Below are 143,167 nucleotides of genomic sequence, written 5' to 3'. Positions count from 1 at the left end.
TATAGAGCTTCAGAGTCCTTTGTGCCAATGGAACCCGTGCTGGCAGCCCAGTGGGTGTGGTTCAGATGGACACAGAGCCCCTGGGGTGGAATTGGAAGGGGGTATCTAGGCCCTTGACCCCAAGAACCACCTTCTCATCTGAGCAGATGGCCAAGAACTTGGGGGCTCCAGAGAGTATAGTTTGAAAGTCATTCGCGTTCATTTTATGGAAAAGGAAACTGAGGCTTGGTGAGGGTGGGTCCACTTTTCCCAAGTCCATCATCCATTCCTCCAGGATGTGTTAAGCTGCCCGACTCCAGGATTCTTACTCGGTGCCCTTGGGTCAGAGATGTAATGGATGTTTCCCTGGGAAAATGCACAGTCAGTAGGGGGGTGAGATTCCCAGGTCCCTGAATCTCTTCTTGATTCTCCAAGGATACAGTACACCGAGACCCTTCAGCTAGGTGGCCTCCCCACCTTACTAGGGTGGGGGTTCCCTGATCTGGAGGCCTCTCAGACTGTTAGGTCACATTGTACCCCCGTGCTGAAGAGAATGTGAGATGAGAGAGGAAAGGGAGCAGGTGAGGGAGAGAGAACAGAGAGGTGAGAGATGAGAGATGAGAGAGGAGGAACAGAGTGGAGGGAGACCTGGAGAGAGAGCAGAGAAGCCCCTTCCCCAGGAGACCCTGGGCTGGCAGCAGCGAGCTGGGCTCACTTGGAAGGCAGCCGCCTGCTGGCCCTGCCTCCAGCAGCCTTCTGAACCGCTTGCTCGCATGCTGCCAGCTTCCTGCAGTCGCCAAAGCAAATATTCTCAACAAAGTGCTTGGAGCCTGAAAGGAGGGAAGAGAATCCCCAGTAGCAGCCCAGCCTTTGCTGAGGTCGCAAAGCAAACTCAATTTCACTATCTCCCCTTCCCTCCCCTCCTGTTTCTGACTCTAGAGGTCCCCGAGGTGAGTGGGCTTCTCAGTGGGAGAGGCCCTGGCCTGACACTGTGGGCTCTGCTCCACAGGCAGGGGTGGAACCACAGAGACTTCTGGGTACCCCTGGGTGGACATACAGAATGAAGGGTCAGGGTATGGTTTGTGATCCCAGGGAGTGTGACCAGACCCCAAACCCAGAAGAGCAAGAGGGCAGGGCAGAGAACAGGTCTCTGGTCTGAACTGTTATGCTCACTCAATCTGCAGAGCACAGGGAAGCGGGGAGAAGAGGAGAGACAGTGAGAGAGCAAGAGAAAAGGAAATACTGGTAGCATGAAAGCCAAGGAGATGGTTAAAAACTTGATCTGTGGAGTCCCTCCCTCTCTCCACACACCCACCCACCCATCCATCCACACCCGTGTGGTGTGTGTGCATGCATGTGTGCATGGGTATGTCTCTGTCTGTCTGTCTCTCTTCCTGTACATACATTCACCAACTATTTATGGAACATATGTCATGTGCCAGGTGTGTGCTAGGCACTGAGGATATGGTAGAAAATATGACTAAACAGGTCCCCACTCTCAAGGACCAGATGTTGTAGAGTGAAAACACTCAATGATCAAGTAAATAAATGAAAAAATCAGAAAGTGACAAGGACTCTGATGAGAATAAAAACGTGTGCCAATGGGCAGGCCACAGCTGAGCATGAGAGTGTCAGGAATCCTCCCTGATTGTGAAGGTCCTTGGGATGGATGTCTGTGAACGAGGGAAAGGATTCTGGAAAAATCCCAAGCCAGTTGCCCCTCCATGGCCATTAGCTTCCAGAGAGGCAGAAAGAGCCATGCCCTGGGCTGCTGCTCCCACCTCTGATAAATTGAATCAGAAATAGTTTCCTGGTTTGGCCTCCAGATGAAGGAACATAAATCATTTTCCTTTGACACCTACTTCAGGCCAGAGGGGCTCCATAATCTTGTCTCTATTCAGAGTCAATTTAACACGGTATTGACATTCCTAGGTGGAGGGAAGTGGCCGAAGACAGATGGCCCTGGCTGGCTCTAGGAAAGGTGCAGCTTACGTTTAAAGCAGCTGCTGAAAAAGGGAGTGTCGCCCCCATGTGTCTGGGGAAGGTTTGGAGAGTGGAGTCTTGAGTTGGGCTTCTGCTGGGAACTTCCTGGCCCTCTTCTCTGAGAGTCCAAACCCCTCTTTCCCAAGGGGGTCCAGTTCATGTGGCTTGGTAGGGTCAACCCCCCACCTTGGCCAGTCAAAACTATGGACGTGCAGCCACATGTAGTTAACCAGAATAGCTCTTCCTTCTGGTAACAGTGATTGGTTAGATGGTGGTTTCATGAACCAAGTGGACGAACCAGAGCCCTTCCTAGGATTTTTCTACTGGACTTCTTGGGAAAGTTGGTTTTCTTGCTAAGACAGCTTCAGGACAATGTGAGTCCATGGCTGCTATGGCTGTGTTTCCTGTCACATCGTGAGAACAAAACAGAGAAGAGAGAGAAAGGCAGAGTTCCCTGAGAGAGTTCAGTTTGAAATCCTGGATCCAGCTATTGTCTGATTCCCAAACGGACTCTGCGATTTTGTATTACATGAGCCAGAATATTCCAATTTTTCTAAAGCTGGTTTGGGTTGGGTCTCTATCACTTGCAACTCAACAGAATCCATGCTGATAATAGGTCCAATATGCAAGGGATTATAACCTTTTATGTGGCCTCTCTGGTTTGCAGCCTACCTGGCAAGAGTTCCCTTCCATCCCATTCCATTCCATTCCATTCCATTCCATTCCATTCCATTCCATCGCATTCCATTCCATTCCATTCCATTCCATCGCATTCCATTCCATTCCATTCCATTCCATTCCATTCCATTCCATTCCATTCCATTCCATACCATTTGATTCCACTGACTCTATTATATCTACAAATAGAGGCAGGTGATCGTGGTTGATGGGGGGTGTGACTAAATCCTCAGGGGAGGGTCTCTCTGTCCCTCTCCAGAGCTCAGAGACCTCCTGGTTACTTGGGACAAATGACGAAGAGCTGGAAGGAAGCTCAGAGGTCAGTAACCCAGTGCAACGGCTTCATTTTACAGAAGGGAAACCGAGGCACAGAGAAGGTTGTCCATGGTGACCCATCAGGTTCCTGACAGATCCAGGTGTGAGCTCATATATCCTGTCATTTTCCCATTCCACTCTCTCCTCCCTCTCAGAGATTTTCATGAGACTGGAGCCGGAGGGAGAGGGAAGCTAGCATGGGATAGAGCAGGAGGACAGCTCGAGTACATCCTATGCCCTCTGCTTTCCCTTCACACCCCATAAGGCCTTTCTCTCCTCACCTATTTCCCCGCCCCGACCCCTCTTCTCAAGGGACAGCCTCTTTGGTCTCACCTCTGAATGGTCTGCCTCTTCCTTTAACACCTGTTGTAACCAGTCCTGCCTTCTTCAATCCAGCCCCTACAACACGGAACAAAAACTCATATTTTCACAAAGGCTGGGCCCATAACAAACGAGAGAGCCTGATGCAACACACTAGGGAATGGTGGGGACTGTGGCAAACTGGAGAGTCTGTGCCTGTCTAAAAGAGGCAGCTGCTCCCTACTCCCACTCAACTCAGACCCATGCAGCCTCCAAAGAAGCCAGAAAGGGAGATGTTTGTATCCAGTTTCCTATTTACATGTCTGCTGGAGGAGGTGGCCCTCAGCTTTTAACTTGTAGCGAATCTCTCCAACCCATTGTTGACCCAGGCCTCTGAGTGTGAAGATTAGCCCCACAGACAAAATAGGAAAAACAGAGCCAGTCAGGGGCCTTGACATGAAGTCAGCAGCTGAGGGGAAGGAGCCTCAGCGAAGTTGCTGAGTTTCTCAAACCCCAGGCGCCCGGGCTGCGATTTTTTTCCTGCTGCACACAATCAACTTCTGCCAGGCTCCTGGATGCTGACAGCCCAGGATGTGGAATTTACTTTGAAATGCTAATCAGGGGGAAAGTGATATCAATGCTGCCTACTAATTAAGGGCTGGCCTGCTTTAAACTTTGGAGGGCTCCTGCCTGTCTCTGGCCTTGGCGGGAGCCCGGGAGGAGGCTGTTTTTATTAAATTGGAGAGATGAATCAAATGGCCTAAGTGGGCAGGGGCAGTGGCGGGTAGAATCACAGCACGTGGACACCGTGAGTTCTTCACAACTCATTTACGGAGACGGTGACGGCAGGGACGTGAGTCTCAGAACATAGCCCTGGAGCCACCTCCCTTCCATGTTCGCTGATCATAGTGAGGGGATGGAGTCATGGGTTGGGCGACAAGACCTGGCTTTATTGGAACTGAAAGTGGCACAAGGCAACTGATGAGAGTGGTCAGCTGTGATATGCGGGAGGTCTCATTTGCAGATTTTCTCTGTGGGGTCTGAGTTTCCCTTGGAGACTGTCCAGAATTAGTAGCTGGAAGATGGCCTGCATTCACAGCCTGTGAAGGCCAGCACCCTGGTAGGAAGAAAAACAGGCTCAGGGCTGTCCCCCGACTGCCCCATGCAGAACTTTCTGGTCTCTGGATCTCTAATGCCAGCTGGTGCCTACTGCGGGCTGGCCAGCTGATGCCCTTATTGTTTCCATTTTACAGATGAGAAAACTGAGACCTAGGGAAGGTCACACAGCAAGTGAGCAGCCGAACTAGGATTCAGACCAGACAGTCTGACTCCAAGGTCTTAGCTCCTCAACTCTGCAGCCCTTTGCTCTTCCCAATGCCTGGCATATGGGAGATGCTGGTTATGTTCATTCATTCACTTACTCACTCATACATTCATTCATCAACTTGTATTAAATGCTTCCATGTGCTATCTTATTGGATCCCACAAGACCCCAATGAAGAAGCATCATTCCAGGCAAAGGATGCCACAGTGAGTTTGTATCCCTCAGGGTGCCTATGCAAAGCTGAGCACGTTCATTCACTCATTCATTCAACGGATGTGTGAGTGAAATGCCTTTCTTGGCTGTGCTGAGAGATGGGGGTAGAGCTATGAGCTCAGTATACATGGTCCTGCCCCAGTGACCACAGCAAGGGATGGAGGAGGGAGCGGGGGCTTTTAAATTAGTGTTTATGCCTCTCTCGCTGGAGCAATGGCTAATGAGAACATTGAGTCAGGCCAGCTGGAACCTGGAGTGGAGGGATGGGGTCCGAAGATCAGAGAAATTCCCCTGGTATATTAGAGTATTTACAGCTATAGCCTTGGATCCAGACAGGCTTGATTTGGGATCCTGTTTTCTCAACTTAATAGCCCTGTGTCTCCAGGAAAGCCACGGCACCTCTCTGAGCTGGTTTCCTTCTCTGTAGAATGGTTTTCATAATACCTACCTCCCTGGACTAACAGAGAAAAGGTATATGACACACTTGAGGGCAGAGCCTGGCATGCTGGGAGAACTGTAGAAGCATAGCTATTGTTGTTATTGTCAATGACATCATTGGTGTGCCTATCCATGTCCTCCATAGACTCTGAAGGCCGCCAGCCCACACTTGCAGGCCTTGGCTAGACTTGCTTCCTTCTTCCAATTTCCTTGCTTCCACTGTTCACACTGACTGAAGCTTGCTCTGTCCTGCTCCTGAGCCCCTAGCTGTGAGCTCTGCACTTTTGCAAGTGGCTCCCTTGTACAGCGCTGTCTCCCAGGGCCCTGGAGAGGACACAGCCTGTCCATCATCTGAGCTCTCCATCTGGAACTCGGTGCATCCCCAGAACGTCTGGTCAGGTGGTCGAGATGAGTATTTATGGCTCAGTGATCAGAAGGCGTGGGAATGATCTACAATGGCACGTACTGGAGACTGAAAAGTCAATGGTGCTCAGGCCGGAGTCAGTCAAGTGCAATGAATTGCAGTTTTTGCTCTTGTCCCAGAAGGGATATTTCAATTTTGTGCTAATCACCTCGGGTTCCTGTTAATGCAGCCCCCGAGCTCCTGCTGGCAGGAAGGTGATCTGGTTTCAAAGTGTCCACTACAAAGGGTCATATCTCAACCAACCACACTTGCAGAGGATGCGGGCCTTTTGGTTTGTGTGGCCCCTCCTTCCTCACCCCCAGTTTCTGACCATTTTCTCTTGGTACGAGATGACATACAGGGTACGAATAAGGATGCTGATTGCTCCCCGTCCTCCTGCTGCTTGGGCCAGAGGCCTTTTTAGACCTCAGCAGTTGGAAAGATGTTCACGCCAAATGGAAATCTAATCAAGCAGCATCGAAAGGTTGATTTTTCGGCGCCTTTGGGGATGTGCTAGGGGTCTAGGCTTGGGCAAAAGTGTTTTCCTTTCCAGGCCGAACTCCCTGACCTCCCCTCCCCTTGAGCATGCTTTGGATTGGTTTGTCACGTATTTTCCTGTAAACAAAACGCTTTCAGGTAAAGGTGGACTTTCATTGGATTGACAAGTACGGATTGGTCTTGAGCCTAAAACGGGACCCCTGCTGTCACTCAGGGGATCCCCAGGGAAAGAACTCACCCTAAGGGAAGGGGTGACCTGGCATGATGACAGCCAAGCCTGAGATTACATGGCATGTGAGGATTCTGAGTGGGAAGATTATGGAATTGTGACTGCCGCTCAAATTCATCCCCCACCTAGTGGTCTAGACCAGTGGTCGGCAAACTGCGGCTCGCGAGCCACATGCGGCTCTTTGGCCCCTAGAGTGTGGCTCTTCCACAAAATACCGACTTCTGCGCATGGGTCACGAAGTTTCAATTGCACTGTACATGCGTGCCCGCACATGGTATTTTGTGGAAGAGCCACACTCAAGGGGCCAAAGAGCCGCATGTGGCTCGCGAGCCGCAGTTTGCCGACCACTGGTCTACTCACGTGCCATGGGGAGAAGCAAAGGAGCAGCTTCCTAGAAGGAGCGTGATGCCCCAGCGGTAGCTGTTCACACCCTACTCTTCATCCTGGACTAATGGGCAACGTGAACACAGGGGAAGTTCCGCTCCTTATTGTGGCTCCTGGTGGGGCAGTCGGAGACGTGATGGAAGACAGAAATAGTGCCTGGTCTCCGCTTGGCCCGGTGGAGCCATGCGAGAGAGGTGCCATGGCTGAAGGGGAGGGAACTTGGGGCACACGCATGTCTCACACAGTCACTCTGGATTGATGAGAGGGGCTCTGTGAAGGCCCAATGACCTGGATATTGGAACCCACCTGAGGGGTGAAGAAAAGAGAAAGAGAAAGCAGCTCTTTGGAAAGAAAGAACATGTGTTTGCAGATCAGGGAATAGAGTGGGTCGCTCAAAGTCACAGGACCACAGGGGTTGCCAGAGAGAAGCACATGAAAGGGCCGGAGAGAGGCCGAGAGGACAGCGCTTACCTGTAGGGAGTAGCCAATTACGGGGGGACTTCTTAAGCCAGGAAGTTGAGGCCCAGCGAGCAATCGATGATTTTCTCTCTTTCTCTCTCTAAAATCAACCAATGAAAAATATTTTTAAGTAATAAGTTGAACATTACCTGGCACATAATAAACTTTCAACAGGTAGTAGTTGATAATTATCCTTTTTTTGTGGTTGGAACTCATTACTCCAGACCCTTTACTGTTGGATTTTATTCATGGTTCATTCAGACTTAGGGGCTAGGATGTCTCAATTCATGTCTCCTTGCTGGTGAGCCTGGCCTACATCTTCAACCCTGTTTCTGGACAGCAGGAGGACACAGTTCTGAAATGCCCACACACTTTGATTTCCTGTTGGCAAGGCCTCAAGCAGATTCTGGGAGGCCAGACTGATGTCAGGCACTGAGAAGGAGGGCATGAATTACGGCTTTCCAGGGAGGTTCAAATCCAGACCCTGGGCAGTTGCCAAAGATCACAGAGAGTAGGATCAGGTTCTGAGTGTCTTGTGAAGCTGGATTCTTTCTTTACTGGGATAAGTCTGAACCCTGTAAGGATGAATATCAAAAGCCCAGTCAGGCCTGTCCAGCATGGCTCTGTGGTTGAGCATCGACCTATGAAACAGGAGGTCACAGTTTGATTTCCAGTCAGGGTACATGCCCAGGTTGTGGGCTCGATCCCCAGTGTGGGGTGTACAGGAGGCAGCCAATCAATGACTCTCTCTCATTATTGATGTTTCAGTCTCTCTCTCCCTTTCCTTCCCTCTTTGAAATATATTTATTTATTTTTATTTATTTATGTATTTTTTAAAGCCCAGTCAGCCAGCCTGGTTGTAGCACACACGCTGGGTGGCTAGAGGATTACATCAGCCTGGGCCAGAGAAGGTGCATCTACTCCACTTCTGGTTGAGAAAGTGGCTGCCCACTCACCTGGCCCAGGTGACCTTGGCTTTTTCTAAAGTGAGCAGATTATGGAGGTTCTGTTGAAATTCTCTCTTCCCTGAGAGACTGATAAAAAGATGAATCTTATCTTTATCCTATAGGTCAGTGATTCTAAGATGCACATTTCCCCCCCACATTTTGACATCTCTGAAACCAGGATGTCTCTTACCATCAGCTGACATGGAAGTGCTGTGTCCTTAGGTAACTGGCACCATTTTCTCATTTCTAGCGGTTCGTGAAATAACATGTGTCTTACAACCAGCAGCATCTTAGATTTGGTGAGATATAACTCCCCCTTTTTTTAAAAGACAGCTCATATTTATATATATTTACTCTGTGCTAAATTTTGTAGTTAGTGCTCTACATGGATGAGCTCATCAGAAAGACTTTGAAGTGATCCTCATTTTGCTGATGAGAAAACCAAGATCAGAAAGGTGAACTCACTTGCCTAACGACACTCAGCAATGGAAAGGCACCCCCTCTCTTTAGTCTACTCTTTCTGAACATTCAGTTTGCTGATTAATTAGATCAGGGTTTACTTTGAAGCTCTCTCCCTCTCCTTTCTTTCATTCTTCCTCTTTCCCTCCCTCCCATTCTCTCTCCTTCTACAAATGCATGCACACCTCAGGCATTCTTGAGTGCCTGGTCTCCAACTCTTAACCTATAACACTCCTGAGAAACTGCCTTCATTCACTCAATCCAAACATATTTATTGGGCATCAATTATTATTAAGGTACTGGGAAAATAATTCCCAGTGAATGAGAGATGAATAAATCTATCTCCTGGTCTCATGGAGTTTATAAAATCATATTAGATAAGACTTTTGCTTTTTGTCGGCCATTGAAAACCTTACTTTAAATGCACCAAGAAAAATCTATTGATCAAAAAATGGTGGATTGCACCACTCTACTTTAATGGATATAGCAGGCCCTGCCTGATGCTTACAAAGGTATAAAAACCTTGCTGGGACCAGCAGAGGCTGGAAAAATTCTCATTTCTTAACTGGAAAGAGTCTTCCAGTGTGGGGTGTACAGGAGGCAGCCAATCAATGATTCTCCTGGTAAGTGGTGAAAATTGAAATGCCCTTTGGGGCAAGCTTTTCCTTTGTTCTGAGAAAAGCACCTTGCCCGGCTGGCATGGCTGAGTGGTTGAGCGTCGACCTATGAACCAGGAGGTCACTGTTCCATTCCTGGTCAGGGAATATGCCTGGGTTTCAGTCTTGGTCACCAACAGGGGGCGTGCAGGAGGCAGCTGATCCACATGATGAGGCAAGTTGAGGAGAAGAATCACCTTTGGGCTGAAAATTTTCCCAGACAACAGTTTTGACGAGAAGGTAAGGATGCACCGTGTAGAGAGAAACACAATGGCTTTGGTTTATGTTGTCTTACAATTTTTACGTCTGCATTAGAATTAGCTTCTTTTTCCCTTCTTTCTCACTCGAAGAGAACAAAACTCTGATAATTAAGCTCAAAGGAAGCCAGATGGTGTCCACCATATCACATAAGTACATTTCCAGTTCTTGGTTCTGTTACTTAAAATGGTGCCATTATTCATTGTACATGGCACTATATTTCTTTGTTCTTTATTGCCTCCTAGACCCTAAAGCAGAAAAAAAAATGCTTTAATAAAAACTCTCATATTGCTTTCTCAAAGCTGCGAAGCTATATTATTAGGGATTGTAGACTCTGTTGGGGTTTGGGAGGTTTTAATGAATCATTGACTAATATTTCTCTTCTAGTGACACATATGTGATTAGTAAATGTTGTTTTCTCGCCGATTAACTTGGTTTATTTCCTAATTTGGTTTAGGATCAGCTGTCTCGCGGTTATAGAAATAATTGTCTGATTAATGTGTAGAAATTTACATTTTCATTACGCTCCTAAATAACTTCTGTCCCAATTAGCCGTAAGGCGCCCCCTGACGATCTGGGGCACTGGAATTGCAATAGTCACCCATTAACTAATAACTTGTTATATTGATTGGTGATAATTGGGTGCAGATAGTAAATACACATTAGCAGAATTTAAATTATATACCAACTGGCTCTTTCAATTTGCTTGCAGAGTAGCAAAATTCTAGAGATGGGCACCCATGGTTTGGATGGAGTAGGGACTCACAGAACTTGCTTGTTTATGATCAATGAATCCCAGGAAGTTTCAAGAAAACCTGCAGAAATCAGCCATCTGCTGGTATTTGATATCTGAGCTTGCAAGTATCTCCTTCAATTTCTCCCTATGCTCCTCCCCTGCCTCCCCTTAGTTCCTCCCTATTTCCTTGTCAAGAACCTTCAATGGGCCCTGACTGGTTTGGCTCAGTGGATAGAGCCCGCCTGAGGACTGAAGGGTCCCAGGTTCGATTCCGGTCAAGGGCATGTACCTTGGTTGCGGGCACATCCCCAGTAGGGGGCGTGCAGGAGGCAGCTGATCGATGCTTCTCTCTCATTGATGTTTCTAACTCTCTATCCCTCTCCCTTCCTCTCTGTAAAAAAAATCAATAAAAAATATATATTAAAAAAAAAACAACCTTCAATGGCTCCCCATGGCTCACCATTATAGGTTTAAATGTGTGGGCTGGTGCCCCCAAATCTTCAAAAGGCCATTCCTTCCTGCCCATCCATTTAGCTAGCCTTTCCCAGGTGAACAGAGTCCTGCTCGAGGGATCTTGCACAGGAAACAAGCAGGATTCGCTGTAAGGACGCGCGTGGAGTGGAGGTGGGACAGGAAGTCCGAGGGGGTAGGCAACTCGGGACATAGCTACCTGTCCTACTGTCTTTCTCTTTCTGTGTCTCCATCTTTACCTTGGTCTCCATTCTTTCTTGCTCCTTCCTCCTGTATGTACATTTCCTCCAGTCTTCTCTCACACCAACCCGTCCCCCCCCCCCCCCCCGCCCCCTCTGTGTTTTTTCCTCCCCCTCGCAGCCTCGGCCTGCACGTGGCTGTGGTTTGCTGTGGTTCCCACTGAACGCCACCCAAGCCTACTTGCAGCTCCCCGTCCACTCCCCCCGCCGTCCATTTCCCGCATTTCCAACTCCCGAGGGGTGCACGAGGCCTGGGGACTGGCCGCGGGGGGCTCCTTCACCTTCCATTCTTGTATTGCTTGCCATAGACTCCTACCATTTAAAAAAAAAAAATCAACTCGTGTATTTTAATATTACGTATCATAGAGGGGACATTTTTATTAGCATTATAAACAGGGAATCAGCATTTTCCTCACAGACATTAAAATAAAGGCCTAACAATTAAATTTCTTTAAAAAAAACTCATGGGCCAGCTGCACACAACCTACCTGGCAGGCACCGCCCTGACGCACTCCTTCTTTCGAAGCCGCCACGTTGTTTGCAAGCAGCTTCGGGATTGGTTGTCTTCGATCACGTGCCCGTCCCTGTCCAATCAGCTGTGAGCAGGGCAGCAGGGCCAGGGTCACATGACATACCCACCTTCGCCCGAGAGCTAGCGGCTGACTGAGGGATACTAACCTCCGGTGGTACTTTTTGTGGCCAAGTTTCAAGCCAGATGCTCACAGTTTGTCCTCACGGCGGCTCCACGGGGAGGAGGCAGCCCCCTTTCTCTGTCCTTTAAAGCCTTTAGAGCAGAAAAACCCCCAAAGGTCCGAGGGCAGCTCATCGCGAGGCCCTGGGAAGATGCGGTTGCGTTTGGGACCATTCGCAGACAGTGCCGTCAAGAGCTGTCCTATCTCTTTGCCCCAGAAGCCAAGGTCAGTGCCAGTGGCCTCTGCAAATGGAACTCCTCCCGTCAAAATCCCTGAAAGGTGGTCCTGCAGTCCGCCAGGCCATTAGCCGTCTGCCAGCCCCTCGAGGAGGCGTTTTGCTGCTGAGCCCGGAGGAAAAGCGTCTGGGGAGCGCTGGGGACTCTGGGAGAACCACCGCGTGCAGAGGGGATGCTCTGCGGCTGATCACTGGTGACCTTGATGGCAGCAGACCCGGCGCCGCCAGGAGGGGAGGTAGGAGGGCAGCTGTGGCTGCGGAACTTGCTGTTCTCTCTCCATTTGCAGCTGGGCTGACCACACTGCAGCCCTCGGCCCACTGCATTTCATCCACCCCCACTATGAGGGTTACATACAGGGCATTTCCTACTCACCCCTTATTTCTCCTTCCTCAGCACAGCCCCCACGTTTCTTAAAAAAAAAAAAAGGATATATATATATATATATATATATATATATATATGTATATATATATATATATATATATATATATATAAAATTTCAGGGAGAGAGAGAGAGAGAAACATCAATGATGAGAGAGAATCATTGATCGGCTGCCTCCTGCACACCCCCACTGGGAATCGAACCTGCAACCCTGGCATGTGCCCTGACCAGGAATCGAATGGCAACCTCCTGGTTCATAGGTCGACGCTCAACCACTGAGCACGCTGGCCTAGCTGGTTTTTGTTTGTTTGTTTGTTTGTTTTAAAGTGATGCTCTGTGAAGGGAGCTGAAAATACAGCTTCCACCTCCAGATTGTCAACTCCAGAGGGGAGAACTTAGCTATGACGTTGGCAGTGGTGTGGCTGGTGCCTGGCATAGCACCCGACTTGCTGTAGGTCCTCAGTTATGATTTGTGAATGGATGGACGGGATAGAATGGTAGGTGTGGCTGGAATGAGGGCAGCCTCTGGAGTAAATAGCCACGGAGAGAGAGAGAGCAGATTCTGCACGGTTAGTAAGGATATGACCAGAATAGAAGGAGTTCAAAGTAGAACAGAGAATCACACTGAGCATCTTTTCTGATGGGATAAAAAATATCGGTTTCCCCTGAAGGAAACCAGAATCATTTTTCGTTGCAGCAGAATTCTCGCTTGGAGGCTCAGCCAAGAAACAGACTGTATGATACAGTTTTCCAAGAGAAAGAAACTCCTGCCTTCCCCAGCTTAGCTCACAATGGCCCCCAGACCACACTCCCCAAGGGGGCAGGTGATCCGCCCCGCCCAGTGTGGAGTATAGGTTGACTAGGCACATTCTGGAGTCAGACTCCCTGAGGTTGAACCCTGGCTCTGGCATTAGGTAGCTATGTGGTCCTGGCCCATGCACCTAACCTTTATGATCCTCCGTTTTACCTAACTGTAAAATGGGGGTTATAATCATAACCACCTTGGAATATGGCGAAGAATAAGTGACAGTCCCTAGCCCATGTAAGGGCTCAGTGATTGTTGATAATAAATTCCCACTTTTCCTTCTGGGCCTGTCTGAATTTCTGGATTTGACAGGCTGTTTTGGGCCAGTCTCAGCCTATCAATAACTAGTGTTTGTAGTTGGACCAGCCCTTGTGGTTCTTATGATTATAAGAAGCCCTTCAGCAACAATCACTCTTTATTAGTTCAATACGTGAGAGTGGGAATGTAATGCACGAGAAAAGAAAAAACAAGTGGCCCAAATGGTCAGTTGTTGAAGTCAATGAAGACTCAAACAGAGGAGCCTCACTGTGCGGAGGCAGCCTGGCTCTGTATCTCGTGTGTGGCTGGCCATGTATTTATTTAAGAGAGAGACTGAGGACGGTGCCTCTTTGAAGGGGATGCCTTAGCAATCAAAGCTTAAATCAGGCACTTGCATTACAAAAAAGAAGAAAAAAAAAAACATTGTCAGGACTTCCATGACACACAGTACATATACTCATCTCTCTGAAAGTGGAGAGATATTATGTTATGACTTTGTGTTACGAGGTTACTGGCTTAAATGGTGGAGGTCCAGGGGTAGGAAAGAATGTTCTATTCTGGTTTGAGACCATCTGAATCTAGCCCTAGTCCAATATAGAAGATGCTGGTGAATGTGGGCCATGAATGAAGCTCAGTGTTGGGTAAACACAGAGCTGAATAACCATCTCTATCTTCCCAGAGTACACTGTCTTCTAGAAGAAGAGATACATGTGTGTAACCAGCATAGCAGCCTTGGGTGGTCCCAGCATGTTGGGCCACCTTATAATTTATTGTACGAAACTAGTAACCCATCGCTACTAACCCATTCATCCATTAAGAGGCATTAGAATCAGGCTTTTGGTTAATTCTTGGGTGGAAGGTGACCTTCCAGGTGGAATAAAAAATCCTGGGAATACAGGGTCTTTTGTCACAGCTTGCCAAAGGCATGGGTCTCTTTTCAACACTTTCTGATATGCCATTAAATATTGTGGCATAAAAGAATTTTGAGTATGAGCTTAAAGATGGATAAGGCAGGACCCAGGGCCAGGGCAGGGGGAAGAGGTGAGGCCTGATACGTGAATGCTCAGTGGGCAGTGGAGGATAAGGCTGGTTACCTGGATATGAGGATATCCAGGCTGGGTGAGCCATCTCTGGACCATTGGGGTGGTCCCCACACAGCTGCAGAACAAGGATGGAAACTTTGTGGTCCTAGCCCAGTGATGGCGAACCTATGACACGCGTGACAGAGGTGACACGCAAACTCATGTTTTTGGTTGATTTTTCTTTGTCAAATGGCATTTAAATATATAAAATAAATATCAAAAATAAAAGTCTTTGTTTTACTATGGTTGCAAAGATCAAAAAATTTCTATATGTGACACGGCACCAGAATTAAGTTAGGGTTTTTCAAAATGCTGACACGCCGAGCTCAAAAGGTTCGCCATCACTGTCCTAGACCCTTATCCCCAATCACATGTTCTGACAGACACCATTAATCAATCACAGCTTCTGTCCATCTGAGCCCTGATGCAACCTCAGGAGCCTTCTCAATACAGGCAGTCACCATTTATCAATCTGAATCTGCAAGCAGATGAAACGCATGCGCCACCCTCCTAAGATCATTAGCATCATGTGATAGAAGGCAGATGTCAGAACCCCAGGAGGCACAACCACAAAAATGACAGAGGAGACAGACAGATGGACCGAGAGAGACAGAACACAAGAGCAGGAAGAGGTTTTAGCAGGGGGTTAGCGTGACAGGTCAGAGATGGGACTTTTCCTCTCGGGGTATTTCTTTAGTCTTGGAATCCTGCTGCCTGAGCCTACATAGGACTCACTCTGAATCCTGCGTTGGCTGAAGCCTGGGTAGCAGCCATCTCTTTGGAATACCTTCCAGAGCTGTGCATCTGGGCTGGGGTTGAACCCCAGCTATTTCACCCAGGGAGGCAGGTTCATTTAGAATTCCAGGGGCCCGATTTATCTTGTGCTGAGCCGCCAGCTGGTAATGAATGGCCGGCCATTTCACCAACCGCCCTGTTTCCCGATCATTGCTCTCGCTCAGCCCCTTGGTCACAGAGAGTTTCACACGGGAGTGTTTTGGAGCCAGCTCATCCATCTCCCGCCTATGGAGGGAAAATCTCCCCGCACCAGCCCCGGGCCTGCTCTCGCAAAGATGAGAGAGCGAGAACCAAGTTGACACTACTTCCCCTAGGAGGCAATTGGCAAAAGCAGAAGGAGGTTTAAGACAAATGCAAAGAAAACAGGTCCATCCATCTTTTCTTTGTTTCTTTATTCATTCAACAAACATTTGCTGGGGCCCAGGGCAGTTACCTAGGACCTGGGGGATGTGGTTTCTCTCTTCAGAGTTTACACAGGGGAGGCTATGGCAAATTGATCAATAACTGGAATACTTGATACCGTGATGAAACGTAGGGGTGGTCACATCACATTAACTCCTGCTGGGAATCCTGCAAAGGCTTCCTGAAGCCTTTGAATAAAATTGGATTTCCTGACCATGGCCCATGAAACCTGATAGACTGGGCCCCACCTACCTCTTGGACCTCACCTTAGCCTACTTTTTCTGTCAACCACTCTGCTCCAGCTACGATGGCCACATGGTTCCCAGTCCCTCCATAGGTTCCACCCCAGGGCCTTTGCATAGCTGTTCCCCTGCCTGGGATGCTCCCTCTGACTTCCTCTTTGTTGGCTTCTTCTTTCCCATCAAGCCCTAAGGCCCCTTCTCAGAGCAGCCCTCTCTGACCCTCACTGACAGTTGCCACTTCTCGGCTTTTATCACACCGTTCTACACTTCTCAGAGCCATTCTCCCAGGTGCGGTTTCTTGTTGATTTGTTTAACGTCTGTCTCTCCTCCAGAATCAAACTTCTAGGAGAGCAGGGACTCTTTTGTTCTTGACTATGTCCCTGCACCTGGAACATTGACCTCTAGTAGATGATCACTATATATTTTAAGTATATGTGTGTGTGTATATATGTGTGAATATATACATATTACTACATACACTATTTATCAAAAATTTTTATACAAAATGGTATTATACTCTTGGTGATTTGCTTTAAAAGAACACCCAAACCTAACAATATATTCTGAACGCCTTTCCATGTCATTTACTATTTATCTGCATATGACTTTTAACACATACAAGCTATTACACTGTATGAATCCACTGTCATTTATTACACCAGTCCCCCATCTTTAGACATCTAGATCGGCCCCAACTTTTCACCGATATATAAATACCGTTGGATTAATATCACTGAACGTGAATCTTAGCCCACATGTGCGTGTTTGGGATGGTAGTCTTCTCAATTCCATGTAAAGCATGGACGTCATCAGAATAATAGCAATAGGTGGCAGGGAGCATGTTGGATATAGGCAAGTGAAGCCACACCAGCTTCTCTATTTCCAGATCCCAGGCTTTGCTTGTTTTCGGTGATAGTGGCTCTTTTACCCACTATTTGGAACCTGGATCGCTGACTTTGTCACTCACTAGCTGTGTGACCTTAAGTCACTACAGCTCTCTGAGCCTCAGTTTCATGATCTGTCAAAGGGGGGTGATAATGCCGTCTAATTCACAGACTTGTTGTGAGGATTAAATGAGATAGTGCAGGCAAAGAGCACCATGCTTGGCACGTGGAAAGTACTCAATAAATAGTAGCCACTCTTCTTAGTCTGTCCATGGAACTAACCAGGAATTGACATTACTCTTTTATTCCCACAGTGGGGAGTGCTCACCCAGCTTGTCTTAATCGTCTCTTTGTCACCCACCTGTAATTGCGATTTCTCTCTCTTGCTCTTCCAATGCGTCCAATCTGAGGAGTGGAGGGAGGGGAGGGGGACGTCCCCAGGATTCCCTCTGGCCTGCAGCTGGCTGCAAAAATCCAGCGGGAACCTGCCTCCGGAGGGGCTGGCTTCCCATCTGGCTGGAATCACCCGCCTGCCACCCAAAGCGTGAGTACCTCGCCAATTAGGGGCATCGGAGGCGGCCTCTCCAGACAGCGCACAGCAGCAGGAACGCTGAGTGGCGCAGAACCACTTGCCGAAGCTAAAATTAACAAGCTTCTTGGGTTGAAGGTTTTAATTAAAAAATGCTAGAGAATTATTTCCTTAATCCAGATACTTCTTCTTAGTAATCACTTTCCCAGGTGCTTCCCTGAGACTTTACAGCTCGTTTAACGGATGGCCTCAGCAGCCCGGGCTGCCCAGGACCAGTGGCTGGCGTTTTGGGACATGGTTGTCAGATGGGGGTGGGTGCTCCTCAGGGCTCCATCCTGGAGCCTCAGATCTCTTCCTGCTGCGCATTCCCTCTGGGCCATGTCATCCTGTCCCGTGGCTTTAAGTTCCGGCCATGGACTGTTGGCCCCTTCACTAGCTCCATAGCCTGCAAGTTTCCATCATCTCCAGACCCACGACCCAGTGGCTCACTGGAAACCACCATAGACAGCCATAGTTGTAAAATAATCTCCTCCTCCCCTTCCATTCCCCCATTCAGCACTTTGAAGTACCGTATCTAGATCCCCAAGCCAGGATGCTGGGACGCCCAGGATTCCTGGGGTAGACACTGTGTCCTGGCCACATCTCTCTCGTTCTTAACCACTTCAGGGCACACCAGGCAGGCTTCATCTGCTGGCCTCTCGTCACTACAGTCCTCTCTGTAACCTATACAGTGGCTCAGATGTGCTGGGGAACCATCCCCACCTCATGTAGCTCTCAGTTAATACTGACAGGAGCTGGCTCCCTTGCTGCCCGAGGGGGATTCCTCTGTGGTCATGTATCCCACTGTCCGCAGAGATTAAGCTCCATTCGCCCTCCGTGGCAGCTGACTGGATCTCTACTGGCTGTCTTCTCTTCCTCTCTCACCTCCTCCTAAATGAGATTCTCACTCTTGATTCTTGTCTCAAGGTCTACTACTGGGAAATTCAGGATTCTCCTCTCTCTCTCTTTGTGTCCCCATGTCCATTCATCTTCAGCACCTGTCTCCTTAAATATCTCTCCAATCTGGCCTCTTTTCTTCCTTCCTGCTGCTGCTTCCTTAGTCCAGGCCACCAGCATCTCTGATGTGGACCCCTGCCCAGCCTCCCACCTTGCCCCTGAAAGCCATCATATAGACGCATGCAAGGCGATCTCTGTAGAATGACACCTGTCATGCCATCCCTCTGCTTACCACGACCCCCTCCCTAACAACAACCCATTGCCTCCAGGAACTGGAAAGCAAATTGTCCAATTTGACTCACAACATCCTCCATGATCTAAGTCTTCTGCATGGTGTTCCTGTGCCTGGAATCCCCAACCTCCCTGGGCCACCCCCTTGTCAGGCTCTCTCCTATTCATGTTGCTCCGTGATAATCACCTCTTCTGGGAAGCCTTCTTGGATTCATCCTCTGACCCCCAAACTGAATTAGGTGACTATGTCAGTCTGCTTGGGCCATAACGGAATACACAGACCGGGTGGCTTACCCAGCAAACATGTATTTCTCACAATTTTGGAGGTTCAAAGACCAAGATCAAAGTGTCAGCACATCTGGTTTCTTCTGAGGCCTCTCTCCTGGACTTTCAGACGGCAGCCTTCTCTCTGTGTCCTCACAAGGTTGCACCCCTCAATCCGTGTTGTCCTGATCTCTTCTTAAAATGATGCCAATCATCTTAGATTAGGGCCCACCCTAGTGACCCAATTCAAACACAGTCACATTCCGAGGTACAAGGGTTTAAGGATTCACTGTGTGAATTTTGATAGGGACACAGTTCAGCCCATAACAGTTACCTTTCTCTTTGCTCTCACAGCCCCAAGCCCACGCCTTTCTCTAACTCAGAAATGATCACGCTGTACTGTATGACCTGTGTACTTCTCTTTCTCCCTGACCAGGCTGTACCCCTGTGAGGGCAGGAACCGGGGTTTTCGCTGCTGAATCTCCACAGTGCTTAGGACACTGCCTGGTACACAATAAGGACTTGACAAATATTTATAAAGCACGTGAATATATCTGCCATCTTGGCCATCCTCAGCATTAAATGATGAGGGAAAAGAAGGAAGACTCACTTTTATACCCAGCTAGAAGCTGACCTTCAGCCGGCTAGGATGGGATATTGGTGCGTGCCCACACCCCCAAGCCCAGTGTCTCCTTTGGTGCACCACCCGTAGGTTGTCTCTTGTTTGGCTGATCACCCTGACTGCCTCATTCTACTATCTCACCAACCAGACCAGTGTGGAGAATATATATAACAGTGCCGCTGTGAGCCGCCAGGCTTCCTCCAGTGGTAATCATCCCAGACAGATCAATATGAGCCTTTCTTAGCAGCTTCAAGGAGAGAAGCAGTTAATCTTGTTCAGGATGGGTCACCCTGCTTTAAAGGTTAGGGTGGAGGTGAAGATATCTGTATTGTTTTGTGTCCGGCATTGGCAAATCAAGTGATATTTTCTTAATGACTTTGTGTGAACATTTCAGAGATGACTGCCTTTTTTTTTCTCATTGATCCTCTTGCCAGCTGCTGTCATCCTTTAATTATAAGTCTCCGCTCCCCTCCCTGCTCCCAGCTTCTCTGACAAATAGATAATAATGATCTGTTAACAAACATGTACGTGCACCAGGGGAGCAGTGCTTGAGAAGAACTCTGCCTGGCAGGAGGCAGGCAGACGGGCAGAGCAATGAGGTTGCCCCGACCATGGTTAGAATCACGGCTCTGCACTTTCCAGACGAGGGGTGGGCAAACTTTTTGACTCGAGGGCCACAATGGGTTCTTAAACTGGACTCAGAAGAAGGAGCTGCAGCCGTGTTTCCCGTTGCCATGTTAACACTGCTGCTGGTGAAGGAGCGGAGGGGAGAGCAAGAGAACCCTCCGCTCTTTCGGCTCTGCAGGCCAGATAGAACAGCCGAACGGGCCGGATTCAGCCCAAGGGCCGTAGTTTGCCAACGGCTGTTCCAGACCAACGGTTTTCCACCTTTTCATTTCATGGCACACATAAGCTAATTACTAAAATTCTGCGGCACACCAAAAGTCTATATGATATTTTTTGCTGATCTGACAAAAAAGTAGGTATCATTTTGATGCATTCATACCAGATGACTGTTGTTGTGTTGGTTATTATATATATTTTTTTAAAATTTGCCAATCTAAGGGAAAAGAGGTCAGTGCCTCTAACTAAATAGTCAGGTATTGCATGTTTTAAAAAATCTTGCGGCCTGGCCAGCATGACTCAATGGTTGAGTGAGGTCACGGTTCAATTTCCGGTCAGGGCACATGCCCGGATTGCAGGCTCGATCCCCAATTGGGGAGAGGGGGAGGGGTGCAGGAGGCAGCCAGTCGATGATTCTCTCTCATTGTTGATGTTTCTATCTCCCTCTCCCTCTCTGAAATCAATGACATATATATATTTTTAAAATTCTTGTGGCACGCCGGTGTACCATAGCACTCCAGTTAAAAATCACTGTTCTACACCAACGCCATCTGATAGAGCATTCTGTGATGATGGGAAGTTTCCGTATCTGTGCTGTCCAATATGGTAGCCACTAGCCACATGTGGTTGTTGAGCACTTGAAGTGTGGTCAGTGTAACTGAGAAACTAGATTTTTAATTAATTTTAATTTACATCTAAATAGTGACATGTGGCCAGTGGCTACTGCTCTGGACAGTGCAGTTTTAGAGGCCAGTCATGTCACCTCTCTGAGCCTCTACTTCCTGCTCTGTAAAATAGGATACGATTCTCTATTGTATTGGGCAACAATACAGCTGCTATAACAAACAGGCTCCACCGCACAATGACACCAGCAAGTCAGAAGTTTCTTTCTTGCCCATTTAACAGTCAGGGCAGTGGTCGGCAAACTCATTAGTCAACAGAGCCAAATATCAACAGTACTTCAAAATAGACACACCCAGGCCAAAAACCGACTTCTGCACATGGGCCACAAAGTTTCAATCCCACTGTACATGCGCCCGCACGTGGTATTTTGTGGAAGAGTCACACTCAAGGGGCCAAAGAACCACATGTGACTCGCGAGCCGCAGTTTGCCGACCACGGGTCTAGGGCAGCGGTTCTCAACCTGTGGGTTGCGACCCCTTTGGGTGTCGAACGACCCTTTCACAGGGGTCGCCTAAGACCATCGGAAAACACATATATAATTACATACTGATTAATCACTATGCTTTATGTTCAATTTGTAACAGTGAAAATACATCCTGCATATCATATATTTACATGACGATTCATAACAGTAGCAAAATGACAGTTCTGAAGTAGCAACGAAAATAATTTTATGGTTGGGGGTCACCACAACATGAGGAACTGTATTAAAGGGTCGCGGCATTAGGAAGGTTGAGAACCACTGCTCTAAGGCATGTCTCCTCCCAGGAACACTCAGGATGAAGGCCTGCTCCCTCCCACACACAGACATTCTAGCATCCCAGTTTGGTCAGCAGGAAGGGGAGCGCAGTGGAACTCCAGGACTAGGGAGTTTGTCTTAAGCAATTGAGACAGAAGTTGCAACATCATTTCCACTCTTCTGATTCTTGGCAAGAACACATTCACATTGCCATGCATAACTGCAAGAGGAGCTGAGAAATGTAGCCCATAGCTAGGCGGCTCTATCCTAGTTAAAATTCTGCTTTGGGATAAGGAAAGAACACATTTTGGGAGACAGATAACAGTGTCCATCACACTTACTTTGGAAGGTCATTGTAAGGGTTAAATGATATATATACATCACACAGTTTCAGCTTTTGCTATGGGGGAAAAAAAAAACCCCAAACAATGCTAACATCTAATTTCTTAGAACAATAATTTAGCTCACAATTACTATGCGTCAGGTTCTATGCTAAAGAGAGTTCGGTGTGTTGGGCATTGAACTGCCACCAGGAAGTCAAGTTAATTTTTATATCATAAAAAGGGAAACAAACAAACTTCAGGATAGTTGCTGGTTCTCCACCCTTCAGCCCTTGACCGATGCCCGGCATCCTCTTCTCATTTCCTGGTGCCTCCAGTGAAAAGGTACCTTGTTAACCACGACCCCTGTTGTTTTGACTGTGGTGTGGTCCTCTCTCTGGGCCCCGGTGAATTACCAATGAGGCTTGTGGCTTTGTCTGCTGTTGGGAGGCACTTTTAGGATGAAACTGGATGGATCCAGCGCAGTCTGACAGAGGCCTTTGGGGAGAGAGAATAAACAGCCCATTGATTGAGAAGGGCCATAAAGGGAATCCTCCTTGCTTCAGCATAAAACGACTTGTCTTGCCTGCAAGATGAATCAGAAGCATAAAGGGTGATAAATGGGAGTGATTTCCAAAGCACAGGGAACTATCATGGGCCCCACAGTGAAGTCACATCTGGTGACTGCGAGGTACATCTTGCGTCCAGTGACATCTATCTCTGTCTCTCCCTCAGGTACCGGTAGCCTTGCTCCCACTCTCTTGCTATCAAAACCAGCATTCCTGAGGACCTTGCTGGCTAGGTGCTCTCTGACAACTCCCCACCAAAAAGAAAATGCAGACTGGGGACTGAAACGCCCCAGAGAGGGGGGACCCTGGGAAGTGAAGCACTCCAGGCTCTTATCTTCTGCCTGGCCTCTCTCTTGCTTTGGGTGTCACTGTGACTTATACAGGAAGCAGACAGGGACCATTCGCATCAAAAAAGAATCATTCCTGGGGAGATTTTCTCCCCAGCATTTTATTATGAAAAGTTTCAAACCTACCGCAAATTTGAAAGGATTTTATCTGACGTAAAGATTCCACCTCTAACATTTTTTTTCTTGCTTTATCACTGATCAACCCACCCTTTTATTTTTCTGATACATGTCAAGGTAAATTGCCGTCACCAGCACACTTTGGCAGGGACTTTTTAAAAAAAAAAAATCCACCTATTAGGTGTGGAAAAGGCAGGGAATAAGCAATAAATGAAAAATACAGGTAAACGTCACAACAGGCTCACTCATCCATTCGCAGGGATTACAATGTCATGACCTTGGCCAAGCCGTTTAGCCTCTCCAAGCCTCAGTTTCCTCATCTGTAAAATGTCACTGTCACGGTACCTGCTTCCAGGGACTTGTAGAGATTGAATGAGGCAGGATATGTAAAGTTGTTAGAGCAGGGCTTGGTGCAGCATAAGTTTCCCAACAAGTATTTGCTGTTACGTTGCTATCATTGTGAGTCCACAAACAGTAGCCCTTATTGCCTTATATTATTCATCACATTTTTCTCTTTTTAATATATTTTTTTATTGATTCCAGAGAGGAAGGGAGAGAGAGAGAGAGAGAGATGATGAGAGAGAATCACTGATCGGCTGCCTCCTGCATGCCCCCCACTGGGGATCGAACCCACAACCCTGGCATGTGCCCTTGACCGGAATTGAGCCCGGGACCCTTCAGTCCGAAGGCTGACACTCCATCCACCGAGCCAAACTGGCTAGGGCTCATCACATTTTTCTTAAGTATGTATCTTGCCTCTTTAACAGGCAGTGAGCTCTGGAGGGTAGTCAGACTGCTTGGGATTAGATCCCAAATTTATTTCTCTCCAGTGTGTGCCCTTGGGAAAGTCCCTTCACCTTCCTGAGCCTCAGTTTCCTCTCCTGTAAAATGGAAATAATAGTAGCATCTGCCCTGCAGTATTGTTTATATATTGTTTATATTGCTAGAACAGTACGTGGAACAGAGTAAGGGCTAAATGATTGTTAGCTACTATTGCTGTTATAGTTACTGGCATTATTGTCAATAACACTATCCCACTGAGTGCTGAGCTCGCGGATGGAGCTCAATATATGCTGGTTGGTTGACAGTGACCCCTTCCAGGTCACACCATCAGTTACACTCCAGTCAGTGGGTTTCCTCTCACTGGCAGGGAGCACAGGCCCTGCTGTAATACATAGAGCAGCAGATCCAACATCACCCAGGCTGGTCTAGGACCAAGAATCCGGGGTGAAAACAGACACTGAAATATGATGCTTCCGGCCCAATAAAATTGTCAGAGGGGCTGCTCTGAGCAAGTGCCTGATTAAGCGAATCTAACCGCAGCCGTAGGTTATTCCTTGGCACCATTGATGAGCTGGGAATCGATCGATTGTCTGGGCTGGAAGCAGAGGCGGTGCAGGTTGCTGAGGGTGCCAGGCAGGCCTCCGCTGGCAGAAACAAATTAATTACGTCTCCAGGGCCGCCTGGCAGGAGGGCCATAAATCATGGTGGTAAATCGATGGTGTGGGGGGTAGACAACCCTGAGACGGGCATGGGGTGGAAGGACCAGGGTTCCAGGGGGGCTATATCAGAGCAGACCAAATGGCTCTGCTGTTTCTAACTGTGTGTCCTTGGGCAAGTCGCTTAACCTTGCAGGGGCCATTTCTTCATCTACAAATCAGGACTATTTATACCTCCCAGGGCTCCTGGGAGGACTATATGTGATGCAGGCAGTCTGCCACTGCCCTGTCCACTGGGGCAGCCACATGTGGCTACTGAGCCATTTAAACACAGCAGGTCCAAATTGAGATGGGCCACGAGCGTGAAAGGACACCCCAGATGTCGAAAACTCAGTATGATTAAAGAAATGGAAAATATGTCATGAATGCTTTTCATGCTGATTGCGTGCTGAAATAATATTTTAGATATTAGGAAATAACAACAGTTGGATATATATTTATACAATAATAAGTAAAATGTATTATTAAAAGTAATCATACCCATTTCTTTTTCTTTATTCTTTTAAAAATATGTGGCTACAAGAAAATCTAAAGTTTTATACGTGACCATCATTATATTGCTGTTAAATGACACTGGCCTAGTCCTTTCCTTCTCTAAGATGTTTTTGCTTCATGAAAGTTGGTGAACTGCTGTGTTGTCCTGGACACATCTTCCTCCCCAAGTCTCAGTTTCCTCACTTCTCAGAAAGAAAGAAAATAATTATAGTTACAATTTATGGAGCCTTTACCATGTATTGAGCACTGTTCTAAGCACGTGACATTCGTTGGCGCATTTACTCCTCAGAAGGACATTATGAAGCAGATTAACCCATTTCACAGCGGAGGAAACTGAGGCTCCTGTTGGTACAGCCCTCACTGAAGTTGTGTAACCAGCAAGAAGCAAGGATCCAGGATTGCAACCTGGTCCTACTTCACTCCAAAGCCTATATTCTTTACTCTGTACTTGCCCATAGACACTTGCTTAATTTGGGGCCTCGGGCTTGTCAGGGCACGGGGGCAAGTAGGAATTTGCGTGCTCCATCAAATTCCTCAGTCAGCCAGCGAGTTCCAAGAGCCCCATGATAGTGTTTTCCTAGACACTCTGGGCTGGAGTCTTCCCACTGGTGAGAGGTGAGCTGTTCGAATCTGAGAACAGATGAGCCCACAAGTTCCTCGTACTCCCTCTACCTGACGTTCTTAACAGCTTTCTAAAAATATTACTCTAATTCCTGAAAGTGAGAATTCCAGATAAATAGGCTGCCTTATTTGCCTTTTTCTCATTGAGGAGGCGTGCATGTGTTTGTGGCTGTATGTGGAATAATTGCATTACCTGATGTGGGTCCATTTCTAAATTCCTATATAGAGGAAGAAGAGTGGGTACTGGGCAGCCACATTACATTCTAGGCCAGTGGTCGGCAAACTCATTAGTCAACAGAGCCAAATATCAACAGTACAACGATTGAAATTTCTTTTGAGAGCCAAATTTTTTTAAACGTATACTATATAGGTAGGTACATTGTTATTAACTTAATTAGGGTACTCCTAAGGCTTAAGAAGGGCCACACTCAAGGGGCCAAAGAGCCGCATGTGGCTCTCGAGCCGCGGTTTGCCGACCACGGTTCTAGGTCGATAACCCTGTCTTTCTAAAGGGCAATTAAGTTCATCTTGCATGCTTGGCTTTCTGTGAATACTCACTGACTCTTTTTTTTGATATTCAGTATTATTCTGTATTAATTCCAGGTGTACAGCATAGTTGGTAGACAATCATATACTTTACAGAGTGATCCCCTCGATATTTCCAGTACCCGCCTGCACCATGCATAGTTATTGCAATATTCTTGACTCCGTTCCCTATGCTATACTTTATATCCCCGTGACTTTTGATAACTACCGATTGACAGATCTTAATCCCTTCACCTTTCCCACCCAGCCTCCTAATCCCTTCCCCTCTTAGGCGTTGCGGTTTTTAAAATGTCCCTCGATCCACGCTCTGGCGTTGGTGGTGGCGATGACGTGCTCCAACGCGCCTTTCGCTCCCTCAGCCCCAGCCTCTCCCCATCTGGCTGGTGTTTTTCTTCCTTTCCTCTCTTCAAGCTCTTCTAATCTTCCTTTCTTGCCCTTCACCCTGGAAAACTATTGTTCTTGTTGTCTAATACAGAGCCACTTCGGACTTCTCTCTAAAACCCTTAGGACAGCGGTCGGCAAACTGCGGCCCCTTGAGTGTGGCTCTTCCACAAAATACCACGTGCGGGCGCGCACGTACAGTGTGATTGAAACTTTGTGGCCACACTCAAGGGGCCAAAGAGCCACATGTGGCTCGCGAGCCGCAGTTTGCCGACCACTGCCTTAGGAGATCTGACATCAGGCCCGAGTATTTTCCCTTCCATTTCCCACCCTGAGATGTCGGTAGCCCGCTGTTAGTATCATAATACTTGTCCCACTTAATGGCCTTGATTATTTTTAGCTATGACCGCAGGTGATCACACGAACCCTTATCTTAGCTTCTCCCGCTCCTCTCCTCACTGCCCCCCAAGAACCAGGGATCTGTCTGCAATGCCAGGCGTCCGCTGAGAACACGAGAATCGGGCGTGTTCAGTGTCACTCACCATTGGGGGAGGGGATAAAAGAGAACAGCCCCCATTTACTCTGGGCCCACTCTGGGCCAGGCCCTGAGCCAAGCACTTTGCCTGCCTTGCCTCATTCAGTCTTCATGAGGACCCAGAAGGCCGGTACCCAAGTGACCCGCTGTGCCCAGACATGGAAACTGAGGTTTGGAGGAGCCAGCGATACCTGGGCCCCCAAAACCCATGACCTCCCCTGTTGGCGGCCTGCAGATGGAACAGAACTCATTCCAGCCCCCAGCTGAAGCCCCCACTTCCACCCTGACGTGGGCATTTGTTAAATCCATTTTCGCATTATTTTTGCCCTCCAAACGGCTGGGTAACAGACAGAGCCCTGAGTCCTGCTCGTCATGCTCCAAATTAAATTACATCCATCAGCCCGGCGCCAGCACTATTGTTCCCAGGGCCTTCCCAGCTTTAATTAGAATATTTTTATTTTCCCTGGGAGAGGGAGGACAGCCTAGCTCAGCTTCAGTAACCTTGCCAGGGGCCAGAACCTGGAACTGCAGGGCTCAGCGGCAGCGGCTGGCAGGAGGCTGAGTGGAGAGCCGTGATTCTGTGTTTGCATGGCCGCCCCTCTGCCTTTTCCCACCCTCAGGGAACCGGTGTGATGCTGAAAGCGGTGAAGAGGGAGCCCAGAAGGAAATATCTTTGCAAAGGACATGTGCCTGCATTTGTGTGTGTGCGTACACGTTGGCACACACATAACACACTCACACACTCACTAAGGATTAAGGGACAGGGAGTTTGCTCGTCAGCTTGTGCAAGTTCAAGTGCAGCAACATCAGAAGGACACGTGGGAGAGGCAAGTGTAACAGTTCCCTCCCAATGCTGTCAGCAAAGCGGTGCAGTGGTTGGCGCAGCACTGCCCGCTAGAAATATAATGCACACCTCATGTATGATTTTAAAATTTCTGGAGGAGGCTGGGAATCAGGCTCTGATTTCTTCAAAGTAGAAAGTTGAAAACAAGAGCCCTAGTCCCTGCTATTCCTGCCAGCTGAGGGGACCTCGCCCACAATAGCAAGATTATTGCTCATTGCTCTGTGCTAAGATTAACGCTGAACTCCTCCCATGCATGTTGTCATTGGACCCTGACTCCATGGCTGGTATTGTGCCCATTTTACAGATGCAGAACAAAGGCTCAGTGAGGTCAAAGAACTTAACCAGCAAGACATGCTAGCCTGGAGTCAGGTTCCACGGCCCCACTGCTAACCACGAGCCCTCCTTCCCGCAGCCACCTTTTCCCTCTGCAGCCCTCTGCCCTGAACCCTGCTGAGTGGGCGCTGAAAATAGACATGCAGTCATTGCCCCGGAGACGGGAACCTCAGACAGGGCTGGCCTCAGAATCCCTCTGCTCATTCTTGGTAAACACACATTTTCCTTCCAAGCAGAAAATGCTTGATTGTTCTGTTGTGATCAGAGAAGCCATCTGTGGCCTTCTAAAGCATGCAGGTGATACACGAAGGTGTACAGAAAGCCGCACTTCACCATCCGGAGACTCATGTATGTGAATGTCATTGAGCCCCCCTGCGGGACAGGCCCCCCCCCCCAGCTCCCAGGAAACCCTTGCGGGCACCTGGACACAGATCCTTCCAGCCTGTTTTCTCTGCAGTCACACAACACGCATATTTTACAAGAATGGGGCCATTCTGTAGAATTGCCACAATTTTTCTTACTATCATCTAAGGATGTCTTTCTACTCCTTCCCGGAAAATAGACCTGCTGCGAGTGTGGACTCCCTGGCGCCGTCTGGAAGCTCTGGTTTGGAACAACCCAGGTGATAACCACAATCCTCTAGCCACCAGCCCGGCAGGGGTTGCCTCACCTCTCTGCTCTGCTTGACCCATCCTTGAAACAACACTTCCCGGCCACATCCATTGAAGAGCAGACGATGTAACACCCAGAGCACAGTGCCTGACACACAGTAGGTGTTGAAAAAAAAAATACTGGATTTCTTCTGCTAGGATGTTATTTTGCTCAAGAGCCTAGCAGAGTGCTTTTTGTTTTGGGTTGTGTTTGTTTTTTGGAAGCTGGGGTGCTGAGGTTTGTAGCATATGGCACATTCACACTACTGTCTGTAAGTGTCACCCATGTGAATTCATTCATTCATTCCCATTGATCCTCATGCCCCACGCTCATCCCCTCCCCCACCTGACACACACCACACAGGCAGCCAGTCTAATCTGTTTGATGTCTTTTTATTTGTATTTATTCCTGTAAAACATGCTTGGTGTGCGTGCGTTTTCCATTTACCTAAATGGCACTGTGCTGTGGGTTTCATCCTGTTTATCGTTTTCTTCCTGCACTGTGATTTTAAGATCCACATGTGCTGTCATGCCTACTGTACATCTAGGTTCTCCCTGGTGTGTCCATCATGGTTTACTCAAATTTATTTAGGGGCAGACACTAGAGGGCCCCAGTGTGCTGCCACCACAGACTGTGTGGTGTTGAGCGTCCTCATGTGGGCCCCAGTGGAATTTCTCTGCAGTGGACTGCCCCCAGCTGCCCTCCCAATTAGGACCATCATGTGATGCAAATGTCAGCAAGCATCTTCTGATGGATCCCACCCGAGTCCTGCTGCATCAGGCCCCTCCCTATCTTCTGCCTAAGATCGTTTATGAAAAGCCAGAAGGTCAACATTTAGTTGTAACCGTGTAAAGGTCCTAACAGCTGTTTGGCATCTTCTCCACTTTATTAGAACTGTGGTGGATGAACGTCATTGTCCTCACTTGAACAATGAGGTGGGGCGGGGGGAGTGTCGATTAGATCATCAAGAGTTGGAAGGGTCCCAGTCCTAGCTCTGCTACTTAGCACCTATGTGCACGTGGGCAAGTGGCTTTACCACTCTGAGCCTCAGCTTACTCATCTGTAAAATGGGTACCTAATAGTGCCTATCTCATTGGGTGTTGTAAGAGATAATGAGATAATGCACCATAACTTCTGAGTGCCTTGCCTAGCAATACCCACCGGCCCCTCTTACTGTTGTTGATGTGAATATTGATGATGATTATAATAGCAGCAGCAGGAGAAACAATAACAGAAATTTTCTGTTGAGTCTATCATAATGGTAGTGGCTCAATAGATTGCTTCATTGATTGCCTTTCCTTTCTGCCCCTGCATTTTGCCATATACCGCCTTGAGGAAGCAGTCATGAGTCACAGGCCTGCAGTCTGAGCTCTGAGCACTCAGAAAATTCATAAAATACCCTCTGCTGAACCTCTATCTCTGGGTTTCAAACCATGAATCTTGCTGTTGGATTTCTTTTCTGTGCTCGCCCCACCCCAGCTCCATGGCCACATTTCTAAAAGGCTGATGAGTTGAACAACATATTTTTATTAGCAAGGCAGCGTTCTATCTAACCTGCCTGGTTCCACTAGCTTCCCGTTTATATTTTAATGTAGGTGCTTACATTGTTTGCTATGCACCTGGGCCCTCCTCTAATGGGACAGTATATCTCATCTTTATAGAGTAGCTGTATGCCTGGCTGCAGATTGACTTTTCCCTAAATCATTCTTTCACACTGGATTCTCCCTTTTAATGTATGCACATATTGATATAGTCAACAAATATTTATTGAGTGCCTTCGATGGTCCTGACCCAGTTTGGCTGGAGTAAAACATTGTTCTCCTGAAACTTTCCATCCAAAGAGAAAGGCAGAAATTAGACAACTAATTACACAAATAATTTAAATTAAAACATCATAAATTTGTTATGTTCTATTATACAAACGTATACACACAGAAAAATAAGTATTAAGAGGAGACACAGAAATGTGAATGTTGATTTTTCTTTGGGTGATGGGTATATGAGTCAGAAACTTAAACTTTTTTGAGTAGGAAAAGGAATATGTTGTCTCAGCTATTAAGTTGAATGATATGAAATTGTCATTGTTTTAGGTCAAAAAACTGTCAAATACTGACAATTGTACATGGTTCTGTTCAATAACTGAAAGGTGTTCAAGGGCTGGCTTCAGGTCTAGTTGGATCCAGGTGCTCAGACACTGTCAGAAATCTGTTTCTCCACATGCCTCAGCTCTCCTTTCCTCTGTGGAGTTGGCTTTATTCACAGGCAAGCTCTCCACAGACTGGGGCAAGGATGGCCACTCTCTGTTCCAGCCTCTTTGTAGCTTAAAACAAGGAAAAGAAGGCCTCTGTCCCAGTGATTCCCGGGAAAGTTCTGGGCAGAGCTCTAATTGGCTGGGCTTGGCTGTGCTCCCTTCCATGAGCCAATCACTGTGACCAGGACCAGATGCTCTGATTGGCCATTTCTGGATCCCATGCTCCTTCCTCCCCACCAGCCTGAGGGTAGAGCCAGCTTCTAAGTAGTTGGGTGGAGAGGGAGGCAAGTATCGTTTCCCAGAGCAACACTTGAGGACAGTGGTTCCACCTTACCATGGTTTTGCTTTCCACGGTTTCAGTTATCCAGAGTCAACCTCGATCCCAAAACATTTATGGAAAATTCCAGAAATAAACAGTTCATAAATTTTAAATTGCAGGCTGTTCTGAGTAGCATGTTTTGCTCCATCCTGTTCGGGACACAAATCATCCCTTTGTCCAGTGCCTCCATGCTGTGTATGCTACTCACCTGTTAGTCTCTTAGTAGCCATCTTGGTTATCAGATTGTCTCGGCATCGCAGTGCCTGTGTTCAAGTCACCCCTATTGTACTTAATAACGGCCCCAAAGCCCTAGAGTAGTGATGCTGGCAACTCGGATATAAGTTATGGCCAAAGAGAAGCTGTAAACTCTATCATAAACAGAATATATAGTGTTCGGCACTATCCACGGTTCCAGGCATCCACTAGGGGTCTTGGAACATACCCCCCTCAACTAAGGGGGGGACTATTGCTGTACCACTACTAGATGTAATGGGAAGAAATGGTTGCCTCAGGGAGATTTCGGGCAATTATTTTCTTTATTCTTTTTTTTCTTTTTTTGCCTCGCTGCATCTCCAAAATTTCTACAATCAACATTATTCATTTGCAAGTAAATAAATAAACAAACAAACAGTTACTAGAAAGAAACCTGAAGAGATTGAGAGTAGAATTTGGACAGAGTGTGGCCTGGCTTTGTTCCAAGCTGATATTGGCTTTCTGTGTTATCCCTTCCAGGTACGATGTGCATTTTCACCGGAGTCAGCCTGCCGTGACTCCAAGGAGAGTGTAATGAAGGAATTCGGGGCGCTGGGCAAGCCCGCGAGGCCCCAAGTCCGTTGTCTGCTTTCACTGGGGCCATACTGCCATGAAATCCAGTTGACCTTGACAAGCTTGCATGAGGATGGAATCGCTGACCTCAGAAGGGGCGTTCTGCTCTGAAACTCAGTTTTCTCACCTGCCAGATGGGATGGGTAGCAGTTCCTTCCTTAGAAGACGGCTGTGAGATCGAGGCACTAACACAGGTAAGCCCAGTCCCGAAGCCGTGGGCAGCCCACTCCTTCCCCTCCACAGGCCAGCTCTGCCATTTACCAGCTGTGTAGCCTCAGGCAGGGCACGTAATGTCACAGCATCTGAGTCCCCTCGCCTGAAAAACGGGCACGAAGTTACCCTGCATGCAGAGTTGAAAGGATGTGACAGGGTAACATTTTCATAAAACGACTTGACGCTTAGTGGGCCCTCAGTAAATGCTGTTCTCATTCCCTTTCCAGGGACTTCTGTCCCAATTCTTTCCCGGAGGCATCAATAGAAAATACATCCAAGTAGGTAGAGACTGTGTCTTTCATAAATGTATTCACATGTGTAATCGTGATCATTACATAATGCAACAAGGAGATGGCAAATCTCTGTGTGTATGTTGGATGGATTGATTATTTCAGTATGATAAAAAATGCTGCCATAAACTTCCTCCTGGCAAATCTTTGCACTCATTTAAATTTCCTTTTGATAAACTTTTAGGAGCAGAATTTTCTGGATCAAAAGATAAAAGATAGGCAGCATTTTTCACTTTTTTAAAAGGAACTTGGGCAGACTTCAGCATGCAGTATTTAGAAGGCCAATTTCTTCACACCCTCCACAATACTAAGAATGAGCACTAAAAAACGAGGTTGCCATTCTGGGAAAGGTAAACGGATAGCGATAGTAAAATGAGCTTTGGATGCTAGGGTGTGGGGAGAGGTTGGAGGAGTGAATAGGTGGATCATTGGGGATTTTTTAAGGCAATAAAATTGTTCTGCATCATATTGTCACGATGGGTACAAGATATTATGCATTTGTCAAAACCCATAGAACTTTTCTACATAAATGCAATTTTAAAAAATTGCATCTTTACTGAATGCAATTTAAAAAAATCATTTAGGAGGTCAGGGATCCCAGGAAGGAAGGAAGACTGTGAGGAGGAATCTAATTGTAACACAAATGTATGAAACGACCACACTGAAGGGGGTGGCAGGGACAGGTGCTGCCCCAAGTCGCTTTGGAAATGGGTGAGTTGGTAAGACTAAAGGCAAAAACAACTGCTTATAGCCCCGCCCTCTAGTTGATGAAGTTGTTTCCATCAGATACCGGTTACCGGTTCTGATACCGCCGTCCACATGGACCAGAATTGAAGAATTAAGTAAATGGAAGGCTCATGGCGGGAGCCGGGTTTCTCACTGTGCGTGTGGGAGTTTACAGATAAGCAAGAGGAGGAAGGCGGCTGGGTGATCCATGCTGTAATGGATTAGAGCTGGGGATGTCAGCATGAATTCCTATGTAGCTTAATATAGATATGGATTGTGCCCTAGTAGGTTTGGCTCAGTGGATAGGGCGTTGTCCTACAGACCAAAGGGTTCTGGGTTCGATTCCAGTCAAGGGCACGTACCTTGGTTGCAGGCTCCTCCCTGGCACGGGCCCTGGTCAGGGCATGTGCAGGAGGCAATCAATCGATGTGTTTCTCTCACATTGATATTTCGCTGTCTTTCCCTCTCTCTCCCACTCTCCCTAAAAATCAATGGAAATATATCCTCGGGAGAGAGTTAACCAAAATAAATAAATAAATAAATAAAAATAGATGTGGATTGTGACACAGAGTCAGTAAGTAGCACATCCAGGCTTTGCACCCACACCTGTCTAACTACACCTGTCTAACCCAGAATTCCCTAAACGCCACACTACACTGTGAAATACCCAGTGTGACCATGGCAGGGAGAGGGGAGGGAACCCTGGCAGCTCACTGGGTGTCTGGTGACAACCTCAGTTCCGTGCTTTAGCGTAGGGATGACAATGCTCCAAAGAGAGGCACCACACGGCCAACTAGAAATGACATAGGAAGTCCCTGAGTGGCCGCTGTGACAGATGGCTCACGAGGGCACCGAACTTCCTGTCTCCAGCAGAGAGATGAGAGTCGGTCACTCCAGACTCTGCTGAGGACAGCAGAATGGACTCTCTGGAGCCATGCCTGGAAGCAATGTATTTGTCAGGGGCGCACAGTCCCATGTCATGCCTCACTGTCATTTAATGTTGAGGCTCTGAAAGCCGAAGCCAGGAGGGAGGACCTCATCCTCGCAGAATGTTAGCTAGTGTCCAAGCTATGGGGGCCCCGCTCCCCAGTCCCTGCTCTCCGAGGCCTTGACCTCAGGAGCTGGGGCTGAAATCCCAAGGCTCTGGGCTCCAGGAATGGGACTCGACCTCTGGCCTGGCTGCTTGTCTTGTGCAGCTCCGGACCAGTCAACTCGCCATTTTGGTCCTTGGTTTGTTCAGCTCAAAATAGGAACCATTGTCCTCGCCTGAGGGACCTCACGGAATTTTCCAGCAGATAGGTAACAGTGCTGATGGCTCACGGTGACTGCACGCTGTCCACCGAGCAGCGTTTGGCATCATCTCATTTAACACCGCCATGTTAGTGAGCATGTGTTTATATTATCCTCAATTTATAGAGGCAAAAACGGGTCCCGAGGGATGGCGTCACTTGTCTGAGGTCACCCAGCTTGCAAAGATTAAGTCGGAATTTAGACCCAAAGAGTTATGTCACTAACAACATTCCAGTGTGATGCGAGATGGAAAGAATGCTTGAAGGACTTGGGACTCCCGGGGAAGATGTTAGGGGAGCTTGGAGAAGCCGGACAGGGGTGGGTGTGGCTAATTGCTGGGGCTTGGTATTGATCTCTGGGGGTGGGGTTCAAGTTGAGGGGGTTTGGAAAACCAAGGTGCAGAGAAAATAAACTTGACCAGAGAAAGCCAGCAGGGAGGGAGGAAGGAGAGGCGTGGCAGCTGCCCAAAGAGATGGGAATCTGGGGAAGACAGAGACATGGAAAAGGAGTGATAGGGACCTTTGTTCACAGATGTGCTTTACAGTCTCCATCCTCTGGCTCCCCTAAACCTTCAGTAAAATCCCGCTTTCTGTCAGTGCCCCCAGAGGTGGATCCAGGTTTGATTTGGGAGTCAACACAGGTCGGGTGCTGACCAAGAGGGGCCAGCCCCCACCTTCCCTGACTCATTTCATGAGCCTGCCTCGGGCCCCAGGCTGTCCCAGGGGTGTGCAGTCTACTGCTTCTGGGAGCTCTGGCTTCGGGTCCCCTGAGGACAACAGTTTTTTAAGGGGTTTAGCTGTGCAAGCTGTAGGCTCCTGGCTGGATCCTGGCGGTTTTTCTTGGACAAATGTAAGTGAATTAGACTGAGGCAGAATCGTCCATCTCCCTCCTTCCCGTCCTTTCCACCTGCCTGTTTTCTTTCTGTTTCCTCCTTCCTCTCAATTTCTTTCTTTTCTCCTCTCTCGCCTCCTGTCTTTTCTTCTTGCTCCCCAAGCCCTCCCTCCATGTTCCAGTGCTGATCTCTCAGCCACTGTGTGCAAGATGCTGTGCTCTGCCCCCAGCGTGCAGGGGTGAGTGGCATAGGCGTCTTTTTTATTCTTACGTTTATTATGTACTCACCACCAGGCAGTGGGACTAGGAGCTGATCATAAATATACCTCTGTCTATTCTTGTATGTATCACAGTCCCTGTCCTCCGTGTCCAGACCAGTGTGGAGTGAGCTAAGCCAGTCCCCAGGACACTCCCCTCCAGGTTCCGCTCTCCTGGACAGCCAGGTCCTTGTGAGATTTCTTTCTCATTTGGTGAAATACAGGGTTTTCACCTTCTACTCCCAGTGTTACTTTGTAAGCATTTCTCCATGTTGCTGCACCACCTCCATCCTGTTACCTTACTGGCTGCATGCGTAATATGCCACTGAGTAACCCCATTTACATAACTGGCCCCTATTGTTGGTCATTAGGTAGTTGCTAGTTGTTGTTGTTTTTTTAACTTTCTAGGTAGAATTATTACCTTTTTCAGACCAGCTCTTTTGGGGGTGGCTCATGGTCCAGTTTAAATGGGGGCATGAAAGGCACAGGGTAGAGGGGCAGTGTAGCATAGTGGTTTGTCCTAAAGCGTCTGCCTACCCTTTTCTGGTCCCCAGTGCGGCTGTGAGTATACAGCAGGTGCTTCCTGAATGCTGACTGAGGATGCCTGCCCTGCCTTTGTTCTAGCATCTGTCACATTGCCTTAGAATTCTCCCACCTGGCTGTGACCTTGTAGTGGCCTTTTCATCTCGATGTCTTCAGTGCCTGGCACCAGGTAGCCCCTCAGAAACGGAAAGGAAGGAAACAAAGACGAGAGGGGTGACGCAGGAGGATCATTTCCTCTCTTACTCTGGACACCCCTCCTTGGTAGGGCCTGCGATCGCCGTGGGGCATTAGTGCCTGAACACGTTGACTTTGTGGAATTTATTAGCCTGAACTGTACAATGAGACCGCCCCCTCCGGACTCGCCCAAATGGGAAGCTTTTCTTCATGAATGTATCCTGGGGACCCAAATAAATAACCAGAGAAACAAAAGCCTCATGAATTTTTAAAACGCTTCATGGAATCGGGGGTGGGGGTTGGGGGGTGGGGGGAGGAGGACCTGGCGTAGCGAGTATGGAAATATCCACTACATCAGCATTCCTTCCTCTTGACCCTCTTAAATCCTTTTTAATCCTCCGGCCGCCGGTGTTAACCTGTGCGTTCCCCCCTGGATTTCCTTCCATTGCCGGTCGTCAGGAGCACAGTCCCCACGGAGGGGCTTCCGGCATCTCAGGCCACACTGTAGGGACCCAGGTGCCCAGGCCCCTGGGGGAGGTTGGGCCTTGGAGTTCAGAGGTGCTGCGACCCCATTCTCTGCCTGCACCTGTTTGGGTGAGATTAGAGGTGTGTGGTTGCCTCGCTGAGCCCCTCCGTGTCCTGTTAGAAAAAGCTTCTTGGCTGTGAGCAACACCTAAGCTTATCATCCCCCGAATGTCAGCCTTGCTGAAAGTTAAGCGGTTTACAAGGTCTTGCTGAGAAATCCCATGTACTGGAAGCTAATAGAAGGTCAGCATTTTTCATTTCGATTTTTTCCCTTCCCGCTGCCCAGGCTCTAGGTAATGCTCCCTTCAGCATTTTGAAGACGTTCCTACAAATTCTGGCCAAGGAGCTAATCACCTGATGTGCTGTATCGTCTCCAGAGCCTGTGAAACGAGGGTTGTCATTGTTTCCGTTTTGTAAATGGGGAGATGGAGGCTGGAACAGAGAGGGAGTCCTAGTCCTGAGTCGCACACAGCATGTGATAGAGCTGGGCTCTGGACCCACATGCCTCTTAATCCAAAGTCTGTGCTTTGATGCATTCTGATGATTTCCTCCACTTGGCAAGTCAAGAATGCTCCCTCTGCCCTGGTCGGGTAGCTCAGTTGGTTAGAGCATCGTCCCAATATGCCAAGGTTGCAGGTTCAGTCCCCGGTCGGGGAACATACAAGAATCAACCAATGAATGCATGAATAAGTGAAACATCATAACGATGTCTCTTTCTCTCTCTCTCACCGTCCCTCCCCCACTCTCTCTCGCAAATCAAGCAATAATTTTTTTTTAAGTGAGAATGCTCCCTCCCCTGCCCTATGTCTCCCTTTGCAGCCTGAGATCCACGTTGAAGAACTGCAGCCCTGAATAGGTGTAGTAGATGTTCCATCTCTCGTATCCTCTAATTTCCCAGAGCAGACATCAGCAGACTACAGCCCATGGTCCAAATCTGGGCCGCTGTCCATTTATATAAATAAAGGTTTATTGTCACACAGCCGCACTTAATCATTACACATCGTCTGTGGCTGCTTTCACTCTACAAGAGAGTTGAGTTGTGCAACACACACCATCTGACCCACAGAGCTTACAATATTTACTTTCTGACCCGCAGAGAAAAGGTTTCCTGACTCCTAGAATCTGGAGTCATTGTCATCTAATATCTCAAAATCCAGGGGAACCGATGACAGCAACAATCCTATGAATACATTGCGTTTCGTGAGTGCTGACTATGAGCCAGGTGCTCCGCTAGTTGCTTTTCATGGATGATCTTCTGGAATCCTCCAGCGATATGATCAGGCAGGTCTCAGACAGGCAAGCACCTTCCCACAGTCACAGGGCTGGAGAGTAGGGGTCCAGGACTCCACCGTGGAGCCCACAGGCAAGCTCTTTATAAAATGAAAAGTGCTCTACAATGTTAAAGGCATGATTTCCAAATAGATTGTGTACCCAGAGCCCCACGTGATGCTGCATGTTGGCCTGGGAAGTGATATAAAATGAGCAAGGGACAGTCTCTGTCCTTGGGAAATTCCTGGGCTTGTCCAGGTGACAAGGGTGCATCCACCTGGGACCTCTCCAGGCCTTCCAAACAGTTTCCAGTTTGGAGAGGGCTCCCCTGGGTCTCTGAGAGGGGCATTCCAGAAAAGGCTCGTACTTCGCACCTGTGCTCAGATGGCAGAACCCTGTTCTTGTGCCCTGAAAGAACGACTCTTCATTGTTGATCTTTCGATTGGGTGGGCAGAGAAGATGGGGCCAGCCCAGCCTTTGGGGCCTTTCAAATCCCAGCTCTGCAGCTTTCTGGTTGTGCGACCTTGGGCCAGTCCCCTAATTTCTAGAGCCTGAGTTTTCTCATCCATAAAATGGGGACAGTGATTCCTATATTATGCGGTCATTATGATGGCACGATTAGTCTGCCATATAGTAAATACCCAATATATTTATTATTGGCTATTTTTCTTATTGTTAGTGATCAGGTTTCTATATGAGTCAGCTTTTGCCGCAGTAATGATGCAATGATGCCAACAATTCGTGCGATATACAAGAGCACTTATTTTTCTCATAGTCCCATGGATCATTGGGGATGGCTCTGCAGGTTTGGACTTAAGCCTGCTCCCCTTGTCTTTCATTTGGGTACCAGTGAGCCACTCAGGATATGCCCTTCTAAAGGCAGGAAACAAATTTCAAGATGAATGAGTGAAAACACAGGTGCCACTTCAGGCTTGAGCTCAGAAGTGGCCCACATTTACTTCATCGTATCCTATTAGCCAAAGCAAGTCACATGTTCAGCCCAATAGCACTGGGGTGGGAGGGTACATGTCCCCCACAGTGAACTATAGGAAGGATGGAGAAAGGAAAAAGATTCATGAGCAAATTGTACCCCTACCACAAATGTCAAACCTCATAGCATGACTGTCAGATTATTCCATCACCTACCCAACATCACCGTCCAAGGCAGTGATGGCGAACCTTTTGAGCTCAGCGTGTCAGCATTTTGAAAAACCCTAACTTAACTCTGGTGCCGTGTCACAGTATAGAATTTTTTTGATATTTACAACCATATCAATTTTTTTGATATTTGAAATATAAAACAAAGGCTTATATTTTTGATATTTATTTTATATATTTAAATGCCATTTAACAAAGAAAAATCAACCAAAAAAATGAGTTTGCGCGTCACCTCTGACACGTGTGTCATAGGTTCGCCATCACTGGTCTAAGGCTTAGCAATTCACCAAGGGTCCTTGCCTCACGGATGGAGAAACTGAGGTTGCAGCCCCTTCCTATGGTTGTCTCCGGTCACAGTGAGTCTGTGGACTGGCAGATTGCCACAAGGACACTGTATGTCTTATTCCAGTGGGGTTTTGATGAGCAGCCTCCAGCATGAACTCCCAGAGAAATCCTAATTTACTGCTGGAATGTGGTCAAGGCATCCACCCTCCCACTCGTACTGTGGGTTTAATGTGAGGGGAAAAACCCGGAGCAGCCCCATGTTGGATAGTGACCACTGAGATTCCAATGATTAGGGCTCAGCACTGCCCATGCTGTTTTCTCTGGCTGAAGTTTTCGGTGGTTCCACTTCCAAAACCAGCTTGACTATTTATTCTGGACACCAATGGCCGCTGTTAAACCTATTGATAAACAAGGCTTCCAAAATCATCTCAATACCAGGAAGAGTTCATTGGAAACAATAGCAGCAGCAGCAGCAACAAAAGCAATGTCAGTCATGTGGGGTCCACCCTAACCCAAGGGAGCCTGGAGATGCGGTGAGGAGTATTTTTGGATATAGACAGTTTGTACCTGGCCCGGATCCACTTATTTCCTCAGTAGCTCTTAACAGGGTCCAAGCTATGTCCTAATTTGTTCCAGATACACCATCTTCTGTGGCTTCATTTGCACACGGAGGTCATCAAGAGATGACTGAGTTGGGAAATGGAGAAAGTAGGGGAAGGAAAGCTATTCTTCATCTGATCATTTACTCACTCACTCATATATTCACTCACTCATCGCCGAGTGCCTGCAATGTCCTAGGGCCTGGGGATTCAAAGTTGAAGGAAGCAGATGTTCCACTGTGCTGGCCACACTTAAATGCAGCTTTTCAAGATAGGTAGTTGGCTTCCCATCAGTCACTGCACGATAGAGTAGATCAGTTTAAGCCAGTGGTCGGCAAACTCATTAGTCAACAGAGCCAAATATCAACAGTACAACGATTGAAATTTCTTTTGAGAGCCAAATTTTTTAAACTTAAACTATATAGGTAGGTACATTGTTATTAACTTAATTAGGGTACTCCTAATTGATTTGTCCATAAAGGAGAAGGCTCAGAGAAGTGGGTTAACTTGTCTAGGGTCACACAGCTGGGAAATTACTGAATTCTATTGTGAACCCAGGACGCTTTGCCTCCAGCCTCCTCTCCCCATAGGTGACTTCTAGCGGACCTCTGAGAATGAGGAGTCAGCAAATAACAGATGTTGCGCATCCACCACGGGCTGTGCTGGGTGCTGAGTGGTTACGGAGCTGACACCCAAAGAAAGAGAAGATGGTGAAAATCCTGCCAGAAAAGCACAACTTGGTGGGGGTAGGGGCCACCTGGGCTGGGCTGAAGCCCCTCTTCCATCCCCCCACTCTCATAGGCAGCAGCTGCTTTACCTGGGGGATTCTGGTACAGTGGGAAGCATTCTTGTTTGAATTTAGAGAGATCTGGGTTCAAATCCTGTCTCTTTGACCTCTTAGCTGTATGGCATTGGGTGTGTCCTGCCACCTCGCTAAGGCTCAGTTACCTCCTGGTGGTGGTCTTGAGGAGTGGACATGATGTATGCACATTGCTGGACACTTAGAAGATGCTCAGTGAATGATGACTGTGCAGGTGATTGTGACAGAATTATTGGGAACTTCGAGAGTCACACAGCAGAAAGAGTGCTGTCCCGATGGCAAAAAGACCCAGGTTCTAGTCTCAGCTCTGACATGATGAGCTGTGTGACCAGTCTCTCTGAGCCAATTAGTTGCCCCCATTTGTAAAATGATGGGGTTGGGCTTGACCAGTTGTTTTCAGACTCTGTTCCATGGAGCTCTCGGAATTCACTGGATCTCTAACGGGAAAGGGGCGCAGGAGCAGGGACTGGAACCCCGCCCCAGCGTCCAGCGTCTAGCACAGCGGGGCTTTTGTTATTTCCTTCATGGGATCGGTGTTTTCTGTATGATGTTCTTTGTCTTTTTTAAATTGAACTTATTGGGGTGACATTGGTTAATAAAATTATGTAGGTTTCAAGTGTACAATTCTATGACACATCATCTGTATGTTGTATTATGTGTTCACCACACAAAGTCAGGTTTTTTCCATCACCATTTATCCCCCTTTACCCTTCCCTACCTCCCCCTTCGCCCTTCCCTCTGGTAATCACCATATTGTTGTCTGTATCTATGAGTTTTGGGTTTCTTGTTTTTTTACTTAATTCCTTCACCTTTTATACCCAGCCCCTGAGCCCCCCTTCCCTCTGGCCAGCTGCCAGTCTGTTCTCTGTATCTATGAGTCATTTCTATTTTGTTTATTTTGTTCATTAAATGCCACATATAAGTAAAATCATGTGGTACTTGACTTTCTCTAACTGGCTTATTTCTTTTAGCATAATATTCTCCAGCTGCTAACGCCTTCTCTCTCTTTCAAGAATATTGGCATTAAAAGATCCTTATTACATTTTCTGATTACAAGGGCACGCATGCTCGGTGCACAAGGCTCCAGCAATGCCGATATCCTGGGTCCAGTCCTACAACCCCACTCAGAGTGGGACCTTCCCACTGTTGACTAATCCCCAGACTTTCCTCTGCCCAGTGGCGATCTCTTCTCTTTGTCAAATACAGAGCCATAATTGACACAACAAATACGGAGCGGTCCTGTCACTTAGCAACAACCACGCGGGTGTCTTTCTCCGCACAGTCAGTGGGCTGCATATCAAAATCATCCAGAAAGGAGAACAAGGCGTTGGTGGTATAGTGGTGAGCATAGCTGCCTTCCAGAAAGGAGAACGGCAACATGCTTATTCCTAGGCCTCGTTCCTAAAGAGCCAGTTTTAAGAGGGCTGAAGGGAGGTTCAGAAACCCGTGTTTTTAACTAACTGTAGGTCCACGTTATTTGTATGTTAACAGAATCCCCTTGCCTGGTACTAATACTAGGTGATGGAAAAAGAAATACCCGATGAAAGGAATGCCTAACGCAGGGGTCCAGACACTGTGACAGGCAATAGGAGAGAGAACCGTGGTCATCGTATCCCCTGAGGCGGCCAGCCTTGCGCAGAGAGAGGACCCTGCATTGGCTTCAAGCCACAGTTTCTTTGGCATCTGCTCAGGTACGGGTCCCTATGTAGCTCAGGTGTCCTCGGGCAAGTGGCCACCTCTCTGAGCCTCAGTCAGCTCATCTGTAACATGGGAATCCTTCTATCCTCATGGCAGGGCAGTAGAGAGAGGCAATGAATTCACACACATAAAACTCACTTTGGGGTTGGGCTCACAGTAGGTCTTCCATAAACATAGCCTCCCTTCCCCCAGGCAACAAGGAGGGCAGGGACTCAGTGGGCGGTTTGGGGGAAAGCCAGAGAGTCCCCGAAGGGAGCAGCAGCCACACTAGGTATCTTGATGAATTAATTATGAAAAATTAGGGCAAGTCAGGTTTCTGCCTCCAGGAACCTCATATTAAGGTCTGGACGATAGTGTGGGATTTTAATCATTCTCCGGGGGCTGGTGACAAGAAAGGCTCTTCCTGCTGGGACAGATGATAAGTAGGGGAACCAATCAGAATATGCAAATCCAGCCGAGGGGCTGGCTAGGGACACCTTCAGAGAGAGCCAAGGCCTTTTTTAGATGTTTGCTAGCTGGGGACTCTTACCCAGGCAGAGCCTAAGGGGACGACATTGCTACCTCCTGACTTCAGAGCTATAGATAACAGACAGAAGCAGAAATGGCCACAATTCTCTCCCCTTCCCTCTATCCACTCCTTTTCCAATGCGCCTTGCAGCCGCACCCATTAAGAAGTGGAGTCTGCTGCATTATAGAATTGTGTATCTGAAACCTATATGATTTTATTAACCATGTCACCCCAATAATTCAATAAATAAATCGGAGTCTGTTTCCCTAAGGCCCTTGAATCTGGGCTGGTCCTGTCACTTGTTTTGGCCCCTAGAATACGGTAGAAGTAACTGTGACGGTTCAAGCTCATGGCTCGAGAGGACTAGGATGCTTCTGCTGCGTTTTAGAATCTTGCCCAGCCGCTGTGAGAACCTGCCCAGGCGAGTCTGCTTGACCATGAGAGACCGTGTGGAGGAGAGCCCAGTCATGGCCGCTTCGATTTCAAACTCACGCTCGCTCTCTCTGCTTCATACAAATGCCAGGGGTTTCCAGCCTCCACCTCCCTCACCGACCAGGTGGCTGGGATAATGTGTACCTGCTGACCACCACCTGTGTTGGGTTTTACGGAAGAAACATTTTTCTCCCTCATAATAATAAAGACCTTTTTGTTAATTATATGTTTTGTACTATCATCCAGCAAATATTTACTCTCCCCTCTGTGGTCAGTGAGGAGAGTGGATTTCCTCACCCCATGGACATGGGGCTTGACCATGTGGATTGCTTTGGCCAATGGAATGTGGGCAGAAGTGATGATGCACCAGGCAGTGACCTTCAGGCATGGCTAGTTTCTGCCATTTCTGATGCTTCCCCAGAGAACAGCATGCCCAGATAGGAGCTAACCCTTTACTCTGGGCCCCACATGAGAAGATACATGGAGCATCCCAATTCTGACCCAACTAACCATTAGACATGCATGCGACTTAGAAATAACTTTGTTGGAGCTCGTGATGTTTGGGGGGCCTGTTTGTCACACAGCCTTATCATAGCAAAAGCTGACTAACACAAATACTCTGTTCCTGGATTGTGCAAAGCATTTTCCAGGCCTGAGTTCATTCAATCCCCCAGCCACTTTTGAGGGAAGTGCTATTAAATCCTCTGCTGGTTTATGAGTCCCTTTTGCCCATTGCAGCCTTAGCGGAGCCTCACACACTGCCTGGTACACAGTATATGCACAATAAATATTTTAGGTGAATTAATAAAGTGAAAGTAGGAATCGTGGGGCACTTACCTGCTTTGTGACCAACGTCTGAGTAGGAATAATGAACTACTGTGTGCCAGGCACTGTTAGGACTTATTTAAGGTATTTTAACAAATGTTGATTGAGCATCCAACTCATTCAAGGCATTATTCTAGGTGCTGGGAATACAGCAGTGAAAACAAAAACAACAATAACAAAAAAAACAACAACAGATAAAACCCAGATCTTGGAGCTGAGACTCTACTGGGGAGAGAAGATAAACAAAATGTAAAAATCCATGATATATTCTTAATATATGTTATGGAAAAAATAAACTAAAGCCAGGAAAGGAGTTGGAGAGTCAAGGGGTGGAGTTGCAGTTTCTAGCAAGGTGGGGAGGAAAGGTCTTTGGGAGGAGATAACATTTGAACAAAACCTCGAAAAAGGTGAGAGAGTCAAGGAAACATCTGGGGGCAGATTGTCCAGAGGGAATAGCAATGATCAATCCATCTTATGGTTGAAGAAGAGATCAGAGGGATAAAATTGCTCGCCCATTGGCAGATGGCAGATGGCAGAGCTGGGCCTTGGACCCAGAGAGCCTGACCCCACTGTGTGGGCCCTTAGTTACTCCACGGATGGTCTAACAGGGCTGCTCTGCCTCCGCAGTCAGCCTTGGGAATCCGATCACTGATCCCGGGGCCAACCCCACGGGCCCTGAGCCGTATTGTCACCTGATTTCAGCTGAGGATACTCAGAAACCACTTTGGTCCCTAATGGAGTCAGCACTCTCCGAATGCTCCGTCGTATTAGCTGTGGAAATGGGCTTTATCTCTTCGCTGGATGAAATGAGCAGGCAGTCTACCTCCCTAAGCCAAAGGTGATTTAAAAACATTGCAAGAGCCAGCCTTGGATGAGGCTTATGCAAACAGTCTCTTTGATTGGATGAGGGGGGCTGTGGCCCTCCCCGGGGGCCTTGGGTCCCTACTGTAGGCAGCAGGCGGAGAACAAGCACCCTAGGCTAGGCAGTCAGCATCACCCCTCCCCCCCAAGCCTCCTCCTGCTGGTGGCTGGGAGCAGGGGGAACCTGGAGGAGAGATAGGGTCCAGATGCTGTCTCCGGGCTGCCAGTGGCCAGAGGCAGAGAACGGCGCTGCAGACCTTTTTAGGAGATGTTAGTCCTGCTTGGATGTTCCGAAAGATTCCTTTCCCTTCCTCCATCCTTCCTGTTTCTCCTCATCTTTTTTCTTTCTTGGCTTGACTTGTGCGTCACCAAGCATCTGTGAGCGGAAAGGTCTTAGTCTAGCATTCGTGTTGTCTAGCTCAAGAGCCAGGAGCCACATTTGTCCACATGTGAACACTGGAAACATAGAAAATTCACATGGAGATGGTCTGCAAGATAACATTCAGGTCAGATGTTGCAGAGTTAGTGGAAGTATTTTTTTAAATCTCAGTAATATTTTATATTGTTTTTATATTAAAATGATACTATCTTTGAGAGGTTGGGTTAAATAAAATCTCACCTGTTTCCTTTTCCTTTCTTCACGTGGCTGCTCGAGAAAGTTTAAAATTGCATGTGGCGCTGGTTGGTGTGTCTCAGGATTGTGGGTTCAACTTCCAGTTAAGGGCACGTACCTGGGTTGCAAGTTCAATCCCCCCTCTCAGTCAGGGCGCATGTGGGAGGCAACCAATCGATGTGTCTCTCTCACATCGATGTTTCTCTCACCCCCCCCCCTTCCCTTCCACTGGAAAATTATCCTTGGGTGAGAATTAACAAACAAAAAATTTGCATTTGTGGCTGGCATCGTATTTCTGTCAGAGAGCACTAGCCTAGTACCTCTTTTTCATCACCCCATGTTTATTAATAATTTTTTCCTCATAGATGCCTCTCAGGATCACTGTACCAGGTTGACATGTGGGCAGTGAATGAAATGGAAAGGCAGTAATGAATGTGCTGTGCCAGCTCATGCTGTGAGGTTGACTTAGACCAGGGTTTCTCCACAGCGGCGCTGTGCACATGTGGGGATGGGTGGAGGGGGAGTCCCTGTGCATTGTAGGTTGTCGATGCTGCAATCATCCCCCCCAGTTGTGACAACCAAGAACGTCTCCAGATCTTGCCCAGTTTTCCCTGGGGACAGCATCACTCTGGCAGGGCACTGGCAGCTCCTCCCATGAGGGGGAGGCGGGTGGGGGCTGAGGGTGTGCTCAGTCCTGATGGGAAACAGCTCTGACCTCCAGGAATGCCCTGGGCATGGGTGGTTTCCCCGAGGAAGCCAGAGAGTGTAGTATGTCCTGGAACTACGCAAACTGGGTTCAAATGGCAGCGCTCGGGGCTCACCGTCTACTTTCTCTGCGAGCAGAGGAGGCCTCCGAGGAGGGTGGGAGGTGGCTGGTGGGTTATTCTTAGCAGGGAGTTCAGGGAGGAAACTCACTCTGGGCTGCCAGGGCTGCACAGTACCTTCCAGAGGGAGCGGCCAGACCACAGTCCTCCCGCCTGCCAAGTTCAGACGGAAATTCTTCACAGCCCAGGCACTGGAGAATTTGGGGAATGCGGGATGGGCTTTCCGAGATCCTTGAGTAAAATGTCTCTGCTCCTCCAGTGTCGGAGCGGTGGTCAGACGGGCCTGGCAAGCAGGACCCCTGAGTCTGGGCTTCCGGCCCGGCTGTAGTTTTCCTCTTCCTGCCAGAATGCTTTGATGCATGCAGGGACTGGTCCAAGGAGGTCAAGGGTTGCTGAAAAGGTACATGCCCTCCAAACCAAGGTGGGAGGCAGGGACATTTGTGAAGGACATCCCAGCTTTTGAAGGTTCAGGAAGAGCTGAATCTAGTTGTGATCGGCCTTTTGGTCCAAGCTGTTGTTGCCATCTGCAGTGGAGAAAAGGCAGCAGCGTGGGTAAGCGCACAGGCCCTGGACTCGGTGTCCTGGGTTCAAATTCCGACTCTGTCACCAGCAAGCTACGTGGCACAGGACAGGTTAACGGTGCTGGGCCTCGGTTTCCTCGCCTGATAACAATTCCTACATGAGGGGGTTGCTGTGAGGGTTAAAATGAGTCAGTCCAGTGCTTAGAACAGAGCCCGGCATGCAGAAAGCACTCAATAAGTAGAAACCCAGTAGCCTGGCATAGAGTATATTCCATAAATAAATGGTAGCCATCATGGACACTGGCTGCTTTTCCCTTCATCCATCCAGTCCTACGTAGAGCGTTTCCTGAAGACAGACAGACCTGGCCAGGAATCTCAGTTACTCATTAGCCATGCAGCCGATGACTCAGGTGGTAGCAAATGAATCAGCAAGTGACTCATCTGTAAAATGGGATGAATCTTGGCTGCCACTTCCCACAGTTGTAGTGAGGACAGCGTAGATGAATAGAGACTGCTCAGCCCAAGGCCAGGCTCTCAGTAAGCGCACAACACTTACTCATTTTTATTATTATTTGTTATTTATTTTTGCTGGAATTACTCATCAGTCTTATCACTGTGATCAAACACTTTTTGTGCTTCGGGCGTCAGCGTCAGACAGGGATCGAATGCGCTATTACCCACAACAGGCCAATTCTAAGTGTCTGTGTTTGCTCAGGAAAGAGGGGTTTGTTTCTAGAAGAAAGAGGAGAGGAGAGTGGGACGGCAGAAATGACTAACGCTGTCCACTCCAACTCCTGGGCCTGGCGGGCTGTGGGGAAGCAGGGCTCTCTCCATTCTTTCTGATGGAGGGAAACCCGGGGCTGGGTGGTAGGTGGAAGAGGCCGCCCTCCCTACAGAAGGGCAGAGGCTGTTTCTCCTCCTGTGAATCTGGGCGGGCTTTAGTGACTCACTCCACCAATAGAATGTGGCAGAAGTGATGTCCTGGATGCCCAAGCCTGGCTCATAAGAAACCTGTTGCAGTAGCCATGGCGACAAGCAGCATCTCCCAAGTGGGCTGCAGACCACTTTTCATGAGACCACCCAGGGACTTGGTGCATTTTGATGAAATAAAGGTGGGAAACTGCACAATAAACCTGCCTCCCCACCTCACACAAAAGCAAGTTCATTCCCCATACACTTTAGCACAGGGGTCCTCAAACTACGGCCCGCGGGCCACATGCAAATACAAATATTGTATTTGTTCCCGTTTTGTTTTTTTACTTCAAAATAAGAGATGTGCAGTGTGCATAGGAATTTGTTCATAGGTTTTTTTTTTAACTATAGTCCGGCCCTCCAACGGTCTGAGGGACAGTGAACTGGCCCCCTGTTTAAAAAATTTGAGGACCCCTGGGTTAGCATTTGAAGGCCCTGAGAAGTCCCGCATGAAGGGATCTTTTCATCTCTGCTTCACCCAGATACCTTGTAACACCTACTAACATCTCCCTTTGGAATCTACGAGCTCTTGACTAGCGTAGACCCATGCATTAAAGATATTTGGGGCAGAGGAGTTTTACAGCTTGGAGAAAAGGCCCTTGTCTCTCTTCCCGCCCCCCTTCAACCCCATACATCCCCAGCCTCTTTAAACCTCCTTTCCTCTATCTTGTGAGTAGAGGGGCCAAGCATTGCAAACCAGCTTCCACAGCTGGTCCCGCTGAACAGAAAAAGTGGCAACTCTTAAGTGAAGTCCTGCCGCAGGCCTTTTCAAATTACCTGTCCTCTCAGGAGACGTGAGCTGGGGGTGAGGCCCAGAAATGGGGGGATGCAATGCATAATAAAACCATTCAAAAAAAAACCAACAGAGGAAAATAATTTGGAGGATTATTGACTGCCAGAACCCCACAGCTATAAACAGGATGTTTGAAATGAGTTCAAGCATAAAGGTCACAATCTGCAATTTAAATGGAGAGTTTGTTGCCTTTTTTCTTGGTTATGGTTGGGTGCCGCCAATTAGTTGAAGTGTGTGCGTGTGCGTGTGCGTGTGTGTGTGCGTGTGCGTGTGTACGTGCATGTGTGCGTGCGTGCGTGTGTGTGTACGTGTGCGTGTGCGTGTGCATGTGTGTGTGTTTTCAAAGAGCGCATTGGGCTTCTGCACCAGGCTGGGTTGGTTTGACAGCCTAAGCCCACGCAGGGGCGGGCACATCCTTTACAGCCTGAGAACAGACAGAACTCTATGCTACACAGGGAGGGCCTCCTCCTGGAAAAATAAAAGCATAATGCAACACAAACCCCTGATCACGCCAACTCTCCGCAGCGGCTTTACCCTGAAGAAATAAATTGTTGGAAAGTTGTCCCTGGGGTGGGATTGCTGCCAAGCCCCCCACCTCGTCCTTATTAACGCAAATCCTGTTGATCAACTTGGCAAGAGCAATGCAAGGGAGTCTGTTCAGCTGACGTGGTTCCTTCGAGCCTCTGCTCCAAGGACAGACACCAGTTTTATTTTGTGGCTTGGGGAGAGGTCAGTGAGCCAATCGCCAGGCCGGCCTGCATGTCCATCTCAACTTTGGGACCCTCTCTGATGCTCATGGGAGGGTGGTTGTGACAGAGTTAGGCAGAGGGGGATCAACTAGGAGTGGCTATCAGGGCGGGGTTTCTTAAACTGCAATGTGCTCGTGAGTCCCCTGGGCATCTTTGCCACACGGTTCCATAGTATTGCTGCCTCAGCATCCATCTGTGTGGTCAGCTGGCCTGCAGGGGCCTTTAACTAATAGTAGCGCCTCCCACTAGCACGTGCCCTACCTAACAGCCTGCAGAGTCACAAGGAAGTGTAAGTTCCTGACAGGACTCCCCCAACTGTTCTTGTGCTGCTCATTCTCCCTGCCTCCCAGGGCCATGAAGCTCACCGAAATCCCACTCTTTTTTGTTTGAATTGACCAAATCCAGCCTTAGCCTGGGAACCCCAAAGCACTCAACCCACAGACTCTAATAAAGGCATGGAGCCCTTGTCCTCTGCCTTGACCCCTCCACGTGGCCCCTTGAGTCAGCTGGCACGCCCGCTGGGACTTGTGAGTGATAAAATTCTCTATTTTCCTTGCAGCCTTTTGTTTAACTGTGTTTCAGCATTCATCCCCACCCTCCCTCCAATTTAAAATCTTCATTCAACAAAACCACAATAATCTTGTTGAGTGCAGATTCCGACTCAGTAGGTAATGGAACTCGAGATTATGCATTTCCAACACACCCCCAGATGAGGCTGTTGCTGCTGGTTTTAGGAGCAGCACTGTGTTCTAAACCATTCTCTCGCGGTCCAATAGAATGTTCTGTGCAGATGGCAACGTTCTGTATCTGTGCTGCCCAATTCGGTAGCCACCAGAGACGTACATGGCTCTTGGGTACTTGAAATGTGGAAAGTGAGGCCGAAGAACTGAATTTTTGATTTTACTTCATTTTAATTATTTTAAAATCAAATCGCCACATGTGGCTAGCAGCTACTGCATTGGACAGCACAGCTCTAGACAGTGAGCTCTGTATGAGCGGGGACCATATTTTTATCTCACTCTCAGCTCCTCTTCCCTTAGCAGAGTGCCTGGTTCATATCTGGTCCTTAATAAATATTTATGAACCACATAATGACTTAATACAATTGGAGAAGGAGTTTTAAACCATGTTTGTTAGAACCCTATGGTTATAAGTGACCAAAACCGACTTTGAACTTGAACCTACCAAAGACTTTATTGACGCAATTGCATAAAGATCAGGGGAGGATTGGAGCCAGAAACTAATTCAACAACAAACTTTTTCTCTAGCCTTTTGTCTGCATGCATGTTGATTCATTCCCTCAAGCTAGTCATGCTCACTGGACTCAAACCAGTATCATAGGTAGCTCTGGGCCTCTAAACCTAGAATCACATGAAATAGGGCTGTTTCCCAGGGAAGTTCTCTAATTGGCTGATCTTGGGTCATGTGCTAATTCCTTGACCAATCACTGTGGCAGAAGCAATAGATTCTACTGGCCCAGCTGGACTCAAGGATGACCCTCCACAGTCAGGGATGTCTTCCTCCAGACACGCCAGGTTGGAGTGAGGAGTAGCAGTTCTCACAAGATGGCGTGTCCTCTTCTAGCCAGTAGAACAGTGAGTGTGGGGAGAGGGGTGGAGTGAGGGTTTCCAGCTTCTGTAAATAGTTGTTGAAACATATTTCTTTGAACTAGACAGAAGATAGGAAATTGCCTTCTCTGATGATGTCTAAAGGCATGAGAATAAGATTCCCTTGGCCAAATCGGTTTTCCTCTACTCTCCCTGGCGCCATGTAAGTGAGGCCATGGGGTTCTGGAAACCAAGGCATCCATGGGCAGGCAGGCACCATTGGATATTGAAAACTGAGCAGGAGTTTGTTGGACTGAGACGTGGAAGGAAGGAAAGCTCATTCCAAGGAGGAGACACAGCATAGGCAAAGGCAGGGTGTGGCCCGAACACTGCCTGTGGGGGAGGAATGAAGAGTCCCCTCAGGGCCGTGGACAGGAGTGGTAGACAAGGGAGCAGGAAGTGGACTTGAGGCCAGACTGCAGGAGGCCTTGAGGGCTGACTGAAGGAGCTTGGGCTCTCGGCTGTGGGAAATGGGAAGCCATTTGGAGGGCTTACGCGGAGGGGTGGTGTCGGCAGAGCTGTGCGTGCTCTAAGATTGCTGTGTCTGGGTTTGGAGGATGGACAAGCTGGTGATGGGAGGCAGGGTGCCAAGGACGAAGACTGTCCCCATATGTCTTTAAGGAACTGCTGCCTCCGGGGTGGGCGGTGGAACACCAAGCCCTGTTCTGGCTGCTGGTGTCCTCTCTCCCTGTCTCGCGTGCAGGCCTCACTCATATTGGATCCTGGTCTCAGCTCTGCCACTTCCCAGCTCTGTGACCTTGGGCAGGTTACCTTATTTCCTGGAGCCTCAATTTCCCCATCTGGAAAATGGGGGCAGGAATACCTGTCCATGTACATGGCAGTTGTGAGATTGCAAGGCTAACATGCATGTATGTGATGGCCCCAGACCAGTAAACCCCAGACCTGCACATAGGAAGAGCCAGGGGTGGTGCTGTTGTTATGAACGGACTCTTGCTCCTGAGTGTACTTGCATGGAAAAAGTTTGAACAGTGAAGACATGGGGGGGAAATGATATTCAAATTACCGTAGCTTCTTGGAGCAGCTCTGTAACCAGGTCAGGCTGACGTCTCCTTAACTCCAAGGTAAAAATCCTCCAGCTCACATGCCCATGGTCCTTCCCTGCTTCTCCCCAGAGACTCATGTGTCTAAATTGGAATGTGCCAGAGGAGGCTGGTTTCCAAGAGCATTTCCCTGAGGCCAGGCTGGAGTCTCCAGGGAGAATTGAGGGCATCGTCCTGCATTTTAGACTGCACCTGGGATTGACCTGTTTGGCAGTCCTGAAAGCCACATGTCCCAGTGGAAAAACCCCAGCGCGGAGCCAAGATGAACCAGGCCTGGAACTGCAAGTTCGCAGGTTCAGGCCAGTTGCACTTCACCTCGGTAGGCCTCAGTTTCTCCATTCAGAGGATGGGTACAGTACCATCCACATGGGGCTGTTGGAGGATTAAGCCGCTTAATGCATGTGGCGCATAGTCACATGACTGTGTCTCCAGTTTGGGATTAGGAATGTGCATGTATTGGTCCCTGTGGTGCCTAAGCCCCTTGCTAAGTGATAACAATACAGACAAGTAAGACATGGATCCTGGCTTCAAGAGCGGTCTTAGGGTACAGGTAACTGAACGTACCCCAAATGATATGAGATAGTCAGTGCTTAGTACTCTTCCTCTCTATGACAGGTGTGTCAATGTATATTGAATAGAATTTTTCCATGAAGTAATGATATACTTTGAGATAGCGTTCATGCTTCGGGTGCTGGGGCCCTAGAGTTTATTTAAATCATGACAAACACTAAAAGTAAACTGTCTATACATAAGTCTGCTGATGTCATCTATATATATAAAAGCCCAGTGACCTGAACGACGGAATGATGGGAATGACCAGTTGCTATAACATGTACTGCAGCAGCCAACCAACCAGCCCAATCGGGCCCCAGTTGGCCGCCCCCCAACCTCCCACAACCCCTCCCCCTGGCCGGCCCTGCCCCAGATTGTCCCCCTCCCTACCTGGATTGGGGGTGGGGCTGGCTGGCCAACCTCCCGTGGCCCCTCCCCCTTGCCAACCCATTCAGCCCCCATCAGGGCGGGCCAGTCAGATTCCACCTGTGCAAGAATTCGTGTACCGGGCCTCTAGTAATAATGATAAAGTACTGTGATAGCAGTATCTCACTTGATCTTTAAAACAGACATAGTATCTAATTGGTAGTTATTGTCCCTATTCTACAGATGAGTAACAAACGCTCAAAGAGGTGAGATGACTTGCCTAAGGTCACACAGATCAGAAGAGCTAATTACCCCCCACCCTCTTGTCGCTAAAATACACTGCAGGGAGCAGCCTCAGGAAATGTATGGCAGTCAGTGAACTCTGAGGAGCTTGGCCAGGGGAGTTTGTTAGACCACCAATATGGTTGAGCATCCACTACATTCCAGACCTGCTGTCTGCACGGGCTGATTCCTGCCCTTGTGCAGCTTGCAGTCCAGAGGGGAAGATAACCATGCGATAATAGTTCTAATGGCCGCTCTTAAGAGACCCTGCTCCCCTGCTCACAACCAATGTACCAGATCAACTGATGCTCACTCTGCCTTCTGACTGATCCATGCTGACCGATCCATGCTGACCGATCCATGTTGACCGATCCATGCTGACTGACCCATGACCTACTAAAGATTAGCAGCCTGAGCCATCCCTGTCCAAGCTGGGACTCCACCAATGGACAGTCTCTACTCTGGGGCCCCTGGGGGACTGGTCTTTCTCAGAGCTGTGCTGTAGCCTGAGGCTCTTCCTGCCCAGTCTTCTTCCTTCTCTTTCTCCTTTCCCAGGCTTTAGGCCCGCACCCCAGTCGGAAGGCTCTGCCTACTCAATCCTGCTCCCTCTCTCTTTAACCTTCACAGGGGTTTCCTCCAGTGAGTCCACGCACTTCTAATTCCATCTCGGTGCCTGCTTTGCAGAGGCCCCGAACTCATTGGGCATGCCGTGGAAATGAGGGTTGCGCGGAGTCATGATGGGTGAGTAGCTGGGGTCTCAGATGGGAACAGTGTTCCTGGAGGATGGGATGGTGGGAGAGGGCATGATAGAAAAAGAGTAAGTTCAAAAGTAAATGAGTCTGCTTCTTTCTGTCTTTATTTTAAAAATAAGTTTTTATTGATTTTTAGAGAGAGAGGAAGGGAGAAGGACAGAGAGATAGAAACATCCATGAGAGAGAAACATCATCCATTGGCTGCTTCCCACATACCCCCTACTGGGGATCAAACCTGCAACCTGGTCATGTGTCCTGACCGGGAATCGAACTGGTGACCTCTTGGTTCCTGGGTTGATGCTCAACTACTGAGCCACTCCAGCCGGGCAGAGTCTGCTCCTTTCTGGTGTTCACACTTACATGACTCATTTAACCCTTCTGTGTCTCAGTTTTATCCCCTGCAACATGGGAATAACAATAATAAGGATTTTATCTCCTTCCTAGAATTGTCAGATTAAAAGAGATGCATGTAGTGCTCGCTTCGGCAGCACATATACTAAAAGAGATGCATGCTTGCCTGGCTGGTGTGGCTCAGGGGTTAGCGTAAACCTATGAACCAGGAGGTCACAGTTTGATTCCTGGTCAGGGCACATACTCAGGTTGTGGGCTTGATCCCCAGTAGGGGGCATGCAGGAGGCAGTCAATCAATGGTTCTCATTGATGTTTCTATCTCTCTCTCCCTCTCCCTTCCTCTCTGAAATCAATAAAAGTAAAAGAAATGCATGCTTAATGGCTCAGCTGTGTCCTTCGGAGGCCGTGGGAGAGGGAGCCTTAGTGCAGAGCTAGGAGCAGCCTGCCTGGAGATGTCTTACTTTTCAGTGGCCTCTGCAGACTCTGAATGAGCTCCTCCAGCTCCTCTTGCAGAAATTAGACCGGACAAGGCTGGCATGGGCCTCTCTCCTCTCTGCCCACAAATATGGCCCCAGGGGAAGGGTCCACCTCCTGGGTGTTTTGGCGGGGATGTGTGGTGTCACCATGGCAGACTGACCATTATCTGGGTCATTTGATCCTGGGCAGCTGCCAAATCAGATAAGTCGGATGGTTTGCCCGCCTCTCTGGATCAGATGTCCTGAGTAATGGCCCTTATCTGCATCTGGCCGGGTCCTGGGCAGACAATCCCCCTTTCAGTGAGCCTGAAATGAAAACTGGTTTCAGCAGGTATGTTCAAGGTCAAGGCTTAGGAGAGGATGCTGATTTAGAGGCCTACATTCACCCTCTTTCTTACATGGCTTGATTCATGACGGTCCATAGGCATCGGTAACTAGTAAAGGTTAAAATGACTGGAGCTGGCTAATTTTCACATTAAAACATTTTAATTGAAGTGCAATACATGTCCCTGAGAGTACAAATAAGAAGTGGGCAGCTCACGCATTTTCACAGAGAACACCCCAGTCACCAGCACCCAGGTCTACGAAAGGAACACTATTAGCCCCAAGGCCCTTCTAGCAAAACCTCCCCCCACACACACACACACACTCCCCCGAGGCAGAACCACGGTGCTGACTTCTAGCAGCCTGGCTAGTTTCTCAGTTATGGGACTTTATATAAGCGGCAGCAGACAGCATCTTTAGGGCTGGCTTCTTTTGTTCACATTATGTTTGTGACATTTACCCAAGAGGCAGTAGTTCTTTCCTTCCCATTGCTGGGTAGTATTCTGTTGAATGCAACACCGTCCATTCTTCCATTGATGGACATTTGAATTGTCCCCAGTTTGGGGCTATTACAAGTAATGCATTCTAACCACCATGCGTGTTTTTTTTTGTTTGTTTTTTTAAACATTTTTTTATATATATTTCATTGATTTTACCATGCGTGTTTTTGTGATCACAGCTGCATGTTTGTATCAGGCGTCAGACTTTTTACTTTAAACATATAAATTAGAAATGGGTGGGCTTATTATTCTCGATCTCTTTCGTGATGATATAAATATACTTTAGGGTTGAGATATAAAGGGCGCAACCACATTAGGGGTGCCCTGCTGCCTCTGGGATCTGTGTCTCAACCTTAGCATGTTCCCCATATGACCATCATTGGCCCCTGGAAGTAGGTTTTGTGGGAAGAGCTCCACAGCAGAGGCGTAGCCTTCCCCACTGGGGTCCCTCCACACCTCAGATCTTCAGTTCTGCCTTTACCCACAACAGGACCTCACACCATTTATTCAAGCTCTCCAGCCTCAGGGGTTTCATCTGTAAAGAAGGTTAGAAATGGGGGATCTTTTTAGATGTTTCCAGTTCTCAAATAATTTGAAACTGACTGCTGTCAATGATTAATTATGAGAAGAATAGCTATCGTTTGTTGAGTGATTACATTGCTTTAAATAATTCATGCAAATTGTTTCATTTCATTCTTCCAAGATTTATTAGCCCCATTGTAATGATGAGAAAACTGGAGCCCAGAGAGGTTAAATCCCTTACTTAAAGACACCCAGCAAATGTCAGAACAGGGGTAAGAATAAGGCCAGGGCCACCCTAGCCTTCACTCTCAACTGCTGCCTCAGTTGTTTTTTTCCTTTAATGGTATATTTCAGGCATACAAAAAAATGCAGAGAACAGAACTTCTACGTATCCACCAAATTGCCTTAGAGATGAAACATTAAAACACAAGTTAAAACTCTCAGGACTCCTCTCTGCTCCGCCCCCTCACCCAGAAGTGGTAACCTCTCTCTTGAATTTGGTGTTCATCATTCCCACATATGTTTCTATATTTTTACCATACATGTATGTACTCATAAAAATATACTGAGTTGTTTTTCCGGTTTTTGAATTTTATTCAGTGGTACTGTTCCGTATATGTCTTTTTCGCTGCTAACTATTTTCCACAACTCAACACTATAATTTTGAGCTTTCTCCACCATGATAGAGTTCTAGTTCATTAATTTTCACTGCTGCCTAGTGTTCCCCTTTAAGGATATATTCGAATTGATCCATCTATTCCATTGTTGATGGACATTTAGATTCTTTCACTTTCCTGCCATTAAAATCTGCTACAGAACACTTTCTACTACATTTATGTACCGTAATAAATCCCTTCTTCTACCAGAATTTTTCTTTTTAATCCTCACCTGAGGATAGGGAGGAAGGGAAAATGGGAGAGAGAAACAATGATGTGAGAGAGAATTCTGGACTGGAGCCCCTATTTTGTTATATGTGTTGAAAACACTGCATCTGTTTTCTATGGTTTGACTTCACTCTCTTTTTAATGGTGTCTTTTAATAAAGAGAGGGTCTTCTGGTTTTAATGTAATGAAATATATCAGTGTTTTTCTTTATGGATATGCAACCCAACCAAGGTCAATTTGTGTGTATGGTGTGAGGTAGGGGGATGGAAAAAACTCAATATTAGAAAGATGGCAAGTATCCTCAAATTGACCTGTAGACTCTGTCCCATCCCAATCCAAACCTAATAGGTCTTTTGTTGTTGTTGAATAAAGGACTTGATCAATTGTATATGCTACACTGTATATGCTAAAATGTATATGCTAATACAAAAGGCCAAGAATAATTTTCCAGGGGGAAAGAGAAAGAATACATTTAATTGATATCAAGACTATTATAAAACTGTAGCAATTGAGACCATATGATAAAGATAACCAAATATATAGCACAAAGATAACCAGTTTGACCAATGGAACTGAATGGAGAGCCCTGACCTGGCCCCTCCGCACACGGGGGCGTATGCTTTATGAGAGCAGTGGGGGAAAGACAGTTCTGTCAGTAAATTGTGACGGTTCCATTGGACATCCATACGGTAGGAAAAACAAACCACGACACGATGCCGTAATGCTCTGATCTTTCATGTTTTTATGATGATGAGAGTGATGATTATAACATCACCATTATGTTTTTTTTACAGCTTTTGCCACTCTCAAGGTGTTTTCTAATCTATCATTTTCCCAACAGCCCTATCAAGCAGGCAGGAAAGACATTATTCATCCTTTCATAGATGATGAAACATAGGCCCGAAGGCACAAGTGACCAGCCCAAGGACCTTGCCTAGCAGCTGAGCCTCATCTGCTTCATTGCAATCCTGGGGCTCTTTTACTTAGTGGGGAGCCCAACTCCCATTCCTAGGGGGGATTAGGGAGATTCTCTTTGTGTCAGCAGCTTTTACATGGAGGTGTAAAAAAAAAAAACAACACCGGGAGGAGATACATGAAGATGTTAATAACCATTATCTCTGGGTGGTGGGAATTGGCTTTACTTGTTTTCCTTCATACTTTTCAGCATTTTTGGAATGATCTTACAGTAGAGAATTAGTTGGAAAAACAATGTGCTTTAATAAAATAAGTGCAGATACCGATTCTTGTGGCTAGTCCCCACAAAGACTAGTCTGCCCATGGCCACCTTAGAACCTCTCCTTGAGCCCAAGCTTAACAGGGACTGGTTTGGAGTCAGAAAGCCCAGGGTTCAAATCCCGGCTCTGCTCCTTTCTAGCTGTGCCAACTGAGGATGAGCCTCTTAACCTCTCTGGGCCTCAGTTCTCCCATCTGAGAAATGGAACTTCCCCCTGGGTTGTTTAGATGACGTAATAAGATCAAGTGTTTAAAACTACGTAACTCGGTGTGTGGCACTGAGGAGGCTGTCAGTCAGTGGTGGATCTTGTCACAGGCTCCTTCCCCAGAGATTTGCTGTGGGTCCTTTGCGGGTGAGCGTGTCTATCATTATTGTTCCCACTTTACAGATGAAAAGACAGAGGCCCAGAGGGGATGCTGAAACATACCCAAAGTCACAGAACTCGGAAGGGGTCTTCTGAAACCGGCTCAGAGAAGGTAAGTGACCAGCCAGAGGCCACACAGCTTAACCCTACTGCCTGTTAAAACAACAAACTAAAGCCCAGAAACCAAACTTCCCTTTATCGGGATGTTTACTATTTGTGAGCCACCCAGTTAAGCTTCTTGAACAGCAACAGCTGCAGCAGTGAATACTCTGCCTGTATTGAGTGCTTACTCAGTGCCAGGCATCTTGGTATTTGGCATAATAGTTGCGGTGAATTTTCCAAATGACCCTACGACATGGGTTTCTGCAGCCCATTTTCCAGAAGAGTAAAACCGAGGCTCGGAGGAGGCGGCCCTTGCCCGAGCTCCCCAGCAGGACTGGCCCTGGCTCTGCCCAGCTACCCGGGAGGCGGCGGGAGGGCCAGGTGGCATGCAAGGAGTTAAGCGGTAGGCAGTGCTGTGGCTCCGTGTGAGGAGCGCGCCGGGCTGAGGCGCTGCTGGCGCGGAGGCAGTGGCGCTGGGAGCCGGGGCTGGAGACGTGAAGTCCGGGGCGAGCGGGGAAGCGAGGAACAAGGCTGGAAGGAGGCAGCCAGTGAGGAGCGAGGCGGCTGGATCTCACGTCCAGCGCCAGCCGATCCCCGCGCCCCGCGCGCCCGGGGCCTGGGCATCCCTGGGACGGGCGTGTGCGCGGGGCCTCGCGGTGGCGCGGGGTCCCCGCAGTGCCGCCCGCCTGAGCGCCAGGCTCGCAGGAGCCGGGCTTTCACTTCCTCTCGCCTCCGCCCGCGTCCCCAGCTCGCCGGCTGGCGTCGCCACCCCTCCTGGTCCCTGGCCACCGCTGTCGCCACTGCTGCAAGCCAGGACGCACACTTCACTTTCCCGCTGGAGGCGGAGGATGCCCCTTGCACCAGCCCCGGAGAAAGAGCCCCGGGCCCGGCTGGAGGAGCCTTGGCCGCGAGGAAGGAGATCTGGACTCCGCTCTCCTTGATGCCACTGCAGCAGCTGGCAGCTGGGAAGGCGCCCACAGAGCGGGCACGCCAAGCGGGACGCGGGAGTCTCCGAGAGAGACCCCAGGCGCCTGCTGGGCTCCGCTGGCAGAGTTTGCAAGTGGCTGACACCCCCGCAGGTAAGGGCTGAGGGCCCCCGAAGAGGGTAAGAGGGTGGGGAGCCTCTGCGAAATGATCCAGCTTCCAGTTTCAGCCGCTTCTCCGCAGGCTGGAGGTTCAGCGCCCAGAGCCAGGTGAGTAAAGAACCCAGAGCGGTGACAGCCCAGCTCCGGGTAAATGACAAACTTTCCCTCCTCTGGCAGAGGGTGGGACATTCTGGCTCAGCCAGGCAGCCTTTCCCTGGACATACTGCGGGTCCCCAAAGGCAGGCACTCAAGGGCTTCTCCTGCTGAGCTGGGCCAGGAGGAAGGCAGCGGGCCCTTTTCATTTGATTCGTGAGTCACCCACCTCCTTCTTGGGCAGTTCCGAGTTCTGAGGGAGGAAGCACTGGTCATATTTTCCAGGTGGCTTTAAAGGTATTCGTTGGGGATGATACTCTGGTGGAGGAGGCTCCTTGTTATCTGAGCCAGCGTCCAGGCTGCCCCGGTGATGGGCTTTGTGTCCAGGGCTTTGCAGGCTTGCCTGTGTCCATTCTGGTGTGTGTGTGTGTGTGTGTGTGTGTGTGTGTGTGTGTGTGTGTGTGTGTAAGGAGAGGGAGAGGGAACTGAAGGGCAGGGGGATCCCTTCAGTTCAGTCAGATCACCTCCCTCCAAGCCCCGAGTGTCATCCCAGGAGAGGACTCACCTCCTTGGCAGAGCCACTAGGAGAGGCGGGGATCACCTTCCGTTCCTTGCAGCTCCTTAGATGAGCAAAAGATTTGGGGCAAGTTTCCTGGGCCATTCAATGAGACCATTCAGATTGGAGCTTGGGGAGGTGCAAACTTTTTTGCAAAAAAAAAAAAAAAAAAAAAAAAAAGGAGCTGGAATGGACAGTTGTCTAAGGACTCCTGGCATGCTTATCCCCAGCTCTGAGGATGTGGGTGGTCCCCCCACGCTCCATGTCCCTAAAGGCTGTGCTGAGGCCAGCACATAGCTCATGAGTTGGGCCAGATTATTTTTCCTCCTAATGAAAAGCATGATTCAAAGAGGCCACCTAGTCTCCAAGGATCATTTTGGAGCCACCCTTGCGGTCACAGACCTCTAGAAGGCATTGTGCTGCCTCACTGAGGTTCCAGCCTAGGGCTGGGGTCCTCTCGATGGACTGTTTGGTCAGTGAGGCAGGCAGTGGACGCGCTTCTGGCCATGACCAGAAGGTGGGACATATTCCTGCAATCGCCTGCTGGGGCTGGGAGGCTGTCTTTGGGGAATAGCATTGCCGCGTGGTTCTTGGAAAGTGTTTGAGGCGTGAGGTGGGAGTCTGAGGACCTCTTGCCGTTGCTTGGGGTTCTGACCTGGGGCCAGCCTAGGAGTTGCTTCCCTAGGCTGCTGAGACCCGGGTATTCCTCCAAGGCGTCGGAGACCGGTTCTTGATGTCCTGGGGGAACCCCATCTCTGGGTCAGGAACTCCATCTCTGGTTCAGTTTCAAGTCTGCCCTCAATTGCTGTGTGACTTTGAGAAAATCGCTAGACCTCTCTGGGCCCCTGTCGCTGCTTCTGTAAAAGGAAAAGATCTCATGTATCCTCAGAAGTCCCAGTTCAGGCACTCTATGACCCTGAGCAATTATCACAAATGAGATTTTCAAAATCCCAAGAGTTGGTATAATTTAAGAGGCTTGGGACTTGGACACCTCTGTGTTTAACCAACATTCCACCCTCCAAACCTCACTCCCTCCACTGTAAATGGGGAGCTCATAGTTCCGGCTCCAGAAGGCTGTTGGGAAGACTAACTGAGATGGTGCATGTAAGCAGTGTATGGAGCGGAGACTGGAGTGGAGCTCCACACACACAGCAGCAGAGCGCCCTGTTTTCAGGTCCTGTGTGTGGGCATCCAGCTGCTATTTCCCCCCAGGGGCTGGCCCTATCGCACCAGGTGATCCTTGGCTGGGGGGCAGGGCCCTTTCCTCTGCAATCACCTGGCACCTGCAGTCCCCACCCCTTCGCTGCTGCCTCATAAAAGCATGGCTGGACCAGCAGCTCCTAGTGGGGAACCCAGGGCCATCTGGGGAGGAATTGAGGCATCCAGCTGCTGTGTCACCATGACAACAGGAGGTGGAGGTAAGCTGTCTCCATGGCTTCAACTTTGAAGCTATGTAGGGACCCAGGGCAGAGAAGTTAGTAGGTGTGTCTGGGTGTCAGGCACTGTCTGCTGAGGCTGTCTGAGCTGGTGAGGCTGCTGTTCCCTGTAGGAACAGCCATGCTGGGGAAAGTGCCTTCCGTGTGTGTGTGTGTGTGTGTGTGTGTGTGTGTGTGTGTGTGTGTGTAGGCAGGGGACGGGGTGTTGCTGAGATTGTTGGGGGAAGGCAGAAGATTGGTCAGTCTTATTTCGTGCTGAGTGGTTCTGAGGCTTGGGGCATCTGTCCCTCCCCAAACTAGGGTTCCCCAGGGTCCAGGCTGAAATCACCGTGGGAAGGCAGACTTCATCTCTGCTGACGAGTGAGTTCATGGGCATGCAGTAGGGACTGGGCAGCAGCAGTGCCGCCGTGGGCTAGCTCAGCCTGTGGGCTTGCCTGAAAAAATCAACAGTTTGCTTTCCTGGTGGAGTAGGATGTAAGTGTGTGTGTAGACACATGTGTATATTCTCATGCAGGTTTGGGGCACATTTGCTCATTGTGAGTATGGTTGACATAAAAACCTTAGTGTATGTGAACATATGTGAGGACAGTGTCAATATGAGTGTGTATTTAGGAGATCGCATAAACATGGGTAGATGAGTACCTATGTGTGTGCATGCCCACAAGAGAACGCGTGCCTGTGTGAGTCAGCACAAGTGCAGGGTGCGTGTGCACTTGTGAGTGTTAAGCAGTTGTTTGTATGTGAGTTGGATGTGTCTCTGTGACTGGGCAGGTGCATGGCCACACAGCTGCATGCATGTGCTGTGTGGGTCTGTGCGGTAATACTTGTGTTTGAGAAGCTGTGCAGGTCTGCCTGGTGCACGCTCTGCTAGCTGTCCATGCTGTCTGCACATGTCCATGTGGGCACTTGTGAGTGTACATGTGTGTGCACTGATTATGTGAGTGTGAGCTGTGGTATGCACTCACAGGCTTATCTGTCTACATGGTTTCCAGTGTACATTGTGCATGTCTCTGTGTGCGTACGTGTGTATAGCACTGCACACTTGATTGTCTCTGTGTAAGTGTGTGCATCTGTTGGTCATGGTATAACCTCTGTGATTGTTTCTGTGAGCATGTATGATGTTCAGGGCATGTGTATCTATGAGTGTTAGAGGGTGCATTTGATTGCGTCTCTGAGTATACATGTGCTTCTGTGGGTATGCACATATGTGTATTCAGTGTACACTTTTTGAGCATCTGTGTGCTCACACGTGTTGCTGAGTGTCTGTGCCTGTGTGTAGCATTGCATGCTCAGTTGTATCTCTATGTGTATGTGTGTGTTTCCTGGTGTTGGTATCTGGGTGTGTTGGTTCCAGTGTACATTTGAGTGTGTCTCTGTGTGGATGTGAATGTTGTGTGTGTCTCAAAGTGTGTTTGGGCGTGTTGCAGTGTAACTTTTGTGTATGAGCATGTTTCTGTGTATGTGCATGTTGGCTGTTGCACTGTACTTCCTCACATGTCTCTGGGTGTCCATTGTGTGTTTCTGAGCATGTTGGCTTGTCTGTCAGGCCATGTCACTTTTGTGCATGTCTCATGTATATGTGTATGTTTCCGAGATGTGCGTTTCTGCAGATCTGAGTACCTATAGGGGCATAAAGGGGTGTGTGTGTGTGTGTGTGTGTGTGTGTGTGTGTGTGTGGTGTAAACACAACTGAGACTCTAAGCAGAAAACATTTCCGAACCTTTACAACGACTCTTCCGCCTGCTCCTCAGGTTTGAGCTGTGCTCGTGCTGTGCACCTTCCGAGTGTTGGCTCAGCGATCGGTGCCGGCTCTGAGCAGCGCGCCGGGATGTTGCGTGTTCGTTTTCTCTGCGCCTTAGCTCCGAAGCCCGTGTATTCCCCTGCCCCCGGCTCCCTCAACCCCTGCAGCAGCCCGAGTCGCTGTGGCCAGAAGCCTGCACCTGAGGAGTGCTGCTGAGCGAACTCGCAGATGTTAAGAGCGCAGGTACCAGTTCAGGCAGAAGGTCTGCACGTCGGCAGCCTGGCATGGGCCGCGCATCTCGACAGCAGTGTTTCTAATTAGGAGCAACTTGTTTTCCTTAAATAAACAAATCAAGTGAGGAAATAAGTTGCCCGAGATGAATGACTCCCTGGAGCAGGTCCAGATGTTGGGAAGGTGGGGCTAGGGTCCCCACGGCCTACAGATTTTGACCAAGAGCTGATGAGGTAGGGGCTGAAGAGGAAGCCGGGCAAGGCAGTGTGAGGCAGGGTGAGGCAGGGTGTGGCTGCTGTTTGGTTATCGGGGCGCATGCCTCAAAGGCTCTAATTCCTCCTTCCTCCCGGTGTCCATGCCCTCAGCCACGCAACATCGTCATTCCTCCCACTCAAGGGCCAGACGGGGCTTATGTTCCTGGTCCTTTGTTTGGGTCCAGCCACGTGACCAGCTTTGGCCATTCGGGTGAGGCGGAAGTGACAGCATGTTTGTTCCTAGCCGAGGACTCAGAGCCTTGCGTGTTTCTGCCATGACTGGGAGAAGAGCTTCCCCAAGGTGGCCACTGCCCCCGCAGCCTGGCCCCAGAATGAACTCATGTCCAGCCTCCCTGAGCCCACACCTCAGTGAAGAGCCTAGGTCAGCCACTATCTGGGTAGCTAAATAAATGCCTCACTACACGTCGCTGGGGTGTGGTGGTGTTTGTTACGCAGCATTAGTGTGGTTGTAGCTAACCAATGAGTTACAAGCAGTCTGTGTTTCCTTGTCCTGTTTGACGCCTGGTACTCACTCAGAACTGCATAATGAATACTTGTACTTCTCACTATGGATGTCCTATTCCTACCTCGCTTTCTGCTCATCTCAACATTAGCAGTAATAATACAATAGTAATAATAATGATAGGTGTTTGTGGAGTGTTTACCAGATACCATACCCCAAGCCAGAGGCTTTATATATGTCTTATCTATTACAACGGGCAGTTTCTTGTCTACAAGACAGTTTCTTTTATAATCTTCTGTTACAATCTGTGAGGCTCAGAGCAGGGAGTTGGCTTACACGGGTCCCACAGCCTGGAAGAGGCACACTTGGGATTTGCACCCAGATCACCTAATGTCAGAGACCATGTTTTTAACCATGATATCACACTGCCTCCCCGATGCCAGCAGGCACGTTTGACATACTGACATCCTAGCATCCATTCAGCATTTCCCCCTTCACTCTCCTGGAGGTTAGGTTGGCAGGAATGAATCTTTCATAGAAGTGGAAAGTGCCTATTTGTGTGTATGGGGGGGGGGAAGTATGGGGGCATTTGCGCATTCATTCATTCTTTTATTCTTGCGCATCAGTATTTGCTGACACAGTATTTGCTCAGAATCTTCTAAGTGTCATACTCTGTGTGGGCACTGAAGATGCAGAGATGGGAGACCTCACTTCTGTCTTCAAGGAGCTTACAGTCCAGAGGGGAAGCAGGAGAACCTGGGTTCTGGAGGCAGATTGGACCGAGATCCAGCCCAGCCTCGCCCCTCCCTGTGGCCATCTCCAGCCACCGCACCCCAGCCAGGTTGTTGTGAGGATCAAAGGCGGTCATGTGGACAGGGCCCTTCACACAGTGCCCGGCACATCGGAAACAGGAGCCCTTCCTCCTATTCTTTCTCTTCCTTTTCCTTCTTGAGGAGGAGACAGTTGAATGTCACAGCCAGAGCACCGTCGAGATGGAAGAAACCAGAGGCCACGGGATCCCAGACAGGGAGACCAGCCATCCTGCTTTGTCTGAAACGGACAGATTTCCCAAACGCACATTTTAGTGCTCAAACCAGGAGAGTCCCGTGGGAACCGGTGAACGCTGGTTGCCCTAGCCCCAGAGGAGGGTTGGACGCAGCTTGGAATGCTTTCGGGCAGTGCTTGACGAGCTCGGGCCCCCAGGCCAAATCCGGCCCCCTTCCTGTCTTTGTCAGTAAAGTTTTATTGGGACACAGCTACACCCTTTCGTTTACAGATTGTCTGTGGCTGTTTTGCAGCTGCAACTGCAGAGTCGTGAAGCTGTGACAGAGACCAGGTGGCCAGCAAAGCCTAAGATATTTACTATCTGGCTCTTCCTAGGAAAAATGTGCTGACTTCTGAACTAAAAAGCCCAGCTGGGGTCCTGGGCCTTAGTGAAAAGAGAGGAGGTCAGAAGTCAATGTCCACAAGTCAGTGACCCTGGATCAGGCTCACATCTACCCACAGGCCAGGCCTCCAGAGGTCAGCTCCAGAGACTTTGGGAGCTGGGAGAATTCTTCAATGGGGAGATGGAGGCCCAGAGAAGGGAAGAGACGTCCTCGTTTGTCCTAGAACAGTGGTTCTCAACCTTCTGGCCCTTTACATACAGTTCCTCATGTGGTGACCCAACCATAAAATTCTTTTCGCTGCTACTTCATCACTGTCATGTTGCTGCTGCGATGAATCGTCATGTAAATATCTGCTATGCAGCATGGTCTTAGGCGACCCCTGTGAAAGGGTCGTTCGACCGCCAAAGGGGTCACGACCCACAGGTTGAGAACCGCTGTCCTAGAAACTCAACTCTCTGTGAAGCAGGACAAGAAAGTCATCCCATTGAATCGGCACAGAGTCCATATCAGAAAAGAGCCAACATTTCTCCACTCGGAGCCTCTTTACTCTCAACTTCCCACACCATCCTGACAAGCTCAGCGACCTGGTTACCCGCCTTACAGCCTATAGAAGGAGCAAATTAGACAAATTAACATGTGTAGGATGGTAGAGAAAGCCCAGTGACAGCAGCCAGAGAACGAGGGCACAGGTGAAGAGGTCATAAAAAGAAGAAACGTGGAAATGAAAGGATCCCAGTAGGGGGGCGGGATTTAATGCAGGAGTCAAATGACCTCATCCTCTCAGTAGCTTCAGCTTATGCTCATCTCAATGTTATAGAACAAGGTCACCAATCAGAGAATAGTGAACAGTAGCCTTGTCCGCAGGGGATGCTTCCCAGGACCCCCAGTGGATGCCTGAAACCGCGGATAGGACCGAACCCTATAATATCTGTTTTTCCCCGTAATACATTCCTGCAATCAAGTTTAACTTATTTATGAGGCAATTTCACAGATAGAAGATGCATTCTTAACTGTAGACCCCAGCAACCTCAGTATTGGATTTTTTTTCTTACTTTATTAAATAGAGAACTTTTCACTTAAAGGACACCCTTTATGGCTTCTCTTTGGCATATCCGAATTGCCGGCATCACCATCCTTGTGCTTTGGGGGCATTATTAAGTAAAAGAAAGGCACTGTGACACCTCGACAGTCGATCTGAGAATGCAGACAGCTACTAAGCTACTCACGGGCAGGGAGCACATAGAGCATGCTGGATGGAGCAGGATGGTGCGAGATCTCGTGTGACTCAGAATGGTGTGCAGTTTAAAACATATGAATTGTTTCTTTCTGGAATTTTCCATTTAATATTTTTGGGCCTCAGTTGACTACAGATAACTGAAATCGTGGAAAGTAAAACCGTCGATAAGGCAAGAATACCATTATGCAATCAATGTGCTATGTTATAGACCAGTGATGGCGAACCTTTTGAGCTCGGTGTGTCAGCATTTTGAAAAACCCTAACTTAACCCTGGTGCCGTGTCACTTAGAGAAATTTTTTGATATTTTCAACCATAGTAAAACAAAGACTTATATTTTTTGATATTTATTTTATATATTTAAATGCCATTTAACAAAGAAAAATCAACCAAAAAAATGAGTTTGCGTGTTACCTCTGACACGCATGTCACAGGTTCGCCATCACTGTTATAGAGCAACAAAAATGTTGCTGGCTGCTGTGATGGCCCCAAGAAACAGTTAATTCCCACTGAGTAGGCAGGGGAAAGGGCAAATAATAGTTGACTGTATAAAATATTTTGATCCCATGGTTAACTATTTCTGTGCGTGATGCCTCGGTGTCTGGAAAATGCACTTACCTGGAACTCTTCTTCATTTTTCACAGTGTTGAGTAAGTGGCATCTTTCTCCACCTGAAAGAGTATCTGGCACATGGCAGGCCCTCAAGAAATAAACATTCTTTGCAATCAGACAGTGGGTTCCAATGTTAGCAACTTAACAGCCAATGGCTCAGTCTCTGGCCTCAGTGTTCTCATCTGTAAAATGAGGCCAGCTGCACGGGAGCTAAAGCTACTACTGAAAACCAAACCTTCTGTCTGTGCTTGGCCTCTGGCTCATGACATTTGCTTCCATAATTCACCTGCAGAAACCAGTCTGGAGAGAACTCTGGGAAGTGTCACGTAATTACAACTCAAAGTAACTGTCAGGAAGGAAAGTATCTGACTCTGGAGAAAGGGGAGGCACACATTAGAGCATTTAAAAGGAAGGCTTCCCAAGAAAGGGAAAAGTAAGCTGGACTCTGAAGGATGATTAGGGTTAACCAGGTGCAGAGGGATGGGAAAACAGAGGAAATAGCACGTGCAAAGGTCCTGGGGTGGGAAGGCGAGTGGCATGAACCGAGGACATGGACACTAGATCTTTGGGATGGGGAGGAACTGGTCCACAATGAAAGCGGATAAATCTCAGGGCCTTGTGGGCCCCATAAATATTCTGCTCTTTGTCCTCCCAGCAGCAGGAAAAGCTTTATAAAGATTTTAAGTACAGGGAATGAACTGATTCCATTAAACCCTGGCCAGAGCAACAAGAAGAAATCTCGCCCCCACGTGAGGTGGGAGCCCATTGAAATCCCAACAAAGAGGGAGCCGAGCAGGCATCAGCGATTTCAGGATTTCAGGCTCATTATGCAAAACACACAGCCTTCCAAGGGAGAGGTGAGCTTTCGAAAAGAGAATCAACAAATTAGTTTTTTAATCTGCTTTAAGTTGCTGAAATGCCCGTCTTCCTTCCATTGTCACCCGATGGCTTGTGGGCTATTTTAACTTTTATTAGAGACATTTTTTTTTAATTGAAGGAGTTTTTTTTGTAAAACAAATGCCAGCCATGTTTGATAAGATAAAAAAAAATGGCACTGGGGAAATGCCACAGAAAGCTTTGATTTTTCTCCTTATGGCATCAGAACTGATTTAAATAATAATTATATATTTCATCTCCATGCAGCCTCCTCTACTCTCTTCCTGGTCCCTCCCCTCCTGCGCCCCCCTTCACCCCCCACCCCCACTCCCACCCCCGCCAACACACCACACCACAATATACCAGCGGCTCTGAACATATGCTGTTTCTAAAATTCCCCAACTCTCAGCTGGTAGAGGAAGAGGGACAGGCCTATAAGAGACCAGGATTTCTGACCTACTGGCTTTAGGTAGCACTCAAATCCAAGTGCAACCAATTCACAACTGTCGTGGCCTTGGTAATTTACCTCAGTCTCCTTAGCCTCCAGTTACTCATGTAAAATGGAAATAATGGTAGTATTTATATTCATCAGGATTCTTTTGGCTCTAGGAGACAGAAAATCCAACTTAAATACATCAATATACTCGTATTGTCAGGCATAGAACGGAATATATTGGCTCATGTAAGTAGCGTCCAGCTTCAGGCTTGGCTGGATCCAGGAGCTTGACAGTGTTACAGCTTTCTCTTTCTCTCTTCCTCCTTCCCTCTGAATTTTTTTGCTCTCCTTTTCTCTGTGGCTTCCTTCTGAGATTGGCTCTGGGTCTCTTCTCCTGGGCACAAATGCCCATCAGCAGCTCCATGCCTGCATTGTGCCAGCTGCAAGTTCCGTTCCATCCAGTCCTGGAATTGAGATCCTGGGCCTCCTGGAACCAATCACCGTAGCCAGGGAAATGTTCTATGTTGCTCGGCCAGATTGAGGTCATGGGACCAACCCTGGAGCCTCGTTGGGGGGAGGGGGGAGTGTGAATTGCCCTTTTCTGCTTCCTGAGTCACAAAGACCAGTAGTGGGAGAGGGATGGATTCCCAAAGGAAAATCAGGACCCAGAGAACGGAAGAGGAGGGAAGTGAATGCTGGTCAGATTAAAGCAATAGACCAGCAGGCTGTCTCATCCTCACCTCAGAGGGTGGTCATGAGGATGAAATGAGCTCAGGCATGCAAGGTCCTTAGCCCCGACCCCAGCATGCCATGTCCTCAGTGAGTGCCACCTGGTATTACTGCTGCAATGACGATTCTTGGCGTGGTGATAATATAGGCCAGGCAGGGGCTCTGCAAGTATTCAGGGCCACGGGAGACACAACCAGAAGACTCGGCCTGGACATCGCACTGTTGCCTGCGAGCCTTGGACCTGCCCCTTCCCCTCCGGCTTCGGATGCTGAAAGCCACTGTCCCTTAATAAGCCCCACCTCGTGGGTCACTTCACCAGCTAAAAGCTGTGATGGCTCAGAGGATGCAGAGAGGAATGCAAAACCAGACGGGTCCCCTAGAAGGGAGACAGAGCAGAGGGGCAGTAGTGAACCAGAGACCAGGGGCCTTGTTAGGGTATAGAAGGGGGGATCCTGCTCCAACCCCCAGCCCACTGTCGCTCTGAGAAAATGCAAGCCCAGGGTGACCATATCTCTTGTTTTTTCCAAGAGAATCGCATTCCAAGTTTTTTGGTCCTTTTTTTATTTTTTATTTTTTTGCAAAGTCCCCTTGATTGTAAATGTTGGCCACCAATTCAAGCAATTTTAAAACTCAGGGCAGACCAAGCAAGCCTATCTGTGGCTCAGTTGGATTTGGACCATGTTGTCAGGGCAGGTCTTGCCAGCATGGGGGACACAGAGCCGGTTCTGTCTGAACAGCAGAGACCTCGTGTTGCGGATGACCTCGGAGACACCCGGGCCATTGTTCTAGAAACGGGAGTCATGTGCTGTGTGCTTTCAGCACCCCCTTGGAGGGCCACGGGCAGACCTTTTAACTCTGAGCCGCACCGTTTTTAACAGGCTCCGTGGATGGGATTCAGCGAGAACGGCTGCTTCAAAGCAGTTCATTTCGCTGCCTGAGATTATTAATGTTCTCTCTGATTTCCTGCTTCACACTCGTGGTTTCCTGGGATAAAACTTGCTCTGCAAAGGCTGAGAAGGTAATTCAGCCACCATCCCTCCACGTGAGGGTTTGCTCCTGGCTCTCCCACTCGCTGCTGTGTGACTAAGGGCAAGTCACTTTGCCTCTCTGAGCCTCAGTATTCTCATTTGCAGCATGGGGTCCTCATTGCTCCTGCCTTATAAGGAGGTATTGGGCACATAGTTTGCACTCAGCAAAGCTCCTATAAAACTTCAACCCCAGCAGCCTGGGGAGAGGGAGATTGATGCTTAGGCTCCTTATAGGTACTGAGCACTCACTTCGTGCCAGGCCCTTTCCAAGCACCGCCCCCTTTTCTGCTCAGGTGGGCCCTGAGGGTAGTGGTTTTACGATCACTGTCTTCTTTTTCTTACAGATGAGGAAATAGACTGAGTAGTGAAGGGATTTGCCGAGGTCACACAGCTAGGACGTGGCAGAGCCAAAGTTTGAACCCCAGCATACCTGACCCCAGAGGTCCTGCCTCTTGTGAAGGGCTCTATCTTCTAAGGGAATCAGTCACATCCACACAAACCCATGAGTGCCCAGGACCCCTTAGCAGTGAAGTCCTAGACCCAGGTCTGCTACTAACTTGCTGTGTCACTCAGGCGGCTTTCTTGACCTCTCTGGGCCTTTTTGCCTCAGCTCCATAAACTCACCTTGCTTCCTTCCACCTCAGGGCCTTTGCACATGCTGTGTATCTGCTCAGAACACTTCCCTCTCCACCTTTACTTGGTAAAGCTCCTTCTAGTCTTGGGTGAAGCATCGCTTCTGAGAATTCCTCTGGAGCTCCCTGCACCAGGTCAGATCTCCCTGCCATGAACTCTCCAAGCTCCACATCATTCCTTCAGGGGTTGTGATTGCAGCGCCATTGCGATGATTTCGCTCACCTGTGTGTCTTCTACCAGCCTGTCAATTTGAGGGGGCCGGGGGACCATTTAGCACCCTTCCTGTGCTCATACTCTAAGCCTGCCACATGCATACAGCACAAAGATGTGGTTATTCACCGAAATGTAAAAGGAGGCTCGAAGAACTTCATACACTGCTGGCAGGGGTGTGCATTAGTACAGCTGTTTTGGAAAACCACCTGGCCATATTTACTAAAGCAGCACGACACTATTCCACTTTGAGGTAGAGACTCAAAGGATATGGAAAGGAGATGTATATGTCATGATAGTGAAAAACTTTGAGGTGGGGGAGCTGAGTACCAAATATCCATCGTGGTATAGCAGACAAGTGCTGTGCGGTTCCATCATGCCATGGAATAGCCCACAGCAGGGAAAATGAACAGGCTACAGCCACGTGCCACAAAAGGATGGCTCGTGCGAAAGCAAATGCCGAGCACAAAAGCCAGACACCAAAGAGCCTATGCTGTATATAATGTCAATTACAAAAAGCTCAAAATAGAAGCCACACTAGAGTGTTTAGGGATGCGTGCACGCTTAGGTGGGAGCGTTAGAAAAAAAAACAGGGAGGGATGGCCTTGGTGGTCAGGATGGCGGTTACCTCGGCCGGGGAAGGAGCACAGAAGGCGCTCTGGGGAGCTGGCCACGTTCTGTTCCTTGCCCTGGAAGGTGGTTACATGGGCACATGCTCATTGTGCAGTAATTCATCAAACTGGACATTTTGTTTTGTGTTTTCTTTTGTATATGGGTCATGGGCCCCATGAAAGGATCCCCTGTGTCCCCCAGATACTTAACTTTGTGGGGACCCCACCTGCACCATATCACTCAGTCTTATGCACAGAGCATTCTCGGCCATCCTGTCTTAAGCCAAGTTATTCTCACCTTAAAAGAGCAGGGCTGTGGCCCCTCTGTTCTGTAAGCCCTCCTTAGGGATGCATATGTGCAGGTGCACAAACAGCCCTAGCTGCTGTGGCTGGGCACTGCGGCCACCCGGCCAGAGGACACGGTTAGCTTCTCCTTTCAGAATGTGATAAAGATGGAGGCTTGATTTCCCCAGAAGAAAATAAGAAAGAGAGAGAAAAATAAAACCCGAGAAACATTTTCGGGTTTCTAGTTGTGCAGGTGACTGAAAGCCGGGAGATAAGCTGTCCTGGATGGAGGGTCAGATAACAGGCTGGGCCCCGAGAAGAATGGAGACCTGGGGCTCCAAAGGGGGGCAGCTGGGTGCCAGGCCCAGAGTGGGCTGGCCTCTAGGCCCCGAACAATGAGGTCATTGGACGGACGGCCACAGTTGTTCTCTCTGCAGATGGAAGGGTGGGCTGGGGCCCTGCTCTGGAAGCCAGGCCCTAACTGGAGAGGCAAGCGCCATGGTTTTGATAGGCCCTTGGAGCGCGAGTCAGGGTGGTCTGCGGTTGGGGTCTTGCAGGGGCTTCTGGAAGTGTAGTTAATGGTTCTGGATTATTAACTCTTTGATGATGAACTTTGTTCATTCATTTATTTTTTAAAACATTTGTAGTCCTGGCCGGTGTGGCTCAGTTGGTTGGAGCGCCGTCCTGTGCACCAAAGAGTGGCAGGTGTGATTCCTGGTCAGGGCACATGCCCAGCTTGTGAGTTCGATCCCCAGTCAGGGTGCATGTGGGAAGCAACCGATCGATGTTTCTCTCTCTCATTAATGTTTCATTCTCTCTCTCCTTCCCTTCCTCTCTCTAAAATCAATTTTTTTAAAAAAAATGTTTTTAAAAAGGCTTCCTTTAAGACAGGAACTGCCATATTTTTCCACTACCTTGTTTGTACAGTGGACACGAAATCAGCTTTTTTAAGACCTTTTTACCTTTATTTTTTCTCAAAATTTTTTTATCTTGGTAAAATACATACAACATAAAAGTTGCCGTCTTAACCGTTTTTAAGTGTTATGGTTCGGTAGTATTAAACACACTCGTAATTTTCTGCTACCATGATTGCCATTCATCTCCAGAACTCTTTTTTTAGAGTTTCTTGATCAAAGGTGGGTGAGCTAAGATCATTTGGAACCACCCTCTCAGTTTCCATCGGGGGAAATTGATGCCCAGAGGGAAAGGGACTTGCCAAGGTCCATAGCCAGTTAGAATCAAAGTCAAGATTAGAATCTTGGCCTCATTCTCCCCGGTGCCCCCAGCCAAGTGGCCCTCCCAGGCATTTCCCAGAATGCCTTGCCCACAAAGGTACCGCATAAATATTTAGTGACCCCTGGTGACTGGGGACTCCATTGTGGTTCTCCCTGGGACTAATCCAGTTCTCTTTCCAAACTCCGGGAGTATTGAAGATGAAATCCTACTCCACAGCCTAATGGCCAATTAATTGCTCTCTTTGGTCAGATAACATTTCTCATTTTTTTCATTTCTTTTTTTCTAGAAATTGCGTTGGCCTCCCCAGAGATCCAGCCAGTTCTTTCTAGTGGTTTCTTTCATTCTCTCCACGCCCTCCCCTGCCCACCCCAGGGCCAGATGGGAGAGCCACTGTGCGATAAGGGGCTATCGGCCCCCTTCCCCAACGTCACTGCCCTCCTGGAATCGTCTGGAGGCGTCTGAGATGCTTCAGTTACCCTCACAATGAGGGCATTTAGCTGAACTCTCCTCCCCCGGGATGCTCAGAGGCAGAAACGGGAGGAAGAGCAGAGGGAGAGGGGGAGAGAGAGAGAGAGAGAGAGAGAGAAAACAGAACCCAGCCAAACCGCCCATTGCGAAGGCGACAGGCGGGGAGAACGAGGCCGGGCCAGCTCTGATTTCAGAGATGTTTTAGAAAGTGCCTCTTCGTGGCTTGTTTTCCCCGTTGGCGGTCTGATCAGGGGCAGTGCCCAAGGAAGGATAAAATTAGAGGCCCAACGCGGGCAAACCAAGGCAAGGGTCCAACGTGAGCGGGGCAGGGTGGGGGCCAGGAGAACAAGGGCTCTGTGTTCATGGGCACAGGGATGCGAGCCCCGGGCTCCCACCGGCCCCAGCCAGGCATGCGATCAGCAATCCCCAGTGTGGCTGGAGAGACAGGATCAGGGTGGCACCGCTGGCTGCCCTGTAACTGAGCTGTGGGAAGAGCATGTCAGAGTGAGCGCACTGAGGAGGGGAACCAGTGCCCCTCTCGGTGGCTGAGCCTGCTCTCGGGTGAATATGCCTCTCAGGAAGGAGCCAGGCCCGTCCCAGGAGCCCCAGGAGAGGGCGTAGGGTTTCCTCCCCTGGAGACAGAGAAGAGCTCAGGGAGGGGGTTGCAAACTCCAGTCCCCAGGAGCCAGGCAGGTGACCGAAGGCAGGTTTGTCACAGACCTGGGCAAGCAGGGAGCCCGTGCCACCTCCAAGGGCTCGGTTCACCAGTGCCGATCGCCAAGCTAGGTCAGAGCCGAGTAACCTCAGACAAGCAGTTTTCCCGCTGTGCCTCAGTTTCCCCGTATTGACAACTGAGTTAGTGCTAGCACTTACCGTGTGGGATGATGGTGAAGATCCAGTGAGTTAACACAGAGAAGCACTTAGAACAGTGCTGGTCCATTTTATCTTTGACGAGAAGCAGGAACTCTGGGTTTATCATAAAAAGTTCCACATCATTAACTGTTGGCAATGAATTCAAATAGAAAAATAAGTAACGGCAATCTGTCCTTCGGCTCACTGTAGACCACAGCCCGGGGGCCAGGCTGGCAGCCTCTGGCCGAGGGTGCTGGAGAGACAGACGCAAGCTGAACAAGTGACTTAACGTGTCTGGGTCGCGTTTGCATCACGTGGCATTAGTTGGGAGCCTGGCAGGAAGCGATGACTGACTGACCTTGGGCAGCGGGTGCGAGTTTAATACTGGGTGGAGGGGCGTGATGTGGGGAAATCGCAAGGGACTGTGAAGCGCTCGAGGTTGCTGGTGGAGGGGAGCTGTTACCGCCCTTAGTCCTGAGAAGGCAAAAGGCAGGAGCGGCAACAAGAACCTGGAGAAAGGAGTGTGCGGAGAGGCCATCTTTAGGAGCTGCGGTCTTTAGTTGAAGGGCCCTGCCCACCCCGGTGGCCCCACAGAGAGAGGTGCTGGGGGAAGGCATGCCCTGACCATTCTCTACCCACCTTCCCATCTCCTGCTGGTGCCTCCTATTGGAACCTCCTATTGGTCAGATTCAAGTGGAAGTCAGAGAACCTGTTGCTGTGGTCCATGCAGACCACCCCCCTCCCCCCAACAGAGAGCACGGAGGAGAAGGGAAGGAGTAGGTGTCAAGGGGCAGGTGGAATACAGGTGATGCTACCACCTGCCTCGGTTCTGGCTAAAGGGTGATGCTCAGCACACCGTTGTAGCAATAGGTTGAAGGCCTCCTCATTGCTAATGAAGGAGGGAAGGCAGAGGCAGTGCAAGCGAGGGCTCCGTGTGTCCTCAGAGTGCCTAAACGGCCCCTTAGAGGTGCTGAAGGGTGTATTAATTCCCCATTGCTGCTGTAACAAATTGCACACATTTATTCTCTACAGTTCTGAATGTCAGAAGTCCCAAGTGGATCTCCCTGGGCTAAAATCAAGGTGTCTGCCCAGCGGAGTTCCCTCATGAGGCCCTACAGGAAAATCCTTTCCTTGCCTTTTCCAGCCTCTGGAAGCTGCCCACATTCCTTGGCTCATGGCCCCTTCCATCTTCAAAGCCAGCAAGTCAATCAAGCTCCTCTCTGCTGCTCTGTCACATCTTCTCTCACTCTGCCTTCCCTGCCTTCCTCCTCGTTAGGATGCCTGTGATGGCATTGCACCCCCTGGGTAATCCAGGACCACCTCCCCATCTCTAAACTGAATCCGCCTGCCAAGTCCTTTTGTGTGGAAGCGAACGTTCTCGCAGGTTCTGAGGATTAGAATGTAGTAGACACCTTTGGAGGGAGAAGCATTATTCTGCTCACCACCAAAGGATTCTCGGAGGCTTCTCAAAGGAAAAATACCCTCCCATTGCCATTCCCAATCACCTGAAATCCCCCCCATTAATGTCTCTTTTTTGGAAAATAACGATGTTTCCAACCTCCCGCATGTCTTCGTCTCCCTTTAAGAATGTTCCCAGGGCTGCATGTTTGCCTTTTAAGTGGGTCTTACATCAACTCACTGTTTTGCTCAGCTTCACCCTAAGTGATAATACATGTAAAATCAAGGCTCGATGCTCACTTATAATCTTTCTCACTATTCCCATTAAAATAATTACATAACTATTGACATTTTAAGAGAAGCTGATATCTGAACCTCATAAAAATGCCTGGTGGAATACTATGACTATGTGTATACCGGCAGGGTGGCGAAGTCTGGATCGCTCTATGAAAAGGCAGTTATGTTGCCTGGATGTCAAATATACCTTGAGTCCCAGCCTGCTGCCTGCAGAATGGTTGCATGAGTCAGGGTGCTCCAGAGACTCAGAACCAATAGAAGAGACACACACACACATGCATACACACACACACACACACACACAGAGATAGAGATGGAGGGGCGGGGAAAGAGAGAGAGAAATAGAGATATATAATTGGCTCACACCATTATGTAGTCAGCAAGCTAGAGACCCAGGAGAGCCAATAGTGTAAGTTCTAGTTTGAGCCCAAGTCCAAAAGCAGAAGAAGACTGATGTCCCAGCTTGAAGACAGTCGGGCCGAGAGCAGCTTCTCCCTCACTGCACCTGTATGTGCTGTTCAGGCCTCCCGAGGACTGGATGAGGCCCACCCACCCGGGGGAGGGAAATCCGCTTCCCTCAGTCCACTGATTTCAATGTTAGTTTCATCCAGAAACTCCCTCCCTCACAGGGTAATGTTTGTCCAAGCCTCTGGGCACCCGTGGCCTAGCCACGTGGACACATACAATGTGATGCTGTGGAAAAGCTCAGAGAGGAGGGGAGAGACCTGGGTTTGGGACTGGCTCTGCTCTGTGACATTGGCCAAGTTTCCCTCTTTTCCTGGGGCCTCAGTATCCTCAATGGGACAATTCCTTGGGTTCTCTGTAGCTTAGACCTGCTGTGGTTCTACTATTGCTCCTGGCATATTGGCAATGAGAGTCTGGAACATGGGACAGGCAGTTTTGACACGGGTGGCTAGAGTATGAGCAGGTTTTGACATGGATGGCTAGAGTATGAGGTGCTGTTAGAGGCATCAGCGGGGTCCACCCACCCTGGACCAGTGTTACCTGTTCTTGTGGGGCCTCACCATGTGCACACATGGATCGTGGCTCTTGGGGGGAGACTGAGTTTTATTGAGTTTTGTAACCATCACACCAGGCCTAGTATAAGGACTCAGTATATTATCTGGTTGTTGAATGACCAATTGACTGGCAGAAGATGCACCTGATAGTCCCAAAACATCAATGCTTGCCAGAAGGCCCCTCAAAGGACTGTGACCAGGTAGCCTCAGCAACAGCCATTTGGTAGCTCTGAATCCCAGAAAACTTAGTGGTGAGCATGTGGCACCTGTGAGTCAGACAGATGTGGGTTCAAACCCTAGAGCTACCACTTAGGAGCTGACCAGCCTAGGGCAAGTTATTTCTCCTAGCTGAGCCTCAGTGGTTTCTTCTGTACAATGGGGACAATAATAGAACCAAATTCCTAAGTCTGTGCTGATATTTAAATGAGATAATCTATGCAAAGTGCACAGCCCAGGGGCTGGCAGGAAGTAGTGTTCCATAAATTAACTGCAACTGTTATCATTATCATCTTGCTTCCACGCTGCCTGGGGAAGATGGGGATGATCCAATAGGACCCCATGCCTCTCCCGGGCCATCCAGAGGAAGTAGGTAACTGTTGGAGACACCCCACATCTGAGAAAGCATATAGGGTTCTTTGAAATATACACTGACTTCCCAGACCAACCCCCCTCCACTCTTCTGCACCAACAAACCTACCTGGTGCAGTTCAAATATTGTTCAAATGTAATATTTTGCAACTGTTTTTTAGATAGTCTGAAATGCTTGTCAAAACTCTAAAAATCCCTCGTGAACAGAAAATAAAATTGTTAATTGGCTTTGCATTGTGTGAATAGATTGTCAGAGGGAGAGAAAATGGAGGCATTCGGTTCGATTCATCTGAAGGAGGAGGAGAAAGAGTGTGCAGAGTGCACACCCTGCTCTACCACTTGTGACCAGGTAACCTCAGCAACAGCCATTTGGTAGCTCTGAGCTGCTGCTTCCTCTGTGCGATGAGTCTCTCACAGGTTAACCCAGCGGGGTAGCTCAGCACCGAGTAAGCCCAACCAATAACAGCTATGAAAGCTGTTTGAAACAAAACTTGTGAAATAGCCGGCACACAGTAGGAGCTTTGTTGATGTTAGTTTCCACATAAGCTGGAAGGGGGATCAGCGAGTGAATTTCTGTTGGATTTGAGTAGAGCCTTTCTATTTTTTTAAAATATGTTTTTATTGATTGGAGAGAGCGAGGGGAGAGAAACATTGATTGGCTGCACGCCCTCGGCTGTAAGGGATAGAGCCCACAACCCAGGCATGTGCCCTGACCAGGAATTAAACCGGCATCCTCTCGGTGGATGGGACTACACTCAACCAACTGAGCCACACCAGCCAGGGCAAGCAGCGCCTTTCTAAGAATGGATTGAAACTCAGCTCTCTCTGTGTATTTTAGGAGCCGCCACCTTTAAGAATCTGGTTTGACAGATTGCTGAGTTCCGTTGAGGCGGACAGGTGTGGATGGTGGGTATCAAGGAATCTTATTTAAGCCCACAAATTCAGGTGTACCCCAAATAGCAACTTTATTAAAGATCTTAAAATGAATTCAAATTAGACTTGGAGTCTCTACTGGGTGGCCAGAAACTTAGTATTTGTCATTACTGGGGCGCCCTCCTGCCAGGATAGATGGATATCCCCCGAAACTGACCCTGTCTACCTGGTCAGTATCAACCCCATGCACTTACCCTGCATGTTTCATTCAAGTCTGGAAACTCTGCTCTTCTGGGCCCTGCTTGGAGCATGGGAACCTGCGCCCAGGTTGGTATTTCTGCCATCAAGGTGCCAGCCCCTCCCCTCGGGCACTGCCAGGCCTTACAGCCTCTGGCCAGTTCCTTGCCACGGAGAAATGACTTCCTAACCTCCAACTTCCTTCCCCAGACCACTTCGCAGGCTCACGGATGACCTTTCGGCAGTTTGTGAACGGACAGTTGTAAGATTGAATGAGGCCCCTTTTGCTTGCTGGGCTTGTTTATTTGTTTAATAGACTTTATTGGGGGGTGCATTTTAGGGTTACAGGAAAATGGAGCACGACCTACAGAGAATTGCCATATCCCCTTTCAATCTTGCTCCCTGCCCCCTGCCCCCAGTTTCTTCTCTGATGAATGTTTTATGTTAGTGTGGTTATTTGTTACAACTAATGAGCCAGTAGTGATCATTACAATGACCTAAAGTCCATAGTTTACATTAGAGGTCACAGTGTGCTGTACATTCTCTGGGTTTTGACAAATGTATAATGACAGGATCCGCCATTACTGTTCTCTGCGGGAACAGTGTCGATGCCCTAAAAATCCCCCGTGTCCCGCCCTGCCTCCCTCCCAACCCCTGGCAATCACCGATCTTTATCCTGAGTCTATACTTTTGTCTTTCCCAGGTTTTTTAATTAATTAATTTATCTCCCAACTTTTAAAAAGTGGAATATTTTCTATAAAAACCTGGCTGTCCAATATCTCTTGAAAAATTGACATATCCCAGGTAACACTGGGCTGGAGCCCAGTCTCGGAGGCTGCCCTCTCAGAGGGGTGGGGCCTCTCCCAGTCCACCTTTCAGGTCAAGGTACACATGACATCGTCTCCCTCCCTTGGCTCCTGTAGGCATTTGAGTTTTGGACCCTGCTCTGGCCTCCTGCAAGGACCTGAACAGCCTTTGACTGGGGAATTGCTTCTAATTCCTACAGATATGTCCCTGAGGCCATGGGTCACAACAAGACTAGCCACCTGCTTGAACTGGGGGTGAGAGAAACATCCAAGGAAATCGAACACAAATTAATTCCTCTGAAAATTATCCTGCAGCCCATGGGAGGCTCATCTGAGGCTGGAACCAGGTCAGCCAGCAGCCTACATTTGCCAGATTTCTTCCGCGTTTTCTGCACAACCTGAACCAACCTGTTGTCTGAGGCTGTGGGCCCCGGCCTGGGCTACACACCAAGTCCTTCCGTGGCTGCCACAGCTCTGGGTCAATAATTGATGTAATGCTGCAATTCACCCGACTGACCTCCTTCCTGGACCCGTGTCAGGGAACTGGACACTCCGAGATTAAGTTGCCCCTACAGTGGCCAGTAGTGGAGTGGGTGGTGGCAGGTGGACAGGGACACCATGAGAGGCTCAGGGCCTGAGCATCGCCCGTCAAGGCACAGCCAGAAATGAAGATGGCCCTTTAATTAGGCTGCAGGGTTTTACCCGAGTCTCTAAGTGAAACGCTCCCTGGCATGATGTGAGTACACCCCCATCCTTCCACCTAGCAGGTCCCTGGCTGGTGCTTATGCTCAGGGCCCCGGGGACAGGCTGAGGAGTGGTCAGGGGAGCACCTGGTGCAGGTCCACTATCTCCCCCTTATGTGCTGTGTGATCTTGGCAAGTTGCTATGTCTCTCTGAGTCTCCATTTCCATCTCTGGAGCAGAGACTCAGAGAGACCAAAAATAAAATAAAAAAATAAGGTGGCAATCAATGTTTTTCTCACAGGTCACAGGGGAATAAATGGGTTGTCGTATCCCAGGGGGTTCTTTTATATCTCCTCTCCCAGTCTGTTGTCCCCCTTCTTCCTCATCATATTTACTCAATCCAACAATATTTGCTGAGCACCTACTATGTGCCGGCCACTGTTCTAGGCATTGGGGACACAGCAGTGAACAAGAAAGTCCCCATCTCTGCTCTTGTCGATTCAGCCATCCCATCAGTTACCTTCTTTGTGTCTTCCATGCCTGCACCCTCACCTCCAACTCCCCGGAGCCGGGCCACCACTGTCTGTTGCCTAGATTCCTGGAACACCCTCCACACTGCAGCCAGAGCTCTTCCGGAAACACAGATCTGATCGCTAGAGGCTGTCTGTGGATTCCCGTTGCCCCTGAATTGAAATCGAAACCCACCAGCCTCTTTTTGCCCTTGAGACTGACGGAGCCCTTTCCTGTCTCTGAATGTTTGCCCTGGCTGTTCCCTCCACCTGGTTTCCTTTTCCTAATACAACATCGTCTTCTCGGATGTCACTCCTGACACCGCATCCTCCAGCCAGCCCTCCTTGGCCCTCTCTGTTTCCCCATCACACCCCGATGACGATAGCCAACATACATCCTTCCTGTGTATCGGACTCTCTCCTAAGCCTCTTACTTGTATAAAAGCATTTTAGTCCTCACAGCAGCTCTCTGCCCATTTTACAGATGAGAGAACCAAGGCCCAAAGGGGAAAGTAGCTATGCTGGGATTCCACAATACTGCGGTTGCCTCTGTCACTCCAGCTTGAGTCCCATGGAGCAGGGACTCTGACTTAACTTGTCTCTGCATCTGTAACACACAGGGCCTGGCCCGAAGTAGGTGCTCAACAAACTGACGAAATGATAGATAACTGTCTTAGAGCTGAAAAAGGGCTAAGGATGGTCCTACTCACGTTGCCCGGGGCCATGTGATTGCAGGGCACTCTTATTATTCCTCTTGGACTCGAAGTTGGTTCAGCCGAGGGAGGAGTCTGCCTCCTGGCTCCAGAGAGCCCCTGGCGGTCCCTGAGGCATCTCTTGCCAGGGAACGTGGGCGTGGGAGGAAGGTCCCTGCCATCATTTGTTTTTCTCAGTGTTGGCTTTCTCCCAATACGAACTGCCCTGGCAGGCAGTGGAACCCAAGGAGTCAATATTATGGGGAGTTTCTGGCTGTGGGGACTCCGGAGGTTCCCCCTACCCCTGCACCGAGACACAGGGAATTTGCTTGCCTGAGGCCCTGCTGGGGGACGTAGTGGAGATATTAGACACACGGGTATGGCAACGTGAGAACAAAGGCTCCTTGCAGCCTCATGGTTAATTTAGGGGCTTGGCTGGACAGGGGTGAGGGCTGCTGGGTGTTGGGCGGCCGCTGAGTGTTAGCTTCTCTCAGGACTCAAAGTGAGGGTGAAGCGCTCCCCTTCTGTGATGGGTGGGGAAAGGCAGGGCTGTTCTAAAGACTCGCGTTAGAGCCTGAGGTCTGGGGTGGGCAGAGCTTGCTCTAAATCCTTTTCTGGTTACTCTTCGACTAGATAGGATGGTATGATATGATGTGATGTGATGTGATGTGATGTGATGTGATGTGATGTGATGTGATGTGATGTGATGTGATGTGATGTGATATGGAGATTATGTGATGTGATATTATGATGTGATATGATGGTATGATATGATATATAATACAATATTCCATACTATGTACTAAACCCAGGAGCTCACAGAAGCAGAGTGCTGGTGACATGATCAAGAACACACACTCAAGAGGCAGATCGATGCCTGGATATGAATCCCAGCTCTGCCACTGATGAGCTGTGGAGCCCTTAGCTTCACCACATTCTCTCTCTGAGCCTCAGTTTCCTCGCCTGTGAAGTGGCAATAATGACAGAAGCTGCCTCACTGGGTCATTATTGGGAAGACTGACTGAGGCCCACACAGGGAGGCAGCGGGTGTGCGATAGAGAATAGAGTTTGGAATTGTGGGGTCTGGTATTCAAATCTCGGCACCAGCACCACACAGGTGCCGGGTGTGACTTTGGGTGAGTTTCTTACCTCTGTGAATCTCAGTTTCTTCACCTGTAAAATGAAATGTTGATTCTAATCTACCTTGCAAAGCTGTTAAGAGAAAATGGCATACAGAGTACATTTAGGGACTGTTATGGGTTAAATTATGCCCCCTGCCCCTAAAATCCATATGTTGAAGTCCTAACCTCCCCCAATACCTCAGAATGCGGCCTTATTTGGAACCAGGGTCCTTGCGGATGGAATTCATGAGGTCAGAGGTCACGCTGGAGCAGAGCGGGCTACTCCGCCTTCCTCTCCTCTGGCTCCTGGTGGTCTGCGGCAGTTTTCAGCTTCCTGGGCTTGGTGGAGGCATCACCCTGATCTCTGCCTCCATCTCCCCATGGCTTTCTCCCCGTGTCTGTGTCCACATCTCCCCTTTCGTAGGACACGGTCATAGGCAGTCCTTCACCTTCTGGTCCAGGAGAGCATCATCGGACCTGGTGGTTTGGGTGTGGGACAAGGGAAAGGATGGAGAGAAAAGGGGCCCACTCTTCTTTTCACTTGGGCCCCATTCTTTTTATTTTGGACCCTCCCATTGGCTGAGTTGATGAGGCAGAAATTTGGGGTTCCGTTGAGAGTATGGTGGAGACATCTCCCAAACGTAACTCATCAGCCCAATACCTTCATGATTTTTGTCACATTGGCTTCTTTTTCTTCTTTATTTAAGTTGATTTTGAGGGAGAGAGAGAGATGGATAGATGGAAAGATAGACAGATGTAGAGAAATTTGTTTTGTTGTTCTACTTATTTATACCTTCATTGGTTGATTCCTGTATGTGCCCTGACTGGGGATCGAACCCACAACCTTGGCGTATTGGGAGCTGCTCTAATCAACTGAGCTACCCAGCCAGGGCCTCATTTGCTTGCTTTTCTTTGAATTGACTTTTTTTTTTTTTTAACTGAGAATGGTTTGTTTGAGAAGCTAATTTACCTGCAAATATGAAATCAATATGACTTTGCCTAAATAGAGGTTAATCACTATAAACACTACAAAAACAGAAGCGGGTGGATCAATTCTAGCCGGTCACTGTTACCAGCCTGGGGCTGTGAGCCCGAAGCCTCTCTCTGCCATGAAGGCAGGTCGGCCAGGAGGTGTTAGAGATCTGTTACACCAAAGTGAGACTTCTTTACTGATGGAATCAGAGGATTGGAAGGAAATGAAAAAGGAATAACTTTCTCACTGTGCATTTGGATGTTACTTCGTGCTGGACTCTTCCTCCTGCCAAGGCTGGCCCTACTGGTATGGGGGTCAGCTCTCTGAATCCCATATTAGCTCTGTGACATTGGATCAGACTTCCCCTCGCTGAGCCTCAACCTCCTCCCTTGTACAGTGGGACCATCACAGCACACACTTTGCAGGCCAGTGAGGTACCCATTGAATGACTCTGGTCTTGGTGTTACCGTGATGGGAGGGAATACCCAGGACATTACTGCACTGCGCTCCTCTAGGGCTGCCCTCCTAGTGGAGTCATCTGTCAGCTTCAGCAAAGTTCTCTGCCATTCTGGGGAATGTTTATTGCCCTTGGGATTCTGCTAAGGTTAAGTGAAGAAAATGGTCCTGATGACATTCACATACTTGGTCATTTGCTTGCAGGCACAGACGTTAAATCCCAGCCACTGGCGGTTAGACAGGGTCTCCCCAGTGCACCTGCTGTCAGGGACGTAGTGATGTGTTAGGCCTGGTGGTTTCCCAGTCCGAGTCATGTGGGTTCCTAGCCCAGTTCCACTGTCTACTTCCTGTGTCCCTTGGATAGGCCACTTCTCTCTGCATCTCAGTTTTCCCATCTGTCAATGGGAACAGTCACTCCTACCTCATCGGGTGGTAAGAAGGAATGGGTGAGATCATGCACAGAACACTAGCCAGATATTTGATTGGTATGGACCATGGTTATAGTTATTCCTTCTTGAGGGAGCCATGGGCTGCATTTAAATTCTCTGCGGAGCTGATTCTGCTTCTTGTAACTCATGATCATCCCAGATCTTTGTCTCGGAAACCCCCCACACCCAAGTTCAATTCCACTCCAGATTTCTGCCTCCCCACAGCCCAGACCATGGGTGTTCCCAAACCTGGGTGAGAATCCTGCTACAGCCCTGATGCATGTAAAATGTTTTTATGTTGAAAGTGGCAAAAACACAACTCAAATGGACTTTCTGAAAAGGATATAACTTATTTTGGTTCACAGACATCAAAATCCACCAGCATCTTATTTTAGGTGTGGCTTGATCCAGGTTCAAACCAAAACCGTCAGATTTTAGTTTTTCTACATCTGCCTTTCCCCAGTCTGCAGCTGTCCTGACTATATAGCAAGATGTCCCCAGGAACCCAGGCTCACTTCTCCTGGATGCCTCATCCATAAGAAACCAGAACCTCTCTCCCTCAGCCAGTTTGTTGGTTCTAATAAGATTACCTGCCTGTTTCTGGACCAATCACCATGTGGGAAAGGGAGATGGGCTATGTTGATTGGCTTAGGCCAGTCAGGACCCATTTTTGGAGCTGAATGTGTCAACTTACTCAAACCACACTGGCTGGAGGAGATGTGGGTTTGGCAGGTACTGATGCTGAAGATAGGATGCTGGGGCTGCCATCAACCAGTGTGCTGACACCTTTCTCAAAGAAAGGACAGACTTTCCTAAAGAAACCCAGAGATGCTATAGGATTGAAGGAGCTGCTCTCACTCTCTCCCACCCCAACTTGTTCCCAGCACCCTGTTGCCTGAAAAAAATAGCAAGGTTGGAGTCAGAGTGATGAATGAGGCAAGATTGACTCGGCACTAATTTTGCCTGGAAGCCGTAGCTATTTTGGGCTCCTGCTGAGCCCTGGTTTAGCTTAGCTGGTTAGAGAGTGGGATTCACAGGTCAAGGGTATAAAACAGGAGCAGAAACATGGTATTGGAGGCAGAAGTCCTGGGTCCTGACCATGCTCTGCTCCTGTCCACCTGGAGCCCTCACAGGGGGCGTACCCTCCCCCAGTGTCCTTTCCTCCTGCCCCACATCCTCCACTAGGCACCCCCTCTCTTGTACAGCTCTCGGGTCGCAGACTGACTTCTCACCCCAGGACTGGGTTGGATACCCCTCCATGTTCTTCTATAGTTTTAAGTTCCCCAGTTTAATTCTCCCAGTTTCTCAATGAATGACTTAGGGCAAGTTTATCAACCTCACTGTGTCTCAGTTTTCTCATCTGTCAAGTGGGGATAATGAAAGTGATACCTGTCTCATGGGGTTGTTGCATTGGATAATTGTTGTAAGCATTGAACACAGGGCTGGGCTCAGGGAATGCCAGCTTCAAAGAATGATGACTCTGCTATCAGGGTGAAATATCAAGCTATTGAAATCAGGCCTCTCCTCCCTTATGGTGTCAAATATGTGGAACTGGGATTTCCTGTCATTCTCTTTTCCACCTCGTTATCTAGAGCGGTGCCTGGCGTGTAGCAGATGCTCAAAAGAATATGTGGACTAAATGTCTCAGTTCAGCATGTTCTAGGGAATTCCCCTGGCTCTGTTGAGAGCCCGGAATTGCACAATTAGGTTGTCCACAGGGCTCACCAGAAATGTGAAGTTTGCAAGGCCAGTGTGAACCGGGAGTGGGAGTCTTCCTCTATTGAGTGGTCTCGAACTGCTTCCCTTCTTTGAAATTCCATTCTCCACGCCATCCACTCCCCCTCCACCCCCACCCCAGAGCCTTGATGTTCAGGAAAACCCGGCTAACATGCTAATAGCTGCATCTAAAGTCATCACGAGCATGTCACTGGTTTTGAAGAGTTCATTAGAAGAGCAGCCTGTGGGGGAGCAGGACTCTGGGCGGGGAGGTTTTGCAGGGTCAGGGATGGAGGAAGGGAGAGTCATCCAGAGGGCACCTCCCTGGGTGAGAGGAGAGGGAGCCAGAGCATGTCTTCGCTTCTGCCCAGAGCTTGACCTGCAGTGACTCTGGATAAACTTGGTTGGCAGTAGGGCTAACAATAAATAAATAAAATGCCCCCAGACAAGTCCCCCTCTGTTTGAGCAGCCCATTAAGACCTAAGGGAGGTTATTTCACTTGGCAGCTTTCCCCAGGGGTAGCCAAGAAGCTGAAGATGGACACAGTGCTCCCTGGGCCTTCTTGTACTGGGAAGGAGAAAATAGACTTCACAGGACCTGTGGCCGGTGACTTATTTTTTCTCCCCAAAGACAATGTCAAAGCTGTGTGCTGCCAGTGTTCTCTGGCCAAAGAAAATGTCCTGGATGTAGGGGTGCGTGCGTGTGTGTGTGTGTGTGCATACGCACACACTCACTCCAAACAAGACTCATCTTGCAGTCTTACCTTTACTATTTGTGTTATTATTTGGATTGAACACAGTTTATGCCTTGGCCTCGTCAAGAAACTTGTTCAAGGTGAGCTTGGCAACTCTGTGCCCAGCTCTGTGCTTTGTGTTCATAAGACACACAGGGAGGCAGATGATGATGACAATAAGAGCTTTGGTGATGATGACAAAAACAAGGACGATGACAGCATTGATGATAATGTCAATGTTGATGACTATGATGGTGATGATGGTGGTGATGATATAATGATAACGTCAATGATGATGTGAATGTTGATGGTGATAACTGTGATGATGGTGATGAAGATGAGAGCAAAAAATCTACTGAGCCCACATTATTTAATTTACTAATTTATTTAATTCTTACAACCACCCCATGTGAAAAGGTGTATTATAGTTAAATCCATCATTTGCTAGTTATGTGATACTAGGCAAGTTATTGCACCTCTCAGAGCCTCGGCTTACCTACCCATCGAACAGGGATAAAATGGCACTTCCCTGTAACATCCTCAATCGATGGCTGGATCAGTGTTGAAGAGATAAATGTGATCCCTATAGTTCCTCATTTGATCCCTCCGCCGACTCTGTGAAGAAGGAGGTGTTATTACAGAACAGTGGGCATGTTCTCTCCACTGGGAATGACTGCCCTGGCCAGATGGTCAGTTGGTTGGAGCGTCGTCCTGTACATCAAAAGGTCTCGGGTTTGATTCCTGGTCAGGGCACATACCCAGGTTGCTGGTTCCATCCTTATGGGAGGCAACCAATTGGTGTTTTTCTCTCACATCAGTTCGCATGGGCCCTAACCCAGTGATTGGTGCCCTACAAGAAGAGAAAACAGAGACGCACAGGGACACAGAGAGAGGACACAGGAAGACAGACAGGGAGATTGGAGTGACACCTTTACAAGGCAACACATTTGTCACAACCAGTTGCTGCAGCCACCGGAGCTAGAGCGAGGCTAGAGCGAGGCAGGGAACAGATCCTCCCTCAGAGCCTGCAGAAGCAACCAGCCCCACCGACACCTTGATTTTGGATGCTTGGCCTCCAGAACCCTGAGAGGGTGCGTTTCTGTTGTTTTGAACCACCCAGTTCTGATACTTGGGCAGCTCTTGAAAAGAAATACACCAGGCCTCACACGCTTGCTGCCCCTTCACTGTGAAAGCCCCAGCTTGCCCAGGGAGCTGTGGCGCTGTCCCTCCTCCTGTCTCCAGACCGTCCCACAAGCCCACAGCAATTGCTGGGCCTTGCGGGGGCCCTGTGGGCTCTGGGCGGAGAGAAAGGCCAGCTGAGGTTCAGCTGTGCCATCCTGTCGGTTCCGTGCATTATGAGTTCTTGCAAATTACTGTTTTCAGTTGAAAAGAGGCTCCAGGAGGGCTCTTCAGCAGCTCAGCAGGAGACGTGGATGCTCTTGAATTAACACAGAGAAGTGGAGCCCTCTATGGCTGATGGCCCGAGGCCCACTTTGTCTTGTCCCTCAGTCAGGCCTGGAGGGACAGCTGTGCCTGTTGGTGGCTCTCACAAGGGCAGGCTCAGCTGCAGGCAGGTCACAGTCGCCTGTGTTCCACGTGTCTGTTGAGAAGGGGCTACTGGGATGCTTAATTAGGCTTTGCAGTTTCTAAGGGGCCAGCAGCCTTCTGACCCCTCCAGCAGAGGGGCCTGAGTGGGTCTCTTACCCAACTTGATGGCCTGTCATTGGTCAGCATGCCCAGTGGGCCTTTATTTGGTCCAATCAGAAAGCAGGAGGCCATTGAGGAAGAGCCAGTTCCTGGCTCACTCTGTGTGTGTGTGTGTGTGTGTGTGTGTGTGTGTGTGTGTGTGTGTGTGTGTCTGTGCAGTGAGGACCCTCTGGGTTTCCAACACCTTTGCCTTGCTGGGTAGTTTCATATAAACTCACCTCTGCCTCTGGTTTCCATCTTACCGGGGGGCCATTCTCCTCCAAGCTTATAGTGTGTGCATCCATCCAACCAGCATGTATTGAGTGCTGGCTCTTTCCCAGGCTCCAGTAAGCACTTTATAGCATTGTCTCATTTCATCTTCACAAAAATCCTGTGCTGTATTATGGCCCTTGTCCCCATTTTACAGATGACAAAATCAAGGCCCAGGCACTTGCCCAACTTCACAGAACTGGTAAATGGGATTCAGAGGCTGGTCTGTCTTGCACCAGACTCCACACTCCTTACCATGTTCATCTTGGACCATGTTCCCTCCCCACGTGTGGTGATACATGTGCCTGGGTCTCTTGTTAAAGAAAAACCAGAGCTGGACAGTGACAAAAACCAATTTTATTCAGGACTATTGCAATGGGGGGAAAGAGGCCTTAGGACAGAACCAGCTCAACTCTGAATCTCGCAGGGGCGTGGGAAACCCAGTTAAATGTCAAGGCTGATCAGATGTGGAGGATGGGGATTCTGGTGAAACCAAGTTGGCAGGATTCTTGCTAAAACTGGACAATGCAGAGACGCCTACGTGAAAAAGAGCCGAGAGGAGCACGAGTAGAGACTGCATAGGGAGAGAATCTTTGTCGCTCTTCATTCCCCATCTTGTCCTTTAAAAAGGCAGCTGTCTTAAGTAGAGTGTGATCATTAAGAAACTGGGCTGTGGTGTCCAACTTGTCTAGACCCAGGTCCCAGCTCCACCACCCACTAGCTGAGTCCCTCAGTTTCCTCGCCTGCAACATGGGGAGAATCATGGACCTTGAGCTGGGCACTAGGTGAGGTGATACGGGACAGCCTACGCACGGTACAAACCCACACCTGGTGGCCAGAGCTGGATTGCTAGACAATGTCCCCCCAAACCAATGTCTTGGACGTCTGCTCTGTGAATATCTGGGCCCCGTGGAAGGAGCCAGGGATATAGAGGTGAAGAAGCTGTCTGCTTAGGCGGGTCTTGGAAGGCAGAGGGGTGCTGAGCTGAGCTGAGCTTGCGTGTGCATCTTCGTGTGTGTGCGCCAGTGGTTCTTAACCTGGGCAATGTCTAGAGACATTGTTATTGTCTCGACTGGTGGAAGGTGCTGGGAGGCAGAAGCCAGGGATGCTTCTAAACAACCTGCAATGCCATGGACAGCCCCCCCCCCCCCAACAAATCATCCAGCCCCCAGGGCTCCAAAGGACTGGGAGGAACCAGGAACCGGAACCACACGAGCCTGCAGCATCCTGCTTAGCCCGCCCCCTCTCCTCAGCTGCCTCCAAGCAAATAATCAGGCCTCCCCAGGTTTTAATAGAATCCAAGCAGCTGAGGCAAATGTAAAAACAAAACCCAGTGCAAATGTGTTTTTATGTAAACACCACAGGGGGTGGCGGCTGCTTGTGGAGAAAGTACCCGGTGGCTAGTACTTCTCAGAGCAAAAATAACCCCAATGTTCCTGCTCCCGGAACAGAGCAGGCGATGAGATGAGTGTCACGTGGGAACCCAGGTGCTCATGGGAGCTGTCCCTGTCCAGAAAGAGCCCCTCCCCCTTCCCTCCAGGTGAGCATCCTAGGTCCCCGGATGAGAAGGGAGCATCCCTTTCGTCAGGGCTCAGCCAGCATAGCAAGAAAAAGCACAGTGGGTTTAAACAAAATGTTTTACTATAATATACCTATAGTAAAATCCGCCCATTGTAGTTTATAGTTCTACTAGTCTTAAGAGATGTATTTAGCCATGTAACCACCACCAGAATTGAGATCTGCAACAGTCCCATCAGCCTCAAAAATCCCTCTGCCCCCATCCTAGGCCCTGGCAACCACGAATCTGTGTCCCTTTGGCCTTGTCTCGCAAGTGGAGTGACAGCCTTTTGAGTCTGGCTTCTTTCACTCAGCGTAATGGCTTTAGGATTCATCCATGCAGTTGTGTATATCAGTAATGTATTCTTTTTATGGCTGCATAGTACTCCACTGTGTAGATGCAACACAATTGGTCCATTCACCCTTGAAGGACATTTTGGTGGTTTCCTTTGGGACACTTACCAAAAAAGAGGGGGGTGGCTGCTACAAATATTTGCATATGAGTTTTTGTGAGAGCAGGGGTTCTTATTTCTTTTCTAGGAGCAGGACTGCTGAGTTGTATGGTAAGTGGATGTTTCATTTTCTAACAAACGGCCACACTACTTTCCTAAGTGTCGGTATACCTTTGGCTTCCCCAGCATTGGTGTCTGAGAGTTTCTGTCGCTCTGCATCCTCTCCAGCACTTGGTATGGTTGGGTTACATGGTTGAGCCATTCCAGCAGGTGTGCTGTGGTGGCTCAGTCTGGTTTTAATGGAGGTGCAGGCTGTTGAGTTCTGTAGTCCTGGGGCTGCTATGTAGCAGGAGCTGGCAGGAGGCAGGCGAAGTCAGTGACCTCTGCAAGCAGCCACAGTTCATCCCCATTCTGCCACTCACTGGTCCCGTGACCTTGGACATAACTTATTACTTGGTAGAAGTCATTATGATTATATTTTCTGGGTATTTACAACGCAATAGGTATAGTGAGTGGAGCTAGGCTCCCAGAGTTCACATCTTGACTCTGCTACATATATCCTAGCTGTGTGACCTTGAGCAAGTTCCTGAACCTCTCTGGGCCTCTAACTCCTCTTCTGTCCAATGGTGATAACCATAGTGCCTTTTTCAGGTGGGTTTTTTTTTTTTTAATTTTATGAGCTTCAAGTGAGTTTAAATGTAAAGGCTTGTTTCCTCTGTTCCATATCATTCAGTCACTTACTTAAGAGGCTTAAGAATGGGCAAAACTGGTCTATAGAAATAGAAGTTAGATTATAACTGGAGAGGGAGGATTAGCTGAGGGAAGCACCAGAGAACCTCTGCAGGCGAGGGGAGTGTTCTATCTTGGGTGTGTACATATGTAAGAGTCCAGTAACCTGTGCTTAAGATGCATGCACTTTTACCAGACTGTATGTATATTCTCTCATTCACACACACACACACACAGGAAAAAATCTGAGCTGTGTTCCACAGAGCACCTACCCGTGGGCCAGTGTCATAAGGCTGCCATAGTAAAGTGCCACAGTCTGGTGGCTTACACAACAGAAAGTTATTGTCTCACAGTTCTGGAGGTTGGAAATCTGAAATGAAGGTGTTGGGAGGGTTTGTGCCTTCTGAGGGCCCTGAGGGAAGGATCTGTTACAGGCTCTCCCCTTGGCTTGAGGATGGCCATCGTCTCATCAGTCTTTACATGTCTACCCTCTGTACCTGTCTATATACAAACTACCCCTCCCCATACGGACACGAGGGCCTGCCCTCCTGACTTCATTGTAACGTGATTCCCTCTGTAGGAAATCTCCAAATGAGGTCACCTTCTGAGATCCTGGAGGGTTAGGACTTCAACATACAAATTTGGGGGAGACAGCCCTAGCCAGTTTGGCTCAGTGGATAGAGTGTCGGCCTATGGACTGAAGGGTCCCGGGTTTGATTCCAATAAAGAGTGCATGCCGGGGTTATGGGCTCAATCCCCAGTGTGGGGCGTGCAGGAGGCAGCCAATCAATGATCCTCTCTCATCATTGATGTTTCTGTCTCTCTCTCCCTCTCCCTTCCTCTCTGAAATCAATAAAAAAACATTTTTTAAAAATAATAAATAAATTTGGGGGAGATACATTCAACCCATAGCAACACATAGAAGACTCTCTGGGTATTAGTTCATTCTTAGTATTTTAAGGTAGCACTCATTCAGTGCTTACCACAACCTCTGAGGGAGTTGCTGTGCACTTACCATGTGGAAACTGAGGTTCAGAAAGGCTCCTGAACACATCCAGTGTCTCATGGGTGCCAACAGTGGGGTTGGCATTTAAAATCAAGGTCTGGTGGGCCTCAGGGGCTCAGCTCCCTTCCGGAGCATCATGTCCTGGTTCCTCCCAGCCTCCTGTAATCATTTCCACGAGGGCTGCTCTAATTTCCTACCCAGGGAATTTAATATCTGGTCCCTGGCCCAGCAGCAGCAGCTCACCCAGGAGCTTGTGAGAAATGCGCATTGTCAGGCTCCACCCCAGATCTGCTGAGTCAGAAACTCGTGGGCGGGGCCCAGCCACTTCCAGAGGCTTCCCACGCAGGCTCCAGTCTGAGAACTCCTACTGTGCATCCTCCCGGCATGGAGTTGCCAGACTGCCTCCGGATCCAAAGGCCAGCTCAGATCTCAGCTGGGACCCACAGCTTCAATCTCCAGTGGCTCCTGGCCAATGGCTTTCTCTGGCCTCGAATGTTTTCCTCTCTCTGATTCGGGAGACTTCAGGGACCGTCTTGCTGTGTGAGGAGCACGGGAAAGGCCCTCACTGTTGTTGGGTGGGGCTGGCATTTGCACTGGGGATTCCTTCAGGAACAGCGTGCTCCAGACACTCACCCAGGACTGGCTGGAAGGTGCGTGTCCCAAGCTGTGAGTGAGCTATGGAGATGAGGTGAACACGCAGCGTCAAGCCCCCAGCCCCCAGGAGCACATGTTCTCCTTGGGAAGATAAACTTCTACACAAAGAGATAGTGGTGTCACCAAAAAGCCTGTTGGAGCCACACAGCCCTGGGTTGAAATCTGGGCTCTGCCACTCGGGAGCTGTGGGACCTTGAGTGAGTCCTTGACCTATTGGAGCCTCCGGATTCTCACCTGTCTAGTGGGGATACTAGAATCCACCTTGTGACATCATTTCTAGGTCTGGAAGCTCAAGGGAAACTGTCCTTGTCAGCACTTAAACCCAGTACAGACCCTGAGATTTTAAAAGTTACAAAATAGGGTGATGATTTTCCTGATGGCAGGAGCCACATCTTCGTCAGAGGTGGATCCGCAGCCTTGACACACAGTAGGGACTCAGTAAATGTCTGTTGAGTGACGAGATAAAAACAAGCTGCCTCCCAGGCTGGGTTTGAGGGAAGGATACTGGGCTCCTGTGGATCAGCGTGGAGGTCTTTTGAGGTGAGGAAAGAGAACTTTTGTCCAGAGATGATGCGTTTGTGAAGTTTGTGCAGGATAAACTCTCCCCGTGGATAGATCCCCTGGTTCAGGCCAGGCTTGGCAGGTGGCTGGCACTCAGTGAACGGGTTATTGAATGAATGAATGAATGAATGAATGAACAATGTGGAGGGCAGTAAGTAGGGGCCAGAAGAAATTTTGTAATTTTTGTTTGCGTTTTATAAAAGAGAAACTGAGACACAGAGAGGGTAATCCACTTGCTCGGGCCACACAGTGATAGACAGAGCTTGAAATGTGGGGCGGGAAGAGGGAGGGAAGTGAAAGACCAGGCTAGTGGCTCCATAGGTTGCTTTGTAAGGGGCCAGCGGATTCAAACCCATCAACCTTAGTGGTCATTTCGTGCAACCCTTCATTGTACTGGCCTTGCTGATGAGTCCTCCCCTCTTCTCCACCATCTGAGCATCCCAATTGCTGTGACCCCCACCCAGTGCCCTGGGCAGGGAGGGGCCTGTGCAGACTGAGAGGTGCTTCCCTGCCCCCGGCACCTGAGCTGGAGCCTCCCGCCCCCAGCCAGCTCCTGTCTCCCTCTCCCTCCTGGATAAGAAGACAGACTTCCTCCCTCCCACCCCGCGAGGTTTATTCCTGGGGCTGTGTGGGTGGGTGTGTGTTTGTGGAGTGGGGGCAGGGGTTCCTCCAAATTTAAAGACAACCGTGACAGCAAGGACTTATTAATGTTGGGGCTGGTGAGGCTTCCTTTGAGAAGAGTCACAAGTTGAGAGAGAAGGTGCCACCTCTAGTTCTAACTTCTGCCCGGTCCCCTCCAACCCCCCTCCACTCCACCACCCGACCTGGCTCTGTGGCTGTCAGCCCCTCTGGCTGGGGTAATAATAGTAAGGCACGCCCACTGCTGCCCGATGCCTGTGGCAGACCTTGAGAAGTGGCAGCTTTGTGCCCATTTTACAGGTCGGGAAAGTCGAGGGGACATGCCCTCCTGAGGTCTTGAGTCATGAAGTGACAGTGCTGAACCAGGACTCGGATGGCTCCAGCACATTCCAGAACCCACATGTCTTCGGCCAGGCCATGGCTGCTTGTGTCGATTCAAACATGAATTTAATAAACGCCGTGATAGTGTTAGGCCCAGCGTGTGCCGGGCCCCATGCTGAGCGTTTTATGTACATGATTCGTGCTACCCTAACCCTCTCCACATCCCGCGCAGAGGGCACCGTCATTCTCCCCCATGTTAGGGATGAGGAACCTGCGGCTCAGAGACCGTAAGTGGCTTCCTTACATTCTCTGTGTTAGTAAGTAGTGAAGCCAAGATTTCAACTCAAATCTATTTGACATCAGAACTCAGGCTCTCTGGCCCTGGGCATCGTCCTGTGCGTGGAAAGGTCACCAGTTCTATCCCTGGTCAGGGCACATGCTCAGGTCTCAGGTTTGGTCCCAGTCGGGATGTGTACCAGAGACAACTGATCAATGTTTCTCTCTCACATCTGTCTGCCTGTCTCTCTCTCTCTCTCTCTCTCTCTCTCTCTCTCTCTCTCTCTCTCTCTCTCTCATGGATTTTTAAAAAACATTTTTTAAAGACCCCATGCTTTCTGCATCTCTCTTTAAACCACAGGTGTGGTGGAAAAGGGAAATACAGATTAAAAAATCACTCCTAACCCCACCCCAAAAGAGGTGACATCTAGTATACCTTGGTGTGTTTCTACCCCGCTGTTTTTCCCTGCTGAAGGGAGATTCGTGCTTCTGACCACTGACCATTGGTGTTCTGTGATTGCCGAGCAACTTAGAGATGACTTGAAATATATAATTCACGGGCGCATCTTTTACCTTGGTCCCTGGAAGGCAGCGAGGCATGGCTGTATCCCAGGGTGAGTTTCAACTTCGACACAGGAGGTGATGGCGCCTGAGGAGCTTATTACAGAACTTCAGAATCAGAGAACTCGCCACCGTGGAAACTGACCTGCGTCCCAGCATAGGGTGCTAGAAGTTGGGGCCCCAGCATGGAGCCTTAAAGTAGAATCTTATGATAGAGCCCTGGGATTCAATCATAATTGAGCTCTAGAATATGAGACTCAGACTTTGTAAATCTGCAATCAGATGGGCCCACTCTTCAGTGTACCCACAAAGGCAAGGTCTAGAACAAAGTCTAGAGAACATTTTCATTGTCACAACTGGGGAGACGAAGCTGGCATCTAGTGCAGGGGTGGGCAAACTTTTTGACTCGAGGCCCACAATGGGTTCTTAAACTGGACCAGAGGGCCGGAACAAAAGCATGGATGGAGTGTTTGTGTGAACTAATATAAATTCAAAGTAAACATAATTACATAAAAGGGCACGGTCTTTTTTTTTTTTTTTTAGTTTTATTCATTTCAAACGGGCCGGATCCGGCCCGCGGGCCATAGTTTGCCCACGGCTGGTCTAGTGGGTAGAACCTAGGGATGCTGTGTAACATCTTACGATGCACAGGACGCCCCCACTCATGCTTCTCTCTCATCATTGATGTTTCTATCTCTCTCTCCTTCTCTCTTCCTCTCTGAAATCAATAAAAAAACATTTTTAAAAAATATATATAAAACTGTCAGTGATGCTGAGGTTGAGACCCTGGCCTAGACTTTTGAGGACATGTACTGAGTTAATCTGTGGACAATCCCAGGCAATAAGAAACCACGTTTGGTGAGAACGAACACTGCAGCTCTGACTGTACCTGCAGCACTAACTGTGTGTGTGTGTGTGTGTGTGTGTGTGTGTGTGTGTCCACCTCCGCGATGGTGCCGAGATGGTGAAGCATTGATCAGATTCTGGAAGTGTTTGCTGTCATGGGAGGGACACCTCTGTAGGAGGTCAGCAGGACCCCTGGGGCCCCTACAGGACATGGAAGATACTACAGGGATTTGGGGACCCCTGTGCCTTCTAGAAGGGGTTCAGTTCCCTCCTTCCCAGCTGAGTGCTGAAGGGTCTCCCTGGGAAATTTCCCCTGGTCGTGGGGGACCTCGAATCATCCCACTCATCCTGCAAAGGTCAGAGGCTACCGCTGCAGCAGGAGGCGATGCCAGAGCAGGTGGCTCACGACAGGGATTTGTGGCCTTTCTTTAGGGGTCCCTCTTGGGGGGGAAGTGATCTGGGCTCAGGGAAGGGCTGCCAGCCACCTAACGGGGAAGGCCAGCGGATTGGCTGACCTGTGGCTTGGGCCTCCTTCATCAAACCCCAGGACAAGGGACACTGTCACTTCACCCGTTTATGCCCCCTCGTGCCCCCTGTCCCTTCCAGCAAATCAGGCTCTCCATGCCCCCCCAGCCCAGAATTTGGATGGTTCATTGACACCTTCTCCCAACGGTTCCTGCCTTTTGAAGTATATAATTGCCCTTTCATTTTTAAAAACAGACTTTCCTTTTTAGAGCAGTTTTAGGTTCACAGGAAAAGTGAGCAGAAAGTACAGAGATTTCCCATAGACCCCCTGCCCCCAACCGCATGCAGACTCCCCCACTATCAACACCCCCCCCCATCAGAGGGTCCACTTGTTATAGTGGATGAACCTACACTGACACATCATTATCACCCAAAGTCCAGACTTTACATCAGCGTTCACCCTTGGTCTTGTACATTCTGTGAGTTTGGACAAATGTATGTGATGATATGTATCCACCAGCATAGTTTCACACAGTTGTTTCACTGCCCTAAAATTCCCCTGTGTGCCCCCACTTGTCCCTCTCTCCCCCCAACCCCTGGCAACCACTGATCTTTTTACTGTCTCCCTAGTCTTGCCTTTTCCAGAATGTCATTCAGTTGGAATCATACCACACGCAGCCTTTTCCGACGGGGTTCTTTCACGTAGCAATATGCATTTCGGGCTCCTCCGTGTCTTCTGGTGGCGTGATAGCTCATTTCTTTTCATGACGAATAATATTTCCATGGCTGCCCACGGTTTATTTATCCACTCACCTACTAAAGGACATCTTGTTGCTTCCTGGTTTGGGCGATTATGAATAAAGCTGCTCTAGACATCTGCACACAGGTTTTCGTGTGGACATAAACGTTTGACTGTCTGAAGTAAATACCGAGGAGAGTGGATGTTGTCATGGTAAGAGGATGTTTAGTTTTGAATGGCTGCCCTTTTATGTAGCTAACGCCTATGGAGTCCTTGCTGTATACCCAGCACCGTGGGAAGAAAGGTACCCAGGTTTTCGGGTTCTGTGCTCCTGTGACCCTGGAAGGCTCTCCACGAGCCAGGAACCACAAGGCTCCCTTGGCGTCTCTAGCTGGGTCTGTCCTCTGCCCCTTTGCTTTCTACTTCTCTTTGCAGAGTAACGTTTGCTCTTCCTTTGAACTCGTGCTGAGAGCTCCTCAGGCTGCAGGTCCTTAGTCCAGATGACCTACAGAGATCGAATGTCTCAAATCTCAACTCCGCATTCCGGAAGGCAAGAATCGGTTGACTAGTTTCATAGCTGAGTCCACCTGTGGTCCACCAGCAATGCCAATGGGCAGGGTTGTGTGGCACAAAGATGGCCACTGGGACCTACCCCGCTGCACAGGGAGTGGGGGTCACTCACTACAGAGACCTTCCCCCCTAAATGTATCTTCTGCACGTACCTTGGGTGGTCTCTAATCATCACAATTCATGACTCTTCCCTTTTCTTTAGATGAAGTCTGGGAAAGTGGTAGTGTCATGAGAAAGAAGGAGATAGTTTGTTGGCCGGAGTTGGGGCAGAGAATGGCTGTCGATTGAGAAACTCTTAGGTCAGGCTTAGCAGAGTGAAGGCTCTGTAGCCAGACTGCCTGGGTTTGAACTCTGCTCTACCATTCCTGGCTGTGTGACCTTGCACTGGTGACTTAACCTCTCTGAACCTCAGTTTCCTCATCTGTAAAGTGGGGCTAACAAATGAGACATTTCCTATAGGATGGTTGTAAGGATTAAATAATTTCTAGGACAGTGCCTGACACAGAGTAGGTGCTCAATAAATACTAGCACATGTAGTATCACTGTGTTAATGTATTTTAAAGATGTGAGCTCATTTAAGCTCCCTACCTCCCTCATGAGGCAGAGTGGATTGGCCTGTTTTGCAGGTGAGGAAACTGAATCTCAGAGAGGCCACCTGCGGAAGATCTCACAGCCACCCTGTGGCCGAGGCAGGTTCAGATCAGGTCTAACATTGGATCTGCCACTTCATGTGTTTCTTCCTGGCGGTCACATCCACTCTCTCTGGCCCAGCCTGGTTCCCCGCAGCAAGTGACAGTGGCCATAAAGTTTGAGCAAGAGGCACTGGAGTCATTACCCAGGGAAACAAAATTTTAATATTTATTTATAATGGGCACCATATGCTCCCTCAGATTTTTTTATTTAATTACATCACGGCAGATGGCTGGGTGTTAAAGGCCATTTAGCTAATGGCACTTTGCCTTCTCATTTATTTTCCCGAGTTTTGGAAGGATGAACGGAAATGAATATAGACGGCGTGCTGTGAGTGCCAGGTAGTGGCGGGTAAGTCCTCGACCGAGGAACTCAGAGGAGGCAGTGTGGGGGGTCTTGGGGACTCTTCCTAGGAGGTGCATGGAGCTGCATGAGGATGCTCAAGGGTGCACATCCTGAGATTAGGAGCCTGGGTGCGCGCGCGCGCACACACACACACACACACACACACACACACACGTGGAATATCTCGGACATGGCAATCCCACTGTTTTGACCCTAGAAGTAAGTCTGTCTGTACAGAAATGCCCTTTGCAGCTTTGCAAAGACTGGCCCCAAACTGGCAAAACAACACAACAGGGCATCCATACACCATGTCAAGGTGCCAAATTCTTCCCAGGGTTACTTGGGTTAATAAAATTCTGGATTCCTTACGAGTATGAGGGAAAGCCACAGGATGGACATTAATAATGGTATTTCTCAGACTATTTGATCAGGAGCTAGAAGGAGGAGAGGGACTTTGATTAAAGGAGTTGCGGGGGGGGGGCGGTCCATCTACCCGGAGAAGTGTCTGAGGGACAGCGTTCCACATCTACAAGCTCAGGAAGGGTCCTTCCCTTGCGGCTGGGATTCAGCTGAGGGATATAACTGAGAGATGCAGTGGGTACGGGAGGGCCGGCTGTCCTGGTGGTCCACTGGGTGTGTGCCATTGCATCATGACATTGAGGCTTAGACAGTTCTGCCCTCAAATCCATGCTCCACTTCTGGCAGGCTATGTGCTTGAGCAAGTTACATAATCTCCATGAGCCTTAGATTCCTCATCTGTAAAATGGGTATAAGCGTGCCTACATCTCATCATTGCTGAGAGGTCCTGTGTTGCTTCTCAGGAATCAGGACAAAAGGAGGTGAATCATAGCATACTTGTTTATAAGGGAGGGACACTGGAAACATTTTAACTGTCTAATGATAAGGAAAAGGTTGAACAAATCTTGGTATATTCCAAGTAATTGGTATCATTGATAAGTCATTTATTTAGGAGGCAAAGAGCACAGTGGCTCCTTCCCTTCCCTGAATGGGGAAGAAACCCATAAGGCGTGTGCTGTCAAGTCAGCTACCACAGAGAGTGATTGAGGCTGAGCCCCTCTGGGGAGCCTCAGGATAAACACAGCCTCAGAGTTAGTGCAGCAGAGACCTGGGGAATGTGTACCCCAACATCTTTCAGTCACTGACTGAGGCTGCCTTCGTATGGCATTTGGAAGTTACCTCTATGGGCGGGCCACATCCAGCATCTGTACCAATCTACCAGCTGGCCAAAATGAAAAGGACTGATAGCATTAAGTGTTGACATGGATTTGGAGCAACAGGAATGCTCACACGCTACTGAAAGTTGTTGTCACTACAGCTACTTTGCAAAACAAGTCGGCACTTCTCAGGATAGTCATAAAATGCTCACAGTAGGACCGACCTAGCAATTGCACTCCTAGGCAGTTGCATTCTTAGTTTCCTGCAGCTAGTGAGGAGATTCCATTCTGCCCAAGCCATATGAGCTGAGACTTGATGATGGAGAACCTCCGTGAAGGAAAATGGGGTTATTACACCAGGAAAAGGGGCACAAAACCACACATATTCTCTAAAAATTACTATAATGAAAGGTAACACTTAGGTGCCACTTGTATACCCTATGAGATAAGTACTATTATTTCCCCATTCTATGGATGGGGAAACTGAAGACACCGAGAGATGACTAGCTACCTCAATGAGGGTTCTCGTGAGCCATTAAATGGCTCAGTGGGAATAAAATACTCAGCACAGTGCCTGGCACATAGTAAATGCTCAACAAATACCAGCGATTTCTGATATTTTTATCATTAGACCAAGACTAAAATTTCACCTCCGCCCGGGCTCCCAGTATCTTGGACATCCCCAGCTGCCTTTCCTACCTAGACCTGTGAAGAAATCACAAATCCGCTCTCTCAGGACCTATCTTGGCCCAGCTTGGATGGCCAGGGGGTCAGCTGGTCCCCGATCCTGTGCCGTTAAGTAGAGTCCAGGGGGCTGTGGAGAGAGGGCTGGACTGCTGCCCAGCCTCACGGGCTTCCAGCCAGATCCGCCTGCCCCGGAATCTGGAAGGAGCAGCACTGTGGCCCTTTCAGGGGAGGGAGGGCGAGGCTGGCCGCACCTTCTGTGTTCCCTTCCCGCAGGGCAGCTCTGCCCGCCAGTCATTTTCTTGGCAGCTTAACCCCAGAGGTTCACTGCGGTGCTAAAAATAGGCTGTGTTTAGACATTCGAAGCTCCGCCTGGAAACACGGGCTGCAGTAACCAAATGCCACCATTCCCGCCGAGGGGGGCCCTGGGCCGCGGCCCTGTAGAAACTCCCGCTAGCCCTGGGAGGGGAGCAGGGTAGGCGTCATCTGCCACGCTCGACAGACGGGGAAACTGAGGCTCAGAGGGGTCTCACGTAAAACGAAGAGGCATGAAGCGATGCTTGCCAGCTCTTAGCAAGCACGCACTCCATCCAGCCTTAGGGAGCCTCTCATTGAATCCTCCCCAAACCCCAGGAGGGAGAGTCTATGGCAGCCGTGGGCAAACTACAGCCCACGGGCCGGATCCGCCCGTTTGAAATGAATAAAACTAAAAAAAAAAAAAAAAAAAAAGACCGTACCCTTTGATGTAATGATGTTTACTTTGAATTTATATTAGTTCACACAAACACTCCATCCATGCTTTTGTTCCGGCCCTCCGGTCCAGTTTAAGAACCCATTGTGGGCCTCGAGTCAGAAAGTTTGCCCACCCCTGGGCTATGGTCAAACCCCACTTAATGGAGAGAAAGCTGCAGCTCAGAGGTGGTGACACCTGCCCTGGCCTCATAGCTGCGCGTGACCAAGGAGGATGCTAATGCGGTCACGGTTTCCCACGTGGAATGAACAAGTGGAGACTGCGAGGCAGAGGGGCTTGTTGTAGGCCAACCGAGCCCCCACCCAAGGCTGTGGATGCGCACCCTGTGGATCAGGGAGGACCTTCACACCTGCTCACAGGCTGCCGGGAGGGACAAGGTTGTAAGAATGTGTTTGTAAAACCTTTAAATAGTGTCCGGCATATAGTAGGCGCTCAACAAGTGGCAGCTAGCTTCATTTCCCCATGATCTTTGGGGTAGAATTTCTGTCAGAGAGAGAGAGAGAGAGAGGTGCTTGTGTGGGGAGGAAATGATGGATGGATATGAGAGGCAGAGAAGACTTTGGGGTTCCCTTGGGGAGGTGAGACTGCGGCTCAGCAGGGACCCTGAACCCCTGGCCCAGCCAGAGCTGAGTGATGCAGGATGTCGCCTCCACAGAGCCTGAATGGGCAGTGCTCCGAGGCGGTCACCGGGTGCTCTGACTCCTGGCGTGGAGCCGTGGGTGTAGCTCAAGCCCTGGTGGGGAGGCTGGTCCCTGATTCTTTGCTTTCATCTCCCCCACTGGTGTTTCCTGGGGACCCGCCGCACCACATGCTGGGGCTAACACAGTGAGAGGTCAGACATGGTCCTACCCCGTGGAGCTCAGATCCAGTTTGCTCTCCCTCCCAACTCGCCCCTGCCTCCCAGCACTGGCAGGGTGGTATGGGAGGCTCAGTCAGCACCCCCTTCCCAGGAGGAGCCCCCTTCCTGGGAGGCCCGTTCACTCCCCACCCCACCAAAGCCTCCGTCTGTTCTCTGACAGTTCCCAATGAGCTCATCATCCTCTTAAAACCCACTTGGCACCCACTTAGAGAAAAGATGTGCTGAAATAGAAAAGAATGAGAAGGGAACAACAGTAAAGGAGTAGGCCCAGAAATACCCTCAGAGAGAGAAAAGGCCAGGGAGAACACAGCAGCCCAAATCTTTGCGACAGCTGCTTGGCAAATGGCTTCAGGGGCTGCTCATGTGTGCCCATGAGAGGGGTGGGGGCGGGGCCCTTTTCTTGAGCACCTACTATGTGCCAGACACTCTACCTGCAATTTTTTTAAAATATATTTTTATTGATTTCTGTGAGGAAGGGAGAGGGAGAGAGAGATAAAAACATCAATGATGAGAGAGAATCATTGATCGGCTGCCTCCTGCACGCCTCTTACTGGGGATTGAGCCCACAACCTGGGCATGTGCCCTTGACTGGAATAGAACCCGGGACCCTTCAGTCCGCAGGCCGATGCTCTGTCCACTGAGCCAAACCAGCTAGGACCTCTTCCTGCAATTTTTAATTCAATCCTCCCAGCAATGTATCTGTGTGATGTCAAGATTCTTACGTTTACTTCACAGATGAGGCACCTCAGTGGGTGCAAAGAGGTGTCTTGCCCCCATGGGAGAGGCAGGATTTGAATCCGGGTCGGCCTGCCTCCAGAGTCCATGCTTTTGCCTGAAAGCCTCTGGAGGGTTGGCGACCCCTGTCCATCCCATGAGGGTTCCTGGCCTTTTCTCATCCTGGCCCAGCTGCAAAAACATCTGGCATGTTCTTGCACATGGAACACCAGGAGGCACCATCCACTGCCAGGAAGCTTCCAAGTGACAGTGTGATCACAAAACTCCCGTGATCCCCACATGCGATGTTAGAGCCCAGCCCAGGCTCCTGAGCTTGGCGTCCCAGGCTCCCCACGGTCCGGCCCCTGCCCACTGCTTACCTGTGTTCCCACCATGCCCGAAGCTTCTTCCCCCCCAGAACTCCCCCCCCCCCTTCATCTGTGCAGTTCCTCCTCCCTGGGGTGTCCTTCTTGAGAGACCTGCCTGCTCAAAGACCCATATTTTTCAAACCCTTACTTTTCTGGGCTCTCACATTCCAAGGACTCCTCACCCCCTGGTCCTCAAACCCCCTAACATTGTAAAGCCAAATCTGAATGCCTATGTACAAGCATTCTTTTCTGTGTGTATGTCTGTAATTTTCATCAGGTTCTCAAAGGGATACAAGACCAGTCTAGACACAAGGTTAGGAATACAGCCTGTGAAATCCACTGGCCCTGGGTTCACACCCCAGCTGCGGCTTACTAACTGTGTGGCCCTGGACAAGTTATTTAACCTCTCTGAGCCTCATTTCTCTCCTCTGTAAAATCAATACAGATCTCCCTCATAGAATTGTTATGAGGATGAAATCAGAGTACTATGTGTTTAGAGCAATGTCTGGCACACAGTAAGTGCTCAACAAACATGAGTTATTCATATTAATTGCTGTTCTATATCTTATACTTACATCTACTACAGGATTTATCACTGTCTATCTGTACAGTGATTTAGTGTAGTGATTATTTAAATTGCTGTTTCTCAGGGGAGGTTCTGAATTATCTGAAAGCAGAGACTCTGAATTATTTATTTCTGCATCCCAAGCACACACAGATAGGCAAGAAACACGTGTTTTTAAATGAATGGAAGAATGGGTCGCTGAGTAGATAGGTGGAGAGTTAGATAGATGAAGTGCTGTTACAGTTCAGATGGGTGGATGGATGGATTAATGGTGGGTGGATGGAGGTGTAGGTAGATTGATGGTTGGATTAAGGAATGGATGATGGATGGGTGGATAGATTGTGACTTGATGGATGGATGGGTATGTGGACTGATGGATGGATTAAAGGATGATGGAGCGATGGATGGATCTATGGGTGAACAGATAGTTTGACCCCACCAGAGCATGGATTGGGGGCTGTTTTGTTCAGTGATCAGGACAGTAACTGGTGCATAGTAGGTGCTCAGTACTTAGTCCCTGGGTGAATGGAAAGGTATATGGGGGATTGGCCATGTCTACCTTGAACCACAGTTAATTAAATTCCCGTGCTACTGTCTGGATTAGGAGGGACTGTTACCATTCAGATGGCCCAGTGGCTGACAGTTGAATCCATGCTTTGACCAAGATTGTGATGAGGCCCCCTGCTGGTGTTAATATGAAACAACACCAGCCAAACTGAGTTTTCTTTTCTCTTTTCTAATTTACGTTCTATTTTTCTCCTGGTGATGATCCTGAAGGTTTACTCTTAAAGCAGTGGTTCTCAAACCTTTGTGCTCATCACCATCACCTGAGGGCACCTCATTACACCTTAGGTTTTCCCTTCTCCTGGTTGGAGAAGTCAGGCATCTTTAACCAGGCTTCTAGGTGACTCTGAATCCAGTGCTTCTCAGACCACACTCTGAGGGACCCTGTCCAAAGGGTGAGCCCCTGCTGGTCACTTGGAGGCAGTGCAGATGGGCTGCTGCTTCAGGGACCGTCTCCAAATTCCCAAGTGACGTCCAGACCACGTGGGGAAAGGACACGGTCAAAAAGGCAGTGGATAAGAGCTGTGGTTTTACATTTGGACGATCCTGAGTTCAAATCCCAGTGCCACCACTCACCAAGTCTGTGGCCTCAGTTTCCTCAGATGTAAAATGGGGAAATAGTGACCTCCCATAGGACCATGGGGAAGACTAAATGAGATAATACACAGAGGGCTTGGCACAAAGCAGGGTAAATCTTAGTGAATGGATATGTTGCTAAATAAACCTTTTTTCCCCCTTTTCTTCATTGTATAAAGGAGAGGGACCATGGACTTAATCTCTCCCACTAGAGTGTGAGCCTTTCTCATTCACAGCTTTACCTCCAGCACCCAGGACAGTACCTGCTGCATATAGTAGCTGCTCACTAAACTTTTATTTTTTTAAAAAATGGCTCTGGCTGGTGGGGCTCAGTTGGTTGAGCATCATCCCATGCACTGAAAGGTTGCTGTTCCCTGGTCGGGGTGCACACAGGAGGCAACCGATCCAGAGGCAACCGATCGATGATTGAAAATGTTCGAGAGCCTTCGAGCTCCGGCCTCTGTGTGGAAGCTTCTCATGCCAGTGTCTGTGCTGCGTTGCAGGTGGCAGCCCTGAGCCCTGATGCTTGACCAGATGGAAGCCTGCCAGCTTCTGTTTCCACGAGTGGACACACAGAGTGTGGTCCCCAGCTGGGAAAGAAGCCGGAAACAGCCTCAGTGAAACAATCCAGCCCCAACCGGCCTGAGCAGCTGAGAAAGGCGAGGAGGGCACTGTGGCTGCTGCTGACCCGCGAATCCTCCTCCACTTGCTCTTCTCAAAGCTCTTTGGGGCTCTCTGAGGCCAAGAACAAGATGTAGGAAAATGAGACCAACCCCTGGGTGTCCTGAGCCTCAAAACTCCTCTTGTGGCCCAAAGACGCTCACCTTGACCTTGGGTGGGCCGGCCAGTTCTGTATTCCGTTCTCTTGGCCTCAGCCATGTGCTAGACGCCCTCCAGCTCTGATCCTGGCAGTTGCCTTCGCAGAAGGAAGAAGACTGAAGGCTCGCAGGGGTTCCAACCCTAAGGGGAGCTGGGGAAAGAAAGCCCCCTCCATCCCTGCCCTGTGGCCCCTCCAGCCAAGCCCCGGCCAGCCAGTCCGGAATGATCCCGCTATGGCCAAGCTCTGGTTCAAGTTCCAGCGGTACTTCCGCCGAAAACCTGTGCGTTTCTTTACCTTCCTGGTGCTCTACCTGACGGCCGGGAGCCTCGTCTTCCTTCACGCTGGCTTTGTGGGCCAGCCGGCCGTCTCCCAGAACCAGGCCAGCCCTGCCGCCAGGGCCCCGGCCGAGGGCGCCGAGCTGCCCTTCCTCGGAGACTGGCACCTGGGCAGAGGCTTCAGGGACGCGGGGGAAACCTTGAGCCTCGCCCACAGATACGGACACGGACCCTGGTTCAAGGGCAAAGATGGGAATGAGAGAGCCAAGCTGGGTGACTACGGAGGTGGAGCCTGGAGCCGAGCCCTCAAGGGGAGGGCTGTCCGGGAGAAGGAGGAAGAGCGAGGTAAGAGGGGCAAGCACCTGGGCATGGAGGGGGCTGAGATGCTGGGGGAGGGGGGGGCTTCAACATATGGATTTTAGGGGGGGACACAACACCTCTGTTTCTATTCCCACTTTTCAGACAGGAGAACAGTGTCTCTGGGAGCTTGAGTAATAAATAGCACAAGGCCACTGCTGTGGCAGGATCTGAACCCAGCCAGAGCCGGTTGACCTCAAAGCCGTTCTTTTCGTATGCACGGTCTCCTGTTTGTGAATCTACCCACAGACAGTGAATAAAAGGGATACAAATTAGTCACGGTTAGCTCCCCTTTTAACAGATCACCTTTATTGAAGAGAGCAACATTTCTTGGAGAAGATTAACTGAAGCAAAAGACAAAAGGAAAGGAAAGGAAAAAACACCACGGGGAGGGCATTTTCCCAAAGCTCAGCCCTCGCTGGTCTCTGGGCTTGAGACAAATAGCCCAGCTGGGGCGACTTTGCCATCTCAGCGATATGTGCACGGCGGTGGAGGCGAGCTGATAGATGGTGTGGCCTCAGCCATTCATCCACCCTCAAGTGGCCTGTGACGTGGACTGTCTTGGACCCCTGGCCTCCCCTTCTTGTCTGAGGGATTCTGCCGCCTGGGCAAGATTTGAAGGCAGGGCTCTGGGGAAATGGCTGAAGTGGTTGGAGGCACCCACACGTATCTGGAGGCTAGGCGGGAGGGAGAACTCAGACAGGGACCACGTTGTGTTTGTCACGGCCTGCACTGAAGTGTCAGTGGGGAAGGCGTCCCCAGCCCTGGCCCAGGACGGGGAGGAAACCGCCTCCATATCCATATTTTGGCCAGGAGAGCTCAGCCACTCGGCAGGTCGCAGTGTGTAATATGCCCATGGGCCGTGTGTCTTTTTATCCCTCCTATTGACAGATGAGGGAACAGAACATCATCTGTCCATGCAACAAGTCTCTTTTTTATAAATATAGTTTTATTGATTTCAGAGAGGAAGGGAGAGGGAGAGAGAGATGGAAACATCAGTGATGAGAGAGAATCATCGATCGGCTGCCTCCTGCACGCCCCACACTGGGGATTGAGCCCACAACCTGAGCATGTGCCCTGACTGGGAATCAAACCGTGACCTCCTGGTTCATAGGTCAGTGCTCAACCACTGAGCCACACCAGCCAGCCATACAACAAGTCTTTACATGGGGCATCTCATCCTGATGCCTGGCCTAGGGGAGGGAGAAGGAGGGGGTGCAGCAGCACTTAAAAGCCAAGATTTGGGGGCACATGACCTACAGTTGAATCCCAGCTCTTCTCCCAAGGAACCACTCTTCCCCATTCTCCCTCAATGAGGGACTCTCTGGTGAGGATGGAGATGCCCTTCTGTCAGGCTGGGACTTGGTGTGGTGCGTGGAACAAAAGGAGTAAACAGGCCTGGCACGGATTTGCTCTAGACCCTCAGAGCTGCACAGACCCAAGCCACTTAGCTTGAGAATCAGCGTACCAGTCTTGAATCAGCTTAAGCCAGCCATGGGCAAACTACGGCCCATGGCCTGGATCCGGCCCATTTGAAATGAATAAAACTAAAAATAAAAAAGACCGTACCCTTTTATGTAATGATGTTTACTTTGAATTTATATTAGTTCACACAAACATTCCATCCATGCTTCTGTTCCGGCCCTCCGGTCCAGTTTAAGAACCCATGGTGGCCCTCGAGTCAGAAAGTTTGCCCACCCCTGGCTTAAGCTAAAGGGGAAAATGTACTGGGACTTGTCCCCAACTATGGAAGGGGCTGGATTTTTAAATGAATGATTTCTTACTCTCTTCTCTGCTGTGTCTGCCTGAGCTTGGTTCTTCAACACGGAGTGACTCTGGTACCAGGGATTGTGACCTTAGAGAATGCCAACATCATATCCCAAGGGAAACCGATCTGCCCCCCCACCCCACCCCGCCCAGCTTTAATTTATAAGAATCGAATGAATGGGTCATGTGCCCTTCCCCAGAGCAATCCATCACTGGCTGGTGGGAGAGACAATACTGATTGGCCCTGCCAAGGTGAGTGTCTCCCCGTGGTCACAGGGCATGATCCCATCTGTGGCAGGAGGGACATACATTGTTGAACAAGCACAGTGACGAGACGTGGGCTCCCCTAGAGCTGTCACCGTGTGATACGCCTGCTCCAGGGAGGCAATGTTTCTCTTAAAAGATGAACTGTTCTTAGTCGGCCAGATCACCTCTGTCTCTCGCAAGAAATTCAAGGTGATGGAGGTCGAGGCGCATCTCCTGCGGGGCTGACAAATCCTGCACTTAGCAGAGCGGTGTTGAGGGGCACCATGCAGCGAGCCGGCCCCCTCTGCTAGACCCTGCTCTGCAGCAGGAGTGAGGGGGCGAGAAGCCCGCAGTTTAGACAGACAGCAGCCAGTCAGGGAGAGTGAGCAAGCGGCATGTGGTATTGGCCTCGGTCATCCCTGTGGGGGCCGTGTAATTCCAGGGCTGGCTGGATCCTGCGTCCAATTTCCAGCTACTTCCTTCCAAGTGGAGTGGAGGGAAGAGCGCCGGTTTGGGATCCCATGGAACCTTTGTTCTGATCTCAGTTAGCCGCAGCGTTCAGGCAGGCCATTCCACCTTTCTGGGCCTCTGATCAGTCATCTAAGAAGAGTGTGAGTGCCCCGGCCAGTGTGGCTCAGTTGGTTGGGCGTCAACCCCTGCCCTAAGAGGTCACCAGTTCAATTCCTCGTCAGGGCACATGCCCGAGTTGTGGGCTCAATCCCCAGTGGGGGGCAGTTAATCAATGTTGCACTTACACTGACGTTTCTATCTCTCTGTCTCTCTAAAATCAATAAAAACATTAAAAAAGAGAGAGAGAAAGAAAAGAGTGTGAGCATGCCAGCACTTCCCCCTTCACATGGGTCATCGCAAAGCTCCCCAGAGTTAAGAAGCAGCAAGATGGGCCAGAGTGTATGGGTCCAATCCTCGGTTCAGATGTGCAAGCTGTAGTTCCTTGGGCAAGTGACTGAACCTCTCTGGGCCTTGGTTTCCTCTTCTGTGTAGACTGAGGATATTAGTACTTATCTCATAGGATCATTGTAAAAATTCAATGTGTAAAGCATCTGGCAAATTCTATGTCCAGATTAATAGTAATAATTGTCAGAACATATGGGAAAGGACTTTATAAATGGTAAGTGTGATCTTGGTAGGTCAGAATTGCTATTTACCATGATGTACAGGAAGGTGTTTACTACCTTTAAGAAAATGAAGTACCTAGTAGATGGTCGTTGGACATAATTTTAAAATTTCCCTTCGGATGGAAGCGTTCACCTTGGCCCACAGTGGAGGCAACCTGTGAAGTTCACACGCAGCACTGTGACTGGCCAGTGTCTTATCCCCTCCCCTTAACGTCGGGCCTGCTGTATGCAAGACACGATGGTAGAAACATTGACACAAGTCGTCCCCTTTTAACCTCGCTGCGTTGGTATTCTCATCCCCACTATGAAGAAAGCTAGGCTAAGAGAGGTTAACTGGCCCAATCTTCGCCCCGCCCCTCCCCAGGCCAGGGCTAGAAGGTGACCAGGGCTAGAGGAAGGCCTTGACCTTGGGTCCCGTGTTCGTTCTAAGGGAACTATCTTAAGGCCTCTTGTAGAAATAATAACATGATGTCGAGGGTCAGGCTCTTCAGAGCTGTCTCAGTGTGGGCCTCATGGCTTGGATTCCCGCGGGCCCACTTGTCACCAGTGGAGCTTGGGGTTGACCTTAACCCTGGCCACAGAGGAATCCCCTCCTTGACTCTGCTGGCCTCCGGAGCCCCCAGCCTTACCCCTGGGACTCCACTGCCCTTAGGGACCAGGTTCTACCAATGCCCATGACTATCAGTCTCTCCTGCCTGCTTTTCTGCTCAGAGGAAGGAACTGGTACCAAAAAGTCCATGAGGCCACACAGCCAAGGCACCTGTTTACTCCTGTCACCCTTTCAGCCTTGACCCCAGCCCTGTCTGACTTTTCTCCTCTCCCCAAAGCCAAGTACATCGGCTGCTACCTGGACGACACCCAGAGTCGGGCCCTGCGAGGCGTGTCCTTTTTCGACTACAAAAAGATGACCGTCTTCCGTTGCCAGGACAACTGTGCAGAACGGTAGGGCCCCGACGTCCCAGGCTCCATTCGTTTCGGACCCCTTCCTTCTCAGGTTCCTGCCTGTGGTGTTCTTTTCCATGGGAGCATGTGACGGAGGGTGAGCATGTGGCCACAAAGAAAGGGTTTTGTAAGGCTGTAGATGCATAAGTGCGTGCGTGCATGTGTGTGTGTGTGTGTGTGCGCGTGTGTGCGTGTGTGTGTGTTTGTGTGTGAAGCATGCCTTGTGCTGAAGGTGTATACAGGTGGCAGTCAATATGGCCATGGTATGTGTGTGTGGATAGGTGAATGGGGGTATAAGACACCAGGCGGCGATGAAGGCAGGTGGGTGGTCCCTAGGGGTCCTGGCCCCCAGAGCCCTCCCATCCCCAGGTCTCCTCGCTGGGTGAGTCTCCCTGTCCCCAGGGTCTCCATGGCGGCAGCTGCCCTGGCCTGACCGCAGCCTTCCCCAGGGGTTACCTGTATGCCGGGCTGGAGTTCGGCGCCGAGTGCTACTGCGGCCACAAGATCCAGGCAACAAACGTGAGCGAGGCCGAGTGCGACATGGAGTGCAAGGGCGAGCGAGGCAGCCTGTGCGGCGGCGCCAACCGCCTCTCTGTCTACCGGCTGCAGCTGGCCCAGGAGTCGGCCCGCAGGTGTACGTGAGTTGGCCCCTGCCCCTCTCTGCGGCTCCTTCCTTGGCCAGCGGGCCCTGGCCCTCGCCTGCCTACCTGCACATCTACCCCGCACCTTCCATGGCTCCCATCACTCCCATGCTATTGGCTGCCCTCCAAGGCTGCCACAGTCCTGCCCAGACTCACCTCCCACCCACCCCGTGCAGAGCCCTTTGCTCCAGCTGCTTGGCATGTTTCCACCCTCCCCCCACCCTGAGTTGCCTGCTGGACCACTTGCCCCCATCTTCCTCTTTCATCCGAGCTAGAGCCTGAGCTGAGCCTGTCCTTCCTGAGTTTCTGAAAGCAGATTGTCTCTAACGATGATGACAATGACAATAACAATGACAGTGGCAAACAATGCACCCTCTGCTAAGTCCCTTATATGGAATAGTACATCTAATTCTCACACTCATGCTTCAGATAGGCACTATGAGTCACCTACTCCCATTTTACAGATGAGGAAACTGAGGCTCAGTGTCACGTAAACAGAGAATTGAAACCAACTCCAGAGCCTGTGTCTTTAATGCTCCCGTGGAGAGAGATCATTCCTCGCTTGTCAGTGCTTCAGTCTTGTTGGAAAAGTTCTCAGTTTCCAACCTGAGGGAGGAAGGGGGACGAATGGAGAGGATGGGAGCCAGGCCTCTGCTATGGACACCGTCCCACTGTCCCCTCTGTGGATGTTTAAAAGCAATTAATATCTGAATGTCAAAATCTGCCCTGTTTCAGGCACCGTGCTAAGCCCACGGCAGGACCCATCTCATTTACCTTCCCTACAACCTTTCTGGGCAGGGATGTTACCATTGAGAATTTTACAGTGAGGAAAGTGAGGTTTAATGAATTTAAGTAAGCCTGCCCAAGGCCATGCAGTCTAATTAAAGGTGACCTTCAGACCTGTAAAAACAGCTAATGGCCTTGACAAAAGATGGAGGGCTGAGGATGGTCCTGTTTACCCTGGGGCCAGCGCTGCCCAAACTTGACCGTGCAGTTGAAGCCTATGGGATCTTGTTAAAACGCACATTCTGATTCAGCAGGTCCGGGTGGGATACTGCGTTTTTAAGGAGCTCCCAAGTGATGCTAGGCTGCTGGTCCAGGGACCGCACTTTAATAAGCAATAAGGCCTTAGGCCCCAGTGGAGCCCGTAAGGCCCGCCTGGAATGCAGGCTTGCCCACACAGAACTTCACGCCTGTCTGCACGCACATGCCATTGTTTATAAAAATTCATCCATGGTTTGCTCGATAATGTATTCTGTTTTACAAACGCCATGTTTCTGAAGCCCGGTTCAAGCTTTGCTCTGCAATAGGGTCGAGTGAGCCTGCTGCCAGTTTGCAAAGGAGCCAGTTTCTGCAAATGGATGCCCCACCCGCCTCCCTGTGGGTCTGCAGGCCTGGCTGGCAGAGGGCGCAGGTGGCGTATGAGAAATCCAGGCTGGAGAATGTTCACACAGCCAGTTCCTGGTTTGGCCATTCATGTAATGAGGTTTTAATTTGATGGTAGATTTATCATCCCCATCACTGAACCCTTCTGCCAATATTTATGTTGTTTTGATGGTGGCTTTCACCATCTGAAGAGATGGCCTTTGTGTCATGGTATTTAGAGGGAAAGATGCTGCCACTCAAACAACCCAGTGGATGGGGTGAGCCAGGTAACAAGGATGGGGCTGTGAGTGTCATTAGCCAGATATCGGCCAGATGTCCTTTTGGTTAATGTTCAAATTGGACATTCATTCTCTCTCTCTCTCTCTCTCTCTCTCTCTCTCTCTCTCTCTCTCTCTCACACACACACACACACACACACACACACACACACACACACACACATTTCTGAGATCACCTATTATAATAACATGCTCACTGATCATCTGGGACTTTTTAATAAGCTGAAATATAAGTCTCAACACATGAAGACCACTAAGCAAGGGTGTGTTTTGCCCTTGTAACAGTAGGAGGGCGGGATGGTTGCTTGTGAGCAGCCCCTACAGTGTCTAGTGGAGAGACAGACCCAAGACCACTGGGGAGGGGTATGTGCCAAGGGAGCAACATTGGAGCTGAATCTTCCTCAAAGGAGATTTCCAGGCGAAAGAGAGAGCCTTGTGTTCTAGCCACGAGCAAAAGTCCAGGCTCAGCAGAGTTTAGGTGTTGGGTGCCATGTGGGAAGCGCCTTCCTTTCCGATGTCCCATTTTACAGTTTTGGAAACTGAGGCCCAGAGAACAGAAGTGGCTCAATGGAGCCCCCTTCGGGAAGGCTCCCTGAGGAGGGCTGTTTGATTAGGGCCTCGAAAGACACATGGGTTTTCGCGTGATGGAGAAGAGGGAGATATCCAGACTCAAGACACATTGCCAAGAGGTGGGAGAGAAATCCAGGCAAAGGGAATAGAGCGAGCGAAGCCTGGAGAACCGGAGGCTCCAGGTCACCAGCACATGATACTCGCTGGTATTCCATCCGTCACAGAAACGACCTGCTGCCTCCAGGAGGCAGGGAGGACGGACACCAAATCTCATTTGTAGCATCACCCGTTGGTATCAGCACTGTGGCGTGACTGTGTTTCCCCGAGCAGTGGCACAGAACTCTTGAAGATTGTGCGGACTCAAAGGGGGCTTGTTACCTTCCAGGCACCGCTGGGGCAGGTGGGGGACATCCACCTTCCGTAGGGAGGCGCTGGGAGGCTCCCACGGCAGCAGGTGAATGAAAAGGTTGGCAGAGCAAGTGTCTGCAGGCACCCTGCTATTCTGCCTTGACACCGATTCTCAGGGACCCTTCCCCATTGTTACAAAAGAACCAAGAAACGGACTTCCTTCTTGGTTGGATTACACTTTTCACAGCAGTTGGCTAAGTGTGTCGGCGAGGGCAGCTCTGCTCCAGGGGCAGAGACCTGCCGTGATTCGAGAACATCAGGGCTTTAAAGGTGTTGCAAGAAATGTCATTGGCCTGGAAGATTCTTGCAAGATTTGTCTTGCAAGGTCCATCGGAACAAGGAAGAGTAGCTATCTCTACATGTCAGTCCCGTGGCGGCTGTCCGTGGTGCTGACCATCCTTGAGCTCTGCCTAGTCTCCGTGTCTGCAGGCCAGCCTCTCCCAGGGCTCAGCCCTTTTCCCTCTCATTTCGCCTTTTCTGTGGGAAAGTATTACGAAGCTTACATGATCACTGAACAAAACAGATCCTTGACTTCACGGTTCACAGTTCATGTAGTGGATTTTGTGTGCCATTGTGAGTTCTGGTGATTTTTTTTTTTCTTTTGGTCTTCCAAAGTTAGAAGGGGAATTTTGTTCATGCTGGTGATTTATGCTCACTGATACTCCATTCTGACCACTTCTGCTGAGGGGAGCCTCAGATGATCGCCGGAAAAGTCCCATTTTGATGGATAGACCAACTCTAGCTCCTTCTTTGCCTGGCCTGCAGGCCTCTCCTTGCCCTTGATGTATGTCTGGGAGTCCTGAATTTTATCATTCATGCAGGCCTTCATGAATTATGCAGTGCAGAACCAAGGAGATGGTAACTAGACGTTTTTTCTCCTTCTCCCTCATGAGGGGGGAGAATTGCTTAGCTGTTCCCCCCTTCACACAATCCCAGAAGGCTGTGGGAGCGACGCGGGTTTTGAAGTCAGGCGGACGTGGTTTCGATGCCAGCTCTCTCACTTATTTGCTCTGTTGACCTTGGCCAAGCCATGTATTCTCTTTGAGCCTCACCCGCCTCATCTGTAAAATGGGGGCAATTCCAACCTTTAAAGATTGCTGGGACCCCCTCAGTGAGATCAAATGGGGAAAGCATCCGGCACAGGGCCTGTTATGGAGTGTTTGTAAACACCCCTCCCATCTTCTTGAAATGAAAACTCCTCAATCTATGCTGAGCAACACCCAATTCAGGTTATTTGAATTTGCACAAGCCCACGGGAGCCTGCAGCGGTGCCCGGAAACGGCTGGTTTGAATTCTTCTCAGACAGTTAGGCTCTTTGTGTAATTCCATCTCTCTCTGATTATAGGGAGCTGCTAACAGCTCCCAGCTCGCTGCCTTTCTTCCTCGCCTGCATCTTTAATGCAGTGGAGCTTGGCCTAATTATCGGGTGGGGCGGGGGGAGGAAGGTAGCCTCTTTCAAACCAAGGAGAACTCTTCCACGCCTGCCTTTAAGCTGACGCCTGATGACATTTACTTCATTTTTTTTGTGAAGGCCCAGAACAAAGAGATAATGGGACTTCAGAGGCACTTGTCGCTGGTTCCGGGCTGTTCTTCCTCTGCCCCCAGAAGAGAGAGTTGCTGAACAGTTGCTCTGCTCGCCTCTCGCTCATAAAACCCCCAAGCCGCGGAGGTCAGGCCCCGTCTCAGCTAGCCTGGCAGTGAGGAGCTGGCTCTGTCAGAATGTGGGGCATGGGCCCTTGTGATCCTCAGGCCCCTGCGGTGGGGCCTGAGAGGGTTTCTGGGAAATGCACGGGGCCGGCACGGGATCCCTGGGGCTCCACCACGTGAGAAGCGGCAGGCCTCCCGCAGAACAGCAGAGAGGTGGAAACTAGGATGTGATGTCAGACAAGATTGGGGTCAAAGCCCAGCTCTGTTCCTCGCTCGCTGAGGGACTTGGAAAAGTGATGGAGCCGTGTCACATCTCAGGGTCTCTGTCTGCAAAGCAGGATCAGAGTGTCCCCTGCCTCACAGGTTGCATTGAGGATTCGTTCCGATACAGTGTGTGCAACATCCTTGGCACCAGTGACACTCACACTGCACCAACCGCGCCCCTTGTTTTACGTGAAAGCTGTGCTTCTAGAAAGGGATGTGCAGCTCAGAGTTCTGAAAACAACCGAGCCGTTTTAAATGGGCCTCATGAACCTTTCAATAAATTTGACTGGGGCCACTTTTTTTTGTAGTTTGTCTTTATTATATTAAAATCTACATATTCACCGCAGAAAAGTCTTACAAAAAAGTTGGGAATAAAAATTGCCTATAATCCTACTTCTTATCACTCAAGAGCCCTCCAGGGAAACAGAACCAGAAGGAGGTTAGGTAGGTGGAAAGACACACAGATGGAAGGATAGAATGTGTTTATATTTATTTAAGGAAGCTGGCGAGTCCAAAAGCTGTAGGGCAGACCAGCAGGCTGGCAGTGCAGGCAGGAGCTAATGCTGCCGTCTCAAGGCAGAAGTCCTCTGAGAAACATGTTTGGCTCTTAAGGCCTTCAACTGATTAGGTGAGGCTCACCCACTCCTTGGAAGGAAGCCTCCTTACAGTCAACTAACTGGGATATTTCCAAATGGGGTTATTTTAAAGGGAGTCGCTCCCACATCATTCCCTTGCAGCCTGCAGGTGCTCAGCACTGGGTGGGGTTTTCTCCCTAAACCCCTAGGTGATGGGAGGAGAGGGCTACCCTGGTGCTGTGAGGAGAGGCAGGACAAACCTGGGCCCTTTGCTGCCCTCCCTCCCGTCAACCCTCCCTGGCATCTCTCAGCTCCCTGAACGGGGAGTTGCCGTAGTTGAAAATGGGGAAGCGAGACCTAGGTGTGCTGACAAAGAAGCGGGGGTGATGTGGCCCCATGACCGGGATTGCTGACGGATGCGCAGGTGGAGGAGGGCATTGAGCTGTCTAGCTCGTTAGTCTCCGTTTTGCTTCGCTGTGCGATCTCGGGCAAGACTTCTGCCTTCTCTGGGCTCTCGTTTAAAAGTGCTTCTGTCAGAGGTGGTTCTCCCAGCCTAGATCTGACGACCCGTTTCCCTCTGGCTCTGCAGATGGAAGCGCGGTCTTCCGAGGCTGCTTCCGCAGGCCCCACAACCTCTCCCTGGCCCTGCCCGTGACGGCCGCCATGCCAAACATGTCCGTGGACAAGTGCGTGGACCTCTGCACAGAGAAGGTGAGACGGGGGGCCCAGGGAGGGGCGGTGTGGAACGGCTGGAGGAACAGGATGCTGGGCTGGAGAGGGATCCTGTGACCCGTGACGTGGGAGAGGGGTGTGCCCGTGTCATCTGTCCCCAAGGTGGAGTTACACGGGTCAGTTTCTCTCGCAATAGTGAGGAATACTCGGGAATGAACTGGGCCTAAAAGCATGGCCTTCGGAAGGTAAAGGCAGGGATAGTCCCACCTTGGGACGGACTGAGTTCCCGTCACTGCTAAGAGGGACACCAAACCTACACCGGTAAAACTCGCTGGACCCAGCCTTGTAGGAGCGACCTTGGCTCGTTACCAGGTTATTCCTGGGCCAGCTTCCGGGGGAAATTCGGCTGTCGGGTTTGAGTAGAAACAGACTGAACAATGGACAGTCAGTCCCCTGCCCTCCGAATCTCAGGTCGTCCTGCTCCCACTTCGCTGTCCCATAGAACAAACAAGGCCATTAGGAGCCGCTCTCCCAGCGAAGACTGTGGTCCACACAGGTCCCAGGATCCTCTTCGGCCTGAAAGCGTGGATCCAGGCAGCTTTCCCCGAGGCGTGGGTTCTGTCTCACCGTCAGGCCAGGGACATGGACCGTGGCGGGTGACACGCCGTGAGAAAGGCATTTACTTCTCAGTTTTCTTTCCAGTTCCTCCAGGAGAAAGCTCATCTCAGTGCTGAAGTGTCTTGAACACGCTCTACCCTCAACTAATCTCCCTTTTGCAGGAAAAATGGAGCCGACGCAGGGCTCAGTCTTGGCAGGCGGAAGGTCTTAGTGAGAACTTAATTACACTGTTGTGTGTGCATCGTATTTGCATTTATAGTATGGAAACCATGGAAGCCGTGGGAGTGGTACAAGCTTCCTTGGAAATTTAAGTCCCAAAAAGTGAGTGGACTGAAAGGAGATAAACAAACAAATAAATAAATAACAGGGAAACAACAGAAAATGGTCACCATTAAAGCGGCGGGTATGTTAATTAGCTTGATTGTGATGATTAATTCACCACGTATACATCATCTTAAAGACATACTATTTTTGTTTGTCAGTTATACCTCAGTAAAGCTGGAAGAATACCATAGTGCAGGAGGTGCACAGACGGGGCCACGTTGTGAAAGTGGGGTTCACTCATGAAGTTTCGGGATCCTCAGTTGGGGAGAGGGATGGAGACAGGAAGACTCGGCTGCTCCGTGTCCAGGGGTTTAGCAGAGTTCTTCCTCATCCTCTCCTTCTCCCGACCCAGGAGTACCCGCTGGCAGCCCTTGCAGGCACCGCCTGCCACTGTGGCTTCCCCACCACGCGATTCCCCCTGCACGAGAGAGAAGACGAACAGCTGTGTGCCCAGAAGTGCAGCGCGGAGGAGTTTGAGAGCTGCGGGACCCCCAGTTACTTCATCGTGTACCAGACGCAGGTGCAGGGTAAGCCAGGCCTCCCCTAGCGACCCTGCGTGTTCTCCCAGGGCCTCCCTCCCAGAGGTGCCCAGGACAGTCCACTTCACACAGCCCATACTGTGCAGGCCAGAGGGTAGAGGCGGAGGCCGGAGGGTGGAGGGCAGGGGCAGGGCTGGTGACCTTGACCGGGCTTAGAGATCCTGGATGGGCCACAGAGGGAGACCCAGGCAAGGGGGGTGGGTTCCAAGGACCCTAAACTCTATCCCTCATACTGCAAACCTCCTTCGTAGCTTTTTTCTTGAAATGGTGACTGTGGCATTGAGTGGGAACGCATCCGGGCTGGGAGGGGGAGGCCTGGGTCTCCAACACAGACCCACTGCGTGATCTTACAGATGGGGAAACTGAGGCCCAGAAGAGGTTCCATCATGTGCACTGGGTCGAACAGCTAGGAAGTGGCAGGGGTGGGACTCACACCCAGGCTTCATCTGCCCCTGACCCCTGCTCATGCCCTGCTCTTTGCAGACAACCGCTGCATGGACAGAAGGTTCCTCCCAGCCAAGTCCAAGCAGCTCATCGCTCTGGCCAGCTTCCCAGGTGCCGGCAACACGTGGGCTCGCCACCTCATCGAGCTGGCCACCGGCTTCTACACCGGCAGCTACTACTTCGATGGTTCTCTCTACAACAAAGGTGAGGAGGCTGCCTGGGCTCCAAAGGGCACACTGGGAGGCCATGGGACTACCCTTCCTGAGCACCTACTGTGTGCTGCTCAGCTCAACCAAGCATGTTTATTGAGACCTACTATGTGCTTGGTACCTTCCCTTTGCTTAGGTCACTGCAGACATTCCTTGAACACCTAATCTGTGCAGGTACCTCAACACAGACATTTACTGACCAGCAACTCTGAGCTGTGCACAGAGATCCAATAACTCTGTTCACTTTGGGGACATTGATTACCTACTGCTATTTGTCAGGGAATCCAAGATTGTCACAAATTGTAGAAGGGTCCTTGCGGATCATTTGGTTCATGGATCCAGAGTGGTTTCTTCTCATGTGTCAGTTCCAGTGAATCCCTGCTTTAGGACGATGTGTTGAGAAGGATTCTGAGCTTCTGTTCTCCAGGAACAAAGTGCCTTAATCTAGTAGTGATGCCTGTTGAGGGTGTAGAAGGAGGAATGGCCTACTTGCCAGGTACAGACCTTCTGCGCACACCCCCCAAAGTATATAAATCACTTGTCACACACAGCACTGGGCCCATGGTAGACATTCAATAAATGCCAACAATTATTAGTATTAATAGCGACATGAATATATGAGTAATAATGAGGGCCATGATGGAGTGCCCTGGGTAGAGGAACATAAAGGAGAAGGATACCTAAGTCAACCAGAGACCTTGCAAATCATTTTATCCCTAGTTCCCTTCCCAGTGCCTCGCACATAGTAGGTGCTCAATAAACATGTAAGAGAATGAAGGCCTTCACAAGTGAATGTATGAGACTCCCGAAGGGGCCCAGCAGGGGGGCAGGGTGGGTTTCTTTTCCCCCCCTCTCACCTGCCACGTGTCCTCCTCCCCCCACCCCCGCTCCCCATGGCAAGGGTTTAAAGGTGAGCGGGACCACTGGCGCAGCGGGAGGACCATCTGCATCAAGACACACGAGAGCGGCCAGAAGGAGATTGAGGCCTTCGATGCTGCCATCCTGCTCATCCGCAACCCCTACAAGGCCCTCATGGCGGAGTTCAACCGCAAGTACGGCGGCCACATCGGCTTCGCTGCGCATGCGCACTGGAAGGGCAAAGGTATGACTAGAGAGAGGAGGGGTGCAGAGGAGAGGGGTCCTGGGGTGCAGCGGGCAGTGCACTGGGCCAGTGCTGTCTCCTGCGAGGAGTCCAGGAGTGCCTCCTTGAGGGCATGCATGAGACTCCAGACCCTCAGCTTCTAGTGCTCTTCCCACATCCCACCCTTCTGCTAGCATCACCCTCTGGGAATTAGGCTGGGATGCTCCAGTGGTTAAGGACATGGTTGTGGAGCAAGACACCCCTGGGTTCTAATCCCAGCTCCATCACTTCCTGGATAAGCTCCCCCACCGCCCTGAATTCAGATCATCCCATCTGTAACATGAGGGCAGCTCTACAAGTTTAACCCTGCAAGCCACTCAGTAGATGTGACCCATGATGCATTATGGAAATGGAGACCCTCAGGTTGATGTGATCTGATTGATGGGAGGAGGAGGAGGTTCAAGAGTCAGGAGACCCAAATCCAGACCAAGGTCAACGGCTAAGTGGCCCTGAGGTCGCCCATGAGGTCCTGAGGGGTCACTTTGATGAACAAGCCCAACAGCTCTGGGTTGGGAGGCTCAGAGTGGTTAAGTGTCTGGCCCCCAGGTCACACAGCTGGAAAGTGGCAGTGTTGGCCCCCCAACCACCGAACTTCATTAAGATGACCTGGGTTTGAGAGTCAACTCTGACGTTGTGAGAAGGTGGCTGCTGCGTGGACGGATGTCTCAGTGTGGGGTGGGTGGCAGCCCAGGGTCGTGGTGAGAACGTTGAGGTCTGACCCAATGTCTGCCGTCTTGAGTACCCTTAACCCTACTGGGTCTCAAACGCCCCTATCAGTTAGCACCTGTAGCTCCATGGTGGTAAAGAGAATCACATCAATTCTCCCACAATTAACCCATTTTACAAATGGGACAAGCTACGTTCAGGGAGGCCAAGGAGCCTTTTCAGGAAGTCCCGGGAGCTGGGGTTTGGATCCCAAGGCATCTTCCTCCAGGGCCCTTGCTCTTAACCACTGTGCTAATCCTCGGTGGTGGATTCAATGAAATATCGGTGGTTAGGACTCACCCAGTTTAGAGCCCCTGTAAATGCAAGCTCTCCGCCCCCCCCCCATGCCCCCTAGAATTCATCCAGGAACGAGGCTGTTCCAGCCCCAAGTCAGGAGGGATGCTTCCGGCTCCTCCCAGCCCTCCCCCGACTCCCAGCTGCTCCGAAGCTCTGGTCCCTCCCGAGAGGACTGGAGCCTGGCAGAATGTAGCGGACTCGGCATCCACCAATCACACCCTCGATGTTGATGTTGTTGATTAAAACCCTCCGGACTGACCAGCCATGCCCTGGTTCCTGTTCACCCATCTGTCCCTCTCTCCGCCTTGCTTCCCCGCTCAGCGAGGGGATGAAAACTTGGACAGGTGGTGGCATTTGTTCTATTGTTCCCAGGAGCAAAGAGGCCTCTGAATTATTTATTTGTAGAACAATTGCAAGGGAGCACTCACCGGCCAGGGCCAGGCGGGAAAGTCTGCAGATGCAAATGGCAGGCACCTGTCCTGGGAACAGACCCTCTGCTTGCCGAGCTGGAGGGGACCTGAGAGATCTGAGCCCTGTGGTCCTCAGCCCGGCTGCGCATCCGAATCCCCAGAGGAGTGTGGGAAAATCCGTGCTCAGGCTGCGCCCGGGGCCGTGACTGCATTGCAACCCGGGCATCAGCATTTGTAAAGCTCCCAGCTGCTTCCAGTGTTCAGGCGGGACTGAGAACCCTGCCTCATCCTCTGTTTATTAACGGGGAAACTGAGGCCCAGAGAGAGGCGGGGGCCTGCCAAGGTCCTGCCGCCCAAGTGAAAAGGGGGGACTCCCTTGAGAAGCTCAGGGGGATGCAGGCAACTTAGCCTTCATTATCTCATTTAAACCATCTAACGGCTGACGAGGTAAGAAAGGCGCCATAATCACCCTTCATTTCACAGGTGAGACACCATCGCAGGGAGGAAGTCATGTGGCTGAGGCCCCTGGTGTAGACTGAGCTGGGTGCTGACCAGCTACCAGGCTCTTTCTTGCCCGGGGCATTGCTGACCTGGCGCCCAGAGCTTCTCCTCTCCTGGCATAGGCCAGTGTCTCGGGTTCAGACCATTTTAAAGGGGCCGCCTTCCCTCTTTTTCCTCATTCAGGACTGCTGGGAGCTTTAAAAAGAGAGAAGGGATGGTTAGGATTGGCTAAGCCTGGAAGGTTCGGGGGGTGAGAGAGTGGGGGGTTTCAGCACACACATCTCATGTTGGGGTTCTGGGGTCCCCATATGAGTCTGGAATTGAGGGGGAACCTTCCCCTCCAAGCCTGACTCAGGTCCTCCAGAGCTCTGGCCCAGAGCCTTCCTCAAAGAACCAAGCCCCACAGCCCACACCCACCCTCTCTCTCATTTGGGTTTGCATCTGGCACTTGGGTTTGAGACCCTCACTTTTGGGCCCGGCACCAGCCATGTCAGGATCACTTGGGAGCCCGTTAGAACAGCAGGTTCTGCCCCTGGCCTGCTGAGTCAGAACTCCGGGGAGGCCCGGCCACCACCTGTGTTTCAGCGACCCCTCCCGGTGTTTCCGACGCGCCCTCCGGTTTTCCAGCCGCTGCTTCACATCCTTGCTGCTCCAACAGTGGCCTGTCAGCCAGTGGCATCGACTTCACTGGGGTTTTTGGAAAAGCAAATCTCAACCCCTCTCCCCCGCCCAGTCTTACTGGATCCAAATCAGCATTTTAATGAGAAGCTTCATGCGCACTTGAAAGTTTGAGAGTCTCTGCTTTAGGATGCCCTCAGCCTTGAGTGTGAGGGTCACCTCCCTCAGGGCAGAGGTCACCCCGCTGTTGAGCATGTCCATCCCACCCGGCCTGTGTCCCCTCCGGGTTAGAGCTGGGTTGAGGCTCCTATAATGCCCCCCCCCCCGCCCCCCGGTTGGTTCCATAACATTAATTTTACAGTGTCCCTGGAGTGGGTCCAAAGCAAAGTTTTATGTGCTGTGATTACACAAGGTGAATTGTCCTGAGTCTGCTTAATGAAACAGGGCCTGTGCTTAATGATTCCACGGGGAACTGAGTCCAGTGAAGCTATTAATCAGGCCCTGTTCCTCCCATCCACAGGAAGGGGGAGCCGAGTGGCCAGGCCCACGTGCGCGACAGTTCCGGCGCAACCGGCCCCCGTGACCAGTGGTCCGTGGCTCAGTGAGCCTTCGTTGCCCAGCTTGAAGGCAGCAATCCATTGCTGGAAACCCTGAGCTAATCAAGGCTTTTGTTTTTTATTTTTATCCTCCTTTCTAACAAAGTAGCTTTAAGTGAGGGATCTGTGCCAGGGGGGCGGATACAGCTGCTGCCCAGACTGCCTGGATATCACATGTGGTCTTGGGGGGAAGCTCTGACCTAAATGATGGGGCCTGGGGGGCACCTCAGAGATGCTGGGGGCCAACATTTCTCTCCTGTATCCCAGGCCCTGGGTCAGGGCCTTGGTAAATCTCACTCCATTTCATCTGCACAGCATCTAGGACGCAGGTCCAGCACAGTCACCGTTTCACAGATGGGTAAACTGAGGCTCAAGGACATCAACTAATGTCCCCAAGGTCACACAGCTAACGTGGAGAGGAGCTGGGTTTTGAACGCAGGCAGTCTGACTGCAAAGTCGTCATAGACAACATCGGGAGAGAAGAGCGCCTGAGCTGAAAAGATCAGGAGCTCAGAGGGTTTGCTAGGAGGGCAGGAGCCAGGCTCAGCCTAGGGTGGATGTGGGTTCGAATCCTGCCTTGGATACACTGTGTGGCTTTGTGCTTTGCGCTTCCGCTCTCTCCCCTGTGTGTAAAATGGGGCTAGTACTAGGAATCCCTACTCTTCAGGCTCCTTGTGGGCACTCATGAGGTAATGCCTGCACATTGCCCAACACAGCCCTGACTCACAGTGGGTGCTTAGGCCACACACGTTCGCGTCCCACGGAGGTGTGCAACCAACAAGGAGGCCAACCCGCTGCGGGACCCGGCCACCACGCCCCTCCCTTTTCCTTGAGGACCACCCTGCAGCCCTCTTCCAGCGACCGCTGGCGATGGTCAGAGTGGCCAGGCCCGGGGTCGGGATCTGTGTGTCCCGGTGACTGAGTGCTGTCTCCATCCCCAGGGGCTTCTGCCACGGGAGCGGCAGTTGTCCTGAGTCACCGGGGATGCTGGGAGGTGACTCGGGAGCGGGGAAATTCTAAAAAAAAAAAAAAAACAGTGAAACAGACTATGTTCATGCTAAATTTTCTCTAATCACCCAGATACATCTGGTCTCAACCCATTATAACAGTGTAGGCCCAATTAGCCAGATACATTGTAAATAATCTATTTTAGGGATAAAGAATATCCTTCTCACCAGCATAAATACTTCCCCAGCAGTCAGGGTGTGCCAGCAGGAGCTCTGGGGGAGCGGGAGCCCCACCACAGGGCCTGGTGTCTTCTGCAGACAAAGAGGAGTCCTTTATCACAACTCGGGCGGGCGGCTGGGAATTTCAGTTCCTCTCAAGAACTATTTATTGAGCCCCTGCTGGGTGGGAGGCAGTGGGAGAATGTAGGGGCGAGGCTGCTGGTGCCTTCGAAATAACAAAAGAGCAAGATCAGAACCTGGAATCAGCCAGGCCTGGTCTGGATGGTGCTCCCTGGCCGCGTGGCCTTGGGCAAATCACTTCACCTCTCTGGGCCTCAGTTTACCCAATGGTGATAGTGAAGAGTAGTCCTTTCCTTCCAGGGTGGTCGTCAGGAAGCACTGAGATCACGGGGATCCATCACCCGGCAAGGGGTGCTGATTTAGTTATTAAGAACCATCTGGGCTCCCCAGCAGGGCCTAGGAGACTCACTGACACTCCTTCAATAAACATTTCCTTCTGGAGGGAGGACCTGGCGTTGTCCTCGTGGAAAGCAGTGGGTCTGGCTTCAGGGTTTCGGAGAGCCTGCCCCATGGTTCTCCAGCTGGGGCTGGCCTCCCTCCCTCTGTCCCAGCATCCTCCTGGGCTGGCCTCCCTCCCTCTGTCCCAGCCTCCTCCTGGGCTGGCCTCCCTTTCTCTGTCTCAGCCTCCTCCTGGCTGGCCTCCCTTCCTCCCTCCCCAGCATCAAGTCAGACGATCCCCAAAATACCTTCCCAATTTTGGTGACAGTCCATCCTGTCCTTTTACAAACCTAGCAAGGGGAGTGTGGAGATCTACCAGGAGTTGAGGTGTTCTCACTGCTATGAGTGACAGCGACCACTTGGACCCGGGTCCCGGGAGCCCCTCCGCCCTCTGACTCGGCCCTTCCTCCTCTCTCCACAGAGTGGCCCGAGTTCGTGAGGAACTATGCCCCGTGGTGGGCCACGCACACGCTGGACTGGCTCAAGTTCGGCAAGAAGGTGCTGGTGGTGCACTTCGAGGACCTGAAGCAGGACCTGTTCGTGCAGCTGGGCCGGATGGTCCGCCTGCTGGGCGTGGCCGTCCGCGAGGACCGGCTGCTGTGCGTGGAGAGCCAGAAGGACGGCAACTTCAAGCGCTCGGGGCTGCGCAAGCTGGAGTATGACCCCTACACGGCGGACATGCGGAGGACCATCCAGGCCTACATCAAGCTGGTGGACGCGGCCCTGAAGGGGCGGAACCTCACGGGCGTGCCCGACGACTACTACCCCAGATGATGGGCCCACCGGGAGGGGCCTCGAGACCCCTGGGGACCCCGCCCACCCGTCTGGCCCCTTTTTGGTCTGGGGACAGCCCCCTCGGCTGCTGCTGGCCTTCAGCGCGTTTCCTGCGTGACACAGGAGCCTCAGGGGACAGCCACCTGCTCACAGCCCTTCACAGCCCAGGAGGCCCCTGATGGGGGGGAGCCCCAGCCACACAGGCTTCTGTCTCCCACGGCCCTGCCCCCACCACTCTGGTTCACCCCGTGGGAGGGCGGGCTCCTGCGTGTCCCGGAGACGCGGGTGCCTCCCACGGTGCTGAGGACCTGGATGCTGGGAAAGGTGCCCCCGGCGCTCCGTCCCCCGGGGCTGGGCTCTCGCGGGCTCTTCTCTCCACCAAACAGCAGCGAGCAGCCCTGGGTTCATCGGGCCACTTGCGGGGGAGAAGGGTCGCTGGAGGTTTCTCTCTAGCGTCCAGTTTCTGACACTCCCAGTGGGTGGGGGAGCCCCAGTGCTCGCAGGAAGTTCACCGGCACCACCAGGTGGGGCCCTGCATCACGAGCCCACCCCCAGGTCACACTGCTCCTGAGATGGAGCTAAGGTCAAATTCTGCCCTTTCCTCCCCCACTGGGCCCAGGAGGTGACCTGGGGATCCCTGGTCCCACGTCCAGGGTTCTCCGGGCACCAACAGTTAGCCCAGCAGATGGCCGAGGGGCCGTGCAGACTCAGTAAGAACGAGAGCCCCGTCACAGTGGCTCCACCGCGGGTGCGGCACATGGAGCTCACACTGCCTCTAACCCCCGCCGCCGGGGCCTGCGCTCTCCAGCGAGAGAGCAAGGGTGCTCCCGACCAGGCGGGGCCAGACCCAAAAGAGACTCAGCTCCCTTCCCGCACCATCGGCCTCCCGTGATCACAGTCCCAAAGGGGTGGCTTCCCTCTCGAGGCCTTTGAGGAATGAAGCGAATGCGATGGCTCTTCACTTCCGCACAGACGCCGCTCCCCGAAGCTGAGACATCAAACCAAAGGATTCCTGGGGACCCCGTGTCCCCGATCCTCGATCTTCGAAAGCATGGATCCAGGATCCCTCTGCTTCCCCACCTGGGAGACCAGCGGCTTCCCACCTGCGCTCCTGCACCGCCCCCATCACGTAGATGCAAAAGCCATAGGTCACAGCTCTTCACTGTTCTGTCCGGAGCACCCCCTCCCCAGCAGCCCCCCTGAAGCCTTGGGGTGCAAGGACAGGCTCACTCCCAAATAGCCAGGAGGCCATGGAGAAGGCGAGTGTAAAGAGATATATTTTTTTAAGAGGAATATGACTAATACATTCTGCCCCCTGGAAGCCGGCCATGCAAAGCAAAGGAGCCAGGGGCTCAGACCTGGGATTCTCATCCTGAGCCCCTCCCCTGTTGGCTGTGGACGACCCCAGGGCCCCCCCCCCCCCCAGGGGCTCTGAATGTATTTTGTACCGCGTTTCTTTACCCCAGGCTCATGTCTAGTCTTTGGGGAAGCCTCCCCCGCTCCCACCCACAGGCCAGCTCGCTCTGGGAGCCTCTGGGTCATGGCCTGGGCCGCTCTTGGCCGGCGGTCACCTCGGGCCACGGGCCTCTGTCTGAAGATTCCTCAGGTCAACACCATCATTAAAAGTGAGTTTTGTTGAGAATTCCACCCGTGGCAGAGTGTTGTGTAAGGCGCGCTCACAGTGGGGTGTTCTTCTGGGGTGCACAACCGTTTGTCTGGGTGACTCTGGAACTGCCTGTGGAGAACCGTGCGCCTCTGTGTGTGACACTGTCCCGAGGCTCCCCCCCCCCCCACACACAGCACAGGTGCGCCAAGAGCCCGTTTCTGGGGTGTGCGTGGGTTCCTGTGTGTGGAGTCACACACGCGTGGAGGAGGAAATGCCGGTGTGTGTGAACCTGGGCATGGGAAGGTGCCTGTGGAGGGACGTCTTCTACCCGGGCCTTTTGGCCGTGGTGTGTGGTGGGGAGGGGGGGGTGGACAGGGAGAGGTGTGGGGGTACGGGGGCAAGGGGTACTAGAGTGAGGTGTCAGTGCCCCTGCTTGGAAGCCACTGAGAGGCAAAGAGTCAGAAAAGGCCCTCCATTCCCAGGTGGGCGGTGAGTCTCTGTGTCCACACCTCCCAGTGCCCCGGAGGGAGGGCCTGCCTCTGTCCGCACAGGCAGAGGGCCTCTGTGGGAAGGGGCCGCGGCCCCGGGCACTGCTCGCAGCCACATGGACAGTGGGGGAGAGGGCGGTCAGCCGCTGGGACAGGCAGGGGGAAGGGGAGCCCGGACTGGGAGGGGGGGTGGAGGTCTGGAAAGGAGGACCTCAGGAAGGGGAGAGTGGGGTGCTGTTCCAGGATCCAGGGAGGGCCCTCCTCCTCTGGGGGCTTCTGTTGGCCCCACAAGTCCTTCTGTGGTAATCCACTGGGCCCCAGGCTAACCTCTGACCCCCGTCTCACATCTGGACTCTGGTCCCAGCCTGAGCCTGAACCAGTATGCCCAGTCTGACCTGGTCCCAGATGACTGATCCTGAGTCACAACAAAGCTGGAATCCTGATCACAGACTGAGCCCTGATCCCCCCAGGGACCCGGCCTCAGTTCCCTCCCCACTTCTCTGGCGCATTGCTCTGCCCCCTCCCCCGCTCTCCCTCTCTCACCATGTTCCTTCCCATTGCCCCTCTCTGTTTCCCTTCTTGTGGTCTAGTGTATTTCCTCCAGCTGCTCATAACCCTCTCTCCCTTCTTGTCCTCTCTCTTTCCTCTCCCTCATTTCATCATTATCTCTTTCTTGGTTTCTGCTTCTGCTGTGCAAGCATCTCTACATCTATCCCTTGAGCTCTGAGCTCCTGTCTCCCTGCCCTTCCTCCCTTCCTCCCTTCCTCACCACCCTATTGTCCTCTCCCCAGTCCTCCTCCTCCTCCTCCTCGTCTTCCCGGAGAGTGGGCGTGACTCAGCGGGATCCAGACACAGTGAGACACATGCTACCCAGGCCAGTAACCAAGGAAGTGGTTTCCTTAGCAACAGAATCTGCAGGCATGTGCTCCACTGCCCCATCCCTTAGCTATTACAGTGAGGACTGGGGGTGGGGGTGGGGGTAGGAGTGGGCATCAAGCCTGGACACAGGAAAGTCAGTCACGACACTGCTGTTGTGACCCTCCTGAGAGGGGCCCGTGGTCCGAGACCAGCTCCGTGCCTGGCATTGTGGAGACACCAGAAATCGGAGAGGTTGGGGGGGAAGTGGGGTGTGGGGTCAGAGCGAGGCATATCAGGTGGAGAAAGAGGAAGGAGGAAGCCACAGGGCTTGGTGACAGACCGGATGTGGGCAGGGGGAAGTGACAAGGCCGAGAGGCCCCCACGATTCTTCCTGGGCAGCTCCTGGGAGGAGGTCCTTGGGCTGACAGCAGGAAGGGAGGGGAATGGCTGTGAGCTGACGTCACTCCCTGTCCCCTGGAGTTCACCATCTAGTTGGGGGCGTGGGGGGTGGGGGGGAGGTGGAGACAGACACAGCAATATCGCGTTCAGTTCTCCCTATAAATTCGTGACGAGGAGCGCGGGAGAGCAAGAGCGGCCCTAGGGCCGTGAGAGGCACAGAGACGGTGATCCATTTGCTCAGGGGAGGACCCTTGGTTTCAAACCAACACCCCAGAGCCTGTCCCAAAGACAGAGACAGAACAGGGTAGAAAATGTGGAGAGGTGGGCGGGGTGGGGGGGGGGAGGGTTAAAGCACTTTTCCGGTACTTTTTCCCACTGGGAAAATAAAGATACGTTCAATCTCAGAGAAACAGCAAATGGGGAGGGAGGAGACAAAAGCACCCCACATAGGATCGCTTTTGCAGCTATAAATAATGTCCCCAAAGTAAACACCTGTCAAGATGCATCACTTCCAGGGAGACGAATTGCTCCCCTGTCTTTCAGGCTGATATTTAAGTGACTGGGGGGGGGGGGTGATGGGGGCGAAGGGCAGAAAGTTGGTCAGGGGAACCCACAAAAAACGAAAACCTCGCTCAGCTTCTCCCAAAATGCAACACACCGGCGGCGAGGGGGGCTGTAAATCTGGGTGATCATCGCATCGTCCTCGCGAAAGCAACATGTTTATTTATCACGTTTGCACGTTGACAATTTCCCCTCAAATTTACAGTCTGTGATCCGCCAACGCACAGGGGGAGAAACATGGAAATGAGAAGAAACAGGCGGAACATCGAGGAGGAAGAGGTGATAAAATATTCATCCCCTCACCCACCCCCAGTACCCGCCGCCTTAAATCCAATTTCAAACGAAGGTGGGGAGACATCCGAGCGGGCCCCGCGCCTGCCTTTCAGGCCGCTGAGAGCTAATTGAACTGAACAGTCATTATGGAATAGAGTGTGTTCCAACAAAACGGTTTCTGTGTATCCTGAGTCATTTACTAAACAATGATGGGGAGTGCACAGTCACCAGAAGTGAGAAAGACTGTTGATCTTGGTGGGGACAAGACGTGTGTGTCCTACAGTGAGGGACTGGAGGGAGGGGCAGGTACCCAACCTGTAACCATAGTTACCTGGGCCTCCAAAACTGAGAATGCCCAACCCTTATCCCAGACCTTCTGAAGCAGGTTTTCACAAAAGCCAGGCATCAGTGGGAGGGATGCTGTGGGCCTGTGGGAGGCAAAGTTGTGTTCCCAGTTGCCTTGTTGGAAACTACTGGCCCGTGTCCAGGCACCAGGACAGCAGACACCCACAAAGGATCATCAATATCCTCCATGCATCCCTGGCCTTCCATGCATTATGATCCATGCATCCCTGGCCCTAGCACAGCACCTGGCACATAGTAGGTGCTCAGGAAATGCTTGCTGATTTCCTGAATCAGTGAATCAGGAATATGAAAGGTGTTCAGAGAAAAGCGACCAGTCATCAGCTGAAGCAGGCTTGAGTCATGCCCCACACTGTCTGGAATTTTCTCTCAGTACTGCTGAACTGGGTTTTCTCCTGCCCCACATACCTCCCCCCCACTTGAATCCTCAAACTCCATGAGTGGTGTGGTGTGGCCCACTGATACGGGCTCTCAAGAGCCAATGATGCACATATTCTCTCCAGTTCACACTCAGTTACATCACATTGATAGCTTGAAATTGGCCACAGTGAGAATATTTACACCAGGGAAAATGGCAAATGCAACAAAGTCAGGATTTTTAGTTTTGGTTTGGGGTGTTCTTTTGGGGGGTGCGGGGGAGAGCCGGTTGTTAAGTATTTACCAGCACACAGCTGCCCAAAGCACACAGGCACACACTGTGCCATTTCTTATCTTTTCTGTGGCTCTAGGCACAGTGTCCCCTCCACCTGGAAAGCTTTGTTCTGGCTGATATCTCTGCCCTCTTGAGACCCAGCTCTTCCTCTTCCAGGCAGCCGCCCCTGCCTGACCCAAGAACCAAATTCAGCGACTTCTCTAACCTCTGCTATCACAGCTCTGGACATGGCCATTGTCTGATCACTTTAGCCATGTGGGGTGTGTGTGTGTGTGTGTGTGACCAGGGCATGAACTCTGTCAGGGACTTCACCTTTGGATTTCCTGGCACAGACTAGGGGATGAGCAGATATTTAGCCAATCAAAGGATGAATACATCAATTGCATTTAACACCATCCACCAATCTCTCAGCTCTCACGAACTTTGGGGTGAATGGATAGAAGGATCCACCTGGCCAGACAACGGCCAAAAAGAAGGGGGAATGTAAAACCACGCACAGGGATGATAGCAGCTAATGTGTATTGAGTACTAATTACACACTGGGCGCTATGCTAGCCACTTCCTGTGTATCACATCACTGGGAGACCGGGACACTACGTCTCCCCATTTTACAGTCGGGGAAATCAAGGCTCAGAGAGGTTAAGTAACTCACTCAGTGTCACACAGCGGGGAATGATAAAACTGGGCTTTGAACTCAGGCAGCCAAGCCTCAGTCCCTATGTCTAAACACCATACTGCATCCCAGGGGGAGGCATGAGCCCAGAGCCAAGAAGGGAGGGATGGGTCTGGCAAAGCGACATGAAGGCAGCTGGCCTTGGTGGGGCCGAGGACCCAAGGGTGGGGTGAAAGGAGAGAGAGGCAAGGCCATCACTCATGCAGCAGGCTGCGAGCCGGAGCCCCAGATGACTTTGGGTTCTGAGCGGCAAAGTTGGTTTATAGGTTCCCATGGCAACTGCCAAGCAATAATCTCATACTCTGCACAGCTCAGTGATTCTCCAGAAATTCTCTCCTTTTTGCCTCCGCTGCTGCCCCTCCCAACTGATGGAAGCAAGGTGACAGCTTCAGCCCCAAGAGAGACTGTGCTGGAGAAGAAACGATGGCCTGAGACCCTTTTATGATGACGCTGGTGGAGGGAAATTTGAGGGGCGGGGGGCAGAACAAAAGAGAAAGAGGGTCTCAAACCCTCGAAGTGCCAATCGTCAGACTAGGAAGGGACTGCAGAAAGGGCTTCTCAGAGCAGCTTGCAAATCGCATGAAAACCACGCATCATCTCCCCAGGAAGATGTGAGCATACACGTACACCCCCCCCACACAGAGTCCTGCATGTAGCTACAGGCAGCATGGAGAACCCTCAGGACCAAACGCAGGGAATTAAAAATCATCCGATCTAGCCATTTCCAAAGCAGGGCAGCGGAACCCTATCTTCAATCAAAACCGAATATGAAACCCTAATCTCTAAAACAGTGGTTCTCAATTATGGTGGGGGGATTATGCACCAGGGATATTTAACAATGTCTGGAGATAGATAGTTTTTGGGTTTCACAACTGGGAGAGGGAGAGATGCTATTGCATTTATTAGGGAGACACCTAGGATAGTGCTCAACATTCTATAAAGCACATATCAACCAGCCACAATGAAGAATAATATGACCCCATGCTCTAGCTGGTTTGGCTCAGTGGATAGAGCGTCGGTCTGCGGACTGAAGGGTCCCAGGTTCAATTCCGGTCAAGGGCACATGCCCGAGTTGTGGGCTCAATCCCCAGTAGGGGGCATGCAGGAGGCAGCCAATCAATGGTTCTTTCTCGTCATTGATGTTTCTCTCTCCCTCTCCCTTCCTCTCTGAAATCAATATATATATATATATGAAGAATCTGACCCCAAATATTTGTAGGGCCAATGCTGACAAACCCTGATGTAATGTAATGAAAGAGGAGCTGCTCATTCATTGCTTCATTCATTCATTCCTTCTGTGAAATGGGTGGGAATGGGTCAGGGAGCTCCTCACGCATTGACTAACCTGACTTACATTTGGGCTCAGCTGTGTGATCAGGGGCCAGCAGCCAAACGTCTCTGAGCTTTACTTTCCTGTCTCTAAAATGGAGATTATCACGGAATAGAACGACTGGGGTGGTTGTGCTGGGCACAGTCACCATGTACACAAGGAGGGAAAGAGCAAAGGTATTATCTTTATTATCGTTACTATTAGCATTAATGCTGTTTTGGAAGATTTCGCAAATGAGAAATTCCATTTGCAATAACTCTGGGACCTGTCTGCCCTTGGCTAAAGTACGGGATCAAGGATTGCTATGAACTAAAGGCTCTCGGCCTCCCAAATCCGTATGTTGAAGCCCCACCCCCCAGGGTGCTGGTGTTGGGGGTAAGCAGGCCTTCAGAAGTGAGGAGGATTCCATTAGGTCGTGAGGGCCGGGCCTTATAAAAAAGGAACAGGCACTAGATCTCTCTTTGCACCCTGTGAGGACACAGCAAGAAGGCGGCCCTCTGCAAACCAGGAACAGAGCCCTCAACAGCCACTGACATCTTTCAGGAAAATGACATTGAAGCGACGGGAGGAAGGGGCGCCTTTTCTATTTTGAGAAAAGGGGTGTCGCATGGGCTGGAAGGGTGGCTGCAGGGAGAGACTTGTGCGGTCTGGGGTTGAGACCTCAGAGCCAGGAAATTGTAGCCAGAGGGAACCTGGGAAACGAATGGCACAAACCCTTCGTCTTATGGGGAGAGCCTGGGGCGCTGATGATGGGAAGAACTTGCTGGGAGGAAAATCAATGACTATGATAAATAAAGACGAGCTGGCGTTAATCAAGAACTGAACCGGCAAGGGCCCTCTGCCAAACACTTGATGAGCTAAATTAATCCTCCCAGCAGCCCTATGGCATTTTCCAGATGGGGAAACTGAGGCTCGAGGAGGTAAAAATCACTTGACCAAAGGGAATAGAAGGCGGAAGTAGGATTCGAACCCAGGCAGCCTGGCTGGCTCCAGAGCCCGTGCGCTTATCAGTTTACGAATGTTTCATCCGAGCTCTCCTCTGCTCCACTGGGGCACTGGGAACCGGAATCTTCTGGAAGGAAGCCAGCACCTGGTGTCAAGGGCTCTGGGGTCCAAGGAAGCAGAAAATCTGAAACCTCCAAGAGCCCTTTTTGCTCCAGCTCCTCCACGGTTTAAAGTCCCCAAGCCAAGCCTCCCCTTAATCCAATTAAAACGGACTTGTTTATGGTTAGCAGCTCTTTATTTGGTTTGTGAAAAAAAAAACGTGCGAATTACCCAGAGGCCTCTTCGTCCCCTGAACCAAAGGCATCCGATAAAACTATTAAGTTAAATCCAATTAAACGCAGCTGCTGCGGCTGGAGTTTGGTGGCGCAGGGCAGCGGGGAGGTGGGGAGGGCAGGGTTTGCTGCGGAGGGGAGAGACCTGGTCTCCCTTGGCTGGCTCCTCGCACAGCATTCGGAGTGTGGGTAGGAAAAGGGCACAAAGAGGCACATTTGCCCTGTGCCACGCCTGTGGTATAGCATTTAGTTATCTCAGTAACTACACAAGGTGCGCGTGATTGGACCCATTTTGCAGATGAAGGAACCGAGGCTCAGAGAGGTGAAGCAACTTGCCCAGAAGGTCACAGGCTGAGGAAGCAGCCGAGGCAGGATTTGCACCCTGATCTGTCTAATCCAGTGGTTCTCAACCTTCTGGCCCTTTAAATACAGTTCCTCATGTTGTGACCCACAACCATAAAATTATTTTCATTGCTACTTCATAACTGTAATGTTGCTACTGTTATGAATCGTCATGTAAATATCTGATATGCAGGATGGTCTTAGGTGACCCCTGTGAAAGGGTCGTTCGACCGCCAAAGGGGTCGTGACCCACAGGTGGAGAACCGCTGGTCTAATCCCTGAATCTTGGGATGTCAGAGCTTAAAGGGCCCTTAGAGGTCATCTGGCTGAGCGGAAGGCTCTGGAAACACACACACCTGAATCCCCACATCCTTAAGACACGGCCATGGCCGCCTCCCAAGGCTCGGGAAGGAGTCAGTGAGATGATGTGCGATCGACACACTTGGCATCAGGTGGGTACTTGTCTTGTGCTCACGTCTGACAAGCTCTCTTGTCAAAACCCTTCCTATGTTTCAGAAGGGAAGGTCGAGGCCCAGAAGGGGGATGTGACCCCCTCAGGTTACAGAGATCCCGTGACGGAGCTGGACGTGGGTGAAAGCCCGAAGGGCAGCCATGGGACGGGAACGGGTGACCTTCAGACAAGCTGGGGTGCCTCCCCCCAATTCTCGCTGAGAAGAGGGCAGCCGGGGTGCAGGGGGGCAGGTTACCTTTGGGAGCAGCCAGGCCCAGAGTGAAGTCCACTTTCCATGGTTTCCCACTCACGCAGGACCAGGGAGGGAGGGCAGAGGGCTCTCGGCACCTCCAGACTCCTCCCCCAGCCCGAGACCCTCAGACCAAGCCCCACCCTCCAGCGTCCAAAACCACCAGGAGAGAAGCAGGGCCCGCAGTGTCTTGGAGAGGGTGAGTGTGTTGACCGAGGGGAGCCTTAGCCCAGGAACCTGCAAAACAGACACTTGGACTAAAATGGTGAAACGGGTTAGATTAGCGTGGCAGCGCTGCTGTAACAAAATACCACACACGGGGGTGGGGTGGGGGGGGGGGCGGCTTAAACAACAGAAATGTCTCGGGTCTGGAGGCTGCAAGTCCAAGGTCAAGGTGCCAGCAGGGTCGTTCCTTCGAGGGGAGGCTGGCTCAGGCCTCCCTTCTCCCTGTCTCTCTCTGCCTCCTCTTTCCTTGTGCGTGTCTGTGTTCGTTTCCTCTTTTTATACGGACACCAGTCATATTGGATTAGGACCCAACCTAAGACCCGATTGTAACCTGATGACCTCTGTAAGGCAGGTCCCAATCAGAGGTCCTGGGGGTCCGGACGTGAAGCTATGGATCTGGGGGGACACCACGCAACCCATAACATGGATAACGCCTAATTGTTTTGGTTTCTGTGCTGTTTTGTTGCCAATGCATGGTGGTGTGGGAGGGGTTGAGAGGGATGTCATAGACAAGACCAGGTCAGCTACAGACAAAGAAATTACATTTTCTTAACACACCCAAACTGTAGCCAGCATTCCGTGTGCAGCTCCAATGCATAATTTAGGCAGGTTGGTGCAGCCTCCTGAATCAATGACCTGGCTTAGGCACGGCCCCCAGAGATAACAGCAAATGCAGTTTTGTTGCTACAGTAAACGGGGCGGGGGGGGGGGGGTGAGCAAAACAGTACAACAGCCCAGCCCATGTGGCTCCGCAGTTGAGAGTCGGCCCATGAACCCAAAGGTCGCTGGTTCGAATCCCGGTCGGGGCACAGCTGCTGAATTCCCAAACTCCAGGTGTTCCTGGTAGGGAAGGAAGGCACCTTCCTCCCTGCTTCAGCCATTGGGAGTGGAGGCTTCTGTTACTTGAAGCCAAATGCGTCCTGATGGAAAGAAGTCCTCTTGTTTCTTTGGACGTTTGCTTGGTGTGTTTCAAGCTGTGGGTCTAAAGAGCGTGGATAAGAAGGACTTTTATTCGTTTCATTTATATTCCCGGCCTTGGAAGTGGCGCTGGTTTTCTGTTTCCCTGCTTCTCAAGGTTCCGTGGATGGATGTGTCTGAGTCAGCATGTGAGGAAACGACGGGGCTGCTGCTGGGAATTGATGGGGAACAACGGGACTGGGCGTAGGGGCATCTGGGTTCTGGCCCTGGCTCACCTCTGACGGGACTGGTTTCCCATCAGGGATCCTCAGCTCAGCCGACCCTAAGAACCTTGTCACCTGGCATGTTAAGAACGAGCAAGCTGTTTCCATAGAGCCATCTTTGTCCTTGAAGGTGCTGTGGTCAGGGGGCCGGGACCAGGCTTACCCTCGGGAAGCAGAAAGGGGTGACATCTCAGATTCCAACAGCTGCAATGGTCCCTTCGATGAACCTGAAGGGGACCAGGGGACACCGCTCCACCACCCCCCCCCGCCCCCCACCCCCCACCCCGGTCTGTTCCTTCCACCTGCCTCGGTGTCTGCAACCCCTCGTTGGCGTGCGGTTCTTGTGGGTAAAGCCGCGCCATCGCCCACCCTGCTGCTCTTTCAAAGGAGGGAGGAGCTTTGGATCAGATCACTCTCCTATTTGGGGGACTCGGGGATGCATCCTGGCTCCCAGAATCGAGCTTAATTCAGCAGCTCCAGCCGAGATGTGAGTCTTTGCTCTCCAACTCCCGAGAGATCCGTGGCTTTACGCAGAAAGCCTTTCTCTGTTCTGTACTAACTTCTCTAACTCAGGAAGCAGAATATCGAGGGAAAGAGTAAAAGCCACAAAGCTATACAGAGGTGGGTTCAAATCCCAGCTCTGCCACGCACTAATACCTTGAAAGATGTATGAAAGTAAGGATGGCGACAGCTGTTGTATTCCCCCAGAGCCTCGCACAGTGACTGGCGCACAGTAGGTGCTCAACAAAAATCAACAGGTGGATAGCTGTATGGTCCGGGAAACTCACTTGACCCCTTTGAGCTTCAACGTCTCCATCTCTAAAATTAAGTTGGGTCTACCCTTCAGGTTTCCAGCGAGGATGAAATGGGGTGATAGATGTGAAACTGGCTGCCTGTCACCCTGCCTGAAATCCCATCGCCAGTCACTCCTTCCCAGTCAGGCAGTGGAGCCTGGGCGGTGCCCTGGGCATTGTAAACTGCCTGCCATGCCCGGCTGGCGTGGCTCAGCGGTTGAACAACCTATGAACCAGGAGGTCACAGTTTGATTCCCAGTCAGGGCACATGTCCAGGTTGCGCGGGCTCCATCCCCAGTGGGGGCCATGCAGGAGGCGGCCGATCAATGATTCTCTCACCATTGATGTTTCTATCCCTCTCTCCCTCTCCCTTCCTCTCTATTAAATCAATAAAAAATGTTTTAAATAATAATAAATTGCCTGCCATAACCAGGGGCTCACAGGCTATTCCCAGCCACCAGCCAAGGCTGGGAGCCCCCTTTCCCACCTTCCTGTATGTGTCCCAGCTGCTTGGCACCAGCATCCGGGAGGCACGACCGACGCCAGAAACTCATTCAATCATCCAGATGTTTGCTCTATGGGCACCCAACATCTGCATGATGGAAACACGGAAAAGAAAATCCTGAGTTCCGCCTCTCCCAGGGCCAGGCGCCTGGGCTCCAGGGACACCTGGGGTCAGGTATCTGGCTGTGCTTTCTGCCGTCGCTTCGCCCAGTTCCCGACCCAGACCTGGCGCCCAGCGGATTGCTCCATCCACGATTTCAAAGTGGAAGGATAAACACAGGAAGCCTGTGGCCTTCACAGTTGTACCAGCCAAATCCTTGATAGAGCCCTGGGCCAGAAGAGAATTACAAAACAATAGGAGGAGGGGTGGAGACGGGGGAGGGAGGCATCTGATTGCTTTATTTTCAGGCTGCCATTATTAAGACAAAGGGGAAAGAAAAGGCCGAGGGAGGAGAAACCTCCTTGGTGTGTAATTAACAGAAATCTCCTTCGTGTGAGACTGCTGTGTGTGACTGCTCCTGATGGTCCAAGGGAAAGAACTCTGGCTTCTCCAGTTCTGACTAAGCGACTGAGGGCCTCAGTTTCCATGTCTGTGAAATGGGGATAACCCCACCCTTCCCAAGCTTCATCGATATGGGAAAAAATGCGAATATGCTTTACCAATGGTGTATCAGAATAGTGATTGTCATGAAACTCCATGGTGATGATGACACAAATAACAGCAGCCTATGGTCATTCATTCATTCATTCATTCAACAAAAACAGTACGAGCACCTTTCCTGTGTATGCACTGCTCTGGGTGCTGGGGATACAGAGCCGAGCAAGACCGACATGGCCCCTGCCCTTGATAGAGCTCACACCCCGTAGGGGGCAGGCAGCTTCCAGACCGGCACGAAGTACTGTCATGAAAATAAAACATTTTTATCTAATAGGCAGTGGATGGGGGTGGGGCCGACTGAAAGTGGGGGACAGGTGAAGAGGGACCTCTCTGAGGAGGTGACAGGTGAGCTGAGACCTGGAGGAGGAGGAGGAACGGGTCGTGCACACAGTGGCCGGGAACAGAGGGAACAGCCCATGCTCGGGTGCATTCGTGTTGCTGCTGTTGAGCTGCTTGTTTCTGAGAGGCAGGCGGGCTGCAGAGCAGCAGGAGGTGAGGACGGAGGGAGCAGTCCTGGAGTTGGATGGTTGTACTCCGTGATGGAAGCCCCCTCGGGCTGCTTCGTGGAGAGAGGGTTGTAGGGGGCAAGCCTGGATATGGGGAGACCAAGGAGACCCGTGTAGATGAAAGAGGGTGGCGCGCGTGAGCCCAGCATCTGCTAAATGCTTACACGTGGCATCTCATTTAATCCTCCCAGCAACCCTGTGAGCAGCTAATTCTTATTGTACCCATTTCACAGGTGAGGAAGCTGAGGCTTTGGAGAAGTTGAGTAGCTTGCCAAGGTCATAGAGACTAATTCTAGCCCTAACTCTGAGCTGATGGAAATGGTGGAGCTGGGATTCGAGCCCCGGCGGTCTGACTCCTGAGCCCATGTTGATTCTGTGTCATAACCATCTAAGGCCCTTTGAGTTGGGGGACAGGGTTGGGGGACCCCCGGGAGGGCTCAGTCCTTCCTGAGGCTCTTGGATGGACCCTGCAAGGACCTCATCCGTCTGTGATATTCTTTTGAATCAGAGAGAACCTGCCCTGATTCTGTGCAGAGCGCCAGTGGAAGGGAGAGTCACTCCTGCAGACATGAATGACTTTTCTCTCAAAAACCCTTTTATTGAGGCGTAACTTGCTGCAGGAAGTGCATTCATCTTATACGTTCAGACAACTGGGTTTTTACCTAGAAAGTCACGGGCATGCCATGCCATGCTGTGTTGCACTCGGAACTACCACCTAGATCCTGATATCGAGTAACCCTCCCCTGTTAAAATCCAGGACAATTTTAAGGGTGAAGTTTGTGACTTAAACACAACATGTTTTTGCCCTGTGCCAGGTTTCCCCAAGATCTCCACCCCACCCCCCAAGCCAGAATTCTGCTGGAAACTCCCAGATCCTGGGCTGGGGGCCCTTCAGATCCTGGGCTGGGGCCCTTCAGGGCAGATCTGCACCAAACACCTTGACCACAAACTAAGACGTGAAGAGGGTGGCTTGGTGAATGCCCAGGTCTCTAGCATGATGATGCTTTAAAAGTGCCTCCCATGAGCATTTTCATACATATCTCTTCTCACAGCAGTCAGTGAGGCAGGGGGTCCCCACCTTATTTGCAAAAAAAAAAAAAAGGCCTCAGTTTCACCATCTGTACAATGGGTGAATGGGAAGGGATGCATTTGATGAAATAGAGTCTCTCCTAAACTCTAAAAGTCCTAAGATTCCCAGGGCTGTGCAGAAGTGACAAACACATCCAGACACCACTTCCTCCTTCCAAAGGAGAGAGCAATCCCTCACGCCCCCCTCCCGCCTCTCCTCAAAATCTGACACCGGAGATTTTGACGTGCGCCCTCCTCGTCCCGCAGAGGAGTCTGCTCAGAGGACAGCTTAGGTTTGCAAGTTGCTTTAGAGTCAAACTCTACACTGGGGGGTTGAATCCCAGCTGTGTCACTTATTAGCTGTGTGACGCTGGGCAAGCCCCTTCACCTCTCTGAACCCCCATTCCCTCATCTGTACATGGGGATAGGAACGGTACCTACCACAGAGGTTGCTGTAGGCTTCAGTGAGAAAATGAAAGGAAAGTGCTTGGAGGTGCCCCAGCCTTGGACATGCTCAGTTCAGATTACCCACTATTATTATTATTGTTGTTGTTGTTGTTGTTACTGTTGTTGAAGCCTTGAACACGGGAAAATGTCCTATCGGCCTGTGTTTCCTCCGCCCTTTGCCTCGCACCCACAGCCCATTGACCATGTCTCTAGGGCATAGCTGGCTGATGTGCCTCGGGGTGTCCCCATCTCCTGGGGAGCGTGGGGGGGAGACCTCTGGAAGATCCCCCAGGACAGAACTCAGTTACCTCCAGGTTAAACCCCAAGTCCAAGCCCTGGGAGTGC

At 50.3% G+C, this 143,167-nt stretch overlaps 1 protein-coding gene across 5 annotated transcripts; it reads left to right on the top strand.

Annotated features, from left to right (window-relative positions):
• Nucleotides 1-60,404: 60,404 nt before the first annotated feature.
• WSCD2 (WSC domain containing 2) lies at nucleotides 60,405-129,558 on the top strand. Of its 5 annotated transcripts, none has more exons than XM_059676999.1 (9): nucleotides 60,405-60,540; nucleotides 107,575-108,511; nucleotides 112,500-112,614; nucleotides 113,064-113,248; nucleotides 118,973-119,094; nucleotides 120,350-120,524; nucleotides 121,020-121,184; nucleotides 122,091-122,291; nucleotides 127,564-129,558. In XM_059676999.1, the coding sequence occupies exons 2-9, from the start codon at nucleotides 108,124-108,126 to the stop codon at nucleotides 127,914-127,916; spliced, it is 1,704 nt and encodes a 567-aa protein (XP_059532982.1). In that variant the 5' UTR covers nucleotides 60,405-60,540; nucleotides 107,575-108,123; the 3' UTR covers nucleotides 127,917-129,558. The 5 variants fall into 5 exon arrangements, with proteins under 5 accessions (XP_059532982.1, XP_059532987.1, XP_059532983.1 ...); XM_059677004.1 differs by lacking the exon at nucleotides 127,564-129,558 and adding an exon at nucleotides 123,391-123,755; XM_059677000.1 differs by having other exon boundaries at nucleotides 60,444-60,540; nucleotides 107,589-108,511.
• The last annotated feature ends 13,609 nt before the right edge of the window (nucleotides 129,559-143,167 follow it).

The sequence above is a fragment of the Myotis daubentonii genome, chromosome 19 (genome assembly GCF_963259705.1).
Source record: "Myotis daubentonii chromosome 19, mMyoDau2.1, whole genome shotgun sequence".
Taxonomy (NCBI): domain Eukaryota; kingdom Metazoa; phylum Chordata; class Mammalia; order Chiroptera; family Vespertilionidae; genus Myotis; species Myotis daubentonii.
This window is presented reverse-complemented; position numbering and strand designations above follow the sequence as displayed.

What these genes read in the sequence shown, in the direction of transcription:
- WSCD2 (XM_059676999.1), top strand. Translation starts at nt 108,124, where the DNA reads ATGGCCAAGCTCTGGTTCAAGTTCCAGCGGTACTTCCGCCGAAAACCT. An exon ending in CAGGACAACTGTGCAGAACG is followed by an intron (nt 112,615 to 113,063) that starts GTAGGGCCCCGA and finishes AGCCTTCCCCAG; the next exon opens with GGGTTACCTGTATGCCGGGC. An exon ending in TGCGCACTGGAAGGGCAAAG is followed by an intron (nt 122,292 to 127,563) that starts GTATGACTAGAG and finishes CTCTCTCCACAG; the next exon opens with AGTGGCCCGAGTTCGTGAGG.